At 53.7% G+C, this 137,737-nt stretch overlaps 1 protein-coding gene across 1 annotated transcript; it reads right to left on the bottom strand.

Moving 5' to 3' along the window:
• Positions 1-60,475: 60,475 nt before the first annotated feature.
• LOC146020406 (astacin-like metalloendopeptidase) lies at positions 60,476-108,101 on the bottom strand. The gene is made up of 11 exons (XM_083153507.1): positions 108,035-108,101; positions 104,303-104,356; positions 102,383-102,535; positions 72,988-73,105; positions 70,673-70,851; positions 70,084-70,168; positions 67,587-67,714; positions 66,276-66,533; positions 65,510-65,619; positions 61,424-61,652; positions 60,476-60,609 (listed from the first exon to the last, which is right to left on the bottom strand). The coding sequence occupies exons 1-11, from the start codon at positions 108,099-108,101 to the stop codon at positions 60,605-60,607; spliced, it is 1,386 nt and encodes a 461-aa protein (XP_083009633.1). The 3' UTR covers positions 60,476-60,604.
• Between the last annotated feature and the right edge of the window lie 29,636 nt (positions 108,102-137,737).

Genomic DNA, 137,737 nt, shown 5'->3' with positions numbered 1-137,737 from the left:
TAGCGGAAGTGGGCGGGTCCAGGCCCCCTTAAGCCCCCTGCCATGCCCAGGGTTGCCCTGGCAACTGTTGCTTGCCCCCAAAGCGGAAGTGGGCGGGTCCAGGCCCCCTTAAGCCCCCTGCCATGCCCAGGGTTGCCCTGGCAACTGATGCTGGCCCCCAAAGCGGAATTGGGCGGGTCCAGGCCCCCCTAAGCCCCCTGCCATGCCCAGGGTTTCTCTGGCAACTGTTGCTGGCCCCCAAAGCGGAAGTGGGCGGGTCCAGGCCCCCTTAAGCCCCCTGCCATGCCCAGGGTTGCCTTAGCAACTGTTGCTGGCCCCCAAAGCGGAAGTGGGCGGGTCCAGGCGCCCTTAAGCCCCCTGCCATGCCCATGGTTGTCCTGGCAACTGTTGCTGGCCCCCAAAGCGGAAGTGGGCGTTTCCAGGCGCCCTTAAGCCCCCTGCCATGCCCAGGGTTGTCCTGGCAACTGTTGCTGGCCCCCAAAGCGGAAGTGGGCGGCTCCTGGCGCCCTTAAGCCCCATTCCATGCCCAGGGTAGCCCTGGCAACTGTTGCTGGCCCCCAAAGCGGAAGTGGGCGGGTCCAGGCCCCCTTAAGCCCCCTTCCATGCCCATGGTTGCCCTGGCAACTGTTGCTGGCCCCCAAAGCGGAAGTGGGCAGGTCCAGGCCCCCTTAAGCCCCCTGCCATGCCCAGGGTAGCCCTGGCAACTGTTGCTGGCCCCCAAAGCGGAAGTGGGCGGGTCCTGGCGCCCTTAAGCCCCCTGCCATGGCCAGGGTTGCCATGGCAACTGTTGCTGGCCCCCAAAGCGGAAGTGGGCGGGTCCAGGCCCCCTTAAGCCCCCTGCCATGCCCATGGTTGCCCTGGCAACTGTTGCTGGCCCCCAAAGCGGAAGTGGGCGGGTCCAGGCCCACTTATGCCCCCTGCCATGCCCAGGGTTGCCCTGGCAACTGTTGCTGGCCCCCAAAGCGGAAGTGGGCGGGTCCTGGCGCCCTTAAGCCCCCTGCCATGGCCAGGGTTGCCATGGCAACTGTTGCTGGCCCCCAAAGCGGAAGTGGGCGGGTCCAGGCCCCCTTAAGCCCCCTGCCATGCCCAGGGTTGCCCTGGCAACTGTTGCTGGCCCCCAAAGCGGAATTGGGCGGGTCCAGGCCCCCTTAAGCCCCCTGCCATGCCCAGGGTTGCCCTGGCAACTGTTGCTGGCCCCCAAAGCGGAAGTGGGCGTTTCCAGGCCCCCTTAAGCCCTCTTCCATGCCCATGGTTGCCCTGGCAACTAATGCTGGCCCCCAAAGCGGAAGTGGGCGGGTCCAGGCCCCCTTATGCCCCCTGCCGTGCCCAGGGTAGCCCTGGCAACTGTTGCTGCCCCCTTCAAAGCGGAAGTGGGCGGGTCCAGGCGCCCTCAAGCACCCTGCCATGCCCAGGGTTGCCCTGGCAACTGTTGCTGGCCCCCAAAGCGGAAGTGGGCGGGTCCTGGCGCCCTTAAGCCCCTGCCATGGCCAGGGTTGTCCTGGCAACTGTTGCTGGCCCCCAAAGCGGAAGTGGGCGTTTCCAGGCGCCCTTAAGCCCCCTGCAATGCCCATGGTTGTCCTGGCAACTGTTGCTGCCCCCTTCAAAGCGGAAGTGGGCGGGTCCAGGCCCCCTTAAGCCCCCTGCCATGCCCAGGGTAGCCCTGGCAATTGTTGCTGGTCCCCAAAGCGGAAGTGGGCGGGTCCAGGCCCCCTTAAGCCCCCTGCCATGCCCAGGGTTGCCCTGGCAACTGATGCTGGCCCCCAAGCGGAATTGGGCGGGTCCAGGCCCCCCTAAGCCCCCTGCCATGCCCAGGGTTTCTCTGGCAACTGTTGCTGGCCCCCAAAGCGGAAGTGGGCGGGTCCAGGCCCCCTTAAGCCCCCTGCCATGCCCAGGGTTGCCCTGGCAACTGTTGCTGGCCCCCAAAGCGGAAGTGGGCGGGTCCAGGCCCCCTTAAGCCCCCTGCCATGCCCAGGGTTGCCCTGGCAACTGATGCTGGCCCCCAAGCGGAATTGGGCAGGTCCAGGCCCCCCTAAGCCCCCTGCCATGCCCAGGGTTTCTCTGGCAACTGTTGCTGGCCCCCAAAGCGGAAGTGGGCGGGTCCAGGCCCCCTTAAGCCCCCTGCCATGCCCAGGGTTGCCCTGGCAACTGTTGCTGGCCCCCAAAGCGGAAGTGGGCGGGTCCAGGCCCCCTTAAGCCCCCTGCCATGCCCAGGGTTGTCCTGGCAACTGTTGCTGGCCCCCAAAGCGGAAGTGGGCGGGTCCAGGCCCCCTTAAGCCCCCTGCCATGCCCATGGTTGCCCTGGCAACTGTTGCTGGCCCCCAAAGCGGAAGTGGGCGGGTCTAGGCCCCCTTAAGCCCCCTGCCATGCCCAGGATTGCCCTGGCAACTGTTGCTGGCCCCCAAAGCGGAAGTGGGCGGGTCCAGGCCCACTTATGCCCCCTGCCATGCCCATGGTTGCCCTGGCAACTGTTGCTGGCCCCCAAAGCGGAAGTGGGCGGGTCCAGGCCCCCTTAAGCCGCCTTCCATGCCCATGCTTGCCCTGGCAACTGTTGCTGGCCCCCAAAGCGGAAGTGGGCGGGTCCAGGCCCACTTATACCCCCTGCCATGCCCAGGGTTGCCCTGGCAACTGTTGCTGGCCCCCAAAGCGGAAGTGGGCGGGTCCTGGCGCCCTTAAGCCCCCTGCCATGGCCAGGGTTGCCCTGGCAACTGTTGCTGGCCCCCAAAGCGGAAGTGGGCGGGTCCAGGCCCCCTTAAGCCCCCTGCCATGCCCAGGGTTGCCCTGGCAACTGTTGCTTGCCCCCAAAGCGGAAGTGGGCGGGTCCAGGCCCCCTTAAGCCCCCTGCCATGCCCAGGGTTGCCCTGGCAACTGATGCTGGCCCCCAAAGCGGAATTGGGCGGGTCCAGGCCCCCCTAAGCCCCCTGCCATGCCCAGGGTTTCTCTGGCAACTGTTGCTGGCCCCCAAAGCGGAAGTGGGCGGGTCCAGGCCCCCTTAAGCCCCCTGCCATGCCCAGGGTTGCCCTGGCAACTGTTGCTGGCCCCCAAAGCGGAAGTGGGCGGGTACAGGCCCCCTTAAGCCCCCTGCCATGCCCAGGGTTGCCCTGGCAACTGTTGCTGGCCCCCCAAAGCGGAAGTGGACGGGTCCAGGCCCCCTTAAGCCCCCTGCCATGCCCATGGTTGCCCTGGCAACTGTTGCTGGCCCCCAAAGCGGAAGTGGGCGGGTCTAGGCCCCCTTAAGCCCCCTGCCATGCCCAGGGTTGCCCTGGCAACTGTTGCTGGCCCCCAAAGCGGAAGTGGGCGGGTCCAGGCCCACTTATGCCCCCTGCCATGCCCATGGTTGCCCTGGCAACTGTTGCTGGCCCCCAAAGCGGAAGTGGGCGGGTCCAGGCCCCCTTAAGCCGCCTTCCATGCCCATGCTTGCCCTGGCAACTGTTGCTGGCCCCCAAAGCGGAAGTGGGCGGGTCCAGGCCCACTTATACCCCCTGCCATGCCAGGGTTGCCCTGGCAACTGTTGCTGGCCCCCAAAGCGGAAGTGGGCGGGTCCTGGCGCCCTTAAGCCCCCTGCCATGGCCAGGGTTGCCCTGGCAACTGTTGCTGGCCCCCAAAGCGGAAGTGGGCGGGTCCAGGCCCCCTTAAGCCCCCTGCCATGCCCAGGGTTGCCCTGGCAACTGTTGCTTGCCCCAAAGCGGAAGTGGGCTGGTCCAGGCGCCCTTAAGCCCCCTGCAATGCCCATGGTTGTCCTGGCAACTGTTGCTGGCCCCCAAAGCGGAAGTGGGCGGGTCCTGGCGCCCTTAAGCCCCTGCCATGCCCTGGGTTGCCCTGGCAACTGTTGCTGGCCCCCAAAGCGGAAGTGGGCGGGTCCAGGCGCCCTTAAGCCCCCTGCCATGCCCATGGTTGCCCTGGCAACTGTTGCTGGCCCCCAAAGCGGAAGTGGGCAGGTCCAGGCCCCCTTAAGCCCCCTGCCATGCCCAGGGTTGCCCTGGCAACTGTTGCTGGCCCCCAAAGCGGAAGTGGGCGGGTCCAGGCGCCCTTAAGCCCCCTGCCATGCCCATGGTTGTCCTGGCAACTGTTGTTGGCCCCCAAAGCGGAAGTGGGCGTTTCCAGGCGCCCTTAAGCCCCCTGCCATGCCCATGGTTGTCCTGGCAACTGTTGCTGGCCCCCAAAGCGGAAGTGGGCGGGTCCAGGCCCCCTTAAGCCCCCTTCCATGCCCATGGTTGCCCTGGCAACTGTTGCTGGCCCCCAAAGCGGAAGTGGGCAGGTCCAGGCCCCCTTAAGCCCCCTGCCATGCCCAGGGTAGCCCTGGCAACTGTTGCTGGCCCCCAAAGCGGAAGTGGGCGGGTCCAGGCGCCCTCAAGCCCCCTGCCATGCCAAGGGTAGCCCTGGCAATTGTTGCTGGTCCCCAAAGCTGAAGTGGGCGGGTCCAGGCCCCTTAAGCCCCCTGCCATGCCCAGGGTTGCCCTGGCAACTGTTGCTGGCCCCAAAGCGGAAGTGGGCGGGTCTAGGCCCCCTTAAGCCCCCTGCCATGCCCAGGGTTGCCCTGGCAACTGTTGCTGGCCCCCAAAGCGGAAGTGGGCGGGTCCAGGCCCCCTTAAGCCCCCTGCCATGCCCAGGGTTTCCCTGGCAACTGTTGCTGGCCCCCAAAGCGGAAGTGGGCGGGTCCAGGCCCCCCTTAAGCCCCCTGCCATGCCCAGGGTTGCCCTGGCAACTGTTGCTGGCCCCCAAAGCGGAAGTGGGCGGGTCCAGGCCCCCTTAAGCCCCCTGCCATGCCCAGGGTAGCCCTGGCAATTGTTGCTGGTCCCCAAAGCGGAAGTGGGCGGGTCCAGGCCCCCTTAAGCCCCCTGCCATGCCCAGGGTGCCCTGGCAACTGATGCTGGCCCCCAAAGCGGAATTGGGCGGGTCCAGGCCCCCCTAAGCCCCCTGCCATGCCCAGGGTTTCTCTGGCAACTGTTGCTGGCCCCCAAAGCGGAAGTGGGCGGGTCCAGGCCCCCTTAAGCCCCCTGCCATGCCCAGGGTTGCCCTGGCAACTGTTGCTGGCCCCCAAAGCGGAAGTGGGCGGGTCCAGGCCCCCTTAAGCCCCCTGCCATGCCCAGGGTTGCCCTGGCAACTGATGCTGGCCCCCAAAGCGGAATTGGGCGGGTCCAGGCCCCCCTAAGCCCCCTGCCATGCCCAGGGTTTCTCTGGCAACTGTTGCTGGCCCCCAAAGCGGAAGTGGGCGGGTCCAGGCCCCTTAAGCCCCCTGCCATGCCCAGGGTTGCCCTGGCAACTGTTGCTGGCCCCCAAAGCGGAGTGGGCGGGTCCAGGCCCCCTTAAGCCCCTGCCATGCCCAGGGTTGTCCTGGCAACTGTTGCTGGCCCCCAAAGCGGAAGTGGGCGGGTCCAGGCCCCCTTAAGCCCCCTGCCATGCCCATGGTTGCCCTGGCAACTGTTGCTGGCCCCCAAAGCGGAAGTGGGCGGGTCTAGGCCCCCTTAAGCCCCCTGCCATGCCCAGGGTTGCCCTGGCAACTGTTGCTGGCCCCCAAAGCGGAAGTGGGCGGGTCCAGGCCCACTTATGCCCCTGCCATGCCCATGGTTGCCCTGGCAACTGTTGCTGGCCCCCAAAGCGGAAGTGGGCGGGTCCAGGCCCCCTTAAGCCGCCTTCCATGCCCATGCTTGCCCTGGCAACTGTTGCTGGCCCCCAAAGCGGAAGTGGGCGGGTCCAGGCCCACTTATACCCCCTGCCATGCCCAGGGTTGCCCTGGCAACTGTTGCTGGCCCCCAAAGCGGAAGTGGGCGGGTCCTGGCGCCCTTAAGCCCCCTGCCATGGCCAGGGTTGCCCTGGCAACTGTTGCTGGCCCCCAAAGCGGAAGTGGGCGGGTCCAGGCCCCCTTAAGCCCCTGCCATGCCCAGGGTTGCCCTGGCAACTGTTGCTTGCCCCCAAAGCGGAAGTGGGCGGGTCCAGGCCCCCTTAAGCCCCTGCCATGCCCAGGGTTGCCCTGGCAACTGATGCTGGCCCCCAAAGCGGAATTGGGCGGGTCCAGGCCCCCCTAAGCCCCCTGCCATGCCCAGGGTTTCTCTGGCAACTGTTGCTGGCCCCCAAAGCGGAAGTGGGCGGGTCCAGGCCCCCTTAAGCCCCCTGCCATGCCCAGGGTTGCCTTAGCAACTGTTGCTGGCCCCCAAAGCGGAAGTGGGCGGGTCCAGGCGCCCTTAAGCCCCCTGCCATGCCCAGGGTTGCCTTAGCAACTGTTGCTGGCCCCCAAAGCGGAAGTGGGCGGGTCCAGGCGCCCTTAAGCCCCTGCCATGCCCATGGTTGTCCTGGCAACTGTTGCTGGCCCCCAAAGCGGAAGTGGGCGTTTCCAGGCGCCCTTAAGCCCCCTGCCATGCCCAGGGTTGTCCTGGCAACTGTTGCTGGCCCCCAAAGCGGAAGTGGGCGGCTCCTGGCGCCCTTAAGCCCCATTCCATGCCCAGGGTAGCCCTGGCAACTGTTGCTGGCCCCCAAAGCGGAAGTGGGCGGGTCCAGGCCCCCTTAAGCCCCCTTCCATGCCCATGGTTGCCCTGGCAACTGTTGCTGGCCCCCAAAGCGGAAGTGGGCAGGTCCAGGCCCCCTTAAGCCCCCTGCCATGCCCAGGGTAGCCCTGGCAACTGTTGCTGGCCCCAAAGCGGAAGTGGGCGGGTCCAGGCGCCCTCAAGCCCCCTGCCATGCCAAGGGTAGCCCTGGCAATTGTTGCTGGTCCCCAAAGCTGAAGTGGGCGGGTCCAGGCCCCCTTAAGCCCCCTGCCATGCCCAGGGTTGCCCTGGCAACTGTTGCTGGCCCCCAAAGCGGAAGTGGGCGGGTCCAGGCCCCCTTAAGCCCCCTGCCATGCCAAGGGTAGCCCTGGCAATTGTTGCTGGCCCCCAAAGCGGAAGTGGGCGGGTCCAGACCCTCTTAAGCCGCCTTCCATGCCCATGGTTGCCCTGGCAACTGTTGCTGGCCCCCAAAGCGGAAGTGGGCGGGTCCAGGCCCACTTATGCCCCCTGCCATGCCCAGGGTTGCCCTGGCAACTGTTGCTGGCCCCCAAAGCGGAAGTGGGCGGGTCCTGGCGCCCTTAAGCCCCCTGCCATGGCCAGGGTTGCCATGGCAACTGTTGCTGGCCCCCAAAGCGGAAGTGGGCGGGTCCAGGCCCCCTTAAGCCCCCTGCCATGCCCATGGTTGCCCTGGCAACTGTTGCTGGCCCCCAAAGCGGAAGTGGGCGGGTCCAGGCCCACTTATGCCCCCTGCCATGCCCAGGGTTGCCCTGGCAACTGTTGCTGGCCCCCAAAGCGGAAGTGGGCGGGTCCTGGCGCCCTTAAGCCCCCTGCCATGGCCAGGGTTGCCATGGCAACTGTTGCTGGCCCCCAAAGCGGAAGTGGGCGGGTCAGGCCCCCTTAAGCCCCCTGCCATGCCCAGGGTTGCCCTGGCAACTGTTGCTGGCCCCCAAAGCGGAATTGGGCGGGTCCAGGCCCCCTTAAGCCCCCTGCCATGCCCAGGGTTGCCCTGGCAACTGTTGCTGGCCCCCAAAGCGGAAGTGGGCGTTTCCAGGCCCCCTTAAGCCCTCTTCCATGCCCATGGTTGCCCTGGCAACTAATGCTGGCCCCCAAAGCGGAAGTGGGCGGGTCCAGGCCCCCTTATGCCCCCTGCCGTGCCCAGGGTAGCCTGGCAACTGTTGCTGCCCCCTTCAAAGCGGAAGTGGGCGGGTCCAGGCGCCCTCAAGCACCCTGCCATGCCCAGGGTTGCCCTGGCAACTGTTGCTGGCCCCCAAAGCGGAAGTGGGCGGGTCCTGGCGCCCTTAAGCCCCCTGCCATGGCCAGGGTTGTCCTGGCAACTGTTGCTGGCCCCCAAAGCGGAAGTGGGCGTTTCCAGGCGCCCTTAAGCCCCCTGCAATGCCCATGGTTGTCCTGGCAACTGTTGCTGCCCCCTTCAAAGCGGAAGTGGGCGGGTCCAGGCCCCCTTAAGCCCCCTGCCATGCCCAGGGTAGCCCTGGCAACTGTTGCTGGCCCCCAAAGCGGAAGTGGGCGGGTCCAGGCCCCCTTAAGCCCCCTGCCATGCCCAGGGTAGCCCTGGCAATTGTTGCTGGTCCCCAAAGCGGAAGTGGGCGGGTCCAGGCCCCCTTAAGCCCCCTGCCATGCCCAGGGTTGCCCTGGCAACTGATGCTGGCCCCCAAAGCGGAATTGGGCGGGTCCAGGCCCCCCTAAGCCCCCTGCCATGCCCAGGGTTTCTCTGGCAACTGTTGCTGGCCCCCAAAGCGGAAGTGGGCGGGTCCAGGCCCCCTTAAGCCCCCTGCCATGCCAGGGTTGCCCTGGCAACTGTTGCTGGCCCCCAAAGCGGAAGTGGGCGGGTCCAGGCCCCCTTAAGCCCCCTGCCATGCCCAGGGTTGCCCTGGCAACTGATGCTGGCCCCCAAAGCGGAATTGGGCGGGTCCAGGCCCCCCTAAGCCCCCTGCCATGCCCAGGGTTTCTCTGGCAACTGTTGCTGGCCCCCAAAGCGGAATTGGGCGGGTCCAGGCCCCCTTAAGCCCCCTGCCATGCCCATGGTTGCCCTGGCAACTGTTGCTGGCCCCCAAAGCGGAAGTGGGCGGGTCTAGGCCCCCTTAAGCCCCCTGCCATGCCCAGGGTTGCCCTGGCAACTGTTGCTGGCCCCCAAAGCGGAAGTGGGCGGGTCCAGGCCCACTTATGCCCCCTGCCATGCCCATGGTTGCCCTGGCAACTGTTGCTGGCCCCCAAAGCGGAAGTGGGGCGGGTCCAGGCCCCCTTAAGCCGCCTTCCATGCCCATGCTTGCCCTGGCAACTGTTGCTGGCCCCCAAAGCGGAAGTGGGCGGGTCCAGGCCCACTTATACCCCCTGCCATGCCCAGGGTTGCCCTGGCAACTGTTGCTGGCCCCCAAAGCGGAAGTGGGCGGGTCCTGGCGCCCTTAAGCCCCCTGCCATGGCCAGGGTTGCCCTGGCAACTGTTGCTGGCCCCCAAAGCGGAAGTGGGCGGGTCCAGGCCCCCTTAAGCCCCCTGCCATGCCCAGGGTTGCCCTGGCAACTGTTGCTTGCCCCCAAAGCGGAAGTGGGCGGGTCCAGGCCCCCTTAAGCCCCCTGCCATGCCCAGGGTTGCCCTGGCAACTGATGCTGGCCCCCAAAGCGGAATTGGGCGGGTCCAGGCCCCCTAAGCCCCCTGCCATGCCCAGGGTTTCTCTGGCAACTGTTGCTGGCCCCCAAAGCGGAAGTGGGCGGGTCCAGGCCCCCTTAAGCCCCCTGCCATGCCCAGGGTTGCCCTGGCAACTGTTGCTGGCCCCCAAAGCGGAAGTGGGCGGGTCCAGGCCCCCTTAAGCCCCCTGCCATGCCCAGGGTTGCCCTGGCAACTGTTGCTGGCCCCCAAAGCGGAAGTGGACGGGTCCAGGCCCCCTTAAGCCCCCTGCCATGCCCATGGTTGCCCTGGCAACTGTTGCTGGCCCCCAAAGCGGAAGTGGGCGGGTCTAGGCCCCCTTAAGCCCCCTGCCATGCCCAGGGTTGCCCTGGCAACTGTTGCTGGCCCCCAAAGCGGAAGTGGGCGGGTCCAGGCCCACTTAAGCCGCCTTCCATGCCCATGCTTGCCCTGGCAACTGTTGCTGGCCCCCAAAGCGGAAGTGGGCGGGTCCAGGCCCACTTATACCCCCTGCCATGCCCAGGGTTGCCCTGGCAACTGTTGCTGGCCCCCAAAGCGGAAGTGGGCGGGTCCTGGCGCCCTTAAGCCCCCTGCCATGGCCAGGGTTGCCCTGGCAACTGTTGCTGGCCCCCAAAGCGGAAGTGGGCGGGTCCAGGCCCCCTTAAGCCCCCTGCCATGCCCAGGGTTGCCCTGGCAACTGTTGCTTGCCCCCAAAGCGGAAGTGGGCTGGTCCAGGCGCCCTTAAGCCCCCTGCAATGCCCATGGTTGTCCTGGCAACTGTTGCTGGCCCCCAAAGCGGAAGTGGGCGGGTCCTGGCGCCCTTAAGCCCCCTGCCATGCCCTGGGTTGCCCTGGCAACTGTTGCTGGCCCCCAAAGCGGAAGTGGGCGGGTCCAGGCGCCCTTAAGCCCCCTGCCATGCCCATGGTTGCCCTGGCAACTGTTGCTGGCCCCCAAAGCGGAAGTGGGCGGGTCCAGGCCCGCTTAAGCCCCCTGCCATGCCCATGGTTGCCCTGGCAACTGTTGCTGGCCCCCAAAGCGGAAGTGGGCAGGTCCAGGCCCCCTTAAGCCCCCTGCCATGCCCAGGGTTGCCCTGGCAACTGTTGCTGGCCCCCAAAGCGGAAGTGGGCGTTTCCAGGCCCCCTTAAGCCCCCTGCCATGCCCATGGTTGCCCTGGCAACTGTTGCTGGCCCCCAAAGCGGAAGTGGGCGGGTCTAGGCCCCCTTAAGCCCCCTGCCATGCCCAGGGTTGCCCTGGCAACTGTTGCTGGCCCCCAAAGCGGAAGTGGGCGGGTCCAGGCCCCCTTAAGCCCCCTTCCATGCCCATGGTTGCCCTGGACACTGTTGCTGGCCCCCAAAGCGGAAGTGGGCGGGTCCTGGCGCCCTTAAGCCCCCTGCCATGCCCAGGGTTGCCCTGGCAACTGTTGCTGGCCCCCAAAGCGGAAGTGGGCGGGTCCTGGCGCCCTTAAGCCCCCTGCCATGGCCAGGGTTGCCCTGGCAACTGTTGCTGGCCCCCAAAGCGGAAGTGGGCGGGTCCAGGCCCCCTTAAGCCCCCTGCCATGCCCAGGGTTGCCCTGGCAACTGTTGCTTGCCCCCAAAGCGGAAGTGGGCTGGTCCAGGCGCCCTTAAGCCCCCTGCAATGCCCATGGTTGTCCTGGCAACTGTTGCTGGCCCCCAAAGCGGAAGTGGGCGGGTCCTGGCGCCCTTAAGCCCCCTGCCATGCCCTGGGTTGCCCTGGCAAATGTTGCTGGCCCCCAAAGCGGAAGTGGGCGGGTCCAGGCGCCCTTAAGCCCCCTGCCATGCCCATGGTTGCCCTGGCAACTGTTGCTGGCCCCCAAAGCGGAAGTGGGCAGGTCCAGGCCCCCTTAAGCCCCCTGCCATGCCCAGGGTTGCCCTGGCAACTGTTGCTGGCCCCCAAAGCGGAAGTGGGCGGGTCCAGGCGCCCTTAAGCCCCCTGCCATGCCCATGGTTGTCCTGGCAACTGTTGCTGGCCCCCAAAGCGGAAGTGGGCGTTTCCAGGCGCCCTTAAGCCCCCTGCCATGCCCAGGGTTGTCCTGGCAACTGTTGCTGGCCCCCAAAGCGGAAGTGGGCGGGTCCAGGCCCCCTTAAGCCCCCTTCCATGCCCATGGTTGCCCTGGCAACTGTTGCTGGCCCCCAAAGCGGAAGTGGGCGGGTCTAGGCCCCCTTAAGCCCCCTGCCATGCCCAGGGTTGCCCTGGCAACTGTTGCTGGCCCCCAAAGCGGAAGTGGGCGTTTCCAGGCGCCCTTAAGCCCCTGCCATGCCCAGGGTTTCTCTGGCAACTGTTGCTGGCCCCCAAAGCGGAAGTGGGCGGGTACAGGCCCCCTTAAGCCCCCTGCCATGCCCAGGGTTGCCCTGGCAACTGTTGCTGGCCCCCAAAGCGGAAGTGGGCGGGTCCAGGCCCCTTAAGCCCCCTGCCATGCCCATGGTTGTCCTGGCAACTGTTGCTGGCCCCCAAAGCGGAAGTGGGCGTTTCCAGGCGCCCTTAAGCCCCCTGCCATGCCCAGGGTTGCCCTGGCAACTGTTGCTGGCCCCCAAAGCGGAAGTGGGCAGGTCCAGGCCCCCTTAAGCCCCCTGCCATGCCCAGGGTTGCCCTGGCAACTGTTGCTGGCCCCCAAAGCGGAAGTGGGCGGGTCAGGCGCCCTTAAGCCCCCTGCCATGCCCATGGTTGTCCTGGCAACTGTTGCTGGCCCCCAAAGCGGAAGTGGGCGTTTCCAGGCGCCCTTAAGCCCCCTGCCATGCCCAGGGTTGTCCTGGCAACTGTTGCTGGCCCCCAAAGCGGAAGTGGGCGGGTCCAGGCCCCCTTAAGCCCCCTTCCATGCCCATGGTTGCCCTGGCAACTGTTGCTGGCCCCCAAAGCGGAAGTGGGCGGGTCTAGGCCCCCTTAAGCCCCCTGCCATGCCCAGGGTTGCCCTGGCAACTGTTGCTGGCCCCCAAAGCGGAAGTGGGCGTTTCCAGGCGCCCTTAAGCCCCCTGCCATGCCCAGGGTTTCTCTGGCAACTGTTGCTGGCCCCCAAAGCGGAAGTGGGCGGGTACAGGCCCCCTTAAGCCCCCTGCCATGCCCAGGGTTGCCCTGGCAACTGTTGCTGGCCCCCAAAGCGGAAGTGGGCGGGTCCAGGCCCCTTAAGCCCCCTGCCATGCCCATGGTTGTCCTGGCAACTGTTGCTGGCCCCCAAAGCGGAAGTGGGCGTTTCCAGGCGCCCTTAAGCCCCTGCCATGCCCAGGGTTGCCCTGGCAACTGTTGCTGGCCCCCAAAGCGGAAGTGGGCAGGTCCAGGCCCCTTAAGCCCCCTGCCATGCCCAGGGTTGCCCTGGCAACTGTTGCTGGCCCCCAAAGCGGAAGTGGGCGGGTCCAGGCGCCCTTAAGCCCCCTGCCATGCCCATGGTTGTCCTGGCAACTGTTGCTGGCCCCCAAAGCGGAAGTGGGGCGTTTCCAGGCCCCCTTAAGCCCCCTTCCATGCCCATGGTTGCCCTGGCAACTGTTGCTGGCCCCCAAAGCGGAAGTGGGCGGGTCCTGGCGCCCTTAAGCCCCCTGCCATGCCCAGGGTTGCCCTGGCAACTGTTGCTGGCCCCCAAAGCGGAAGTGGGCGTTTCCAGGCCCCCTTAAGCCCCCTGCCATGCCCATGGTTGCCCTGGCAACTGTTGCTGGCCCCCAAAGCGGAAGTGGGCGGGTCCAGGCCCCCTTAAGCCCCCTTCCATGCCCATGGTTGCCCTGGCAACTGTTGCTGGCCCCCAAAGCGGAAGTGGGCGGGTCCAGGCCCCCTTAAGCCCCCTGCCATGCCCATGGTTGCCCTGGCAACTGTTGCTGGCCCCCAAAGCGGAAGTGGGCGTTTCCAGGCGCCCTTAAGCCCCCTGCCATGCCCAGGGTTGTCCTGGCAACTGTTGCTGGCCCCCAAAGCGGAAGTGGGCGGGTCCTGGCGCCCTTAAGCCCCCTGCCATGCCCAATGTTGCCCTGGCAACTGTTGCTGGCCCCCAAAGCGGAAGTGGGCGGGTCCTGGCGCCCTTAAGCCCCATGCCATGCCCAGGGTTGTCCTGGCAACTGTTGCTGTCCCTCAAAGCGGAAGTGGGCGGGTCCAGGACCCCTTAAGCCCCCTGCCATGCCCAGTGTAGCCCTGGCAACTGTTGCTGGCCCCCAAAGCGGAAGTGGGCGGGTCCTGGCCCCCATAAGCCCCTTGCCATGCCCAGGGTTGTCCTGGCAACTGTTGCTGGCCCCCAAAGCGGAAGTGGGCGTTTCCAGGCGCCCTTAAGCCCCCTGCCATGCCCAGGGTTGTCCTGGCAACTGTTGCTTGCCCCCAAAGCGGAAGTGGGCGGGTCCTGGCGCCCTTAAGCCCCCTGCCATGCCCAATGTTGCCCTGGCAACTGTTGCTGGCCCCCAAAGCGGAAGTGGGCGGGTCCTGGCGCCCTTAAGCCCCATGCCATGCCCAGGGTTGCCCTGGCAACTGTTGCTGGCCCTCAAAGCGGAAGTGGGCGGGTCCAGGCCCCCTTAAGCACCCTGCCATGCCCAGTGTAGCCCTGGCAACTGTTGCTGGCCCCCAAAGCGGAAGTGGGCGGGTCCTGGCGCCCTTAAGCCCCTGCCATGCCCAGGGTTGCCCTGGCAACTGTTGCTGGCCCCCAAAGCGGAAGTGGGCGGGTCCAGGCGCCCTTAAGCCCCCTGCCATGCCCAGGGTTGTCCTGGCAACTGTTGCTGGCCCCCAAAGCGGAAGTGGGCGGGTCCAGGCCCCCTTAAGCCCCCTGCCATGCCCAGGGTTGCCCTGGCAACTGTTGCCGGCCCCCAAAGCGGAAGTGGGCGTGTCCAGGCCCCCTTAAGCCCCCTGCCATGCCCATGGTTGTCCTGGCAACTGTTGCTGGCCCCCAAAGCGGAAGTGGGCGTTTCCAGGCGCCCTTAAGCCCCCTGCCATGCCCAGGGTTGTCCTGGCAACTGTTGCTGGCCCTCAAAGCGGAAGTGGGCGGGTCCAGGCCCCCTTAAGCACCCTGCCATGCCCAGTGTAGCCCTGGCAATTGTTGCTGGTCCCCAAAGCGGAAGTGGGCGGGTCCAGGCCCCCTTAAGCCCCCTGCCATGCCCAGGGTTGCCCTGGCAACTGATGCTGGCCCCCAAAGCGGAATTGGGCGGGTCCAGGCCCCCCTAAGCCCCCTGCCATGCCCAGGGTTTCTCTGGCAACTGTTGCTGGCCCCCAAAGCGGAAGTGGGCGGGTCCAGGCCCCCTTAAGCCCCCTGCCATGCCCAGGGTTGCCCTGGCAACTGTTGCTGGCCCCCAAAGCGGAAGTGGGCGGGTCCAGGCCCCCTTAAGCCCCCTGCCATGCCCAGGGTTGCCCTGGCAACTGATGCTGGCCCCCAAAGCGGAATTGGGCGGGTCCAGGCCCCCCTAAGCCCCCTGCCATGCCCAGGGTTTCTCTGGCAACTGTTGCTGGCCCCCAAAGCGGAAGTGGGCGGGTCCAGGCCCCCTTAAGCCCCCTGCCATGCCCAGGGTTGCCCTGGCAACTGTTGCTGGCCCCCAAAGCGGAAGTGGGCGGGTCCAGGCCCCCTTAAGCCCCCTGCCATGCCCAGGGTTGTCCTGGCAACTGTTGCTGGCCCCCAAAGCGGAAGTGGGCGGGTCCAGGCCCCCTTAAGCCCCCTGCCATGCCCATGGTTGCCCTGGCAACTGTTGCTGGCCCCCAAAGCGGAAGTGGGCGGGTCTAGGCCCCCTTAAGCCCCCTGCCATGCCCAGGGTTGCCCTGGCAACTGTTGCTGGCCCCCAAAGCGGAAGTGGGCGGGTCCAGGCCCACTTATGCCCCCTGCCATGCCCATGGTTGCCCTGGCAACTGTTGCTGGCCCCCAAAGCGGAAGTGGGCGGGTCCAGGCCCCCTTAAGCCGCCTTCCATGCCCATGCTTGCCCTGGCAACTGTTGCTGGCCCCCAAAGCGGAAGTGGGCGGGTCCAGGCCCACTTATACCCCCTGCCATGCCCAGGGTTGCCCTGGCAACTGTTGCTGGCCCCCAAAGCGGAAGTGGGCGGGTCCTGGCGCCCTTAAGCCCCCTGCCATGGCCAGGGTTGCCCTGGCAACTGTTGCTGGCCCCCAAAGCGGAAGTGGGCGGGTCCAGGCCCCCTTAAGCCCCCTGCCATGCCCAGGGTTGCCCTGGCAACTGTTGCTTGCCCCCAAAGCGGAAGTGGGCGGGTCCAGGCCCCCTTAAGCCCCCTGCCATGCCCAGGGTTGCCCTGGCAACTGATGCTGGCCCCCAAAGCGGAATTGGGCGGGTCCAGGCCCCCCTAAGCCCCCTGCCATGCCCAGGGTTTCTCTGGCAACTGTTGCTGGCCCCCAAAGCGGAAGTGGGCGGGTCCAGGCCCCCTTAAGCCCCCTGCCATGCCCAGGGTTGCCTTAGCAACTGTTGCTGGCCCCCAAAGCGGAAGTGGGCGGGTCCAGGCGCCCTTAAGCCCCCTGCCATGCCCATGGTTGTCCTGGCAACTGTTGCTGGCCCCCAAAGCGGAAGTGGGCGTTTCCAGGCGCCCTTAAGCCCCCTGCCATGCCCAGGGTTGTCCTGGCAACTGTTGCTGGCCCCCAAAGCGGAAGTGGGCGGCTCCTGGCGCCCTTAAGCCCCATTCCATGCCCAGGGTAGCCCTGGCAACTGTTGCTGGCCCCCAAAGCGGAAGTGGGCGGGTCCAGGCCCCCTTAAGCCCCCTTCCATGCCCATGGTTGCCCTGGCAACTGTTGCTGGCCCCCAAAGCGGAAGTGGGCAGGTCCAGGCCCCCTTAAGCCCCCTGCCATGCCCAGGGTAGCCCTGGCAACTGTTGCTGGCCCCCAAAGCGGAAGTGGGCGGGTCCAGGCGCCCTCAAGCCCCCTGCCATGCCAAGGGTAGCCCTGGCAATTGTTGCTGGTCCCCAAAGCTGAAGTGGGCGGGTCCAGGCCCCCTTAAGCCCCCTGCCATGCCCAGGGTTGCCCTGGCAACTGTTGCTGGCCCCCAAAGCGGAAGTGGGCGGGTCCAGGCCCCCTTAAGCCCCCTGCCATGCCAAGGGTAGCCCTGGCAATTGTTGCTGGCCCCCAAAGCGGAAGTGGGCGGGTCCAGACCCTCTTAAGCCGCCTTCCATGCCCATGGTTGCCCTGGCAACTGTTGCTGGCCCCCAAAGCGGAAGTGGGCGGGTCCAGGCCCACTTATGCCCCCTGCCATGCCCAGGGTTGCCCTGGCAACTGTTGCTGGCCCCCAAAGCGGAAGTGGGCGGGTCCTGGCGCCCTTAAGCCCCCTGCCATGGCCAGGGTTGCCATGGCAACTGTTGCTGGCCCCCAAAGCGGAAGTGGGCGGGTCCAGGCCCCCTTAAGCCCCCTGCCATGCCCATGGTTGCCCTGGCAACTGTTGCTGGCCCCCAAAGCGGAAGTGGGCGGGTCCAGGCCCACTTATGCCCCCTGCCATGCCCAGGGTTGCCCTGGCAACTGTTGCTGGCCCCCAAAGCGGAAGTGGGCGGGTCCTGGCGCCCTTAAGCCCCCTGCCATGGCCAGGGTTGCCATGGCAACTGTTGCTGGCCCCCAAAGCGGAAGTGGGCGGGTCCAGGCCCCCTTAAGCCCCCTGCCATGCCCAGGGTTGCCCTGGCAACTGTTGCTGGCCCCCAAAGCGGAATTGGGCGGGTCCAGGCCCCCTTAAGCCCCCTGCCATGCCCAGGGTTGCCCTGGCAACTGTTGCTGGCCCCCAAAGCGGAAGTGGGCGTTTCCAGGCCCCCTTAAGCCCTCTTCCATGCCCATGGTTGCCCTGGCAACTAATGCTGGCCCCCAAAGCGGAAGTGGGCGGGTCCAGGCCCCCTTATGCCCCCTGCCGTGCCCAGGGTAGCCCTGGCAACTGTTGCTGCCCCCTTCAAAGCGGAAGTGGGCGGGTCCAGGCGCCCTCAAGCACCCTGCCATGCCCAGGGTTGCCCTGGCAACTGTTGCTGGCCCCCAAAGCGGAAGTGGGCGGGTCCTGGCGCCCTTAAGCCCCCTGCCATGGCCAGGGTTGTCCTGGCAACTGTTGCTGGCCCCCAAAGCGGAAGTGGGCGTTTCCAGGCGCCCTTAAGCCCCCTGCAATGCCCATGGTTGTCCTGGCAACTGTTGCTGCCCCCTTCAAAGCGGAAGTGGGCGGGTCCAGGCCCCCTTAAGCCCCCTGCCATGCCCAGGGTAGCCCTGGCAACTGTTGCTGGCCCCCAAAGCGGAAGTGGGCGGGTCCAGGCCCCCTTAAGCCCCCTGCCATGCCCAGGGTTGCCCTGGCAACTGATGCTGGCCCCCAAAGCGGAATTGGGCGGGTCCAGGCCCCCCTAAGCCCCCTGCCATGCCCAGGGTTTCTCTGGCAACTGTTGCTGGCCCCCAAAGCGGAAGTGGGCGGGTCCAGGCCCCCTTAAGCCCCCTGCCATGCCCAGGGTTGCCCTGGCAACTGTTGCTGGCCCCCAAAGCGGAAGTGGGCGGGTCCAGGCCCCCTTAAGCCCCCTGCCATGCCCAGGGTTGCCCTGGCAACTGATGCTGGCCCCCAAAGCGGAAGTGGGCGGGTCCAGGCCCCCTTAAGCCCCCTGCCATGCCCAGGGTAGCCCTGGCAATTGTTGCTGGTCCCCAAAGCGGAAGTGGGCGGGTCCAGGCCCCCTTAAGCCCCCTGCCATGCCCAGGGTTGCCCTGGCAACTGATGCTGGCCCCCAAAGCGGAATTGGGCGGGTCCAGGCCCCCCTAAGCCCCCTGCCATGCCCAGGGTTTCTCTGGCAACTGTTGCTGGCCCCCAAAGCGGAAGTGGGCGGGTCCAGGCCCCCTTAAGCCCCCTGCCATGCCCAGGGTTGCCCTGGCAACTGTTGCTGGCCCCCAAAGCGGAAGTGGGCGGGTCCAGGCCCCCTTAAGCCCCCTGCCATGCCCAGGGTTGCCCTGGCAACTGATGCTGGCCCCCAAAGCGGAATTGGGCGGGTCCAGGCCCCCCTAAGCCCCCTGCCATGCCCAGGGTTTCTCTGGCAACTGTTGCTGGCCCCCAAAGCGGAAGTGGGCGGGTCCAGGCCCCCTTAAGCCCCCTGCCATGCCCAGGGTTGCCCTGGCAACTGTTGCTGGCCCCCAAAGCGGAAGTGGGCGGGTCCAGGCCCCCTTAAGCCCCCTGCCATGCCCAGGGTTGTCCTGGCAACTGTTGCTGGCCCCCAAAGCGGAAGTGGGCGGGTCCAGGCCCCCTTAAGCCCCCTGCCATGCCCATGGTTGCCCTGGCAACTGTTGCTGGCCCCCAAAGCGGAAGTGGGCGGGTCTAGGCCCCCTTAAGCCCCCTGCCATGCCCAGGGTTGCCCTGGCAACTGTTGCTGGCCCCCAAAGCGGAAGTGGGCGGGTCCAGGCCCACTTATGCCCCCTGCCATGCCCATGGTTGCCCTGGCAACTGTTGCTGGCCCCCAAAGCGGAAGTGGGCGGGTCCAGGCCCCCTTAAGCCGCCTTCCATGCCCATGCTTGCCCTGGCAACTGTTGCTGGCCCCCAAAGCGGAAGTGGGCGGGTCCAGGCCCACTTATACCCCCTGCCATGCCCAGGGTTGCCCTGGCAACTGTTGCTGGCCCCCAAAGCGGAAGTGGGCGGGTCCTGGCGCCCTTAAGCCCCCTGCCATGGCCAGGGTTGCCCTGGCAACTGTTGCTGGCCCCCAAAGCGGAAGTGGGCGGGTCCAGGCCCCCTTAAGCCCCCTGCCATGCCCAGGGTTGCCCTGGCAACTGTTGCTTGCCCCCAAAGCGGAAGTGGGCGGGTCCAGGCCCCCTTAAGCCCCCTGCCATGCCCAGGGTTGCCCTGGCAACTGATGCTGGCCCCCAAAGCGGAATTGGGCGGGTCCAGGCCCCCCTAAGCCCCCTGCCATGCCCAGGGTTTCTCTGGCAACTGTTGCTGGCCCCCAAAGCGGAAGTGGGCGGGTCCAGGCCCCCTTAAGCCCCCTGCCATGCCCAGGGTTGCCCTGGCAACTGTTGCTGGCCCCCAAAGCGGAAGTGGGCGGGTCCAGGCCCCCTTAAGCCCCCTGCCATGCCCAGGGTTGCCCTGGCAACTGTTGCTGGCCCCCAAAGCGGAAGTGGACGGGTCCAGGCCCCCTTAAGCCCCCTGCCATGCCCATGGTTGCCCTGGCAACTGTTGCTGGCCCCCAAAGCGGAAGTGGGCGGGTCTAGGCCCCCTTAAGCCCCCTGCCATGCCCAGGGTTGCCCTGGCAACTGTTGCTGGCCCCCAAAGCGGAAGTGGGCGGGTCCAGGCCCACTTATGCCCCCTGCCATGCCCATGGTTGCCCTGGCAACTGTTGCTGGCCCCCAAAGCGGAAGTGGGCGGGTCCAGGCCCCCTTAAGCCGCCTTCCATGCCCAGGGTTGCCCTGGCAACTGTTGCTGGCCCCCAAAGCGGAAGTGGGCGGGTCCAGGCCCACTTATACCCCCTGCCATGCCCAGGGTTGCCCTGGCAACTGTTGCTGGCCCCCAAAGCGGAAGTGGGCGGGTCCTGGCGCCCTTAAGCCCCCTGCCATGGCCAGGGTTGCCCTGGCAACTGTTGCTGGCCCCCAAAGCGGAAGTGGGCGGGTCCAGGCCCCCTTAAGCCCCCTGCCATGCCCAGGGTTGCCCTGGCAACTGTTGCTTGCCCCCAAAGCGGAAGTGGGCTGGTCCAGGCGCCCTTAAGCCCCCTGCAATGCCCATGGTTGTCCTGGCAACTGTTGCTGGCCCCCAAAGCGGAAGTGGGCGGGTCCTGGCGCCCTTAAGCCCCCTGCCATGCCCTGGGTTGCCCTGGCAACTGTTGCTGGCCCCCAAAGCGGAAGTGGGCGGGTCCAGGCGCCCTTAAGCCCCCTGCCATGCCCATGGTTGCCCTGGCAACTGTTGCTGGCCCCCAAAGCGGAAGTGGGCGGGTCCAGGCCCGCTTAAGCCCCCTGCCATGCCCATGGTTGCCCTGGCAACTGTTGCTGGCCCCCAAAGCGGAAGTGGGCAGGTCCAGGCCCCCTTAAGCCCCCTGCCATGCCCAGGGTTGCCCTGGCAACTGTTGCTGGCCCCCAAAGCGGAAGTGGGCGTTTCCAGGCCCCCTTAAGCCCCCTGCCATGCCCATGGTTGCCCTGGCAACTGTTGCTGGCCCCCAAAGCGGAAGTGGGCGGGTCTAGGCCCCCTTAAGCCCCCTGCCATGCCCAGGGTTGCCCTGGCAACTGTTGCTGGCCCCCAAAGCGGAAGTGGGCGGGTCCAGGCCCCCTTAAGCCCCCTTCCATGCCCATGGTTGCCCTGGCAACTGTTGCTGGCCCCCAAAGCGGAAGTGGGCGGGTCCTGGCGCCCTTAAGCCCCCTGCCATGCCCAGGGTTGCCCTGGCAACTGTTGCTGGCCCCCAAAGCGGAAGTGGGCGGGTCTAGGCCCCCTTAAGCCCCCTGCCATGCCCAGGGTTGCCCTGGCAACTGTTGCTGGCCCCCAAAGCGGAAGTGGGCGTTTCCAGGCGCCCTTAAGCCCCCTGCCATGCCCAGGGTTTCTCTGGCAACTGTTGCTGGCCCCCAAAGCGGAAGTGGGCGGGTACAGGCCCCCTTAAGCCCCCTGCCATGCCCAGGGTTGCCCTGGCAACTGTTGCTGGCCCCCAAAGCGGAAGTGGGCGGGTCCAGGCCCCTTAAGCCCCCTGCCATGCCCATGGTTGTCCTGGCAACTGTTGCTGGCCCCCAAAGCGGAAGTGGGCGTTTCCAGGCGCCCTTAAGCCCCCTGCCATGCCCAGGGTTGTCCTGGCAACTGTTGATGGCCCCCAAAGCGGAAGTGGGCGGGTCCAGGCCCCCTTAAGCCCCCTTCCATGCCCATGGTTGCCCTGGCAACTGTTGCTGGCCCCCAAAGCGGAAGTGGGCAGGTCCAGGCCCCCTTAAGCCCCCTGCCATGCCCAGGGTTGCCCTGGCAACTGTTGCTGGCCCCCAAAGCGGAAGTGGGCGGGTCCAGGCGCCCTTAAGCCCCCTGCCATGCCCATGGTTGTCCTGGCAACTGTTGCTGGCCCCCAAAGCGGAAGTGGGCGTTTCCAGGCCCCCTTAAGCCCCCTTCCATGCCCATGGTTGCCCTGGCAACTGTTGCTGGCCCCCAAAGCGGAAGTGGGCGGGTCCTGGCGCCCTTAAGCCCCCTGCCATGCCCAGGGTTGCCCTGGCAACTGTTGCTGGCCCCCAAAGCGGAAGTGGGCGTTTCCAGGCCCCCTTAAGCCCCCTGCCATGCCCATGGTTGCCCTGGCAACTGTTGCTGGCCCCCAAAGCGGAAGTGGGCGGGTCCAGGCCCCCTTAAGCCCCCTTCCATGCCCATGGTTGCCCTGGCAACTGTTGCTGGCCCCCAAAGCGGAAGTGGGCGGGTCCAGGCCCCCTTAAGCCCCCTGCCATGCCCATGGTTGCCCTGGCAACTGTTGCTGGCCCCCAAAGCGGAAGTGGGCGTTTCCAGGCGCCCTTAAGCCCCCTGCCATGCCCAGGGTTGTCCTGGCAACTGTTGCTGGCCCCCAAAGCGGAAGTGGGCGGGTCCTGGCGCCCTTAAGCCCCCTGCCATGCCCAATGTTGCCCTGGCAACTGTTGCTGGCCCCCAAAGCGGAAGTGGGCGGGTCCTGGCGCCCTTAAGCCCCATGCCATGCCCAGGGTTGTCCTGGCAACTGTTGCTGTCCCTCAAAGCGGAAGTGGGCGGGTCCAGGACCCCTTAAGCCCCCTGCCATGCCCAGTGTAGCCCTGGCAACTGTTGCTGGCCCCCAAAGCGGAAGTGGGCGGGTCCTGGCCCCCATAAGCCCCTTGCCATGCCCAGGGTTGTCCTGGCAACTGTTGCTGGCCCCCAAAGCGGAAGTGGGCGTTTCCAGGCGCCCTTAAGCCCCCTGCCATGCCCAGGGTTGTCCTGGCAACTGTTGCTTGCCCCCAAAGCGGAAGTGGGCGGGTCCTGGCGCCCTTAAGCCCCCTGCCATGCCCAATGTTGCCCTGGCAACTGTTGCTGGCCCCCAAAGCGGAAGTGGGCGGGTCCTGGCGCCCTTAAGCCCCATGCCATGCCCAGGGTTGCCCTGGCAACTGTTGCTGGCCCTCAAAGCGGAAGTGGGCGGGTCCAGGCCCCCTTAAGCACCCTGCCATGCCCAGTGTAGCCCTGGCAACTGTTGCTGGCCCCCAAAGCGGAAGTGGGCGGGTCCTGGCGCCCTTAAGCCCCATGCCATGCCCAGGGTTGCCCTGGCAACTGTTGCTGGCCCTCAAAGCGGAAGTGGGCGGGTCCAGGCCCCCTTAAGCACCCTGCCATGCCCAGTGTAGCCCTGGCAACTGTTGCTGGCCCCCAAAGCGGAAGTGGGCGGGTCCTGGCGCCCTTAAGCCCCCTGCCATGCCCAGGGTTGCCCTGGCAACTGTTGCTGGCCCCCAAAGCGGAAGTGGGCGGGTCCAGGCGCCCTTAAGCCCCCTGCCATGCCCAGGGTTGTCCTGGCAACTGTTGCTGGCCCCCAAAGCGGAAGTGGGCGGGTCCAGGCCCCCTTAAGCCCCCTGCCATGCCCAGGGTTGCCCTGGCAACTGTTGCCGGCCCCCAAAGCGGAAGTGGGCGTGTCCAGGCCCCCTTAAGCCCCCTGCCATGCCCATGGTTGTCCTGGCAACTGTTGCTGGCCCCCAAAGCGGAAGTGGGCGTTTCCAGGCGCCCTTAAGCCCCCTGCCATGCCCAGGGTTGTCCTGGCAACTGTTGCTGGCCCCCAAAGCGGAAGTGGGCGGCTCCTGGCGCCCTTAAGCCCCATTCCATGCCCAGGGTAGCCCTGGCAACTGTTGCTGGCCCCCAAAGCGGAAGTGGGCGGGTCCAGGCCCCCTTAAGCCCCCTTCCATGCCCATGGTTGCCCTGGCAACTGTTGCTGGCCCCCAAAGCGGAAGTGGGCAGGTCCAGGCCCCCTTAAGCCCCCTGCCATGCCCAGGGTAGCCCTGGCAACTGTTGCTGGCCCCCAAAGCGGAAGTAGGCGGGTCCAGGCCCCCTTAAGCCCCCTGCCATGCCCAGGGTAGCCCTGGCAATTGTTGCTGGTCCCCAAAGCGGAAGTGGGCGGGTCCAGGCCCCCTGCCATGCCCAGGGTTGCCCTGGCAACTGTTGCTGGCCCCCAAAGCGGAAGTGGGCGGGTCTAGGCCCCCTTAAGCCCCCTGCCATGCCCAGGGTTGCCCTGGCAACTGTTGCTGGCCCCCAAAGCGGAAGTGGGCATGTCCAGGCCCCCTTAAGCCCCCTTCCATGCCCATGGTTGCCCTGGCAACTGTTGCTGGCCCCCAAAGCGGAAGTGGGCGGGTCCTGGCGCCCTTAAGCCCCCTGCCATGCCCAGGGTTGCCCTGGCAACTGTTGCTGGCCCCCAAAGCGGAAGTGGGCGTTTCCAGGCCCCCTTAAGCCCCCTGCCATGCCCATGGTTGCCCTGGCAACTGTTGCTGGCCCCCAAAGCGGAAGTGGGCGGGTCCAGGCCCCCTTAAGCCCCCTTCCATGCCCATGGTTGCACTGGCAACTGTTGCTGGCCCCCAAAGCGGAAGTGGGCGGGTCCAGGCCCCCTTAAGCCCCCTGCCATGCCCATGGTTGCCCTGGCAACTGTTGCTGGCCCCCAAAGCGGAAGTGGGCGTTTCCAGGCGCCCTTAAGCCCCCTGCCATGCCCAGGGTTGTCCTGGCAACTGTTGCTGGCCCCCAAAGCGGAAGTGGGCGGGTCCTGGCGCCCTTAAGCCCCCTGCCATGCCCAATGTTGCCCTGGCAACTGTTGCTGGCCCCCAAAGCGGAAGTGGGCGGGTCCTGGCGCCCTTAAGCCCCATGCCATGCCCAGGGTTGTCCTGGCAACTGTTGCTGTCCCTCAAAGCGGAAGTGGGCGGGTCCAGGACCCCTTAAGCCCCCTGCCATGCCCAGTGTAGCCCTGGCAACTGTTGCTGGCCCCCAAAGCGGAAGTGGGCGGGTCCTGGCCCCCATAAGCCCCTTGCCATGCCCAGGGTTGTCCTGGCAACTGTTGCTGGCCCCCAAAGCGGAAGTGGGCGGGTCCTGGCGCCCTTAAGCCCCCTGCCATGCCCAATGTTGCCCTGGCAACTGTTGCTGGCCCCCAAAGCGGAAGTGGGCGGGTCCTGGCGCCCTTAAGCCCCATGCCATGCCCAGGGTTGCCCTGGCAACTGTTGCTGGCCCTCAAAGCGGAAGTGGGCGGGTCCAGGCCCCCTTAAGCACCCTGCCATGCCCAGTGTAGCCCTGGCAACTGTTGCTGGCCCCAAAGCGGAAGTGGGCGGGTCCTGGCGCCCTTAAGCCCCCTGCCATGCCCAGGGTTGCCCTGGCAACTGTTGCTGGCCCCCAAAGCGGAAGTGGGCGGGTCCAGGCGCCCTTAAGCCCCCTGCCATGCCCATGGTTGTCCTGGCAACTGTTGCTGGCCCCCAAAGCGGAAGTGGGCGTTTCCAGGCGCCCTTAAGCCCCTGCCATGCCCAGGGTTGTCCTGGCAACTGTTGCTGGCCCCCAAAGCGGAAGTGGGCGGGTCCAGGCCCCCTTAAGCCCCCTGCCATGCCCAGGGTTGCCCTGGCAACTGTTGCCGGCCCCCAAAGCGGAAGTGGGCGTGTCCAGGCCCCCTTAAGCCCCCTGCCATGCCCATGGTTGTCCTGGCAACTGTTGCTGGCCCCCAAAGCGGAAGTGGGCGTGTCCAGGCGCCCTTAAGCCCCCTGCCATGCCCAGGGTTGTCCTGGCAACTGTTGCTGGCCCCCAAAGCGGAAGTGGGCGGCTCCTGGCGCCCTTAAGCCCCATTCCATGCCCAGGGTAGCCCTGGCAACTGTTGCTGGCCCCCAAAGCGGAAGTGGGCGGGTCCAGGCCCCCTTAAGCCCCCTTCCATGCCCATGGTTGCCCTGGCAACTGTTGCTGGCCCCCAAAGCGGAAGTGGGCAGGTCCAGGCCCCCTTAAGCCCCCTGCCATGCCCAGGGTAGCCCTGGCAACTGTTGCTGGCCCCCAAAGCGGAAGTGGGGCGGGTCCAGGCCCCCTTAAGCCCCCTGCCATGCCCAGGTTTGCCCTGGCAACTGTTGCTGGCCCCCAAAGCGGAAGTGGGCGGGTCCAGGCCCACTTATGCCCCCTGCCATGCCCAGGGTTGCCCTGGCAACTGTTGCTGGCCCCCAAAGCGGAAGTGGGCGGGTCTAGGCCCCCTTAAGCCCCCTGCCATGCCCAGGGTTGCCCTGGCAACTGTTGCTGGCCCCCAAAGCGGAAGTGGGCATGTCCAGGCCCCCTTAAGCCCCCTGCCATGCCCAGGGTTGCCCTGGCAACTGTTGCTGGCCCCAAAGCGGAATTGGGCGGGTCCAGGCCCCCTTAAGCCCCCTGCCATGCCCAGGTTTGCCCTGGCAACTGTTGCTGGCCCCCAAAGCGGAAGTGGGCGGGTCCAGGCCCACTTATGCCCCCTGCCATGCCCAGGGTTGCCCTGGCAACTGTTGCTGGCCCCCAAAGCGGAAGTGGGCGGGTCCTGGCGCCCTTAAGCCCCCTGCCATGGCCAGGGTTGCCCTGGCAACTGTTGCTGGCCCCCAAAGCGGAAGTGGGCGGGTCCAGGCCCCCTTAAGCCCTCTGCCATGCCCAGGGTTGCCCTGGCAACTGTTGCTGGCCCCCAAAGCGGAAGTGGGCGTTTCCAGGCCCCCTTAAGCCCTCTTCCATGCCCATGGTTGCCCTGGCAACTAATGCTGGCCCCCAAAGCGGAAGTGGGCGGGTCCAGGCCCCCTTAAGCCCCCTTCCATGCCCATGGTTGCCCTGGCAACTGTTGCTGGCCCCCAAAGCGGAAGTGGGCAGGTCCAGGCCCCCTTAAGCCCCCTGCCATGCCCAGGGTAGCCCTGGCAACTGTTGCTGGCCCCCAAAGCGGAAGTAGGCGGGTCCAGGCCCCCTTAAGCCCCCTGCCATGCCCAGGGTAGCCCTGGCAATTGTTGCTGGTCCCCAAAGCGGAAGTGGGCGGGTCCAGGCCCCCTGCCATGCCCAGGGTTGCCCTGGCAACTGTTGCTGGCCCCCAAAGCGGAAGTGGGCGGGTCTAGGCCCCCTTAAGCCCCCTGCCATGCCCAGGGTTGCCCTGGCAACTGTTGCTGGCCCCCAAAGCGGAAGTGGGCATGTCCAGGCCCCCTTAAGCCCCCTTCCATGCCCATGGTTGCCCTGGCAACTGTTGCTGGCCCCCAAAGCGGAAGTGGGCGGGTCCTGGCGCCCTTAAGCCCCCTGCCATGCCCAGGGTTGCCCTGGCAACTGTTGCTGGCCCCCAAAGCGGAAGTGGGCGTTTCCAGGCCCCCTTAAGCCCCCTGCCATGCCCATGGTTGCCCTGGCAACTGTTGCTGGCCCCCAAAGCGGAAGTGGGCGGGTCCAGGCCCCCTTAAGCCCCCTTCCATGCCCATGGTTGCCCTGGCAACTGTTGCTGGCCCCCAAAGCGGAAGTGGGCGGGTCCAGGCCCCCTTAAGCCCCCTGCCATGCCCATGGTTGCCCTGGCAACTGTTGCTGGCCCCCAAAGCGGAAGTGGGCGTTTCCAGGCGCCCTTAAGCCCCCTGCCATGCCCAGGGTTGTCCTGGCAACTGTTGCTGGCCCCCAAAGCGGAAGTGGGCGGGTCCTGGCGCCCTTAAGCCCCCTGCCATGCCCAATGTTGCCCTGGCAACTGTTGCTGGCCCCCAAAGCGGAAGTGGGCGGGTCCTGGCGCCCTTAAGCCCCATGCCATGCCCAGGGTTGTCCTGGCAACTGTTGCTGTCCCTCAAAGCGGAAGTGGGCGGGTCCAGGACCCCTTAAGCCCCCTGCCATGCCCAGTGTAGCCCTGGCAACTGTTGCTGGCCCCCAAAGCGGAAGTGGGCGGGTCCTGGCCCCCATAAGCCCCTTGCCATGCCCAGGGTTGTCCTGGCAACTGTTGCTGGCCCCCAAAGCGGAAGTGGGCGGGTCCTGGCGCCCTTAAGCCCCCTGCCATGCCCAATGTTGCCCTGGCAACTGTTGCTGGCCCCCAAAGCGGAAGTGGGCGGGTCCTGGCGCCCTTAAGCCCCATGCCATGCCCAGGGTTGCCCTGGCAACTGTTGCTGGCCCTCAAAGCGGAAGTGGGCGGGTCCAGGCCCCCTTAAGCACCCTGCCATGCCCAGTGTAGCCCTGGCAACTGTTGCTGGCCCCCAAAGCGGAAGTGGGCGGGTCCTGGCGCCCTTAAGCCCCCTGCCATGCCCAGGGTTGCCCTGGCAACTGTTGCTGGCCCCCAAAGCGGAAGTGGGCGGGTCCAGGCGCCCTTAAGCCCCCTGCCATGCCCATGGTTGTCCTGGCAACTGTTGCTGGCCCCCAAAGCAGAAGTGGGCGTTTCCAGGCGCCCTTAAGCCCCCTGCCATGCCCAGGGTTGTCCTGGCAACTGTTGCTGGCCCCCAAAGCGGAAGTGGGCGGGTCCAGGCCCCCTTAAGCCCCCTGCCATGCCCAGGGTTGCCCTGGCAACTGTTGCCGGCCCCCAAAGCGGAAGTGGGCGTGTCCAGGCCCCCTTAAGCCCCCTGCCATGCCCATGGTTGTCCTGGCAACTGTTGCTGGCCCCCAAAGCGGAAGTGGGCGTGTCCAGGCGCCCTTAAGCCCCCTGCCATGCCCAGGGTTGTCCTGGCAACTGTTGCTGGCCCCCAAAGCGGAAGTGGGCGGCTCCTGGCGCCCTTAAGCCCCATTCCATGCCCAGGGTAGCCCTGGCAACTGTTGCTGGCCCCCAAAGCGGAAGTGGGCGGGTCCAGGCCCCCTTAAGCCCCCTTCCATGCCCATGGTTGCCCTGGCAACTGTTGCTGGCCCCCAAAGCGGAAGTGGGCAGGTCCAGGCCCCCTTAAGCCCCCTGCCATGCCCAGGGTAGCCCTGGCAACTGTTGCTGGCCCCCAAAGCGGAAGTGGGCGGGTCCAGGCCCCCTTAAGCCCCCTGCCATGCCCAGGTTTGCCCTGGCAACTGTTGCTGGCCCCCAAAGCGGAAGTGGGCGGGTCCAGGCCCACTTATGCCCCCTGCCATGCCCAGGGTTGCCCTGGCAACTGTTGCTGGCCCCCAAAGCGGAAGTGGGCGGGTCTAGGCCCCCTTAAGCCCCCTGCCATGCCCAGGGTTGCCCTGGCAACTGTTGCTGGCCCCCAAAGCGGAAGTGGGCATGTCCAGGCCCCCTTAAGCCCCCTGCCATGCCCAGGGTTGCCCTGGCAACTGTTGCTGGCCCCCAAAGCGGAATTGGGCGGGTCCAGGCCCCCTTAAGCCCCCTGCCATGCCCAGGTTTGCCCTGGCAACTGTTGCTGGCCCCCAAAGCGGAAGTGGGCGGGTCCAGGCCCACTTATGCCCCCTGCCATGCCCAGGGTTGCCCTGGCAACTGTTGCTGGCCCCCAAAGCGGAAGTGGGCGGGTCCTGGCGCCCTTAAGCCCCCTGCCATGGCCAGGGTTGCCCTGGCAACTGTTGCTGGCCCCCAAAGCGGAAGTGGGCGGGTCCAGGCCCCCTTAAGCCCTCTGCCATGCCCAGGGTTGCCCTGGCAACTGTTGCTGGCCCCCAAAGCGGAAGTGGGCGTTTCCAGGCCCCCTTAAGCCCTCTTCCATGCCCATGGTTGCCCTGGCAACTAATGCTGGCCCCCAAAGCGGAAGTGGGCGTGTCCAGGCCCCCTTATGCCCCCTGCCGTGCCCAGGGTAGCCCTGGCAACTGTTGCTGCCCCCTTCAAAGCGGAAGTGCGCGGGTCCAGGCGCCCTCAAGCACCCTGCCATGGCCAGGGTTGCCCTGGCAACTGTTGCTGGCCCCCAAAGCGGAAGTGGGCGTTTCCAGGCCCCCTTAAGCCCCCTTCCATGCCCATGGTTGCCCTGGCAACTAATGCTGGCCCCCAAAGCGGAAGTGGGCGGGTCCAGGCCCCCTTATGCCCCCTGCCATGCCCAGGGTAGCCCTGGCAACTGTTGCTGCCCCCTTCAAAGCGGAAGTGGGCGGGTCCAGGCGCCCTCAAGCACCCTGCCATGCCCAGGGTTGCCCTGGCAACTGTTGCTGGCCCCCAAAGCGGAAGTGGGCGGGTCCTGGCGCCCTTAAGCCCCCTGCAATGCCCATGGTTGTCCTGGCAACTGTTGCTGGCCCCCAAAGCGGAAGTGGGCGGGTCCAGGCCCCCTTAAGCCCCCTTCCATGCCCATGGTTGCCCTGGCAACTGTTGCTGGCCCCCAAAGCGGAAGTGGGCGGGTCCAGGCCCCCTTAAGCCCCCTGCCATGCCCATGGTTGCCCTGGCAACTGTTGCTGGCCCCCAAAGCGGAAGTGGGCGTTTCCAGGCGCCCTTAAGCCCCCTGCCATGCCCAGGGTTGTCCTGGCAACTGTTGCTGGCCCCCAAAGCGGAAGTGGGCGGGTCCTGGCGCCCTTAAGCCCCCTGCCATGCCCAATGTTGCCCTGGCAACTGTTGCTGGCCCCCAAAGCGGAAGTGGGCGGGTCCTGGCGCCCTTAAGCCCCATGCCATGCCCAGGGTTGTCCTGGCAACTGTTGCTGTCCCTCAAAGCGGAAGTGGGCGGGTCCAGGACCCCTTAAGCCCCCTGCCATGCCCAGTGTAGCCCTGGCAACTGTTGCTGGCCCCCAAAGCGGAAGTGGGCGGGTCCTGGCCCCCATAAGCCCCTTGCCATGCCCAGGGTTGTCCTGGCAACTGTTGCTGGCCCCCAAAGCGGAAGTGGGCGTTTCCAGGCGCCCTTAAGCCCCCTGCCATGCCCAGGGTTGTCCTGGCAACTGTTGCTTGCCCCCAAAGCGGAAGTGGGCGGGTCCTGGCGCCCTTAAGCCCCCTGCCATGCCCAATGTTGCCCTGGCAACTGTTGCTGGCCCCCAAAGCGGAAGTGGGCGGGTCCTGGCGCCCTTAAGCCCCATGCCATGCCCAGGGTTGCCCTGGCAACTGTTGCTGGCCCTCAAAGCGGAAGTGGGCGGGTCCAGGCCCCCTTAAGCACCCTGCCATGCCCAGTGTAGCCCTGGCAACTGTTGCTGGCCCCCAAAGCGGAAGTGGGCGGGTCCTGGCGCCCTTAAGCCCCCTGCCATGCCCAGGGTTGCCCTGGCAACTATTGCTGGCCCCCAAAGCGGAAGTGGGCGTTTCCAGGCGCCCTTAAGCCCCCTGCCATGCCCAGGGTTTCTCTGGCAACTGTTGCTGGCCCCCAAAGCGGAAGTGGGCGGGTCCTGGCGCCCTTAAGCCCCCTGCCATGGCCAGGGTTGCCCTGGCAACTGTTGCTGGCCCCAAAGCGGAAGTGGGGCGGGTCCAGGCCCACTTATGCCCCCTGCCATGCCCAGGGTTGCCCTGGCAACTGTTGCTGGCCCCCAAAGCGGAAGTGGGCGGGTCCTGGCGCCCTTAAGCCCCCTGCCATGGCCAGGGTTGCCCTGGCAACTGTTGCTGGCCCCCAAAGCGGAAGTGGGCGGGTCCAGGCCCCCTTAAGCCCCCTGCCATGCCCAGGGTTGCCCTGGCAACTGTTGCTGGCCCCCAAAGCGGAAGTGGGCGGGTACAGGCCCCCTTAAGCCCCCTGCCATGCCCAGGGTTGCCCTGGCAACTGTTGCTGGCCCCCAAAGCGGAAGTGGGCGGGTCCAGGCCCCCTTAAGCCCCCTGCCATGCCCAGGGTTGCCCTGGCAACTGTTGCTGGTCCCCAAAGAGGAAGTGGGCGGGTTTAGGCCCCCTTAAGCCCCGTGCCATGCCCAGGGTTGTCCTGGCAACTGTTGCTGGCCCCCAAAGCGGAAGTGGGCGGGTCCAGGCCCCCTTAAGCACCCTGCCATGCCCAGGGTTGCCCTGGCAACTGTTGCTGGCCCCCAAAGCGGAAGTGGGCGGGTCCAGGTCCCCTTAAGCACCCTGCCATGCCCAGGGTTGCCATGGCAACTGTTGCTGGCCCCCAAAGCGGAAGTGGGCGGGTCCAGGTCCCCTTAAGCCCCCTGCCATGCCCAGGGTTGCCCTGGCAACTGTTGCTGGCCCCCAAAGCGTAAGTGGGCGGGTCCAGGCCCCCTTAAGCCCCCTGCCATGCCCAGGGTTGCCCTGGCAACTGTTGCTGGCCCCCAAAGCGGAAGTGGGCGGGTCCAGGCGCCCTTAAGCTCCCTGCCATGCCAATGGTTGTCCTGGCAACTGTTGCTGGCCCCCAAAGCGGAAGTGGGCGTTTCCAGGCGCCCTTAAGCCCCCTGCCATGCCCAGGGTTGTCCTGGCAACTGTTGCTGGCCCCCAAAGCGGAAGTGGGCGGGTCCTGGCGCCCTTAAGCCCCCTGCCATGCCCAATGTTGCCCTGGCAACTGTTGCTGGCCCCCAAAGCGGAAGTGGGCGGGTCCTGGCGCCCTTAAGCCCCATGCCATGCCCAGGGTTGCCCTGGCAACTCTTGCTGGCCCCCAAAGCGGAAGTGGGCGGGTCCAGGCCCCCTTAAGCCCCCTGCCATGCCCAGTGTATCCCTGGCAACTGTTGCTGGCCCCCAAAGCGGAAGTGGGCGGGTCCAGGTCCCCTTAAGCCGCCTTCCATTCCCATGGTTGCCCTGGCAACTGTTGCTGGCCCCCAAAGCGAAGTGGGCGGGTCCAGGCCCCCTTATGCCCCCTGCCATGCCCAGGGTTGCCCTGGCAACTGTTGCTGGCCCCCAAAGCGGAAGTGGGCGGGTCCAGGCCCCCTTAAGCCCCCTGCCATGCCCAGGGTTGCCCTGGCAACTGTTGCTGGCCCCCAAAGCGGAAGTGGGCGGGTCCAGGCCCCCTTAAGCCCCCTGCCATGCCCAGGGTTGCCCTGGCAACTGTTGCTGCCCCCAAAGCGGAATTGGGCGTTTCGAGGCCCCCTTAAGCCCCCTTCCATGCCCATGGTTGCCCTGGCAACTAATGCTGGCCCCCAAAGCGGAAGTGGGCGGGTCCAGGCCCCCTTATGCCCTCTGCCATGCCCAGGGTAGCCCTGGCAACTGTTGATGCCCCCTTCAAAGCGGAAGTGGGCGGGTCCAGGCGCCCTCAAGCACCCTGCCATGCCCAGGGTTGCCCTGGCAACTGTTGCTGGCCCCCAAAGCGGAAGTGGGCGGGTCCTGGCGCCCTTAAGCCCCCTGCCATGGCCAGGGTTGCCCTGGCAACTGTTGCTGGCCCCCAAAGCGGAAGTGGGCGGGTCCAGGCCCCCTTAAGCCCCCTGCCATGCCCAGGGTTGCCCTGGCAACTGTTGCTGGCCCCCAAAGCGGAAGTGGGCGGGTCCAGGCGCCCTTAAGCCCCCTGCAATGCCCATGGTTGTCCTGGCAACTGTTGCTGGCCCCCAAAGCGGAAGTGGGCGGGTCCAGGCCCCCTTAAGCCCCCTGCCATGCCCAGTGTAGCCCTGGCAACTGTTGCTGGCCCCCAAAGCGGAATTGGGCGGGTCCTGGCGCCCTTAAGCCCCCTGCCATGCCCAGGGTTGCCCTGGCAACTGTTGCTGGCCCCCAAAGCGGAAGTGGGCGGGTCCAGGCCCCCTTAAGCACCCTTCCATGCCCATGGTTGCCCTGGCAACTGTTGCTGGCCCCCAAAGCGGAAGTGGGCGGGTCCAGGCCCCCTGCCATGCCCAGGGTTGCCCTGGCAACTGTTGCTGGCCCCCAAAGCGGAAGTGGGCGGGTCCAGGCGCCCTTAAGCCCCCTGCCATGCCCAATGTAGCCCTGGCAACTGTTGCTGGCCCCCAAAGCGGAAGTGGGCAGGTCCAGGCCCCCTTAAGCCCCCTGCCATGCCCAAGGTTGCCCTGGCAACTGTTGCTGGCCCCCAAAGCGGAAGTGGGCGGGTCCAGGCGCCCTTAAGCCCCCTGCCATGCCCAGGGTAGCCCTGGCAACTGTTGCTGGCCCCCAAAGCGGAAGTGTGCGGGTCCTGGCGCCCTTAAGCCCCCTTCCATGCCCAGGGTAGCCCTGGCAACTGTTGCTGGCCCCCAAAGCGGAAGTGGGCGGGTCCAGGCCCCCTTAAGCCCCCTTCCATGCCCATGGTTGCCCTGGCAACTGTTGCTGGCCCCCAAAGCGGAAGTGGGAGGGTCCAGGCCCCCTGCCATGCCCAGGGTTGCCCTGGCAACTGTTGCTGGCCCCCAAAGCGGAAGTGGGCGGGTCCAGGCGCCCTTAAGCCCCCTGCCATGCCCAATGTAGCCCTGGCAACTGTTGCTGGCCCCCAAAGCGGAAGTGGGCGGGTCCAGGCCCCCTTAAGCCCCCTGCCTTGCCCAGTGTAGCCCTGGCAACTGTTGCTGGCCCCCAAAGCGGAAGTTGGCGGGTCCAGGCCCCCTTAAGCCCCCTTCCATGCCCATGGTTGCCCTGGCAACTGTTGCTGGCCCCCAAAGCGGAAGTGGGCGGGTCCAGTCCCCCTTAAGCCCCCTGCCATGCCCAGGGTAGCCCTGGCAACTGTTGCTGGCCCCCAAAGCGGAAGTGGGCGGGTCCAGGCCCCCTTAAGCCCCCTGCCATGCCCAGGGTAGCCCTGGCAACTGTTGCTGGCCCCCAAAGCGGAATTGGGCGGGTCCAGGCCCCCTTAAGCCCCCTGCCATGCCCAGGGTTGCCCTGGCAACTGTTGCTGGCCCCCAAAGCGGAAGTGGGCGGGTCCAGGCCCCCTTAAGCCCCCTGCCATGCCCAGGGTTGCCCTGGCAATTGTTGCTGGCCCCCAAAGCGGAAGTGGGCGGGTCCAGTCCCCCTTAAGCCCCCTGCCATAACCAGGGTTGCCCTGGCAACTGTTGCTGGCCCCCAAAGCGGAAGTGGGTGGGTCCAGGCCCCCTTAAGCCCCCTGCCATGCCCATGGTTGCCCTGGCAACTGTTCCTGGCCCCCAAAGCGGAAGTGGGCGGGTCCAGGCCCCCTTAAGCCCCCTGCCATGCCCAGGGTAGCCCTGGCAACTGTTGCTGGCCCCCAAAGCGGAAGTGGGCGGGTCCAGGCCCCCTTAAGCCCCTGCCATGCCCAGGGTTGCACTGGCAACTGTTGCTGGCCCAAAAAGCGGAAGTGGGCGGGTCCAGGCGCCCTTAAGCCCCCTGCCATAACCAGGGTTGCCCTGGCAACTGTTGCTGGCCCCCAAAGCGGAAGTGGGTGGGTCCAGGCCCCCTTAAGCCCCCTGCCATGCCCATGGTTGCCCTGGCAACTGTTCCTGGCCCCCAAAGCGGAAGTGGGCGGGTCCAGGCCCCCTTAAGCCCCCTGCCATGCCCAGGGTAGCCCTGGCAACTGTTGCTGGCCCCCAAAGCGGAAGTGGGCGGGTCCAGGCCCCCTTAAGCCCCCTGCCATGCCCAGGGTTGCACTGGCAACTGTTGCTGGCCCAAAAAGCGGAAGTGGGCGGGTCCAGGCGCCCTTAAGCCCCCTGCCATGCCCAGGGTAGCCCTGGCAACTGTTGCTGGCCCCCAAAGCGGAAGTGGGCGGGTCCAGGCCCCCTTAAGCCCCTGCCATGGCCAGGGTTGCCCTGGCAACTGTTGCTGGCCCCCAAAGCGGAAGTGGGCGGGTCCAGGCCCCCTTATGCCCCCTGCCATGGCCAGGGTTGCCCTGGCAACTGTTGCTGGCCCCCAAAGCGGAAGTGGGCGGGTCCAGGCCCCCTTAAGCCCCCTGCCATGCCCAGTGTAGCCCTGGCAACTGTTGCTGGCCCCCAAAGCGGAAGTGGGCGGGTCCAGGCCCCCTTAAGCCCCCTGCCATGCCCAGGGTAGCCCTGGCAACTGTTGCTGGCCCCCAAAGCGGAAGTGGGCGGGTCCAGGCCCCCTTAAGCCCCCTGCCATGCCCAGGGTTGCACTGGCAACTGTTGCTGGCCCCAAAAGCGGAAGTGGGCGGGTCCAGGCGCCCTTAAGCCCCCTGCCATGCCCAGGGTAGCCCTGGCAACTGTTGCTGGCCCCCAAAGCGGAAGTGGGCGGGTCCAGGCCCCCTTAAGCCCCCTGTCATGCCCAGGGTAGCCCTGGCAACTGTTGCTGGCCCACAAAGCGGAAGTGGGCGGGTCCTGGCGCCCTTAAGCCCCCTGCCATGCCCAGGGTTGCCCTGGCAATTGTTGCTGGCCCCCAAAGCGGAAGTGTGCGGGTCCTGGCGCCATTAAGCCCCCTGCCATGCCCAGGGTTGCCCTGGCAACTGTTGCTGGCCCCCAAAGCGGAATTGGGCAGGTCCAGGCCCCCTTAAGCCCCCTGCCATGGCCAGGGTTGCCCTGGCAACTGTTGCTGGCCCCCAAAGCGGAAGTGGGCGGGTCCAGGCCCCCTTATGCCCCCCTGCCATGGCCAGGGTTGCCCTGGCAACTGTTGCTGGCCCCCAAAGCGGAAGTGGGCGGGTCCAGGCCCCCTTAAGCCCCCTGCCATGCCCAGTGTAGCCCTGGCAACTGTTGCTGGCCCCCAAAGCGGAAGTGGGCGGGTCCAGGCCCCATTAAGCCCCCTGCCATGCCCAGTGTAGCCCTGGCAACTGTTGCTGGCCCCCAAAGCGGAAGTGGGCGGGTCCAGGCCCCCTTAAGCCCCCTTCAATGCCCATGGTTGCCCTGGCAACTGTTGCTGGCCCCCAAAGCGGAAGTGGGCGGGTCCTGGCGCCCTAAAGCCCCCTGCCATGCCCATGGTTGCCCTGGCAATTGTTGCTGGCCCCCAAAGCGGAAGTGGGCGGGTCCTGGCGCCCTTAAGCCCCCTGCCATGCCCAGGGTTGCCCTGGCAACTGTTGCTGGCCCCCAAAGTGGAATTGGGCGGGTCCAGGCCCCCTTAAGCCCCCTGCTATGCCCAGGGTTGCCCTGGCAACTGTTGCTGGCCCCCAAAGCGGAAGTTGGCGTTTACAGGCGCCCTTAAGCCCCCTGCCATGCCCAGGGTTGAGAATATAGAGAAAGAGAACGTGTGTCTTGTTTGTGGTGCACCAGAGAGAATTAAATAGAGTCAATAAAAATTAACCTTTAATTTGTTTATTTAAAAAGACGCGAAATATAAAACCAAAACACATAAATTGACAAACAAAGTGAAAACATAGTGCGTGTTAAAAACAGCACATGTGGGGACTTGTGTGTCTTCGATCAGTCTTTTAAATTAATATGTTCCTGTTGTGTTGCGTTTATGTTAGAAACAATGTATGCTACAAGTGTGGGACAATTCCTCTTGTAACACTTGTTGCTGTTTCTGTAAACACTGTTATATCTTCACTGATTGGTAATTGTTTCAATGATTTATATGATTTATAACTCCTGCTACCTATTTGTACAAAGAATTCAATAGTTGACACTGTGTCAACACTCTGGTACAGTGGTGAAACGGAGGGTCTGTACGTAACCTCACAATAGTATAATCCCTAGATAGTAAAATACCATATACTAGGGACTAACTGTGTCCGTATAAAGTTTGTTTGTACTGTGTCAACACTTCCGTGTCGATGGTACTTGTTTGACAGGTGCTGGACTGATGCAGATACTCAGGCAATGTGGGATATACACTACGTATATATTATGCTGCCAAATTAGTATAAATGGTCAAGCAATATACTGTACCCCACTGTGTAATTTTGTATTATGCGTATTGAGTTGTCCGCGAGTTTATCACATGCATGAGTTTATTAATTAGCATGAAATGTCAAACAGTAAAATAGAAATAGCAATGTTACTCTTTAATATCACAGCGTTTATAATTATATCACAGTTTAGTTTGGCTCTGCTGCACTATAATGTATGTGCAGACATTCATTAAAAGCCGCAGATCTCTAAGCCACAGGGTCTGTACGGGGACTCGCAATAGTACAATTCCTAGATAGTAAAATACTATGTACTAGGGGACTAACTGTGTCCGTTTTAAGTTTGTTTGTACTGTGTCAACACTTCTGTGTCGATGGTGCTTGTTGACAGGTCGCTGGACTGGTGTAGATACTCAGGCAATATGGGATATATACAATACGTATATATTATGCTGCCAAATTGATATGAATGGTCAAGCAATATACTGTACCCCAATATGCAAATTTGTGCTGGCCCCCAAAGCGGAATTGGGCGGGTCCAGGCCCCCTTAAGCCCCCTGCCATGCCCAGGGTAGCCCTGGCAACTGTTGCTGGCCCCCAAAGTGGAAGTGGGCGGGTCCAGGCCCCCTTAAGCCCCCTTCCATGCCCATGGTTGCCCTGGCAACTGTTGCTGGCCCCCAAAGCGGAAGTGGGCGGGTCCTGGCACCCTTAAGCCCCTGCCATGCCCAGGGTTGCCCTGGCAACTGTTGCTGGCCCCAAAGCGGAAGTGGGCGGGTCCAGGCCCCCTTAAGCCCCCTGCCATGCCCAGGGTTGCCCTGGCAACTGTTGCTGGCCCCCAAAGCGGAAGTGGGCGGGTCCAGGCCCCCTTAAGCCCCCTGCCATGCCATTGTAGCCCTGGCAACTGTTGCTGGCCCCCAAAGCGGAAGTGGGCGGGTCCAGGCCCCCTTAAGCCCCCTGCCATGCCCAGTGTAGCCCTGGCAACTGTTGCTGGCCCCCAAAGCGGAAGTGGGCGGGTCCTGGCGCCCTTAAGCCCCCTGCCATGCCCAGGGTTGCCCTGGCAACTGTTGCTGGCCCCCAAAGCGGAAGTGGGCGGGTCCAGGCCCCCTTAAGCCCCCTTCCATGCCCATGGTTGCCCTGGCAACTGTTGCTGGCCCCCAAAGCGGAAGTGGGCGGGTCCAGGCCCCCTGCCATGCCCAGGGTTGCCCTGGCAACTGTTGCTGGCCCCCAAAGCGGAAGTGGGCGGGTCCAGGCGCCCTTAAGCCCCCTGCCATGCCCAATGTAGCCCTGGCAACTGTTGCTGGCCCCCAAAGCGGAAGTGGGCGGGTCCAGGCCCCCTTAAGCCCCCTGCCATGCCCAGGGTTGCCCTGGCAACTGTTGCTGGCCCCCAAAGCGGAAGTGGGCGGGTCCAGGCACCCTTAAGCCCCCCTGCCATGCCCAGGGTAGCCCTGGCAACTGTTGCTGGCCCCCAAAGCGGAAGTGGGCGGGTCCTGGCGCCCTTAAGCCCCATTCCATGCCCAGGGTAGCCCTGGCAACTGTTGCTGGCCCCCAAAGCGGAAGTGGGCGGGTCCAGGCCCCCTTAAGCCCCCTTCCATGCCCATGGTTGCCCTGGCAACTGTTGCTGGCCCCCAAAGCGGAAGTGGGAGGGTCCAGGCCCCCTGCCATGCCCAGGGTTGCCCTGGCAACTGTTGCTGGCCCCCAAAGCGGAAGTGGGCGGGTCCAGGCGCCCTTAAGCCCCCTGCCATGCCCAATGTAGCCCTGGCAACTGTTGCTGGCCCCCAAAGCGGAAGTGGGCGGGTCCAGGCCCCCTTAAGCCCCCTGCCTTGCCCAGTGTAGCCCTGGCAACTGTTGCTGGCCCCCAAAGCGGAAGTTGGCGGGTCCAGGCCCCCTTAAGCCCCCTTCCATGCCCATGGTTGCCCTGGCAACTGTTGCTGGCCCCCAAAGCGGAAGTGGGCGGGTCCAGTCCCCCTTAAGCCCCCTGCCATGCCCAGGGTAGCCCTGGCAACTGTTGCTGGCCCCCAAAGCGGAAGTGGGCGGGTCCAGGCCCCCTTAAGCCCCCTGCCATGCCCAGGGTAGCCCTGGCAACTGTTGCTGGCCCCAAAGCGGAATTGGGCGGGTCCAGGCCCCCTTAAGCCCCCTGCCATGCCCAGGGTTGCCCTGGCAACTGTTGCTGGCCCCCAAAGCGGAAGTGGGCGGGTCCAGGCCCCCTTAAGCCCCCTGCCATGCCCAGGGTTGCCCTGGCAACTGTTGCTGGCCCCCAAAGCGGAAGTGGGCGGGTCCAGTCCCCTTTAAGCCCCCTGCCATGCCCAGGGTTGCCCTGGCAACTGTTGCTGGCCCCCAAAGCGGAAGTGGGCGGGTCCAGGCCCCCTTAAGCCCCCTGCCATGCCCATGGTTGCCCTGGCAACTGTTGCTGGCCCCCAAAGCGGAAGTGGGTGGGTCCAGGCCCCCTTAAGCCCCCTGCCATGCCCAGGGTAGCCCTGGCAACTGTTGCTGGCCCCCAAAGCGGAAGTGGGCGGGTCCAGGCCCCCTTAAGCCCCCTGCCATGCCCAGGGTTGCACTGGCAACTGTTGCTGGCCCCAAAAGCGGAAGTGGGCGGGTCCAGGCCCCCTTAAGCCCCCTTCCATGCCCATGGTTGCCCTGGCAACTGTTGCTGGCCCCCAAAGCAAAAGTGGGCGGGTCCAGGCCCCCTGCCATGCCCAGGGTTGCCCTGGCAACTGTTGCTGGCCCCCAAAGCGGAAGTGGGCGGGTCCAGGCGCCCTTAAGCCCCCTGCCATGCCCAATGTAGCCCTGGCAACTGTTGCTGGCCCCCAAAGCGGAAGTGGGCGGGTCCAGGCCCCCTTAAGCCCCCTGCCATGCCCAGGGTTGCCCTGGCAACTGTTGCTGGCCCCCAAAGCGGAAGTGGGCGGGTCCAGGCCCCCTTAAGCCCCCTGCCATGCCCAGGGTAGCCCTGGCAACTGTTGCTGGCCCCCAAAGCGGAAGTGGGCGGGTCCTGGCGCCCTTAAGCCCCATTCCATGCCCAGGGTAGCCCTGGCAACTGTTGCTGGCCCCCAAAGCGGAAGTGGGCGGGTCCAGGCCCCCTTAAGCCCCCTTCCATGCCCATGGTTGCCCTGGCAACTGTTGCTGGCCCCCAAAGCGGAAGTGGGAGGGTCCAGGCCCCCTGCCATGCCCAGGGTTGCCCTGTCAACTGTTGCTGGCCCCCAAAGCGGAAGTGGGCGGGTCCAGGCGCCCTTAAGCCCCCTGCCATGCCCAATGTAGCCCTGGCAACTGTTGCTGGCCCCCAAAGCGGAAGTGGGCGGGTCCAGGCCCCCTTAAGCCCCCTGCCTTGCCCAGTGTAGCCCTGGCAACTGTTGCTGGCCCCCAAAGCGGAAGTTGGCGGGTCCAGGCCCCCTTAAGCCCCCTTCCATGCCCATGGTTGCCCTGGCAACTGTTGCTGGCCCCCAAAGCGGAAGTGGGCGGGTCCAGGCCCCCTTAAGCCCCCTGCCATGCCCAGGGTAGCCCTGGCAACTGTTGCTGGCCCCCAAAGCGGAATTGGGCGGGTCCAGGCCCCCTTAAGCCCCCTGCCATGCCCAGGGTTGCCCTGGCAACTGTTGCTGGCCCCCAAAGCGGAAGTGGGCGGGTCCAGGCCCCCTTAAGCCCCCTGCCATGCCCAGGGTTGCCCTGGCAACTGTTGCTGGCCCCCAAAGCGGAAGTGGGCGGGTCCAGTCCCCTTTAAGCCCCCTGCCATGCCCAGGGTTGCCCTGGCAACTGTTGCTGGCCCCCAAAGCGGAAGTGGGCGGGTCCAGGCCCCCTTAAGCCCCCTGCCATGCCCATGGTTGCCCTGGCAACTGTTGCTGGCCCCCAAAGCGGAAGTGGGCGGGTCCAGGCCCCCTTAAGCCCCCTGCCATGCCCAGGGTTGCCCTGGCAACTGTTGCTGGCCCCCAAAGCGGAAGTGGGCGGGTCCAGGCCCCCTTAAGCCCCCTGCCATGCCCAGGGTTGCACTGGCAACTGTTGCTGGCCCCAAAAGCGGAAGTGGGCGGGTCCAGGCGCCCTTAAGCCCCCTGTCATGCCTAGGGTAGCCCTGGCAACTGTTGCTGGCCCCCAAAGCGGAAGTGGGCGGGTCCAGGCCCCCTTAAGCCCCCTGTCATGCCCAGGGTAGCCCTGGCAACTGTTGCTGGCCCACAAAGCGGAAGTGGGCGGGTCCTGGCGCCCTTAAGCCCCCTGCCATGCCCAGGGTTGCCCTGGCAATTGTTGCTGGCCCCCAAAGCGGAAGTGTGCGGGTCCTGGCGCCATTAAGCCCCCTGCCATGCCCAGGGTTGCCCTGGCAACTGTTGCTGGCCCCCAAAGCGGAATTGGGCGGGTCCAGGCCCCCTTAAGCCCCCTGCCATGGCCAGGGTTGCCCTGGCAACTGTTGCTGGCCCCCAAAGCGGAAGTGGGAGGGTCCAGGCCCCCTTATGCCCCCTGCCATGGCCAGGGTTGCCCTGGCAACTGTTGCTGGCCCCCAAAGCGGAAGTGGGCGGGTCCAGGCCCCCTTAAGCCCCCTGCCATGCCCAGTGTAGCCCTGGCAACTGTTGCTGGCCCCCAAAGCGGAAGTGGGCGAATCCAGGCCCCCTTAAGCCCCCTGCCATGCCCAGGGTAGCCCTGGCAACTGTTGCTGGCCCCCAAAGCGGAAGTGGGCGGGTCCAGGCCCCCTTAAGCCCCCTGCCATGCCCAGGGTTGCACTGGCAACTGTTGCTGGCCCCAAAAGCGGAAGTGGGCGGGTCCAGGCGCCCTTAAGCCCCCTGCCATGCCCAGGGTAGCCCTGGCAACTGTTTCTGGCCCCCAAAGCGGAAGTGGGCGGGTCCAGGCCCCCTTAAGCCCCCTGTCATGCCCAGGGTAGCCCTGGCAACTGTTGCTGGCCCACAAAGCGGAAGTGGGCGGGTCCTGGCGCCATTAAGCCCCCTGCCATGCCCAGGATTGCCCTGGCAACTGTTGCTGGCCCCCAAAGCGGAATTGGGCAGGTCCAGGCCCCCTTAAGCCCCCTGCCATGGCCAGGGTTGCCCTGGCAACTGTTGCTGGCCCCCAAAGCGGAAGTGGGCGGGTCCAGGCCCCCTTAAGCCCCCTGCCATGCCCAGGGTTGCCCTGGCAACTGTTGCTGGCCCCCAAAGCGGAAGTGGGCGGGTCCAGGCGCCCTTAAGCCCCCTGCCATGCCCAGGGTAGCCCTGGCAACTGTTGCTGGCCCCCAAAGCGGAAGTGGGCGGGTCCAGGCCCCCTTAAGCCCCCTGTCATGCCCAGGGTAGCCCTGGCAACTGTTGCTGGCCCCCAAAGCGGAATTGGGCGGGTCCTGGCGCCCTTAAGCCCCCTGCCATGCCCAGGGTTGCCCTGGCAACTGTTGCTGGCCCCAAAGCGGAAGTGGGCGGGTCCAGGCCCCCTTAAGCCCCCTGCCATGCCCAGGGTTGCCCTGGCAACTGTTGCTGGCCCCCAAAGCGGAAGTGGGCGGGTCCAGGCCCCCTTAAGCCCTCTGCCATGCCCAGTGTAGCCCTGGCAACTGTTGCTGGCCCCCAAAGCGGAAGTGGGCGGGTCCTGGCGCCCTTAAGCCCCCTGCCATGCCCAGGGTTGCCCTGGCAATTGTTGCTGGCCCCCAAAGCGGAAGTGTGCGGGTCCTGGCGCCATTAAGCCCCCTGCCATGCCCAGGGTTGCCCTGGCAACTGTTGCTGGCCCCCAAAGCGGAATTGGGCAGGTCCAGGCCCCCTTAAGCCCCCTGCCATGGCCAGGGTTGCCCTGGCAACTGTTGCTGGCCCCCAAAGCGGAAGTGGGCGGGTCCAGGCCCCCTTAAGCCCCCTGCCATGCCCAGGGTTGCCCTGGCAACTGTTGCTGGCCCCCAAAGCGGAAGTGGGCGGGTCCAGGCGCCCTTAAGCCCCCTGCTATGCCCAGGGTAGCCCTGGCAACTGTTGCTGGCCCCCAAAGCGGAAGTGGGCGGGTCCAGGCCCCCTTAAGCCCCCTGTCATGCCCAGGGTAGCCCTGGCAACTGTTGCTGGCCCCCAAAGCGGAAGTGGGCGGGTCCTGGCGCCCTTAAGCCCCCTGCCATGCCCAGGGTTGCCCTGGAAACTGTTGCTGGCCCCAAAGCGGAAGTGGGCGGGTCCAGGCCCCCTTAAGCCCCCTGCCATGCCCAGGGTTGCCCTGGCAACTGTTGCTGGCCCCCAAAGCGGAAGTGGGCGGGTCCAGGCCCCCTTAAGCCCCCTGCCATGCCCAGTGTAGCCCTGGCAACTGTTGCTGGCCCCCAAAGCGGAAGTGGGCGGGTCCAGGCCCCCTTAAGCCCCCTGCCATGCCCAGTGTAGCCCTGGCAACTGTTGCTGGCCCCCAAAGCGGAAGTGGGCGGGTCCTGGCGCCCTTAAGCCCCCTGCCATGCCCAGGGTTGCCCTGGCAACTGTTGCTGGCCCCCAAAGCGGAAGTGGGCGGGTCCAGGCCCCCTTAAGCCCCCTTCCATGCCCATGGTTGCCCTGGCAACTGTTGCTGGCCCCCAAAGCGGAAGTGGGCGGGTCCAGGCCCCCTGCCATGCCCAGGGTTGCCCTGGCAACTGTTGCTGGCCCCCAAAGCGGAAGTGGGCGGGTCCAGGCGCCCTTAAGCCCCCTGCCATGCCCAATGTAGCCCTGGCAACTGTTGCTGGCCCCCAAAGCGGAAGTGGGCGGGTCCAGGCCCCCTTAAGCCCCCTGCCATGCCCAGGGTTGCCCTGGCAACATTTGCTGGCCCCCAAAGCGGAAGTGGGCGGGTCCAGGCACCCTTAAGCCCCCTGCCATGCCCAGGGTAGCCCTGGCAACTGTTGCTGGCCCCCAAAGCGGAAGTGGGCGGGTCCTGGCGCCCTTAAGCCCCATTCCATGCCCAGGGTAGCCCTGGCAACTGTTGCTGGCCCCCAAAGCGGAAGTGGGCGGGTCCAGGCCACCTTAAGCCCCCTTCCATACCCATGGTTGCCCTGGCAACTGTTGCTGGCCCCCAAAGCGGAAGTGGGAGGGTCCAGGCCCCCTGCCATGCCCAGGGTTGCCCTGGCAACTGTTGCTGGCCCCCAAAGCGGAAGTGGGCGGGTCCAGGCGCCCTTAAGCCCCCTGCCATGCCCAATGTAGCCCTGGCAACTGTTGCTGGCCCCCAAAGCGGAAGTGGGCGGGTCCAGGCCCCCTTAAGCCCCCTGCCTTGCCCAGTGTAGCCCTGGCAACTGTTGCTGGCCCCCAAAGCGGAAGTTGGCGGGTCCAGGCCCCCTTAAGCCCCCTTCCATGCCCATGGTTGCCCTGGCAACTGTTGCTGGCCCCCAAAGCGGAAGTGTGCGGGTCCTGGCGCCATTAAGCCCCCTGCCATGCCCAGGGTTGCCCTGGCAACTGTTGCTGGCCCCCAAAGCGGAATTGGGCAGGTCCAGGCCCCCTTAAGCCCCCTGCCATGGCCAGGGTTGCCCTGGCAACTGTTGCTGGCCCCCAAAGCGGAAGTGGGCGGGTCCAGGCCCCCTTAAGCCCCCTGCCATGCCCAGGGTTGCCCTGGCAACTGTTGCTGGCCCCCAAAGCGGAAGTGGGCGGGTCCAGGCGCCCTTAAGCCCCCTGCCATGCCCAGGGTAGCCCTGGCAACTGTTGCTGGCCCCCAAAGCGGAAGTGGGCGGGTCCAGGCCCCCTTAAGCCCCCTGTCATGCCCAGGGTAGCCCTGGCAACTGTTGCTGGCCCCCAAAGCGGAATTGGGCGGGTCCTGGCGCCCTTAAGCCCCCTGCCATGCCCAGGGTTGCCCTGGCAACTGTTGCTGGCCCCAAAGCGGAAGTGGGCGGGTCCAGGCCCCCTTAAGCCCCCTGCCATGCCCAGGGTTGCCCTGGCAACTGTTGCTGGCCCCCAAAGCGGAAGTGGGCGGGTCCAGGCCCCCTTAAGCCCTCTGCCATGCCCAGTGTAGCCCTGGCAACTGTTGCTGGCCCCCAAAGCGGAAGTGGGCGGGTCCTGGCGCCCTTAAGCCCCCTGCCATGCCCAGGGTTGCCCTGGCAATTGTTGCTGGCCCCCAAAGCGGAAGTGTGCGGGTCCTGGCGCCATTAAGCCCCCTGCCATGCCCAGGGTTGCCCTGGCAACTGTTGCTGGCCCCCAAAGCGGAATTGGGCAGGTCCAGGCCCCCTTAAGCCCCCTGCCATGGCCAGGGTTGCCCTGGCAACTGTTGCTGGCCCCCAAAGCGGAAGTGGGCGGGTCCAGGCCCCCTTAAGCCCCCTGCCATGCCCAGGGTTGCCCTGGCAACTGTTGCTGGCCCCCAAAGCGGAAGTGGGCGGGTCCAGGCGCCCTTAAGCCCCCTGCCATGCCCAGGGTAGCCCTGGCAACTGTTGCTGGCCCCCAAAGCGGAAGTGGGCGGGTCCAGGCCCCCTTAAGCCCCCTGTCATGCCCAGGGTAGCCCTGGCAACTGTTGCTGGCCCCCAAAGCGGAAGTGGGCGGGTCCTGGCGCCCTTAAGCCCCCTGCCATGCCCAGGGTTGCCCTGGAAACTGTTGCTGGCCCCAAAGCGGAAGTGGGCGGGTCCAGGCCCCCTTAAGCCCCCTGCCATGCCCAGGGTTGCCCTGGCAACTGTTGCTGGCCCCCAAAGCGGAAGTGGGCGGGTCCAGGCCCCCTTAAGCCCCCTGTCATGCCCAGGGTAGCCCTGGCAACTGTTGCTGGCCCCCAAAGCGGAATTGGGCGGGTCCTGGCGCCCTTAAGCCCCCTGCCATGCCCAGGGTTGCCCTGGCAACTGTTGCTGGCCCCAAAGCGGAAGTGGGCGGGTCCAGGCCCCCTTAAGCCCCCTGCCATGCCCAGGGTTGCCCTGGCAACTGTTGCTGGCCCCCAAAGCGGAAGTGGGCGGGTCCAGGCCCCCTTAAGCCCTCTGCCATGCCCAGTGTAGCCCTGGCAACTGTTGCTGGCCCCCAAAGCGGAAGTGGGCGGGTCCTGGCGCCCTTAAGCCCCCTGCCATGCCCAGGGTTGCCCTGGCAATTGTTGCTGGCCCCCAAAGCGGAAGTGTGCGGGTCCTGGCGCCATTAAGCCCCCTGCCATGCCCAGGGTTGCCCTGGCAACTGTTGCTGGCCCCCAAAGCGGAATTGGGCAGGTCCAGGCCCCCTTAAGCCCCCTGCCATGGCCAGGGTTGCCCTGGCAACTGTTGCTGGCCCCCAAAGCGGAAGTGGGCGGGTCCAGGCCCCCTTAAGCCCCCTGCCATGCCCAGGGTTGCCCTGGCAACTGTTGCTGGCCCCCAAAGCGGAAGTGGGCGGGTCCAGGCGCCCTTAAGCCCCCTGCTATGCCCAGGGTAGCCCTGGCAACTGTTGCTGGCCCCCAAAGCGGAAGTGGGCGGGTCCAGGCCCCCTTAAGCCCCCTGTCATGCCCAGGGTAGCCCTGGCAACTGTTGCTGGCCCCCAAAGCGGAAGTGGGCGGGTCCTGGCGCCCTTAAGCCCCCTGCCATGCCCAGGGTTGCCCTGGAAACTGTTGCTGGCCCCAAAGCGGAAGTGGGCGGGTCCAGGCCCCCTTAAGCCCCCTGCCATGCCCAGGGTTGCCCTGGCAACTGTTGCTGGCCCCCAAAGCGGAAGTGGGCGGGTCCAGGCCCCCTTAAGCCCCCTGCCATGCCCAGTGTAGCCCTGGCAACTGTTGCTGGCCCCCAAAGCGGAAGTGGGCGGGTCCAGGCCCCCTTAAGCCCCCTGCCATGCCCAGTGTAGCCCTGGCAACTGTTGCTGGCCCCCAAAGCGGAAGTGGGCGGGTCCTGGCGCCCTTAAGCCCCCTGCCATGCCCAGGGTTGCCCTGGCAACTGTTGCTGGCCCCCAAAGCGGAAGTGGGCGGGTCCAGGCCCCCTTAAGCCCCCTTCCATGCCCATGGTTGCCCTGGCAACTGTTGCTGGCCCCCAAAGCGGAAGTGGGCGGGTCCAGGCCCCCTGCCATGCCCAGGGTTGCCCTGGCAACTGTTGCTGGCCCCCAAAGCGGAAGTGGGCGGGTCCAGGCGCCCTTAAGCCCCCTGCCATGCCCAATGTAGCCCTGGCAACTGTTGCTGGCCCCCAAAGCGGAAGTGGGCGGGTCCAGGCCCCCTTAAGCCCCCTGCCATGCCCAGGGTTGCCCTGGCAACATTTGCTGGCCCCCAAAGCGGAAGTGGGCGGGTCCAGGCACCCTTAAGCCCCCTGCCATGCCCAGGGTAGCCCTGGCAACTGTTGCTGGCCCCCAAAGCGGAAGTGGGCGGGTCCTGGCGCCATTAAGCCCCATTCCATGCCCAGGGTAGCCCTGGCAACTGTTGCTGGCCCCCAAAGCGGAAGTGGGCGGGTCCAGGCCACCTTAAGCCCCCTTCCATACCCATGGTTGCCCTGGCAACTGTTGCTGGCCCCCAAAGCGGAAGTGGGAGGGTCCAGGCCCCCTGCCATGCCCAGGGTTGCCCTGGCAACTGTTGCTGGCCCCCAAAGCGGAAGTGGGCGGGTCCAGGCGCCCTTAAGCCCCCTGCCATGCCCAATGTAGCCCTGGCAACTGTTGCTGGCCCCCAAAGCGGAAGTGGGCGGGTCCAGGCCCCCTTAAGCCCCCTGCCTTGCCCAGTGTAGCCCTGGCAACTGTTGCTGGCCCCCAAAGCGGAAGTTGGCGGGTCCAGGCCCCCTTAAGCCCCCTTCCATGCCCATGGTTGCCCTGGCAACTGTTGCTGGCCCCCAAAGCGGAAGTGTGCGGGTCCTGGCGCCATTAAGCCCCCTGCCATGCCCAGGGTTGCCCTGGCAACTGTTGCTGGCCCCCAAAGCGGAATTGGGCAGGTCCAGGCCCCCTTAAGCCCCCTGCCATGGCCAGGGTTGCCCTGGCAACTGTTGCTGGCCCCCAAAGCGGAAGTGGGCGGGTCCAGGCCCCCTTAAGCCCCCTGCCATGCCCAGGGTTGCCCTGGCAACTGTTGCTGGCCCCCAAAGCGGAAGTGGGCGGGTCCAGGCGCCCTTAAGCCCCCTGCCATGCCCAGGGTAGCCCTGGCAACTGTTGCTGGCCCCCAAAGCGGAAGTGGGCGGGTCCAGGCCCCCTTAAGCCCCCTGTCATGCCCAGGGTAGCCCTGGCAACTGTTGCTGGCCCCCAAAGCGGAATTGGGCGGGTCCTGGCGCCCTTAAGCCCCCTGCCATGCCCAGGGTTGCCCTGGCAACTGTTGCTGGCCCCAAAGCGGAAGTGGGCGGGTCCAGGCCCCCTTAAGCCCCCTGCCATGCCCAGGGTTGCCCTGGCAACTGTTGCTGGCCCCCAAAGCGGAAGTGGGCGGGTCCAGGCCCCCTTAAGCCCTCTGCCATGCCCAGTGTAGCCCTGGCAACTGTTGCTGGCCCCCAAAGCGGAAGTGGGCGGGTCCTGGCGCCCTTAAGCCCCCTGCCATGCCCAGGGTTGCCCTGGCAATTGTTGCTGGCCCCCAAAGCGGAAGTGTGCGGGTCCTGGCGCCATTAAGCCCCCTGCCATGCCCAGGGTTGCCCTGGCAACTGTTGCTGGCCCCCAAAGCGGAATTGGGCAGGTCCAGGCCCCCTTAAGCCCCCTGCCATGGCCAGGGTTGCCCTGGCAACTGTTGCTGGCCCCCAAAGCGGAAGTGGGCGGGTCCAGGCCCCCTTAAGCCCCCTGCCATGCCCAGGGTTGCCCTGGCAACTGTTGCTGGCCCCCAAAGCGGAAGTGGGCGGGTCCAGGCGCCCTTAAGCCCCCTGCCATGCCCAGGGTAGCCCTGGCAACTGTTGCTGGCCCCCAAAGCGGAAGTGGGCGGGTCCAGGCCCCCTTAAGCCCCCTGTCATGCCCAGGGTAGCCCTGGCAACTGTTGCTGGCCCCCAAAGCGGAAGTGGGCGGGTCCTGGCGCCCTTAAGCCCCCTGCCATGCCCAGGGTTGCCCTGGAAACTGTTGCTGGCCCCAAAGCGGAAGTGGGCGGGTCCAGGCCCCCTTAAGCCCCCTGCCATGCCCAGGGTTGCCCTGGCAACTGTTGCTGGCCCCCAAAGCGGAAGTGGGCGGGTCCAGGCCCCCTTAAGCCCCCTGCCATGCCCAGGGTTGCCCTGGCAACTGTTGCTGGCCCCCAAAGCGGAAGTGGGCGGGTCCAGGCCCCCTTAAGCCCCCTGCCATGCCCAGTGTAGCCCTGGCAACTGTTGCTGGCCCCCAAAGCGGAAGTGGGCGGGTCCAGGCCCCCTTAAGCCCCCTGCCATGCCCAGTGTAGCCCTGGCAACTGTTGCTGGCCCCCAAAGCGGAAGTGGGCGGGTCCTGGCGCCCTTAAGCCCCCTGCCATGCCCAGGGTTGCCCTGGCAACTGTTGCTGGCCCCCAAAGCGGAAGTGGGCGGGTCCAGGCCCCCTTAAGCCCCCTTCCATGCCCATGGTTGCCCTGGCAACTGTTGCTGGCCCCCAAAGCGGAAGTGGGCGGGTCCAGGCCCCCTGCCATGCCCAGGGTTGCCCTGGCAACTGTTGCTGGCCCCCAAAGCGGAAGTGGGCGGGTCCAGGCGCCCTTAAGCCCCCTGCCATGCCCAATGTAGCCCTGGCAACTGTTGCTGGCCCCCAAAGCGGAAGTGGGCGGGTCCAGGCCCCCTTAAGCCCCCTGCCATGCCCAGGGTTGCCCTGGCAACATTTGCTGGCCCCCAAAGCGGAAGTGGGCGGGTCCAGGCACCCTTAAGCCCCCTGCCATGCCCAGGGTAGCCCTGGCAACTGTTGCTGGCCCCCAAAGCGGAAGTGGGCGGGTCCTGGCGCCCTTAAGCCCCATTCCATGCCCAGGGTAGCCCTGGCAACTGTTGCTGGCCCCCAAAGCGGAAGTGGGCGGGTCCAGGCCCCCTTAAGCCCCCTTCCATGCCCATGGTTGCCCTGGCAACTGTTGCTGGCCCCCAAAGCGGAAGTGGGAGGGTCCAGGCCCCCTGCCATGCCCAGGGTTGCCCTGGCAACTGTTGCTGGCCCCCAAAGCGGAAGTGGGCGGGTCCAGGCGCCCTTAAGCCCCCTGCCATGCCCAATGTAGCCCTGGCAACTGTTGCTGGCCCCCAAAGCGGAAGTGGGCGGGTCCAGGCCCCCTTAAGCCCCCTGCCTTGCCCAGTGTAGCCCTGGCAACTGTTGCTGGCCCCCAAAGCGGAAGTTGGCGGGTCCAGGCCCCCTTAAGCCCCCTTCCATGCCCATGGTTGCCCTGGCAACTGTTGCTGGCCCCCAAAGCGGAAGTGGGCGGGTCCAGTCCCCCTTAAGCCCCCTGCCATGCCCAGGGTAGCCCTGGCAACTGTTGCTGGCCCCCAAAGCGGAAGTGGGCGGGTCCAGGCCCCCTTAAGCCCCCTGCCATGCCCAGGGTAGCCCTGGCAACTGTTGCTGGCCCCCAAAGCGGAATTGGGCGGGTCCAGGCCCCCTTAAGCCCCCTGCCATGCCCAGGGTTGCCCTGGCAACTGTTGCTGGCCCCCAAAGCGGAAGTGGGCGGGTCCAGTCCCCCTTAAGCCCCCTGCCATGCCCAGGGTTGCCCTGGCAACTGTTGCTGGCCCCCAAAGCGGAAGTGGGCGGGTCCAGGCCCCCTTAAGCCCCCTGCCATGCCCATGGTTGCCCTGGCAACTGTTGCTGGCCCCCAAAGCGGAAGTGGGCGGGTCCAGGCCCCCTTAAGCCCCCTGCCATGCCCAGGGTTGCACTGGCAACTGTTGCTGGCCCCAAAAGCGGAAGTGGGCGGGTCCAGGCGCCCTTAAGCCCCCTGCCATGCCCAGGGTAGCCCTGGCAACTGTTGCTGGCCCCCAAAGCGGAAGTGGGCGGGTCCAGGCCCCCTTAAGCCCCCTGTCATGCCCAGGGTAGCCCTGGCAACTGCTGCTGGCCCACAAAGCGGAAGTGGGCGGGTCCTGGCGCCCTTAAGCCCCCTGCCATGCCCAGGGTTGCCCTGGCAATTGTTGCTGGCCCCCAAAGCGGAATTGGGCGGGTCCAGGCCCCCTTAAGCCCCCTGCCATGGCCAGGGTTGCCCTGGCAACTGTTGCTGGCCCCCAAAGCGGAAGTGGGCGGGTCCAGGCCCCCTTATGCCCCCTGCCATGGCCAGGGTTGCCCTGGCAACTGTTGCTGGCCCCCAAAGCGGAAGTGGGCGGGTCCAGGCCCCCTTAAGCCCCCTGCCATGCCCAGTGTAGCCCTGGCAACTGTTGCTGGCCCCCAAAGCGGAAGTGGGCGGGTCCAGGCCCCCTTAAGCCCCCTGCCATGCCCAGGGTAGCCCTGGCAACTGTTTGCTGGCCCCCAAAGCGGAAGTGGGCGGGTCCAGGCCCCCTTAAGCCCCCTGCCATGCCCAGGGTTGCACTGGCAACTGTTGCTGGCCCCAAAAGCGGAAGTGGGCGGGTCCAGGCGCCCTTAAGCCCCCTGCCATGCCCAGGGTAGCCCTGGCAACTGTTGCTGGCCCCCAAAGCGGAAGTTGGCGGGTCCAGGCCCCCTTAAGCCCCCTGTCATGCCCAGGGTAGCCCTGGCAACTGCTGCTGGCCCACAAAGCGGAAGTGTGCGGGTCCTGGCGCCATTAAGCCCCCTGCCATGCCCAGGGTTGCCCTGGCAACTGTTGCTGGCCCCCAAAGCGGAATTGGGCGGGTCCAGGCCCCCTTAAGCCCCCTGCCATGGCCAGGGTTGCCCTGGCAACTGTTGCTGGCCCCAAAAGCGGAAGTGGGCGGGTCCAGGCCCCCTTATGCCCCCTGCCATGGCCAGGGTTGCCCTGGCAACTGTTACTGGCCCCCAAAGCGGAAGTGGGCGGGTCCAGGCCCCCTTAAGCCCCCTGCCATGCCCAGTGTAGCCCTGGCAACTGTTGCTGGCCCCCAAAGCGGAAGTGGGCGGGTCCAGGCCCCCTTAAGCCCCCTGCCATGCCCAGGGTAGCCCTGGCAACTGTTTGCTGGCCCCCAAAGCGGAAGTGGGCGGGTCCAGGCCCCCTTAAGCCCCCTGCCATGCCCAGGGTTGCACTGGCAACTGTTGCTGGCCCCAAAAGCGGAAGTGGGCGGGTCCAGGCGCCCTTAAGCCCCCTGCCATGCCCAGGGTAGCCCTGGCAACTGTTGCTGGCCCCCAAAGCGGAAGTGGGCGGGTCCAGGCCCCCTTAAGCCCCCTGTCATGCCCAGGGTAGCCCTGGCAACTGTTGCTGGCCCACAAAGCGGAAGTGGGCGGGTCCTGGCGCCCTTAAGCCCCCTGCCATGCCCAGGGTTGCCCTGGCAATTGTTGCTGGCCCCCAAAGCGGAAGTGTGCGGGTCCTGGCGCCATTAAGCCCCCTGCCATGCCCAGGGTTGCCCTGGCAACTGTTGCTGGCCCCCAAAGCGGAATTGGGCAGGTCCAGGCCCCCTTAAGCCCCCTGCCATGGCCAGGGTTGCCCTGGCAACTGTTGCTGGCCCCCAAAGCGGAAGTGGGCGGGTCCAGGCCCCCTTATGCCCCCTGCCATGGCCAGGGTTGCCCTGGCAACTGTTGCTGGCCCCCAAAGCGGAAGTGGGCGGGTCCAGGCCCCCTTAAGCCCCCTGCCATGCCCAGTGTAGCCCTGGCAACTGTTGCTGGCCCCCAAAGCGGAAGTGGGCGGGTCCAGGCCCCATTAAGCCCCCTGCCATGCCCAGTGTAGCCCTGGCAACTGTTGCTGGCCCCCAAAGCGGAAGTGGGCGGGTCCAGGCCCCCTTAAGCCCCCTTCAATGCCCATGGTTGCCCTGGCAACTGTTGCTGGCCCCCAAAGCGGAAGTGGGCGGGTCCTGGCGCCCTAAAGCCCCCTGCCATGCCCATGGTTGCCCTGGCAATTGTTGCTGGCCCCCAAAGCGGAAGTGGGCGGGTCCTGGCGCCCTTAAGCCCCCTGCCATGCCCAGGGTTGCCCTGGCAACTGTTGCTGGCCCCCAAAGCGGAATTGGGCGGGTCCAGGCCCCCTTAAGCCCCCTGCTATGCCCAGGGTTGCCCTGGCAACTGTTGCTGGCCCCCAAAGCGGAAGTGGGCGTTTACAGGCGCCCTTAAGCCCCCTGCCATGCCCAGGGTTGTCCTGGCAACTGTTGCTGGCCCCCAAAGCGGAAGTGGGCGGGTCCAGGCCCCCTTAAGCCCCCTGCCATGCCCAGGGTTGTCCTGGCAACTGTTGCTGGCCCCCAAAGCGGAATTGGGCAGGTCCAGGCCCCCTTAAGCCCCCTGCCATGCACAGGGTAGCCCTGGCAACTGTTGCTGGCCCCCAAAGTGGAAGTGGGCGGGTCCAGGCCCCCTTAAGCCCCCTTCCATGCCCATGGTTGCCCTGGCAACTGTTGCTGGCCCCCAAAGCGGAAGTGGGCGGGTCCAGGCCCCCTTAAGCCCCCTGCCATGCCCAGGGTAGCCCTGGCAACTGTTGCTGGCCCCCAAAGCGGAAGTGGGCGGGTCCAGGCCCCCTTAAGCCCCCTGCCATGCCCAGGGTTGCCCTGGCAACTGTTGCTGGCCCCCAAAGCGGAAGTGGGCGGGTCCAGGCGCCCTTAAGCCCCCTGCCATGCCCAGGGTAGCCCTGGCAACTGTTGCTGGCCCCCAAAGCGGAAGTGGGCGGGTCCAGGCCCCCTTAAGCCCCCTGTCATGCCCAGGGTAGCCCTGGCAACTGTTGCTGGCCCCCAAAGCGGAAGTGGGCGGGTCCTGGCGCCCTTAAGCTCCCTGCCATGCCCAGGGTAGCCCTGGCAACTGTTGCTGGCCCCCAAAGCGGAAGTGGGCGGGTCCTGGCGCCCTTAAGCCCCCTGCCATGCCCAGGGTTGCCCTGGCAATTGTTGCTGGCCCCCAAAGCGGAAGTGTGCGGGTCCTGGCGCCCTTAAGCCCCCTGCCATGCCCAGGGTTGCCCTGGCAACTGTTGCTGGCCCCCAAAGCGGAAGTGGGTGGGTCCAGGCGCCCATAAGCCCCCTGCAATGCCCATGGTTGTCCTGGCAACTGTTGCTGGCCACCAAAGCGGAAGTGGGCGTTTCCAGGCGCCCTTAAGCCCCTGCCATGCCCAGGGTTGCCCTGGCAACTGTTGCTGGCCCCCAAAGCGGAAGTGGGCGGGTCCTGGCGCCCTTAAGCCCCCTGCCATGCCCAATGTTGCCCTGGCAACTGTTGCTGGCCCCCAAAGCGGAAGTGGGCGGGTCCTGGCGCCCTTAAGCCCCATGCCATGCCCAGGGTTGCCCTGGCAACTGTTGCTGGCCCCCAAAGCGGAAGTGGGCGGGTCCAGGCCCCCTTAAGCCCCCTGCCATGCCCAGTGTAGCCCTGGCAACTGTTGCTGGCCCCCAAAGCGGAAGTGGGCGGGTCCAGGCCCCCTTAAGCCGCCTTCCATGCCCATGGTTGCCCTGGCAACTGTTGCTGCCCCCCAAAGCGGAAGTATATTTCCTTTTACGTTAGATTTATTGACGACTTGTTTATGGTGTGGACTCTTGGACCTGAGCTTCTCACACAATTTATTGATCACCTCAACTCACTAGAATCTACAATTAGATTCACTATGTCATTTAGTGCAGTCACTATGAATTTCTTTGATGTCTGTATCAATAACAATGATGGCATACTGTCAACCAACTTATATAGAAAGCCAACAGATAAGAATACCATTCTTTTTGCGGATAGCTTTCATCCAATGCCCCTTAAAAAGGGTTTACCCCTCTCCCAACTTATGCGAGTGGTCCGTATAACATCATCACCTAGTGAAGTTAAAACCACACTCCAGGAGATGGGGACCCGATTTAAGGAGAGAGGTTATTCAACTATTGAAATAGATGAAGCTATAGCTTATTGTGAAGAACTCACACAAGAACAATTGTTGACACGGTCTGAGATCAAGAGTGATGAGAATAGGATAACATTTGTTTCTACTTATTCCATTGCCTCCAAAAAGATCAAAGAGGTCATTTTGAAGCACTGGCACATTATTCAGTCAGATGAGGTACTGGGACGTTTATGTTACAATAAACCCAGATTTGGTTATAAAAAAAGCAATAACCTCAAAAGCATTATTGCTAAATCTGACTTAATGACTACCAGAGCTTCCAATTGGCTTACACCGAAAAATGGGTCCTTTAAATGTGCAAAATGCGTAAATTGCCAATATCTAATAGTGGGGACACATTTCAATGACCCACAAACATCTAAATCATATGAGATAAAGTATAAACTTAATTGTGATAGCAAATTTATAATATATGCAATACTTTGTCCATGCAATAAAGTTTATATTGGTAAAACTATTCGCACTGCAAAAGAGAGGATAGGATTGCATCGTTCCTCCATTAAAAAGGCCATGTTTAAAATTGATCCAGATACACCCCCGGTAGCCAGACATTTTGTCGACCAGGGGCACACTCTTAAAGACTTTAGATTTCAGCCGATTGATCAGATTCCCCCCCTGCGTAGGGGAGGGGATCGTGGTAAATTTTTACTACAAAAAGAGTGTTATTGGATTAACCAGTTATCCTCCATGTCTCCGTTGGGTCTTAATGAGGAGTTTTCCCTCAACTGCTTTTTGTAAAAATTATTGTAAATATTTTTCATGATTTCTTTATTATTGCATTCACTGTGTTCACTGTATGATGATGTCCATTGTAAACCAGGTATATGGGGACACAGCAATTTAGACTAACATCCTGTGATCGCTATAGTCGCTTTATATTCAGCGGCCAGCCTTATTACATTTATCTACAGGGGTGCGCTAATATGTCTAACAGTGCAGCGGCATTTGATGCTTAGTGTATTTTATGCCGTCTGACGCTGAAGACTAGCGACCTGAGACGCGTCTCCATGGTTACGCACACGTAGGTGGGTGTATAACCTATCACGTGTGTGCTCCGGGTGATGACGTTTCCGGCAAGAGTTGTATTATGGTTTCCAGGGTGATCACTGCTGTGCCGGCGGAAGTCGTGTCACGTAGTGAGTCACGTGTGATCCCAGACAGCTCTACACCCTATCAGAGTTCACTGGGAAGTGACGTACGTGTGCTGGCTGAAGCCGCAATGCCGCATCAGATATCATAAGCGATCACAGGTGAGTAATTGTCTTTTATTGCTAGTGCTATATATACCTGGCCTCTTGAGCTGGTCAATTGTGCTCCTGACGACGGAACTTCATTCCGAAACAGCTGTCGAGCAGCTCTGACCACGCTGGCTGTATGCAGTATTAGCATGCTTCCTTGCCATTGCCCGTGTTAAGTATATGCAAGTTATTGAATTTTTGACATGGACTGTATCTGCCACGCTATTTTGAACTTTATAAAGAAACCACTTTTTGCATCTTTTTCAAATGGTTGTGCCTGCCTCTAATTACTGTATATATATATATATATATATATATATATATATATATATATATATATATATATATATATATATATATATATATATATATATATATATATATATATATATATATATATATATATAGTTCGGGGGGTGTCGGCACTCGTACAAAAAGACACCAGGCATGGTGCCACGGCGGGAGAAACAATATTTATATCACTGGTTGTACACCGTTTGTTTGATTCTCTGTGCACCTCGTTAGGTACCACTTGGCTCTGAAACGTTGGCTTATACTACTTGCCTGGTGTCTTTTTGTACGATTGCCTCCGCGCCCCCCCACCCCCACCCAAACTCTACATAGCGACAACGCTGCTGTCATCTGGAGGGCACTGTTTTGTTGGTTATTAACATTTTGCTCCCATTACAGGACTGCCGCACCACAGCCATACATACATATATATAAAATTGTAAGCTTGCAGCAGGGCCCTCCTACCTCCAATTCTATCTGTTGTTACCCAGTTTGTTTTATAACTGTCTACTATTGTAAAGCGTAACGGAATCTGCTGCGCTATATAAGACACTGTTAATAAAATATATATATATATATATATATATATATATGTGTAGAAAGGGGGTTTTCCAGAGGGCGCTAGCCAATATTAGACAGAAAAATACCGGTTTTTACCGTTTATTATAAAAATGAACAAAATCCCTTAGTAGGGTATCACAAATGCATAAAGATCATATACATAACAAACAATGATAAAATACTGCTTGATACAGAAAATGATAAATGACGTTTATAATTTCACATGAAGTAATATTCAAGTCTGTGGAGAATAGCCCAACGCGTTTCGTCAGAACCTGACTTCATCAGGGGCAAATGACATAGCCAGCAGACACAATAAGAGTTCTATACCGATAAAGTTTGAAGGTATAATTTCATATAATGGTCCTTGAAATTTCAATACTCGGAAAAAATAGATGTAAATTATAACGTATCACAGCAAGCAATTAAAGGAATGTTCTCAGCAGGCAGTTCAACTGATAGGTCTCACAACTGGTAAATCAGGTAATTTTGGATCTGATCAGAGTATAGAGAGCTACGGGAAGTAGCTAATAGTAGCGTTCTGACGAAACGCGTTGGGCTATTCTCCACAGACTTGAATATTACTTCATGTGAAATTATAAACGTCATTTATCATTTTCTGTATCAAGCAGTATTTTATCATTGTTTGTTATGTATATGATCTTTATGCATTTGTGATACCCTACTAAGGGATTTTGTTCATTTTTATAATAAACGGTTAAAAACCGGTATTTTTCTGTCTAATATTGGCTAGCGCCCTCTGGAAAACCCCCTTTCTTCCCATTTCTATTCTGGGTCTTGTCTAACAGAGGACCCCCCAGAGGTGCTGCTGCCACTCTCTCGAGCGCAGAAAGGGTTCCCCCATTTGCTATATATGTGTGTGTGTGTGTGTGTTCGCTGTATGTCCAGCACTCCTCGCACTTTCCTATATCCTTGCCCGGGTGCCCACCTTGATTAGCAATGTTTCACCCATAGCAAAAGAACAGGCATCACTCCGGGTCTTGTATAGCAAAACACGTAAGTTTACTATGTGCTTAACGGTCTACGCCGTTTCGGGCATTGGCCCTTCGTCAGGACCAAACACAACCAAAAGTTTTTTTGCTATACAAGACCCGGAGTGACGCCTGTTCTTTTGCTGAGGTATATATATATATATCTGCAGGGGTGTACCTGGCACTCCTTGCTTTTCATGATTAAGTGTCTGGGTGCCTCCTCCTCTAGGAACAAGTCCATAGATGCATACAGTCTACACTGCACTGGAACGCACTTGCCGGTATTTGGTGCTTTGCTTTGCGTACCACTCACTCGCGGTGAACGCATGTATACCCAGTGGGCGGAAACTCCTGTGGCGTCAACAAGCCCCGCCCTACAATGGAGCCAGGAAGATCATGTTATCTAGCGTCCCACATATAGAGTACGTGGAACGCACGGCCATTAAAACACGGACATGGTCATACACTCTGAAAGGCTTGCGTACCACCAGAATAGCAAGTGGAACGCACCTCCCTTATTGGTATTGAATAACCATGGCAACCAGACCAGCAGTGCTTAATCTGGTATATCTTGTCACTTTGGACCTAATTTTTTAGCATTCAATGATTATAAATTACACCAAACCAATAGACTCACACTAGGGGAATATACCTGCAAGTGTTGTCCACATAAGTCTTCACATTAAACCTCAGTACCAAACTCATAAGTATATGGTGTTGGGACTCATAGCATTAATATATGCTAATATCTCCTAATTATAAAGTGCAAGTTCTGTCATAGAACTAACTATTTAATATCCAGCAGCAGGGGGGGGGGGGTTCAGCTGCCAACACCACCACTAACCTCCAGCTGCAGGGCATAGGGGGGGTGGGGGGGGGGGCTCTGCTGCCAACACTACCACTGACATCCAGCAGCAGGGCATAGGGGGGGGGTGGGTGAGGGGGCTCTGCTGCCAACACTACCACTAACCTCAAGCTGCAGGGCATAGGGGGGGTGGGTGGTGGGGGGCTATGCTGCCAACACCACCACTGACATCCAGCAGCAGGGGGGGGGAACCGGGCTCTGCTGCCCCCACGCTGACATCCAGCAGCAGCAGGGGGTAGGGGGGTGTCCGGGCTCTGCTGCCCACGCGCTGACATCCAGCAGCAGCAGGGGGTAGGGGGGTGTCCGGGCACTGCTGCCCGCGCGCTGACATCCAGCAGCAGCAGGGGGTAGGGGGGTGTCCGGGCTCTGCTGCCTGCGCTGATATCCAGCAGCAGCTGCCCGCGCCCGCGTTGATGCTGACATGACATCCAACAGCAGGGGAGAGTCTCACGTCACTGCCTCTGCTCAGTCTGCTGTCCTCTTCTCTCCCATCGCGCCTGCCCCTTCCTGTGAGGTGTGTTTCGGGTTGGAGGATAGGCTAGAGCAGTAGGAGTACCAGGAGGAGGAACCCGGAGTTGTACATATAGATATATCGGATCTGAAACATCGTGGGTGCTGAAAAGCACCCACGATGTGCCCATGATGGCTCAGATTCTGATATATCTTATGTTCTGCAGGTCCGACCACCTGATCCAATCTGATGAGCACGTGAACGCGCATCAGATTGGATCAGATGTCACAAACATGCGATTTTGGGCCGATTTCACCCGATTTATCGGCCCAAAGTGCCGAAATCGGGTGAAATCGGCCCAAAATCGCATAGTGTATGGGGGCCTTTACACTACGGACTTGGAGAGAAAAGGAAGGGAAGACACACCCAGAAAGGGGAGTACCATCTAATTATTATTTCTATTTGTGTGTCCCCACAAAAGGGAGCGCCTCGGTCTGAGTATTAAACCTATCTTTTCTGTTGCATCATTAAGGAGATCTAGGGTAGTTCTCCATATGCACAGACTGGCTGAACCCCAAGTGTAGTGCTTAATAATCCGTAAAAACCCCATAATCTTTGCAAAACACAACAATAGTCCGGCCTCTTAGTCTTACTCCCTAGTCAGCCCCAAATGCATGTGTGATAAATTTAAACACACGGTATTGGGACAAATCGAGGAAGGAAAAGAAGAGAAGGTCGAATAATCGGGTGCACAGACAGAGTGAATATTAGTTGTTAATCAATTAATGATTGAAAATAAGTGTTACTTGCTGCTCTCAATTAAGGCTCTCTGTATTCCTTAAAAATTGCTACAACTATGCACAAAACATAACAAATTGAGAGCGCAAGAAACACTCAAGCTTTAAGAATTAATATTTAATTATAGTATAATGCACACAAAGGAACATCAATAAAAAGTTGGTATACACATATACATAAATGTGATAATCCCTAAAACATCCAATTAATTACAATGAATATAAGAAAGGACGGTAACACTTAACCAATTCCTGCCAACTGGTATATTTCAATAGACCCTAAAATGATATGCTCCAATAATCAGCTGTTTTATTAATCCCTCAAAGTCTCAAATTCACATAGATATGGTACTTCCAACCTTTGTGTAAAAGTACAAACAGTCCAATCGGCCGATTTTTAATTTGAGAGATCAATTTGAGCTGTAGCTTTAGGGCTACACACGGAGAGATAATCGCAGGCAATTGATTGAAGGTTCAATATGGAAAGGCACCTGTGTACTTATAGTCTCACTTATTGTGCCAATCACCTCCAATAGCTAAGTGAAGGAGCAAGCCGACAGAGCTAAATAGCAAGACACCTTGGTGTGTGTAAAGTCTTTTGTTTCCAGAACCTGACTGCAGTATCAAGACCAACTCACTGCGTCAGGGAGCCGACCGCACAATCCCAGCTGGGGGCGGACGCTGCAAGGAATACAGACACACAATCGTAGTTGGTATAGCTACCTCCGCTCCTGTCACTGACCTTCCAACCATGTCGACCTTAGGCAAGTCCACCTATTTTATGTGTCCACCTGAACCATGTCTACCGTCACTGGTCGACTCAACGCACATTGACCTAAAATTGGTCGATGCATCGCATACCATAACGCATGCGATGGTATGCGATGCGACGCGATTTCGGTGGTTAGTGTACGATGGCATACAATTTTAAAATTGTATGCCATTGTACATGGCATACAATGCCATACGATGCGATGTGATTAAACATTGTATAAGCACCCTAATGGGTGCTTACAATGTTAAATGCACCCCCACACCACCCCCCCACTATAAACGTGAACCCAAAGCGTGGCGAGCGTAGCGAGCCCGCGAGGGGCGGCGGTACGCGTCCTACGACCTTTTCATAACCCCACTATCCACGTCGGCGTGGAGTTGAGAATAGATTAGTGTGGCGAGCGCAGCGAGCCACCGAGCCCGAAGCGTGGCGAGCGGACGCGGATACCTGTGAAGCCCGCGAAAGGACGCATTTACCTGTGAAGGTATCCGCCGCCCCTCGCGGGCTCGCTGCGCTCGCCACGCTTCGGGTTCACGTTTATAGTGGGGGGTGGCGTGGGGGTGCATTTAACATTGTAAGCACCCATTAGGGTGCTTATACGATTTTTAATCGTATAGGGGGTCAAAATCGCGTCGCATCGCATCGCATGCCATCGTGTACATGGCATGCGATGCGATGCGTTAATCGTACGATGTACATGGGTGGCGCCGCTATAATACACAAGTACCCAATATTCCAAACCCATGGCATAGTACATGGTGTGAGTTTCTTGCAATGGTAGATAAGGACATGTTGAAGGTCTTCAGAAGTGAGTTCTTTGGACAATGTGAAGAGATAGCTGCTCTGTGCGTACTGCAATTCCACCAATTAAACTGCAAGAGAAAAACGGGATCATTCCGAGATGTACAAGTGCGGAGTGAAATTTTAATACAAAAAATTTATAAATAAAAAACATTTTTATCGAGCATATTAAAAACAGAAAATTAGTATGTAATGTAGAATAATACTCATAAATTAAATATATAATTTATAAGGAACAAAAAACACATATGGTGGTTACAATTTATAAACCTATATGACAACTTTCCCTATACAACAGAATATGTTGGCATAATAAAATACTGTATAATAACATACAGTGTGAAAACTTAACTTCACAAAGAGCAAAGTACTAGTTAAAACACCCAAGATCTGCCACAGTGATGCTCAGATAAGTGTGCTGAAGATAAAGCGCTCCCACAGGAAATGTAAAGATACAAGTGTTCCCATCAGCTCACTACTACCAATGAAAGGTTTCCTTATTGTCAGCTGCTTGCCTCTTCCCTGCTTCCACTTTTGTGCATTGGGACTACCAGTACTATTTTCCAGTTCTCTGGAATAACTTAGTATCTTTGAAGGTATCCCATGTGGTCCCATTTATTTAGCCACTACATGAGGCTTAACGCAGAACAATATCTATGAGTCCTGGGTGCATGAAACATTAGCAATAAAAACCAGTCTGTATATATATATATATATTATGTAATGCCCCAAGGAGGGGGCCCGAATGGGGGAAGCTGTACATGGGCCTCCTTCTTTGAATGCCACCTCAAAAAGGTGGTGAGTCTAATAGAATAACTCTCCTGAGTAAAACAATATTACTGCCAAAATGATTTGGAGGAAAAAAAGAGTTCAAATAATTTTTACCTGTTTTGTATGTCAGCATAAACCCTAGGTGTCCTACATTTGTGTCACTGGTGAAGACAATCTGCATAGAGGATCCATAGGACGTTATCAATGCTGGGACATTCTGACCACAGAGACGATAGTACTGGTAGTAACTATATGGAATTATCCAGTTGTAGATCTCCAGCTTGTCAAGAACACAGCCCTGGCCACTGCTTCCAATGTCAAAACTTGTGAAAGTGACTGTGAACTGTGACAAAAGAGACTTAGGTTAAAGGTCCTCTTGCAGCCATAATCAGAATGGTCAAGAAACAAAGGAACGCATCCACCCCAAAAGAGAAACATTTTGCAATGGCCATTTATGGTGTGTGGAATTTTATAAAAGCTACGTTTGAATCTTGAGGCAGCCTAAGCTACGTTTTAATCTACGTTGTCAGCGTAGCCCAACGGCTGCCTTACTTGTGTAGTTTCATGGCGGCAGCCTAAGCTACGTTGTCAATGTAGCCCAACGGCTGCCTAGCGTAGTAAGCGTACTGTCTCCGTGGCAACCCTGCGTAGTTAGCGTAGTCACCGTACCATCCCCGGGAGCTGAAGCTCTGTCCCTGGCATCCCTGGCAAGCCTTTCACACAGCGCTGGTAACCACCAGATCCCCTGTGCTGGCGGACGCCGGCGGAGAGGGGATCATGCGGGCACCGGCGGAGAGGCGCTCCACCTGTATGAGACGCATGTGCGTCTCAGACGCTTTTGCGTCTCAGTTAGTATTACAACAGGGTACGGCAACCCTGCATCTCCTGCACAAAGGGGGGTTGCGGTGCGCAAATGCTTCTCATGCGCAATAAAGGACATATTTGCCAGTGCTCCATGTTACATAATAGCAAATGCCTCCTTTTCAAACCCGCCCTATCCACGACAGCCCGAAGAGTGGCGAGCGCAGCAAGCCCCGCGAGGGGACGCGTTATGCGTCCTCCTGACCTTTTCATACCCCCACTATCCACGTCGGCATGGAGTTGATTTTATAAAGTGTGGCGAGCGCAGCAAGCCCCAAGAATGGGGAACGCAGCGAGCCCCGCGAGGGGACGCGGATTACTTTACATGTAATCCGCGTCTGCTCGCCACGCTTCGGGCTTGGTGGCTCGCTGCGCTCGCGACACTTTATAAAATCAACTCTACGCTTCGGGCTGGCATGGATAGTGGGGGTGTTTCAGGAACACATTCACAGCTGTTAATCACCACGCAGCTGTTAATCAAAGTATCTAACATCCAAGATCTCCCTGCTAACCCTGTTCTCTGCACCATGGACGTAAACAACCAAATCAACGCCATGAGAAACTTTCTGCACAAGGTGAACTTCAGTGCTCTGGACATCTCTCTCTACCTTGAGTTACTCGAATTGACTCTCACCAGAAATTTTTTTTTACATAATGGTTTTTATTATTTACAGCTAACCGGATGCTCCATGGGGTCGAATGTCTCTCCATCACTTGCCAATATTTTTATGTTTGAACAAGAGAATGAGTTTTTTTTCACCAATAACAGCATTAGTTCAAACATCATTCTGCACACACGTTTTATTGATGATTTGTTGTTAATTTGGGCAGATACAGCTGAAAAATTGGAAAAAATATTAGAAGACATAAATCAGTGGGATTGTCCCATTAAATTAACATACAATATTGACAAACAAACCATCAATTATCTTGATGTATCAATTACCATCAAAGAAGGCAAGATAATTACAAACATATATAATAAAGATACGGACAGAAACACCCTTCTGGAGCATAGCAGCTTTCACCCTCCTTCCTTAAAAAGAGGCTTGCCCAAGTGGCAAATGATAAGGGCGGCCCGGATTACAAGCGACATGTCCCAATTAGAATCCAGTTTGGACGCTATGATCAACAAGTTCAGGATTCGCGGTTATGACATGAATTTGCTACAACAACAAAAAACTGAGGTTTTACAAATCTCCAGAAGTCAACTCTTAAAGAAGAAGGCATCAGAAGAAACGGTCCAGAGGGTACCATTCGTAACCACTTATACCCCAGCGAGCAAGGTGCTACCGAGCGCCCTAAATGCAGTATGGCCAATTGTGGCCAGTGACAAATCACTACCATGCTGAGTTACCGAAGAGGGAGAAACCTTAAAGACTATTTGGTCAAAAACAACATCACAAAACCTCCCCGCAAGACCTTATTTGATGTACAAAGAAAGAAACCTGGATGTTATAATTGCCCGTCCTGCACGACCTGCACACATATGACAGCAGGACATTCCTTCCAACACCTTCAAACAGGCCAATGGTTTAAAATTAAGCACATCCTTCATTGTAAATGACAATATGTGATCTATACCATAACCTGTCCCTGTCAGAAAATGTATGTGGGTCAAACCATTCGCACGTTTAGAGAGCGACTAGCTCTCCATAGATCAGCCATCACAGGTATACTTAAGGGCAAAGACATCAACCAACCGGTAGCCAAGCATTTTAAATCATCAGGACACACACTGGCAGACTTACGCTGTATGATAATAGATCATATCCCCCCCTTGGCAAGGGGAGGAGATAAACAAAAATGATTAAATCAGCGTGAGTCGGAGTGGATCTATAAACTGAACTCCTTGGCCCCCTCTGGACTAAACGAGAAAATAGCTTGGAACGCTTTTATTTAAATTTTATAGTGAGCATATATAAAGCATGCCTATACCAGACCATGTTAGCATGACTTAAAATCCTTCTCCTTAAATAAGAAAGACCCCTGTCACACCATACCAGGCATAATTATGTTATAAAGATGATTGGTATAGTTAAGAATATGTAAGACTGTAGTATGCATTAAGGTCCTTAAACAGGAATCAATGCCCATTAGAAAAGAAGCAGTGAATATAGTATGTGAAATTTATCCTCTTTCAAGTGCTGGTCCTGTAACAGCGCACATTATAGTATGAGTAGCCACTAGAGAAATTTCTTTGCACACATTCACTTTTATCCAGTGAATCTTTAACACTGGTCTTAATTGGTTTTCTTCACACACAGGATCCCCGTTGCCGTAGTGGAGCGCAAGCTTCCAGCATTGCTTAGCAACGGCCAGAGCGGAAGCGAGGCGGAGCAGCAGCTGCAGGAAGCGGCGCACACAGACTCCGGGAGTCCCACGGCCACATACACAGACCAGGGCTACTTAAGGTAAGAAAATACACTGGCAGGGTTCTTTGCACAGCACTTTATTTTGTATATTGCACGCCCTGAAAAAGAGGCTCAAGGCCTCGAAACGTCGGCTTACGGCAGATTAAAATAAACACTTTTGCGTACCACCGCCCCTCGCGGGCTTGCTGCGCTCGCCACGCTTCAGGTTGCCGTTGATAGTGGGGTGGCGTTAACAATGGGGGGGCATTTAACATTGTATTTACCCATCAGGGTGGGGATACAATTAAAAATCGGGTCTGGGTGGGCATTTAACATTGAAATCGTGTTGCGTCGCATCGCATGCCATTATAATGGCATGCGATGCGACGCAATATTACAATTGTACACTCTACCTGGGAAAAGCCTCAAATCGGGTCCATCGCATGCCATGGCATACCATCGCATACCTTAATTAGTGGTATGCGATGCGACGCGACGGGCGCCGTGATACTACACAAGTACCCTTGGACCAAAAAGGCCCATACACACTAGAAGGTTATATTTCCAATCTGGCTGGTTGGAATGAAAATCTGGAAAGTTTTAGGAATAAATTACAATCAACTGTTTGCTCCCAAATGCTGGAAAATTGACAAAATCAAGCATTGTGTCCCCCATATAGAGAATCAGGTAGGCAAGCATGGTTTATGGATTATGTATGTGGGCCAGAGTATAGGTTCCATTCACTATGCGATTTGAGCCTGATTTCACCGGATTCCGGCGTATCGGGCAGAGAAATCGTGTGACAGCTGCCCAAATCACATGTGTATAACAGCCGGTCCGATGTGTGGTCAGATGTCAAAGGCTGCTCATAGTTTAGTTCTTGCTAAATAAAATCAGAGTCAAGCCAGGAAGATTAAACAAGGTCATGAGTAAAAGCTGCTTGATAACAAGTCAGATACCCCTTCTCATCTGGTTCTACCCTTACCTGTTTGCTAGTGGTAATGTTCCAGCGACAGCTAACAATTTTGGGGTAAATATCAGGATAATTAGGAGATGTGATAACTCCAGATGAGCTTGTTAAATTTCCTCCGCAACCTAAAGAAAACAAAAACACCGACAATTAGTTGTAAATACTATTCATATTATCTGGTGTTACCTTATAGAAGCAAGAAGCCTATGGGCTTCTTACCACATCCCCCCGCTGACCCGCACCGCCCACACCAGCACCCCGCATCTGCTGTCAAGGAAGCCTGCTGGTGTACTCCCCGGATGCAGTGACCTTCTCCTTCCTAGCAACAGAACTTCTCCTTCCGGGTGCAGGGAGGAGCCCTGGAGACCCTGAGGAATCAGCAGCAGGATGCTCCTGAGCGTGGGAGGTGAGAGGGACCTGTGGAACCATGCAGTTCTCCCATGGTCATAGTCAATCTATGATATTGAATTGTCGATGACCGAGCGTGGCCTCTCCAGTGGTGTGGTGGCCAGAAGGTCCACAGTACTCCTGACCTCTGCTCCTGCCATAGGTTCTACCTGACACTGCTCATGTGATGTCTTACTGAGCAGCTATAGAGGCTGCTGGGGATTGTGGTCCGTCTGTATATCAACATGCAGAGTATCAGCCATAATACCATGCATAGTGGGTTATCACTGATTTGTACTTTATTTCTCTATCCACTTTAGTTTTTATACCCACCCCCCCCCCCCACTGCATGATGCGTGAGGCACTGGTTGGTTTGAGTTAAGTGATTTCTTACCGTTGCTGAGGGGTAAGCCAGGGTTAACAGTAGTGGTTGTAGTTGTCTGGGCAGTAGTAGTGGTTGGTTTGGTGGTAGTGGTCGGTTTCGTGGTAGTAGTAGTGGTTGGTTTCATGGTAGTAGTAGTGGTTGGTTTCATGGTAGTGGTTAATTTTGTGGTAGTGGTTGGTGTCGTGGTAGTAGTCCTTGTATTGGTTGTTGTTGTGGTGGTGGTTTGAGTTGTGGTTCTGGTGGTTGTAGGAGCTGTTGGTTTGTTACCTATAATGACATTGGTTGGTAACAGGTGCAAGGCAGGTGTGGAAGTAAATAGTCTACATTTGTAGAGACGCCTTTATGTGGACAAGCGGCGTCAGAGACGGCATGGTGCTCACAGCTCTGCTACAGCCGGGCCAGTCATCTGGAAAATTAAACTCAACCAATCAAGGCAGCATCCAGGGGCAGATTTATTTAAGCTTGGTGTAGTGATAGACTGTCTGTTTTTTATCACCGGCCAATCAGCGCCTACCTGTGAAGAGACGTGCTTGGTTTAAAAAATGACAGGTAGGATATGATTGGCCGGTGATAAAAACCAGACACTTCACCGAGCTTAATAAATCTACACCACAGTATTTTACAATGGTGTTGAAGTAAAACCGACATCTACAGTACATCTGAACTACAGCCCGGTCATTATCTGCCCATATGAACTACATCCCCCATCATTATCCAGCCATCTGAACTACAACCTCCATCATTATGGGCCCACATTAACTACAACCCCCATCATTATCTGCCCACCTGAACTACAACTGCCATCATTATCTGCCCATCTGAACAAGCTGCATCAGTATCTGCCCATTTTAACTATGACCACTGTCATTATCTCCCCCCCCCCCCCGATATACAGCCCCTTCATTATCTGCCCATCTGGACTACAACCCTCATAAATGTCTACCCATCTGAACCACCCCATCATTATCTGGCCATCTGTACTACAACCCTGTCATTATCGGCCTTATAGCAGAGGAATGTTGATGACTGCAAGGATAGGGATAATGCATGCTGACGGCTACTGTCACATGTAGAAGCACAGTGGCGGAGCAACTCTGAACAACGGCGGAAGTCTGCATTATACCAATGTGAGCACAGATGGGGCCGTATCAGCCAGTTGGAAGTTTGAATCAAATATCAGCTGTCAAAAGGTGGTCAAACAAGAGGAATTCACCCTGCGGCCTGAACATTACCACCATACGATAAGCCAATGACTACGTCCATGCCAATCTTGGTCCCTACTACATAATTTCCATGGCAATGACCGAGCTGAGAACTTACTGCATTGGTACAGAGTGTTAATTTTTTGGATGTCCAAAGCAGTTGTGGTGAACCCTTGTCCAAAGGCAACTGTACTGTCGGGAACAGCGATCAGAGTTGGTTTGGCGCCACCAATTGAGAAGGCGGTCCTGTAAGAGAACACTACATGACTCATGTGCAGGCTATCATTCAGATTCCATCTGTCCAACAAATTTTTTCATTTTTTTTATTTTTTTTTATTAAACATATCACACATTCACAAAATACAGTCAACTATAATTGCTAAGAGAATAAGAGAAAAAATAAACTGAGTATCAGTACCGTTACATTATTCACAAAACATTTAGCTTATAAAATATTATAAATCATATTTATAATGATATATGCAAATGATCACATGGTATCAATTTTTTTTTCACTTCCATTCCCTACTTGATATCACCAAGAGGAAACAATGTATTAATATATAGGAGACAAAGCTAACATCACATATGTAGCACACCGTAATAAAAAAAAAAGGAAAACAAAAAAAAGGGGGGGGGGTGTCCAAGTCCTCCTAGGGGTTAGCCTCAAACCTTTACAAGACATGCCAACTATACCCGAACAGCCTCATCCTCGAGTAACACTCTAGGCCAGGGGTTCCCAAACTTTTTTGAATCACGGCACCCTAGAGCATCAAAATATTTTCAAGACACCCCTAGGCCAAATGCTTCTTATCAAGAAATTCAGAAAAAAAAATATTAAATTAAGCGCATTGTGTTTATATGTCACAGTTATCTGGTGAGGGACAGGATTTGCTTCTGTTTGTCTACATATATTTTGATTGGCAGCCACAAGCACTGGTTTTGCCTGGTACATTGACCATAAATAATATGAATTGATCCTGGTCCACCAACCCAAGGCACCCCTGCAAGTGTCCTGAGGCACCCCAGGGTGCCTAGGCACACAGTTTGGGAACCACTGCTCTAGGCTCATACCAACCCATATGTTGAAATCAGGTCTTAACTTATAAATGTATGGAAGATGGCAGAGTATCCACATAACTTTCCCACAATTCAAAGAAGTTTTAAAAGCTAGCTTCCTTATAAAGGGAGGCATTAAGCCAATCCATTTTGAAAGTAAAAATACGTTTTTCTTTAAAAAGAGACATAGTCAGAGGAGTGGGATGAATCCAGTGCTGGAGGATGGCTTTTCTTGTAGCCACAGAAATAATAAGCATTAGTGTAATTAAATCCTGGGGGTGTTATTCCAAGTATGGCCCGTTCCGGTGTTATTGGAAGGTAATTGAGAAGGTGGGTCATAGCATCATTTTTATTTGGACCCAGAATCTTTTAATTGGTGGCCAGTCCCACAAACAGTGATATTATGAGGCTTCTACACAGGCACATTTCGGACAAGAGGAATGAGGCTGCAAACCTATCAGGTTGCGTCTAAATGGGGGCATATAACCTCTATAAAATAAGCTAAAGTGCATTTTATTATACATAGCAGCTGATTAAGTTTTATATGTATAGATCAATTGAGTAATAATTTTATTCTCGTCTAGATGTGGAAACTGGGTAACCCACTGAGTGATACCAGTGCGTCTGTGTTTGTCATAATACCATGTATGCAGGGTAACATAAAAGTAGGAAATGGCATTAGATAGCACCTCCTCTCTAAAGAGTATTACATCTAAGGAGCTAGCTATATCAGACTGTGGCAGAAAAGGAAGTCAAAACTGTAGAAGTGTAATGTTGTGCCTGTAAAAGTCTCTGTCCAACTATTTAACCCTCACATCCAGTCTCTCACCCAGTCCCATTGCTTCCACCTTAAAAAAAATTGCCAGAAAGTGCCCTTTTATTACCCAAGATACTAACAAAACTCCTATCCAACCTCTCATCATCTCCCGACTTGACTACTGCCACCTCCTTGCTATCTATCCCCAACAACACAGTTCTTCCAGCATCACAATTGTGTTAAACACATTGCAGTGACCCCCAGTTCACATTATGCCACACAAGAACCCCAGTTGACACAAGCCACAGTGCCCCAAATGCTGGTGATCTAGCTATATGTGGGCCCTCTAATGTCTGGGGCCCAAGGGCACCTTATTGTTGATTTGCCTCGACTCCTATGACCAGTGCCCTGCCTAACCAACTACAGATGTAGGCACACTCATTGTTGCAGGACCACCACCACTTGCTCCTGTTTGTCACGCCAAATTCGTACCTGCCATTCTACTATATCGCCGCTCAATACCTTTCTATGAACCGTGGGAGTGAATTAGATGGCAACAATGAACATGGCTAAATCTTTATATTTATTTTGCCTACCTTGTATGTCCAAGTGTGGTTGGTTTCTCCAACAACCTGACACTATGGGGCACTATGGCGGCATACAAATCAAAAATAACAATAATAAAACAGATCACTACTAAAACAACAGACTACAAGTATTCAGAAATAATAGACCATCTCTGATACATATTATTTAGTAGTATGGTAGAACTCCCTACACATGAAGAACAGACACTCACTTGGTATAATGCATGATGGAATAATAGTCATACGCGGTGAGATTTAGGTTCAAGGTGTCAGTAATTACGAAATTATTCGTAGAATCTGCAATAAGATCATTAGATTCATGTTAAGCTAAGTAAATAACAGCCAACTTGTCAGTTATCTGCCCACTAGCCCCCCCTCCCCGCTCCAGTTCAAAATTTAAATAGGGGAGCCACACCCACTGCCAACAACTGCCATGACAAACTGACTCACTGGCAGAAGGTGTGGCTCCCCTATTTGAATTTTGGACTGTGCTGCAGCCCCTCCTCTAGAACCTCACCTGAATATAACACCAGCAGATAATGCAAAGTTGTGCATAGGGGCACCCCCATGAATCCCCATTTCCTCAGGATTGTCCTATTTATGTAGGGTGTATTAACTTTCGAGTTCATCGGCCATGCGGGATGCCGGCTGAACTCAGAAGGTATTTTTAAAGGGCAGTCACTTAATAATGCCCCTTTAAAAAACCTTCTGTGGTCGGCCGGCATCATGCACAGCCACCAAACTCGGAGGCTATTACATTTGGACAAAGGTTGGAACTTCAAGATGGCCTCCAGGAAGTACCTGGTTGAATGTTATTCCACTGAACTTGCACATACTGGTCCCTGTCTCTTCTCACGTGCTCATGGCTGAGGCCTAAGCAATGCAGAACCTCGTGTTTGATGGTTGATGAAAAAATACATGCCGGATCTTCCAAGGAAATAGTCTGACCACCTCCAATGCGACCAATGGAAGCCCAGCACCTGAAAGAGAGGCCAGAGTTGCAATAGAACATCAATCGAGAAAGTATCCGGATTCTATGGAGCTATCAGGTGGGCAGATGATCTTGGAAACAGCAGGTAACGAAGTAATAAGTCTGTAGAAACTCCTACATCCATTTGGATGGAATCCAACAAGAGGGTCTACCTTGTGAGCTTCAAGCCACCATTCAGTAAATAGCCCAATCTGTGAGAGACATTGATCAGTAAATTTGGTGGTGATGCTAAAAAATTGTATTGTACAGTAGGGCTTTTGTCCAAAAACACACACTGTGTGGTCACCATGTTGGCCCAGATAATGAACAGGTTACTGACAAATGCGTTTAAGATGCCACTGGAAATGTTAGATGTTATGTGTGAGGCCCCATCTGTGAGACCCCATCTGTGAGACCCCATCTGTGAGACGCATGTTCGCCAGCTCAGTTCTGGTAAATAAACAAAATGGCTTCCGAGTAAAAATATTCTCATCTACCAAGTAAGGAAGGTGGCCGATCTACTCCTAAACATTGTCTCGTCAATTGAAACTGAGGTGTCTGATGGGTATGACTCATTAGGTCCACAGTGTCTAGGTCGACCACTATAGGTCGGCGTGCAATAGGTCGACACATGCAAAAGGTTGACAGTCGACATGCATTCAGTCGACATGGTCAAACAGTCGACATTGTCAATATGTTGATGAATAAGGTCAACATGGGTTAAGATGGCATGAGGTCGACTTGGGCACCGTGTAAGTATAGTGCTGCACTCGCCATGCTTTGGGGGCGCTATATTCTCCCTCTATGGTCACTGGGATGGCAAAGTATGAACCAGGTCTTTTTTTGTTTTAAATCATGGAAAACTCATGTTGACCCCTTTCCATGTTGACCTTTTCCGTGTCAACTTTTTGCATGTCGACTTAATGACTGTCAACCTAGACACTTTCGACCTAATGACCATATACCGTGTCTGGTGACTCCAATGAGCATATTGCCATTTTGCGTGTCAGAAGGGAGGTCAGGCAACCATTTTGTTGGCTTAGGCAATACACAAGATGGTGCAAGCTGTATTCTCTAGGAAGAAATGGCATCACTGAGACAATTAGTGAGTAGTAGGAGCACAGAGAGTGGGATAAGCCTGCCGGGATCATAGCCAGATTAAGGCGGAGGGAAGCAGGGCATACTGTACCCCGGGCCCCCTTTGCCAGGGGGCCCCCCGAATGAAGTGCACTGACATCACCAGGCAGTCTGAATGCGAACAGTATGGAGTGCAGGCAGAGACACAAGGGCATCAGGTTTAATGAGCTGTAACCAGGGGTGCCGACAGGTCATCCGGGCCTGGTAAAAGGGGGGGGGGGGCTATGTGAGGGGGAGGGGCCACATCACATCCCCATGAACAAAAAAAAAAAAAACAGAGGGAGAGATGAAAGGCTGCATCTGTCTACCCAGCTCAGCACTGAGCAGCATGTGCTGAGCTGGGGAAAGAGGCTGTGCTGCGGTGGCAGACTGTCATCTCCCTCCCCACTGCCTGGCTCCCTGCAATGGGAGAGGGTGGAGCAGGACCCGGGACCCTTCAGCAGACCAGGGCCCGAGTAAAAAGTACCAGCCCCCCCCCCCCCCCTCTCATTGCCACTGGTTGTAACTGGAAGGGGTAATGTTGGGACATATGCATAATCTAATATAACCCACCACTTCTACCACCTTCCAGTGGCACCCCTCCTCTGTTTTTAGTGCCCCAGGCACCCCCAGGGTTTAATCTGGTCCTGGCTGGGAGCCTTAATCCGGTCCTGGGGGAGTGGCTGCTTATTGTTGGTAACAACAATAAGCAGCCACTCCCCCTAATGCTAACACAATATTTCCCACAAAGCATTGCAGGGAACCCAGGAGCTTGAATCCCCCTTTCAAGTACCAGTGGACAAGATCTCTCATGGCAGGCCCTGTTGAGTACAATGATAGTCATGTCCCAGACTGCCCACTTCACCGGAGTGGTGGGCAGGATGCGGTAGAGCTCCCCAAAAATCTGCTGTCTCCTGGACATTCTGGCATCATTCCTAGTCAGCTTGTCCCAGTGTGCAACTGCCCACCAGTTGTATGACTGGAGCCTCTTCCCAGAGGGGCGTAATACAATCCACATATTGGTACATACCCAGTTGTAGGCAGGAAGTTAATGTAGTCTGTCTGGGACACATAGCTGATGAAGCGTATACAGGTCTCATCCTGTATGTCACTAAGGCTTGCTGTAATAAAGATTGTGCTATAGAAACCTGAAAAAAAATAAAAAATAATAAATTGAACAGAACACTGGCTAAGACTGTCCTGCCCTGCGAAGCTTACACTCTAATTCACATTTAGCTAATGATGATTATGATATATAACAATGCAGCCATAACTGCAGCTCCTCAGCCTGGTAGACACTACTTAGGGATGGTTGAAAGGGTTATACGGTCGTTGGGTAGACATATATAAGGTCGACATGCATCGGGTTGACAACTGAAGGTCGACATGGCTGAAGTCGACACATAAAATAGGTCGACTTGACTAAGGTCGACATGGTTGGAAGGACGACAATCGCTAGGTCGACAGACAAAATGTCGACATGGGTTTTTCACTTCTTTTCTTTTGTGTGCTGACTGGTGGGATTTAAAGCCGTGCCATCCGCTAGTGTGTGGAGGGAGAATGTGCAGTGAGGCACCGTCAATGTAGCATGGCGAGTGCAGCGCACCATTACAGGGGACGTGGTGCACTGAAACGTTATCCATGTCGACATTCGGGACAAAAAATTGACTCTAGCAATTGTCAACCTAGCCATTGCCGAGATATATATATATATATATATATATATATATATATATATATATATATATATATATATATATATATATATATATATATAGGGGGGTGACGACCGGCACTTGGTACATCCAGAAGTATCGGGGAGGTGCCTTCCACAACAATAATACAACGTTGGTTTTCAAATAAATGAAGACTGGAGGCGGCACTCTCAGTGAAACAGGCAAAACTTGTATTCAAATCATGTGGTAAACATCACAGTGAAAAACGATGTCAGCATATACGTGTCGACAGTTTCGAGGCTTGCGCCCCTTCCTCAGGACCGCTGACTGCGCAACATAGCTTCAACAGCAAACAGTGAAGTGCAGAAAACAACTGACATGTAAAACATCTTGGTTTAAATAGATAAGCACACTTACGTGATCTTTGGTGCTCACTGTGCAGCGGGGCTGGCTTCCGGCAGCGTCATCACGTGACAGCCGACGTCAGTCTGTTGTCACGGTAACCCGCCGGCGTCTGCTCAAGCTGAAGTACGGCTATTGAAAGGGGTCATTTTCAGAGTGCGTTTCCTGTAGTGGATACGAGGGCGCACATTTCAGTGAAATAACAAAGGTGCATGATGCTAAAGTGACGAAGTGCTTATATATAAAGGACTTTAAAATAAGGAACGGGCTATATGGCAGTATTACTCATGTCATATGTCAGATCACGTTAATGTGCTTAATCTGACATTACAAATCACAATCTGCAATACACGTAACAATGTTGCTTAATCGGTTAGCTGTGGTTGTTTCAATCACAGGAGTACATCAATCAATGTGGTAGACTCTTTCGTATCAACATCAGAATTTCTACTCACTATAATTATAATTATGATTATTAGTGTCAGGTGGCGTGCATACATTGCACTTTTTATCTCCTGAAGTGATGTCTATATGGAGAACCATAAATTCACACAGATGTCGATTTGCCCACCACTGGAACTTCTATGTAAAAAGACACCTCATTTATGGTTCTCCATATAGACATCACTTCAGGAGATAAAAAGTGCAATGTATGCACGCCACCTGACACTAATAATCATAATTATAATTATAGTGAGTAGAAATTCTGATGTTGATACGAAAGAGTCTACCACATTGATTGATGTACTCCTGTGATTGAAACAACCACAGCTAACCGATTAAGCAACATTGTTACGTGTATTGCAGGTTGTGATTTGTAATGTCAGATTAAGCACATTAACGTGATCTGACATATGACATGAGTAATACTGCCATATAGCCCATTCCTTATTTTAAAGTCCTTTATATATAAGCACTTCGTCCCTTTAGCATCATGCACCTTTGTTATTTCACTGAAATGTGCGCCCTCGTATCCACTACAGGAAACACACTCTGAAAATGACCCCTTTCAATAGCCGTACTTCAGCTTGAGCAGACGCCGGCGGGTTACCGTGACAACAGACTGACGTCGGCTGTCACGTGATGACGCTGCCGGAAGCCAGCCCCGCTGCACAGTGAGCACCAAAGATCACGTAAGTGTGCTTATCTATTTAAACCAAGATGTTTTGCATGTCAGTTGTTTTCTGCACTCCACTGTTTGCTGTTGAAGCTATGTTGCGCAGTCAGCGGTCCTGAGGAAGGGGCGCAAGCCTCGAAACTGTCGACACGTATATGCTGACATCGTTTTTCACTGTGATGTTTACCACATGATTTGAATACAAGTTTTGCCTGTTTCACTGAGAGTGCCGCCTCCAGTCTTCATTTATTTGAAAACCAACGTTATATATATATATATATATATATATATATATATATATATATATATATATATATATATATACAGTCCAAGAGAACTGGCACTCCCGGGCTTAGGTGGAACCTGGCGTAGCTTGCCCCGGTGCCTGCAGTTAGGAACCTTGCAGTCCCAATATACAAGTACAGGAAAGAGGGCACTCGGGGACTCCAACTTGGTGAAAACAGTGGACTGGTTTATTAAACAGTCATATGCGTCGTCAACGTTTCGGGGTCGCCCCCGTCGTCAGGACAGTAACAGTGAATAACCATACAGAGTGTCAGACAACAATTTATAAGCTAGAGACATACTTACCCCCTCCTGCAGAAAGCTCTCACAGCGCGACCGCCAGGCATGGTTTCCGGGTGCAATCGCTTGCTGGTGACGTCACCGCTGCACACGGGGTAGTCAAACCTGAGCATCGCAGAGGCTCCGTCCTGGGGTCACGTGGGGCGAGCTGCTAGGGGAGGCAGACGAGTGATTAGTGCCATGGTAACCAAGATAAACAAGCATAATGTCAATACTAGTGGCGAGTCACAGTGCGTAGAACCAGCATCCATGGTAACAACAAACATTGTAAGAGGACGCTGAACAAAATGTGAGGCAAAACGATATAAACAGTGAGAAAAAATGGTGCGTGACATCGAGTGAACAATCAATTATAATACATACATGAAAAATACATGAAAAAATGGTTGAATAGAAGAGGGAATAGTGTAGTAACTGGTACCCTATGCTTCAAGGTAAAGTTAGAGGACAAGCTCTAACTAAGTTTGCTAACTATAGCAATCATCAGAAGTTTTTATACCGATACGCGTTAAGTGTGGTTTTTACCTGAACTGGATTTCCTCTGGGCGAACCGGCCCTCCATACGGGGCTCACAGTAGTGACTGGTCCGGACCCTGTGCTGCTGTGGTTACCCTGCATCTCCATCATTGGTTGCTGCTTTGCCAAAGAAATCCTATTCATGTCTGTTTTTTCGTCCAAATTGTAAGTGCAACTTTTATATTAAAATACTTTGTTTATCAAACGTATTTGCTCTATTTTGTGCTCCAATTGTATTTCATATATACCGTGGAGAGTGTGAGGACGTCATCTGAAACCATCACCACCCCCGATCCATTTACTACAAAGACGGACTGATTGATGGTGACTGTATCATTTTACCATTCACATTTGGTGTGAAAAGTGTATGGGAACAGCATAGGCGCTGGACACACAAAACATCTTTTCTTCCACTTCTATTGTATTTTGAGTGTATTTGGATGTAACTCATTGTAATGTGTGTTAAGCTGCATTTGTTTTATTAAGCGCACAGAACCCAGAAACACCACTCCACTCTCTTTTCTTAAAACAGCCAATACTTTATTTCCACCAACCAAATCAGAGAAAAAATTTCCTCTTTAAGGAAAAAATAATAATCTGAAGGACAGTCGCAGTGGCAGTGCGACGTCCAGAAAAGGAGTCCTAGTGTGAAAAGTGGATTTATAACATTAGGTGGAGAGGAGAGAAAAATTGCTTCCCCTGGAGATCCGGTGAGCTCAAAGTAAAACTCTGTTCAAGTGGAAATAACTGTTTTTAAATGTGTATTGCAATTTTAGCATTTTTTATTATTTTTTCCTTAAAGAGGAAATTGTTTCTCTGATTTGGTTGGTGGAAATAAAGTATTGGCTGTTTTAAGAAAAGTGCAAGGATCATATATATTTTTTTTCCTCAAGAACTGTTTAATATTCCTCTGCATACCCTACAGAAAATCTGGAACATATACTCACCAGCGCTGCAGTTAGCCCTTAATCACACCATAACACAGCGTCAACGGATTAATGTAATGCCAGCACTAGGCATGGAATGGGTTAAACATCCCAGGCTGTGTGTGTGACCATTAGGGAGCATGTGACTCGGGGATCCAATAAGGTGCTTGGGAATGGCAGAGCTAGCTGAATATGGGGTCAGGAAAGGGAGGAGTCTTCCTCTCTTTCCTGCTGAGATTTTGGTGAGTTGACGTTTCTCCCTTGAGCTCCCACTTGTCCTAATTTAAGCACCTTTCCCTCTGCTAGCATGTCCTCACGGTCCCCACGCCCACGGCGTTCTGCCAGGCTGCCTGCCCGTTTTGCTGAGGATGCCCAGCTGCCCGCTGCCGCGCTTACCGCGCGGTCGCCTGCGGCAACGGCGTCTGCAGGTCGGCGTGTGAGGAGGGCTGTGTCTGCTAGCCCAAGCCCCCGGGCTGTGGGTGCGGCTGCAGCCTCCTCCGGGTCGGCTGGTGGGCGGCGTGGAGCCGCGTCGTGGCGTGCGTCCCAGGTGGGCGGGGGCCTAATGCTGCCTCAGCTCCCCCGGCCCGGCCCCTGCTAGGAGTCAGCGGAGGGGTCCCGGGAGGGGTGAATCTGCGGGGTCCCAGAGGAGCGTGTCTCCTCTGCCTGATAGGGGCCTCATTCAGAGCTCCGAGCCTGCTGCTGGGGCTCGAAGGGCATTGCTTGCGCACACGCCAGCTAGGGCTCGGGGAGGTGTGGGGGCACGGCTGTATCTGGGAATAGCGAGGGATTCCCCACCGGGGTCCCCGAGGCCATATATGCCCACCTTGCTGGGCAATAGGTCCCGGCTTGCCGGGGGTGACGCTGCGGAGGGGGGTCCTGGGCGTTCTAGACATGCTCGGGGCAGAAGCTCCGCCCGCGGGGGTCGACACGGTCGGAGGACTGGTCGGGGCCCTGCGGTGGGATCTGCCGACATGGCCTTTGACCCTGATGCCCTCTCTGCTGCTTGGTCCTCGGTTGCTGGGGCTCTGGCTCCTTTGGTGCAGGCAATGCCACGGGACGCGAGGGGTGATGGTGCTAGTAGGGGGTCACCTGCTTCGGCCAGTAGGGGTGTCCCCCGGGGTTGCTCCCAGTTCATGCGGGCCATCCAGGATATGGGGGACGCAGTAGCGGTGATGGGGGGGAGGTCTGCCTGTAACCCCAATACCGTTGATTCCACCCCACGGCGGGCCAGTAGGCGGGGTCCCTCACGCCGGGCCTCAGGCCGCTCAGCCCCCGTCCCGGATGAGTATGATACGGCCATGGAGGAGGATTTCCCCGATGTCGACGATGTTGTCGATGAGGAGGTCGACACGGCTGGCGATGCCGACACGGATGATGATACCTGGGCTGCTCAGCCAGAGTCGGCAGGTGGCTAAGCAGCCCAGCCAGGGAAGGGTCTGCTTCTTGGGGGTCTTCAGGCAGTTCCCAGGGTACCCGATCCACCTCTTCTTCTGCCGGTGGGTCTGACCACGGCAGCACGGCGAAGGCCCGCAAGCGGGCCGCCAAGTATGCTAAGAAGGCCGCAGGGCGCTTGGCGCAGGGGACAAAACGGAGGAAGAAGGCGGCCTTATCACGTAGGCAACGCAAGAGGCGTAACCATCCCGGGTGGTGCACTGTGACTACACGGCAGTGTTGAGGGGCCTTAGAGAGAGCTGTAGGATTAAAATTCAGAAAGGAGATTTTGTGGATGTGTTTAGCCTTACGGAGGAGTCCAAAAAGGCATTTAAAGAGGCCAAGGGTAAAGGGGGGATAGGGGCAGAGGCATACCGCTCCTACGATAATTGGCTGGCAGGTTTCTGCGTCTTCGCAGCCTGCTACCTGGAGGACAGGCCAGAGGAGCATATGAATGTCATAAGGTACATCCATATGGTCCATGACATGCACCTCAAGTATGGGGGCACTGCTTGGCGTACTTACGATGAGCAGTTTCGACGCAAGCAGGATTGCTTGCACATATTGGACCTGGGGTGTAAGGATGGGGAGGTGTGGATGGAAGTGGTCAGGGTCCATCTGAGTGCAGTCGAGGGAGTAGCTACAGCGGCAGCCGCGGCCGCGGCCCCCTCCACTGCTCCCAGGGTTTCACCGGGCACCCCACAGGCACAACGTCCTGCGCCTGGGGCCAGGCCTGCGGGAACAGGTTATGCCTATAACAACTCCTCTTGCCAGCTGGGACAGAAATGCAGGTTTAAACATGTCTGCATCAATTGTTCCGGGAACCACCCAGCCTCCAATTGCTTTCGGGGGGGCCGCCCCGGTAGAGGGGCGGGCGCAGGTTCCTCCAAGGCGGGTCCCTCCGGGAACCCTCGATAGGGCTCATACCCCGGTTAGGGTCGAGGCGATGGCCGGCTGGCTTAGCCGATACCCAGATAGGGCGACTGCAGAGTTTTTGTTTCAGGGTTTTAGTCAGGGGTTCCAGTTGCCAGTTCAGGGCGTAGTTAGAGGGGGCTCCTTCAGAAACCTGCAGTCTGCTCGTTCACTCCCTGAAGTGTTAAGGGATAAAGTGGACAAAAAGTTACAGTTGGGGCGTATGGCTGGCCCTTTCGATCAGCCCCTAGTTGATGGCTTGGTTATCTCCACGGTAGGAGTCGTGCCCAAGAAGGTCTCTGGCGAAACCCTGCGGGTTTCTCTGTCAATGACGCCATCCCGGAAGCGTGCTGTTCAGTGGCTTATCAGTCATTTGACGACGCTCTGGCTATGGTTAGGTCGTTCGGCGCAGGGGCCCTTATGGCTAAAATCGATGTTGAGTCCGCGTTCCGGCTGCTCCCATTGCACCCCAAAGCTTTCAGGTTAATGGGCTTTCGCATATTAGAGGAGTATTTCATCGACAAATGCTTGCCGATGGGGTGTTCAGTATCCTGTGCCTTTTTTGAAAGGTTCAGTACCTTTTTGCATTGGTGTGTGGAGCAGTCGTCAGGGGAGAGCGGGATCGCTCATTACCTCGACGACTTTCTGTGTGTGGGGCCGGCTGGGTCCACCCGTTGTGCGGCCATCCTAGAAAATATCCGTTCTCTTTTCCATCAATTCGGGGTTCCGATTGCGGAAGAGAAAACGGAGGGCCCTGTCACGTGCCTTTCCTTTCTGGGGATCCAGATTGACTCAGTGCAGGGGCTTTGCTCGCTGCCACTGGATAAGGTCACAAAACTCGGGGAGGCCATAGAAGTGTGTCGCCAAGCCAGAAAAGTCCCATTATGTCAAGCTCAGTCTTTGCTGGGGCAGCTGAATTTCGCCTGCAAAGTTATCCCTATGGGCAGGTTGTTTTGTAGGAAGTTGGAACGTGCCACTGCTGGGGTGGCCAGAGCGCATCACCTAGTCTGCCTGTCGAGCTAGATCAGGCGAGACCTTGAGGTCTGGGCTGCATTCCTCCAGCATTTCAACGGTGTGCGGATCTGGTTAGCTCCGGTAGTGGACAATCTTCAGTTGCAGTTGTTCACTGATGCCGCAGGTTCCACTGGTTTCTGTTGTTTTTTAGCTGATAGTTGGTGTGTTGCTCCTTGGCCCCCTGGTTGGTTTGAGTCGGGCCTGACGCGTGACTTGCTGCTGTTGGAGTTGTTCCCCATTATGGTTTCCATGGAAATCTGGGGGCCTCGCCTGGCAAACAGGAGTCTGCTTTTCTGGTGTGATAATTTAGGGGCGTTTCATGCCATTAACAACCAAGTCGCTTGTTGTGCTGCGCGTGTTGAGCCATCTGTTTCTTCAATGTTTGCGCTTCAACATATTGTTCAGGGCGCGACACGTGCCCGGGGTCGAAAACGAGGTGGCTGATGCCCTTTTTTCGCTTCCAGTGGCAACGCTTTCAGGAACTAGCCCCCGATGCTGACTCACGGGAGGGGGGCACGGGGGGTCCGTAAATCACAGAAATGGAGGTGCGTGGGGCACCCTGAATCGCGGGAGGGGGGTGCCGCGAATCGTGGGAGGGGGGTGCCGCGAATCGTGGGAGGGGGGCGTGAATCACGGGAGGGGGGTGCGGGGGGTCCACGAATCGCGGGAGTGGGGGCGCAGGGGGTGCTGTGAATCGGGGTAGGGGGGGTCAGCGAATAACGGGAGGGGGGCACGGGGGTGCCGCTTATCACGGGAGTCGCCTGCGAATTGCGGGAAGGGGGGTCGCGGTGGGGGGGTGCCGCGAATCATGGGAGGGGGTTGTGGGGGTGACGCGAATCGCGCGGGTGGGTGTGGCCCGTGAATCGCAGGAGTGGCGGGGGGGTCTGCGAATTGCGGGGTGCGGGGAAAATTGCGGGAGGGGGGCTGGGGGGGTGGCGTGAATTGCGGGAGGGGGTGCCCGTGAATCACGGGAGGGGGGCGCGCGAATTGCGGGAGGGGGTGCCCGTGAATCGCGGGAGGGGTGGTCGCGGGGGGGGGGTTGCCGTGAATCGTGGGGGGGTGCGGGGGCCACGCGTATCGCGGGGGTGGGGACGGGCCCGCGAATCGCGCGGGGGGGTGCCGGGGGGAGAATCGCAGGAGGGTGGGTTGCGGGTGTCCGGGGGGGGGGGGTGCAGGCAGACCTGCCGCTCACCTGGTGGCTGTGGTGTAGCAGTGTCTTTGCCTGGCAGCATGGAAAGGCACAGGGTGTCTGGCACTGTGGGCTGGTTCTCTGTCACTATGTGTGTGTGGGCGGAGTCAGAGTCTCGACCCAGCGTTATAGACACACTCACACATTGAGTGACAGATGTAGCCAAATATATAAGATTATATATATATATATATATATATATATATATATATATATATATATATATATATATAAGCAAGAAGGGTGGAATAGGTGCGCTGACACCTGCAATGAATCAGGACACAGAAAAAATCATTAGGTCCACAGTCTCTTTTTTAGGATACACTTGTCGATTCTGCTGACCAAAGTGAAAGCAAGTTTTGCAGGGACGCTGATCTGATTCAAACTTGCTGGATATAGATATAGGGACCTGCAAAAACAGAGATTGGAGGCAGGAGCATATATATATATATATATATATATATATATATATATATATATATATATATATATATATATATATATATATATATATTTCCTTAACTTAAATCATCCATAAACAAATTTTTTACAAATATATAAAACATTTATTAAAAATACACTTTTTAAAACAAAAATAGTTCCTTGTCAAAGGATTTTCTTATAGACAATGGATGAGAATAACAGCCCGACACGTTTCGTCTCACTAGGAGACTTCATCAGGGGTACTTTACAAACATCTACAAAAAGTAGGACATATTGGTAAACAAATACAAACAGGAAAGACATTAACATAACAATATGTACAATTTCATTTTGACACATGGTCTACAGGAAAAGAGAAAGAAAAAGAAGAACAGATGGAGGTTTTCTTGGATATCCTTTAGTGGTTATATTTATTAGTTATACCATATGAATTATTGAATTAAATATTTTTTAGTGTGTTCTTTAACCCTTTCCCGCCGCAGCATGTTTTTGCCTTCCTGACAGAGGCCTTTTTTTTCAAATCTGACATGTATCACTTAAGTGGGGATAACTTTTTTTTGCTTTTACTTATCCCAGTGATTTTGAGATTGTTTTCCCGTGACACATTGTACTTTAAATTAGTGGTAAATTTTGGTCGATACAATTTTTTTTTTTTTTGTGAAAAATACCAAAATGTCGTAAAAAAATGGAACATTTTGCTATTTGCAAAATGTTACATTTTCTGCTTGTGAGACAAATAATCATACCACTCAAAATAGTTAATAACTAACAAAGACCATATCTATACTTTATTAAAAAATCATTATTTTAACCTCCTTTATTTTTTTTGGACACTAGGGGGCAGCAGAGTCTAAATTTTACACTATACGCAGTTTAACGCTAGTTTTGGCTGTTCACTTTTGAACAGCCAATAGCAGCGATCGCCCAAGACGGGGGGTATCGCTACCCCCCCTGGGCAATGAGGGAGGATGTCTGCTGTCAGGGACAGCAGACATCATCCCTCTGTCACCGCGTCTCTGGACGCGGTGACCGTTTAAAGCCATGACGTATATATACGTCATGTGTCGGGAAGTACATCCCGGCCATGACGTATATATACGTCAAATGTCGGGAAGGGGTTAATCACTCTTCTTTTAGGCAATAACTGTAGAGATATCTGTTAGATTTACAGTGGTGAGTTCATCTGCTTCACAAGAAACTTAATTTATATTATTCATTGTTAAATTATAATTTTATATACATACCAATTAATTTAGGACTCTAAAATTGACCGGGTATCAATACAATCAATACAATCAATAGAAACATCCCATATATGTAGATTCAACTTCAAATCAGAACTGAAATTCCAGCTTTATTCTATTAAAAAGGGGGGGTAAGGGCATATATTATTATTATTATTATTTTTTTATATTTTATAATTAATCCCCACATAAAAATATTCTTTTTGATCTTTTTACATACCTCCAATGAGCATGCAATAGAGTAATCCTTTGGAATTAAATCCAATTTTTCAAGGCAGCAAGTAATCCCTAATGGGTAACATATAGGATATTAAATTATAAACAGGGCTATTTTTTCAGTAGGCTCCAGCAGAAACTGAGACCCTTATTCTAGTTCACTCTGCAGTGCACATGGTTTTGTCCATCTAAGAAATATTTTGTCAGAAAGAGTGAACTAGAATAAGGGTCTCAGTTCCTGCTGGAGCCTACTGAAAAATAGCCCTGATTAGAAATATATCAAAAATAGCAGGCACTATTCCCAACAAAAGATCCTAAATAGTCTAAATGGCCAATATTTACCTGGTTACCACCAGCAGTAGTGTGCTCCTCTGTGTCCAATGTGCAAGTGATTTGTGTGTGTCCTGGTATCTCTATTTATAGGGAGTAACTAGTGACATCACTTCCTGTGTTTCTAATTTTGTATTTTTTATTTTATTTTTATTTTTGTGTTAATTTTTATTTAATTTAGTTTATATAGTTTTTCCGTGTCTATATATTACTATAATTACTTGTATTCATATAGTTTTGTGCCTTATATTCATATATTAAATAGTGGTGTTCTATGTTTATGTCTCTGTGCTTCTATTTTCAGTTCTATATAATCCTATTTCAGTGGTTACTTATTTCTAGCTATACTACACTAGTGCATGTGAATGTTTTATATTTTTAATAGTGGGAATATGGGAATAAGCCTTAATAGGCTTGTTTGCATTCCACCTTCTTGCTGGTGGAACGCACCTCCATTTTAGACATGCTTCATTTAATTGAATCTGCCGCCCTGATAGGATATTTCCGTGTTCCACCGTATATCGGGTGGAATGCATATGTCTTCAGGTGACAACTTCCTGGCCGCTGGGTTATAGCGCCATTCTCCGGGTGGAACGCACCGCCATTGGCCTTGTTAACTTCTGCCGGAGATTTACTTTCCGGCTACAGCGCTGGGTGATTGTGAGTTCCACTCGTCCTCCTGGGTGGAATGCACAGCCATTTTTTATTATTATTAATTATTCTCCGCTCGGGCATAGATTTTGTATTTTATATTCACTCCGTTGCTTATTGTTACATATATGAGCAGTATATCCTCAACTATTTAGATGGACAAGTCCCTCGCCTAGACCAGATCAATAGATTTATATACTATGATTTAATGTTTATTTACTTTTATTATTTTATTACTCATGGGTCCTGATTAACTAGGTATTTTAAAATGATTTTTATTTAATCTCCCTTATTTTGGCAATGGGTGTTTTTAGTTTATTTTTACATGATATTTTTGCTACGACTTCCAGGATGATTAGATTGGGAATAATGCCCACTTTACAATTTCAAATTCATTCGTTCATTACTTATTCCAAATTTTACTGAAATTCATTTTAACACAGTTTAACTATATTAGTATTACGAGTTCATTTATATTACAAGTTCAAAGCAGGATGCAATTTACAATGGCAGATAGAATACATTGGGCAGTATTCAATGAGAATACTGACGACGTGCAGCGAAGCCTGTTTAGGATTTGCTGCACATTCGCCACTGCCCGCCGCGTTCCGGAGCCTCGCCGGCTCCAGTATTCAACGAGTCAGGGACTCGCTGCCCCTGACCGGCCAATTTGAGCTCCTGCGGCGGACGCCGCAGGGAGCCTGAGGACGGCGGCAGGCAGGGAGATGGAAGTCTCCCTGCCTGCCCCAGAACATTTGTGGGGGGGAAGTGGGCTCCCCGGGTGCCAGGCAGCACAGGCTGCCCCCCCGGGGCTGCCAGCAGGGGACCGGGTATATTCACTACACCCGATCATGCATATGTAATGATCGGGTGCAGTGAATATATGAATATCTAATGAGCGGCTCGGCTACGGCCCCCTGCTGGCTGGTCTGTGTAAAAAAAAAAAAAATATATATATATATATATATATATATATATATATATATATATATATATATTTTTTTTTTTATTAAATATATATTCATGTGCTCACAGCACATGAATAAAAATATCATGCCCCTCCTCAGAATAAAATTCCTGATTTTTTTACACCAAATGTAAAAAACAAAACACTTTATTTTAAAAGTTCACATTCCACTTCACCATAAAAAGATAGCGATTGCTACTCGGTGAATCATGGCGAAAAAATCCTTGAAATGTATTCACTATCTGGTCATTGAATAGGGTGATTCACCGTTTTAGTCAAAAATTCGCCTTACAGCACAAAATCGCCATAAAAACCTGGCGAATCAGCCTCATTGAATACCGCCCATTGTATAATGACATATAAAATACATTGTATGATGAAACATAATGATAATAATACATGCCATTATACAATGTATTCTATCTGCCATTGTAAATTGCATCCTGCTTTGAACTTGTAAAATAAATGAACTCGTAATACTAATGGGGTTAAACTGTATAAATGAATTTAATTAAAATATGGAATAAGTAATGAACGAATGAATTTGAAATTGTAAAGTGGGCATTATTCCCAATCTAATCATCCTGGAAGTCTTAGCAAAAATATCATGTAAAAATAAACTAAAAACACCCATTGCCAAAATAAGGGGGATTAAATAAAAATCATTTTAAAATACCTAGTTAATCAGGACCCATGAGTAATAAAATAATAAAAGTAAATAAACATTAAATCATAGTATATAAATCTATTGATCTGGTCTAGGCGAGGGACTTGTCCATCTAAATAGTTGAGAATTTACTGCTCATATATATATAACAAAAAGCAACAGAGTGAATATAAAATACAAAATCTATGCCCGAGCGGAGAATAATTAATAATAAAAAATGGCTGTGCGTTCCACCGAGGAGCACAATCACCCAGCGCTGTAGCCGGAAAGTAAATCTCCGGCAGAAGTTAACAAGGCCAATGGCGGTGCGTTCCACCTGGAGAATGGGTGGAACGCATAGCGCTATAACCCAGCGGCCAGGAAGTTGTCACCTGAAGACCCGATATACGGTAGAACGCGGAAATAACCTATCAGGGCGGCAGATTCAATTAAATGAAGCATGTCTAAAATGGAGGTGCATTCCACCAGCACGAAGGTGAAATGCAAACAAGCCTATTAAGGCTTATTCTCATATTCTCACTATTAAAAATATAAAACATTCACATGCACTAGTGTAGTATAGCTAGAAATAAGTAACCACTGAAATAGGATTATATAGAAGTGAAAAGAGAAGCACAGAGACATAAAAATTAAATACCACTATTTAATATATGAATATAAGGCGCAAAACTATATGAATACAAGTAATTATAGTAATATATAGACACGGAAAAACTATATAAACTAAATTAAATAAAAATTAACACAAAAATAAAATAAAAAATTAGAAACACAGGAAGTGATGTCACTAGTTACTCCCTATAAATAGAGATACCAGGACACACACAAATCACTTGCACATTGGACACAGAGGAGCACACTACTGCTGGTGGTATCCAGGTAAATATTGGCCATTTAGACTATTTAGGATTTTTTGTTGGGAATAGTACCTGCTATTTTTGATATATTTATAATACAATATCCTATATGTTACCCATTAGGGATTATTTGCTGCCTTGAAAAATTGGATTTAATTCCAAAGGATTACTGTATTGCATGCTCATTGGAGGTATGTAAAAAGATCAAAAAGAATATTGTTATGTGGGGATTAATTATAAAATATATAAAAAAAATATATATATAATATATATGCCCTTTTTTATAGAATAAAGCTGGAATTTCAGTTCTGATTTGAAGTTGAATCTACGTACATGGGACGTTTCTATTGATTGTATTGATACCCGGTCAATTTTAGAGTCCTAAATTATATGGTATGTATATAAAATTATAATTTAACAATGAATAATATAAATTATGTTTCTTGTGAAGCAGATGAACTCACCCCTGTAAATCTAACAGATATCTCTACAGTTATTGCCTAAAAGAAGAGTGATTAAAGAACACACTAAAAAACTATATATAAAAGGTAACAAAAATAGATCATAACCTCATACAATTAAAATAAAGACAACTGGACAACAGTAGTTTTAATTTATATTTCTTTATTGATAGTAAGATCACATCAAATGAAAAATTCACTTACTTGGTACTACAAATAATATCTACATAGAGAATTATAACCTTTGAAATAAGGAGAAAATTCTCATACAGACCAATAAAGGTATGAAATATCCTCCTTACAATATGTTATTTTTAACTAAAACCTCTGCCTCCCTCCCTCTCTTCCTTCCCCCTCCAAACTATATAATAAATCTCTATATAGAAAAAAATATTCAATTCAATAATTCATATGGTATAACTAATAAATATAACCACTAAAGGATATCCAAGCAAACCTCCATCTGTTCTTCTTCTTTTTCTTTCTCTTTTCCTATAGACCATGTGTCAAAATGAAATTGTACATATTGTTATGTTAATGTCTTTCCTGTTTGTATTTGCTTACCAATATGTCCTACTTTTTGTAGATGTTTGTAAAGCACCCCTGATGAAGTCTCCTAGTGAGACGAAACGCGTCTGGCTGTTATTCTCATCCATTGTCTAAAAGAAAATCCTCTGATAAGGAACTATTTTTGTTTTAAAAAGTGCATTTTTAATAAATGTTTTATATATTTGTAAAAAAATTGTTTATGGATGATTTAAGTTAAGGAAAGACAAAGGAATACTGGGCGCTATTTAACACCATTGTGGTGGTATTGGATGATAGTAGCCTCTCTAGTAGGAGGCTAAGTGTTATAAGCGACCAACTATAGAATTGTGTAATTAGCGCAAATCTGGGAGTTTTGTGTTTTATATATATATATATATATATATATATATATATATATATATATATATATATATATATATATATATATATACTTCTCAAGTAAGCGGCACCCGGAGACTGGTAAATCAGGTAAGATAGACGCTGTTAGGATCAAACGTTTTCGAAGTTTTATTCACTTCTTCATCAGGATGCAAAAACATAAATGAAAGCACATACCTATATCAGGAACACCACACCACGTGAAGTAATCCCGCCGGCTCAGGTCAAGAATGACGCGCCCACTGATGACGCCATCATACCGTTCCCGTTGCCCGGACAACAATCTAAACAAAGGACATAACAGTGAAAAATATAAAAGGCATACAATACATGTTAAAAACATAAGAAAGTTCACAATAATGGAATGCGTACATAAGGTAATAAATGCAGTGGCAGCCGATAGCTGCTTCCAAATGAACATAAAAATAATACGCAAACAACATAAGAATGCTATACAGAGCGCTGCGTACGCATGAAGCAGGGAGGTTCGCAAGTACCTGTGTATGTGTTACAGAAAACAATGAAGTCCTGCGGACTCATTAAGCCCTCATGGGGCAAGTGTCCCCAGGCTATGAATCCAACGGGACTCTCTTTGTAATAGTCGGAGTGACCTGTCACCCCCCCGTTTATTGACTGGTTCGTGGTCAATAATCGTATACTTAAGTTGATTCATATTGTGGCCGGCATTCACAAAATGCCGTGCCACAGGTTGATCGCTGTGTCCACTAAGCAAAGCGGCACGTAGTGTCGATTTATGTCCGGCAATCCTTTCCCGCAAAGTGCGGTCGGTTTTGCCGACATATCCTTTACCGCAAGGGCACATAATAAGGTACACAATGTACTTGGTGGTACATGTGACCACATGTCGAATGGGAATGCGTTTGCCGGTCAATGGATGTGGAAAGTCACTACCAGTCATGAGTGCCCTACACACTATGCAATTAAGGCACCTATAGCAACCTGGTCTTTTTTGCAGGAAATTGCCTTGTACCGATTGTAGCTGGTCAAGTCCGCTAATGTCAGTTTTCATGACCCAGTCCCTGAGGTTTTTGCCACGACTGTAGCATGGCATCAATCTTTTATCCCCAAGTAGTAATTCGGGGTCAGTCTGCACAATGGGCCATAGGTAGTTAGACACCGAGCGGATGGTATTGCTCTCAGTGTTGTAGTGATTAACCCATGGAAACCGTTTGTCAATGTCCTTGTTTTTATCAGAGGTTTTGAGTGTTTCCTCTCTCTACCCCCTCACCAAAAAATCGGCCATCATGGTATCAATATGTTCAATTGCGATCGCTCTATCAGAGCATATCCTGATCGCCCTGAGAAATTGGGAATAGGGCAATGAAAATTTGAGTTTGGGGGGATGGAAACTGGAAGCATGTAATGTGGTGTTTCTGTCCGTGGGTTTACGGAACAATCTGGTGCATATCAAACCATCACGGATGCTCACCTGAACATCGAGATAGTTAACACTTTCATGACTAACATTATGCGTAAATTGTACAGGATGATTGGAATTGTTATGCTCAGATATAAACTGTTCAATGCTCTCTTTAGGACCAGTCCACAAGACAAACAAATCGTCTATATATCTTACATAGAATAATGCATGTTGGACAAAAAGTATATTAGGCATCATCAGGTCATCCTCAATCATGTACATGTAGGCGTTGGCGTACGATGGGGCCACATTGGACCCCATCGCACAGCCAGACGCCTGCAGATAGTACACACCATCAAACATGAAAAAATTGCACGTAAGCACCAACTCAAGCAAATCGATAAGCAAATCAATATTGGGACCATTGTATGCAGGGTTTCCAGTCACCAATCTGCGTACCGCCTCCAATCCATCTTTATTAGGTATTACAGTATAAAGACTGGAAATGTCAAGGCTGCACAACAGTGTTCCATCAGGTACACGAGGTATAGTGCTGAGTTTATTAATAAATGCAGTAGTGTCCAGTAAGTGTCTCGAGTGTTGTACAATGCATGGTTGAAGCATGGCATCGAGATAAGTAGATACCTTCTGAAACAGGCCATTACGGGCAGATATTATAGGGCGGCCGGGTGGACAGGTCAAGGATTTATGAATTTTGGGTAACGAATACAAGATAGGGGTAACCGGGTTGTCATTGATCAAAGCTGATTTGAGGTGATTGGTGATGAATCCGTCACCGACCGCCCTACCCACTCTGTCATTAAGTTTCTTACTGAACTGGTCAGTAGGGTCCCGGTCCAACTTCTGGTATACATTAGTCATGTTTAATTGTCTCAACAGTTCGGCTCTATAGTCAGACAGATTCTGCACTACTATAGCGCCGCCCTTGTCGGCCGGTCTGATAGTGATATCAGTGTACCCCGAGAGGTCCCTCAATGCCTGCATCTCCACTTTATTCAAATTAGAATGCTTACCACACTGCGGTGAGACCCGATTCCCAATACTTCAGACATCGTGCTGTCAAGCATACGATTAAAAGTTTTGATGGATGAGTTGTTCGTCATAGGATCAAATCGGGAACGTTTCTGCAATTTTTGTAAAGCCGGTGGTAATGGATCTTCCGGAGGAGAGGAGGGTGGGTTGCGTGTAGCTGCTTTGGTGCCCCTGAAATGTTCATGCAATTTCAGTTGTCTGTGCAATTTATATTTCTCAATAGACCACTGCATGCTATTAGGTTGAACGGTGGGAACGAAAGATAAGCCACGCTGGAGAACCTTCTGTTCAGTATCAGTCAGGGTATGGTCAGAAAGGTTGTAAATCAGGCTTTCACTTTCCTGTATAGTGGTGGACGCCCCGGCTGTCCTCGCCCTCACCCTTTGGGCCCTTTCGCCCCCTCTGCGGGTTTTGGACCTCTGCCGCCGCGTCCGCGACGGGGACCATCCCCTAAAGGGGTCACTCGGGAGGTTCCAGATGCTTCAGTCATTCCCTCAGACTCGCTATTGGTACCAGCTTCTTGAGATGAATCGGATTGCCACAGCTGTTTATAAGTTCTCGGTCGTCTTCGGTAACGATTGTATGGTTGGTTAGTGCCGCTAGCCCACTGGTAAACGCGATTGCACTCGTAGTCAGCGTTAACTTTCGCTAATTTTTCTTTTTTGAACAGGATCAGTTCATTTCGATAAGAGGCAATTTGTGTCTCAAGTTTACTGCTCCAATTCTGAGAAGTATCAGCACGAAATGCTGGTAGATGTTGTGCCTCAAAGTTTTTGATCCTTTCTTTAGCAATGCCAAGCTCGCGGGCCGACTGGTAAACAATTACAACTGGCAAAGGATAAGGCTCTGAGGTGCCAGAGAGAGGAAACACTCAAAACCTCTGATAAAAACAAGGACATTGACAAACGGTTTCCATGGGTTAATCACTACAACACTGAGAGCAATACCATCCGCTCGGTGTCTAACTACCTATGGCCCATTGTGCAGACTGACCCCGAATTACTACTTGGGGATAAAAGATTGATGCCATGCTACAGTCGTGGCAAAAACCTCAGGGACTGGGTCATGAAAACTGACATTAGCGGACTTGACCAGCTACAATCGGTACAAGGCAATTTCCTGCAAAAAAGACCAGGTTGCTATAGGTGCCTTAATTGCATAGTGTGTAGGGCACTCATGACTGGTAGTGACTTTCCACATCCATTGACCGGCAAACGCATTCCCATTCGACATGTGGTCACATGTACCACCAAGTACATTGTGTACCTTATTATGTGCCCTTGCGGTAAAGGATATGTCGGCAAAACCGACCGCACTTTGCGGGAAAGGATTGCCGGACATAAATCGACACTACGTGCCGCTTTGCTTAGTGGACACAGCGATCAACCTGTGGCACGGCATTTTGTGAATGCCGGCCACAATATGAATCAACTTAAGTATACGATTATTGACCACGAACCAGTCAATAAACGGGGGGGTGACAGGTCACTCCGACTATTTCAAAGAGAGTCCCGTTGGATTCATAGCCTGGGGACACTTGCCCCACGAGGGCTTAATGAGTCCGCAGGACTTCATTGTTTTCTGTAACACATACACAGGTACTTGCGAACCTCCCTGCTTCATGCGTACACAGCGCTCTGTATAGCATTCTTATGTTGTTTGCGTATTATTTTTATGTTCATTTGGAAGCAGCTATCGGCTGCCACTGCATTTATTACCTTATGTACGCATTCCATTATTGTGAACTTTCTTATGTTTTTAACATGTATTGTATGCCTTTTATATTTTTCACTGTTATGTCCTTTGTTTAGATTGTTGTCCGGGCAACGGGAACGGTATGATGGCGTCATCAGTGGGCGCGTCATTCATGACCTGAGCCGGCGGGATGACTTCACGTGGTGTGGTGTTCCTGATATAGGTATGTGCTTTCATTTATGTTTTTGCATCCTGATGAAGAAGTGAATAAAACTTCGAAAACGTTTGATCCTAACAGCGTCTATCTTACCTGATTTACCAGTCTCCGGGTGCCGCTTACTTGAGAAGTGTGTTTGGATACCGCGGTATTCTGAAGCTTGGCACCGGAGCGAGTACATCGCTTGTGTTTGGAAGTGCTGCCCCACCACCCCTCTATATATATATATATATATATATATATATATATATATATATATATATATATACGACTCTGGATAAGAAGCGGCACTCTGAGACTGAATGGCGTGGTGAAACAGGTGAAAATTTAATCTGTCAACATGTTTCGGGGACGATTCCCCGTCTTCAGGACAATCAAACAGTGAACACACAGTGCGTTAAATACCTCACAATAAACTTACCCCTCCCGCTTGGTTTTCCCGCGTCTGCCAGAGCCGCCTCCCCTCATCCTCGTCCGTTCACCGGAAGGCTGTCAGACGGAAGGCGCCGCACTGACTCCGGCGGTTGCTAGGGCAACCAGAGGACTCTCACCCCTCCGCTGCACCTCAGCTCCCGCCTACGTCATCGCGCCTTCCTCCTTCGTGCTCCGATTACTTCCGGGACGCTCTGGGTTGGTTGTCTTGGCGACGGGTACACCACTGAAATATACAAATTAAAAAACGTGAGAAAATAAGCAAAAATACAGCAAAACTGCCTAAGATGGGTAATGGCTGTAAACCCAGCGTTACCCAATTACAAAGGTGAATACAAATATATATAGCAGCGTGATACACAATGTGCCTACTGCACAAGCCGTCAACTAGTGAAACATAAGCTCCAAAACGAATTACATACATCTCAAAATATTAATAAAAACAATACATACATACTATACTTAAAGAAGAAAGAAAAAAAAGGAAAAAATGTGATTTAATTACTGGAAGCTTAGTGAACAAAGGTGCACTGTCTAATAATGAGGTAATTACTCCTCAATACGTGTTTATACGAGAGGGAATGGTATCAGTCACCCTCAGATCATATCGTGGGCATATATCTGTGAAAATATTAAATGCGAGTGCACTGTTAAAATCCAGGTGGCCTGTGGACAACCAAAGGCAAGGCTTTGCTATTTAGCTAATGGCCCTACTTGATGATAACAAGTAAGGGTCTAGATATCCTAGTGCCAACTGCCCAGTGGTGAGACCTGTGAGGGGTCTACCTGTTAGTCTACAAAACACCTTTATACCTGCAATATAAAAGTTATTGGTATAAAAATTTTTTATATGAAGTTAATGAGGCCTAAGGATTCATTCAACCCCTTTGGTTTAAGTGTCTGAAGCCTGAAGATCCATCGGGTCTCCAATTGTAACAGGGCCTTGCCCCGATTGCCCCCCCTCAAATTAACCGGAACTTGATCGATGATCTTATATTTGAGGGTGGCCATCCCATGTTTCATGTTGGCAAAATGCCTGGCCACAGGTTGTTCACTGGAGCCAGTGTCAAGGGCTTGGCGGATGGCTAAGCGGTGTTGTGCCATGCGGACCTTAAACTGACACTCAGTTTTCCCGATGTAATACAGTCCGCATGGACACATCACGGCATACACAACGTAGCTAGAGGAACAGGTTAAGGGCCACTTAATTTTATATCTTTTGCCCGAGTGGGGGTGAAGTATGGTATCCCCAGTAGACATGTAACTACATGTCCGGCACCCTAGGCATTTATAACACCCATTACGCCTGCCCAAAAACATGGTGTCGGGAGTAGGTTTCTTTCTGAACGGGGTGATATCAGTCTTGACTACTAGATCTCTGATATTACGACCTCTGGTGTAGCAAGGCATGAGGCGGGTGTTTTTGAAACATTGTAGTTCTGGGTCCGAAGCTACAATGGGCCAAAGCTCTTTTGCTCTTTTAGTGGTGTCTACACTGTTGATATTGAATTGATTAACCCATGGTATAATTTGATCTGTTTTTTTCTTTCTACTCTGGGTAACCAACTCAATTCTACTTTTCTGTCGAGCTTTCATAAGGGCTGGCTCTAGTTCTCTCGCCGGATACCCTCGTTCCCTGAATTTAAGAAACATATCTTTGAGTTGTGTATCCAAGACCCCTGGGTCACTGGTAGTACGGCATACTCGAATAAACTGGGAGTATGGTAGGCCTCGTACCGCTGCTCGTGGGTGGTGACTCTCGTACCGCAACAATGTGTTGCGGTCGGTGGGTTTCGTGTATAAAGATGTAGATATTTTCCCTTTGTCAATCTTAATTGCAATGTCCAAAAAACATATCTCAGTTCTACTACTATTTACAGTAAGCTTGATGGGACTGTCAGACATGTTTTGATGAGACACAATGTCATTGAGTGTCGCCTCCTGTCCGGTCCATAGCACGATAATATCGTCTATGTACCGGAAATACATAAACACTTTACTGGTAATGCTGGGAGCTGAAAAAAAAAAGTTAACCTCAGTTTCCCACATAAAGGTGTTGGCAAACGAGGGGGCCACTGGGGACCCCATCGCACACCCCGTGACTTGGCGATAGAACTGCCCGTCATACAAAAAGTAATTATGCGTGAGGGTAAACCTTAGCAATTCAATAAATACATCTATGTCAGGACCTGCGTATCTAGGATTACCAGTGACAAGTCTCCTTACTGCCATTAAACCCGCCTCATGCGGGATGCATGTATAGAGACTTGTCACGTCTAGAGTCGCCAGAATGAGCCCATCAGGGACAACAGGTATTTCCATGAGTCTTTGCAGCAACATCCCAGAGTCACGTAAGTATGTAAACGTGCCTTGCACGCAAGGCTGCAAATAAGTGTCAAGGTACACCGCCAAGGCTTCACACAGCGACCCCCTGGCCGAGATGATAGGCCGGTCAGGGGGGCACTGGGCATCCTTGTGGAACTTAGGGATGCTGTAAAAAATGGGGACTTTGGGAAACTCCACAAACAATTTGTCCCTCAATACCTTTGAAATAGTCCCTTCTGCGATGGCTGACTCCAGAATCCCACTCAATTCTTCTTGATATTGTCGAGTGGGGTCTTTTGTAAGCACTTCGTATGTGTTCACATCACCCAACAGTCTTTGGAATCGTCCCCGAAACATGTTGACAGATTAAATTTTCACCTGTTTCACCACGCCATTCAGTCTCAGAGTGCCGCTTCTTATCCAGAGTCGTGTGTTACAAGCAGTTAATGCTTGAGTTGAAGGCAACTGGGCAAGCTAACCCTTGGGGAGTCGGAGTGCCGGGCCACAACGGAGAAGTATTTGGGTCCCCTAGCTGGAGCTTCCAGGAGGGATCGGCCAAGGCACCTGGCATCGCTTTTCACCCATTCTTCAATAAGGACTTACCGTTCCTGCTGTGATCCTGTGTGGGCTCACTCACCATCACGCCGCCACAGTCATACAGGTTCCGGGTGTACCCTGTGAGCAACACATTGGACAACATGGCTGTTTCACCGCATGAAGACCATGATGTCATGTCCTATCTTGTTCAGTGTGATACTTATGACACACTGAGTTTCTCAGATGTAGAAGCTGCCACTATACTGCACCAGGAACCAGTGTTTGATGCATCAGAAATTCTGTCTCAAGATGATTTGTATAAGGAACTGTATAAGTTGAAAAAACGCGAAATGGACTATTTATACCATAGCCGCACTTTGTCCGACTACTACCGCGCAAAACAAATCCCCAGAGGGTTCCGAGTCCACAATACACCCACGATTGGGAGACACAATCCGGCGTTTTGTAAGCGCTGGATTGCTGTTCTCAACAAATGTGCCATGGATCTCATCCTCTTGGTCGTGGAGGAGTCAACCAGGGAACGCACGGCTACTATGGAAAGAATTGCCGCATTCCAGCTGGAACATCAGATTTCCAATGAGCCTGAGCATAAACCTCCCTGGATGTCTCAATTGGAGACGCAGCTAGAGCAATACCGAATTGAACTGCTCAAATACAAGAGAGAAAAATTCTCCAAAGTGCAGCAGGATTACGCTACCCATAGGGTATATAATTGGTTAAATAACACACAGTTTAACCCCAAAAAATCCTCTGGCCCAAGATTTCGCAGACAACAGACTATTGTCAATGCCTCTAGCACTTCAGCCAGTGAAGCAGAAGAACACCCATCAGGAGCCACTGTCCCGGGTTCCAGCCCTTTAGGGGACAGCAGCCGGGCATCCACCGCAGGCAAAGGCAGAGGCAGAGGCCGACCCGCAGGGGGGGCCAGACCAGGCGGCAAGAAAAGCGGAAGACCCCCACGAATTGCCAAAGCCTGATCTTCAACTTATCCCCTGTTCCGCTAACGTTGGCAGAGGAACAGGTCCTGAGTAAGGGACTGTCGTTCGTGCCGACGAACAGGGTTGATCCTTTCCAATGGAAGCTGGATGCTTTCAAATTGCACCGAACACTAAAAATTAAGGAACATTTTCAAAAAAAACCCACCGCTGCCCACAGCTCGCTGTTCCCTGAGAAAATCCAAAAACTTGGACCAAAGTCACGATTTGAGCCTCAATCTCATAATGCATCTATTAAGACCTTTAACCGCCTACTAGAGCAAGCAGAGCCTGCCTCCAAAGTCGATACTTGGCATTCCAATTTGACTTCGGAACAAGCCACAGCGCTTAAATCACTCAGTCAAAGGCAAGATATAATAATACGCGGGGCAGACAAAGGCGGGTCTATTGTGATCCAGAGCCTTGACAACTATGCCTCGGAGTGCCAAAGACTGTTGGGTGATGTGAACACATACGAAGTGCTTACAAAAGACCCCACTCGACAATATCAAGAAGAATTGAGTGGGATTCTGGAGTCAGCCATCGCAGAAGGGACTATTTCAAAGGTATTGAGGGACAAATTATTTGTGGAGTTTCCCAAAGTCCCCATTTTTTACAGCATCCCTAAGATCCACAAGGATGCCCAGTGCCCCCCTGGCCGGCCTATCATCTCGGCCAGGGGGTCGCTGTGTGAAGCCTTGGCGGTGTACCTTGACACTTATTTGCAGCCTTGCGTGCAAGGCACGTTTACATACTTACGTGACTCTGGGATGTTGCTGCAAAGACTCATGGAAATACCTGTTGTCCCTGATGGGCTCATTCTGGCGACTCTAGACGTGACAAGTCTCTATACATGCATCCCGCATGAGGCGGGTTTAATGGCAGTAAGGAGACTTGTCACTGGTAATCCTAGATACGCAGGTCCTGACATAGATGTATTTATTGAATTGCTAAGGTTTACCCTCACGCATAATTACTTTTTGTATGACGGGCAGTTCTATCGCCAAGTCACGGGGTGTGCGATGGGGTCCCCAGTGGCCCCCTCGTTTGCCAACACCTTTATGTGGGAAACTGAGGTTAACATCTTTTTTTCAGCTCCCAGCATTACCAGTAAAGTGTTTATGTATTTCCGGTACATAGACGATATTATCGTGCTATGGACCGGACAGGAGGCGACACTCAATGACATTGTGTCTCATCAAAACATGTCTGACAGTCCCATCAAGCTTACTGTAAATAGTAGTAGAACTGAGATATGTTTTTTGGACATTGCAATTAAGATTGACAAAGGGAAAATATCTACATCTTTATACACGAAACCCACCGACCGCAACACATTGTTGCGGTACGAGAGTCACCACTCACGAGCAGCGGTACGAGGCCTACCATACTCCCAGTTTATTCGAGTATGCCGTACTACCAGTGACCCAGGGGTCTTGGATACACAACTCAAAGATATGTTTCTTAAATTCAGGGAACGAGGGTATCCGGCGAGAGAACTAGAGCCAGCCCTTATGAAAGCTCGACAGAAAAGTAGAATTGAGTTGGTTACCCAGAGTAGAAAGAAAAAAACAGATCAAATTATACCATGGGTTAATCAATTCAATATCAACAGTGTAGACACCACTAAAAGAGCAAAAGAGCTTTGGCCCATTGTAGCTTCGGACCCAGAACTACAATGTTTCAAAAACACCCGCCTCATGCCTTGCTACACCAGAGGTCGTAATATCAGAGATCTAGTAGTCAAGACTGATATCACCCCGTTCAGAAAGAAACCTACTCCCGACACCATGTTTTTGGGCAGGCGTAATGGGTGTTATAAATGCCTAGGGTGCCGGACATGTAGTTACATGTCTACTGGGGATACCATACTTCACCCCCACTCGGGCAAAAGATATAAAATTAAGTGGCCCTTAACCTGTTCCTCTAGCTACGTTGTGTATGCCGTGATGTGTCCATGCGGACTGTATTACATCGGGAAAACTGAGTGTCAGTTTAAGGTCTGCATGGCACAACACCGCTTAGCCATCCGCCAAGCCCTTGACACTGGCTCCAGTGAACAACCTGTGGCCAGGCATTTTGCCAACATGAAACATGGGATGGCCACCCTCAAATATAAGATCATCGATCAAGTTCCGGTTAATTTGAGGGGGGGCAATCGGGGCAAGGCCCTGTTACAATTGGAGACCCGATGGATCTTCAGGCTTCAGACACTTAAACCAAAGGGGTTGAATGAATCCTTAGGCCTCATTAACTTCATATAAAAATTTTTTATACCAATAACTTTTATATTGCAGGTATAAAGGTGTTTTGTAGACTAACAGGTAGACCCCTCACAGGTCTCACCACTGGGCAGTTGGCACTAGGATATCTAGACCCTTACTTGTTATCATCAAGTAGGGCCATTAGCTAAATAGCAAAGCCTTGCCTTTGGTTGTCCACAGGCCACCTGGATTTTAACAGTGCACTCGCATTTAATATTTTCACAGATATATGCCCACGATATGATCTGAGGGTGACTGATACCATTCCCTCTCGTATAAACACGTATTGAGGAGTAATTACCTCATTATTAGACAGTGCACCTTTGTTCACTAAGCTTCCAGTAATTAAATCACATTTTTTCCTTTTTTTTCTTTCTTCTTTAAGTATAGTATGTATGTATTGTTTTTATTAATATTTTGAGATGTATGTAATTCGTTTTGGAGCTTATGTTTCACTAGTTGACGGCTTGTGCAGTAGGCACATTGTGTATCACGCTGCTATATATATTTGTATTCACCTTTGTAATTGGGTAACGCTGGGTTTACAGCCATTACCCATCTTAGGCAGTTTTGCTGTATTTTTGCTTATTTTCTCACGTTTTTTAATTTGTATATTTCAGTGGTGTACCCGTCGCCAAGACAACCAACCCAGAGCGTCCCGGAAGTAATCGGAGCACGAAGGAGGAAGGCGCGATGACGTAGGCGGGAGCTGAGGTGCAGCGGAGGGGTGAGAGTCCTCTGGTTGCCCTAGCAACCGCCGGAGTCAGTGCGGCGCCTTCCGTCTGACAGCCTTCCGGTGAACGGACGAGGATGAGGGGAGGCGGCTCTGGCAGACGCGGGAAAACCAAGCGGGAGGGGTAAGTTTATTGTGAGGTATTTAACGCACTGTGTGTTCACTGTTTGATTGTCCTGAAGACGGGGAATCGTCCCCGAAACATGTTGACAGATTAAATTTTCACCTGTTTCACCACGCCATTCAGTCTCAGAGTGCCGCTTCTTATCCAGAGTCGTGTGTTACAAGCAGTTAATGCTTGAGTTGAAGGCAACTGGGCAAGCTAACCCTTGGGGAGTCGGAGTGCCGGGCCACAACGGAGAAGTATATATATATATATATATATATATATATATATATACACATATATAGTGTTCATTCTAGCACCCGCTATCTTTGAAAACCCATGAAGTTCCTCTTCCCTGCCTGGGGTGTCGCTGTCTACTGTGGTGTTTCTACATCATTTATAGAAGAGGACAGAGCATCAGAGATACTCTGGTAAAAACTAATTTATCTCCCATTCCTTCAACAACTTTTTGCCAACTAAAATCCAAGGATGTATACAATGCCCTTCATGCACCACAAGCAATTCTATGGAACCCGGGACATACGTAAAAAATCCCCATACTGGATATAAACATTGGATGAACTTCACCACAAGTAACAAAAAAGATTGGAACATAAAAATCATTTAAAAAGTAAAAGTACTGACATGGATTGGCAAACAGCATGTACGGTATTATACAATAATGCTGCACAGAATGTGCACAATATGAAACGAAGTTGAAGTGCAGGCAATATGCGAGTACAAAACCCTTAATGAAATACAATACTTAATGAAATACAAAAGGTGCACAAAATACGTAAGTGCAATGAACAAGATGTGGGAGCAGGGCAGACTCTTTTATGACAACTTAGTAGCATCTCAATTATGTAGATGTGGACATGCTCAACGATATAGGTGTGGGCATCCTAGTGCAAGTTGACCAATCTGGCAATTATGTGAGCGATTGCAAGGCGTGTATGGGCAAGAGAAGCTTCTCATGCTGTTTGCCAATCCGTGTCAGTGCTTTTCCTTTTTAAATGATTTTTAGGTACTTATGAGTTATCTGGGCGCCCGATTTTTTGATTGTATGCCTTAAGTTAAGGCATACAATCAGATGCGATGCGATGCGATATCGCATCGCATCGCATGCGACCATCGGATGCGATGACCCGATTTTTCCATAGGAATCAATGTTAAAATGGACAGAGTCCATTTTAACATGGAATTCAATGGGAAAAAGGGGTCCTCTTCATACCCCTACTATCCAAGTGGGCATGGAGTCGGATATAAACCTGTGGCGAGCGTAGCGAGCCACCGAGCCCGAAGCGTGGCGAGCGAAGCGAGCCCCGCGAGGGGACGGTATTCTATGTCCCCTCGCGGGGCTCGCTACGCTCGCCACGCTTCGGGCTCGGTGGCTCGCTACGCTCGCCGCAGGTTTATATCCAACTCCATGCCCACTTGGATAGTAGGGGTATGAAGAGGTCCCCTTTTTCCCATTGAATTCCATGTTAAAATGGACTCTGTCCATTTTAACATTGATTCCTATGGAAAAATCGGGTCATCGCATCGCATCGCATCCGATGGTCGCATGCGATGCGATGCGATGTGCCCGATCCGACCCGATTTAGAAATGGGGCGCCCGGATAACTCATAAGTACCGATTTTTATGTTCCAATCTTTTTTGTTACTTGTGGTGAAGGGTACACATTTAGTTGCTATGGTAACCTATGATGTCATCATCTAGCGCCACTGCAAGCGCCGCTTGTCAGCTGACGCCTCCTGTTTCACAGCAGCGCATTCACTTGGGGGGATTTGTCTATAAAGCTATGTGTTTTTTGTATGTTGTCTGTATATGACTTGAAAACAGTTGAAATAAAAACTGAAACGTTGTCTTCAGCCAATTTGCTGAGCATTATTTGCACTTTCATCGAGCCCGAGTGCCGCACCTCCAACTTCTATATTTACTCCTTTGTGAGGGCACCAGACGAAGATACCATTGCTTATTGGGAGTGCCGGACCAGTTTGTTCCTCGTCTCTCTATACTAATTGTTCCTGAGGGCACCGGGGCAGATACCCCAAAGGTACTGGGAGTGCCAGGCTGTGATTTCACATATATAAAGTATAGATAGATATATAGAACAGGATAATTAAACAGACAGGAACAGGAATTACTTACTGAAGGCACTGGATATAATAAATGGAATATACACAAATCCATCTGACGACTTGGGCCATAGGCAGATACCTGACTGACATGAGCTGCTACTCTTTCCGATACGATAAGCGATATCCATCTCCTTTATCAAGTATCCTCCAGAGAGGAAGGTTCCTGAGAGAGAAGTGGTTGTACAAAAAAAACAAAACTCATGACCCAACATTTTGTCACATGCTCCTGCACAGAGGGGACCGCCCACTGATTGTTACCACATGATCCTGCACAGAGGGAACCGCCCACTGATTGCGATCACATGCTCCTGCACAGAGGGGACCGCCCACTGATTGCGACCATATGCTCCTGCACAGAGGGGACCGCCCACTGATTGTTACCACATGCTCCTGCACAGAGGGGACCGCCCACTGATTGCGACCACATGCTCCTGCACAGAGGGGACCGCCCACTGATTGCGACCACATGCTCCTGCCCAGAGGGGACCGCCCACTGATTGTTAGCACATGCTCCGGCACAGAGGGGACCGCCCACTGATTGCGACCACATGCTCCTGCACAGAGGGGACCGCCCACTGATTGTGACCACATGCTCCTGCACAGAGGGAACCGCCCACTGATTGCGACCACATGCTCCTGCACAGAGGGGACCGCCCACTGATTGCGACCACATGCTCCTGCACAGAGGGGACCGCCCACTGATTGTTACCACATGATCCTGCACAGAGGGGACCGCCCACTGATTGCGACCACATGCTCCTGCACAGAGGGGACCGCCCATTGATTGCGACCATATGCTCCTGCCCAGAGGGGACCGCCCACTGATTGTTAGCACATGCTCCGGCACAGAGGGGACCGCCCACTGATTGCGACCACATGCTCCTGCACAGAGGGGACCGCCCACTGATTGTGACCACATGCTCCTGCACAGAGGGGACCGCCCACTGATTATGACCACATGCTCCTGCACAGAGGGGACCGCCCACTGATTATGACCACATGCTCCTGCACAGAGGGGGCCGCCCACTGATTATGACCACATGCTCCTGCACAGAGGGGGCCGCCCACTGATTATGACCACATGCTCCTGCACAGAGGGGACCGCCCACTGATTATGACCACATGCTCCTGAACAGAGGGGACCGCCTCCACTGATTGTTACCACAGTCTGCATTAGGTTCTGTGCATCTAATAGGAGGCATCATGTGCTGGCCCTCAGTGCAGTGGTTTCCAAACTGTGTGCCTAGGCACCCTGAGGTCATGGTGCCTCTGGATGTTTGCAACGGTGCCTCAGGTTGGAGTTCCATGACCAAAACAAATGATTTATGCTCAAAGTGATAGGCAAAAATAGTGCTGGTGGCTGCCAATCTTACAATGTATGGACAATTGTAACCACAGCAATGTTCCCCACCACAACACTGAACCTGAGGGGGGCTATTAAGCACAATTTACTGTATTTTTATTCATCCAGAAGAAACGTTTGGCCATGGGGTTCTGTGAACAAATGCTGATTTTCTAGGGCGCCCTGGTCAAGAAAGTTTGGGATTCACTGCCTTAGTGACTTCATTAGGAGTCTCGTGGATTTCAGCTCAGCTAATCACGTGGCTGCCTTCCCTGAGAGTCAGTGGCGTAACTATAGCTCCACAGCCCCCGCATGTCTGCAGTATGGGGGCAGCCATTTTCTAAGAGTCCCTTTTCATTATAGCAGCAGGAGCCAGCGCTGGGAGAGACGGGACTGTGCCGGCATGCAGGCAGGTACCAGCAGACAGCGGCAAGGGGAGGGGGGGGGGGTGGTAAAAAAATATGCGGCGAGGGAGGTGCAAAAAAGCTAGTTACGCCACTGCTGAGAGTATCCCATTTCTGGGTATGTAGGGACTACAATCATAATTATATCAGTCTTTTGATAACCAGGCAAATAACGGAGCCTTACCATTGTTCACTGTGGAGATTATGTCGGACACAAACTTGCTGTCTTTTGTGGAATCTGTAATTGAAAAATGTCATCTTTAATTAGCACCAAATAGTTCCCAAAATTGATAGCTTTGATATTAGCAAAAGTTCTGGTTCTGATCCTGAAGCTCCCTCATCCCCCCACTGCAAATAACATGGGTCTAACCTGTAAGCCAAGCCTTCAGGGGACAGTAACCCCTCTGATCTCACACATCCGTATTATGTAGCCTATACACTAGGGCAATATTGCATATAGGGGGTTATTCTGGTTCACTCACTCGGATGCAAATTCACACTCTTGCGAGTCAACCACAACCGCCCTGCAAATGGTTGTATGCAGCCCCCCCCCCTCGCACGCCGCATACTTTCGCACAGGCCACTAGCCACATAGACACACACCTGATCGTCACGGTTTGAAGCACTGGTGAAAAGCAAATGTAAAGAAACCTTTATAGGCTTGAAAACACTAGATTACATCGTGAGTGGGGGTACGCCCTTTTATAAAAGAAATCTTTATATGTGTTCTTCACCCATACGTAAACGTAAGTGAGATATGCTGTCAAAATCAGTTATTTTTCTCCAGCCCCTCACCCACCCAAAGAAAAGATGAAATATCATTGCACTTTTATACTAGACACAAGTTATCTTTGTCTTTTTTGAGCATGTGTGAAAATAGGGATGCAGTTAATATCCCGGCGGTCGGGATCCCGGCGTTCAGAATCCCGACGCTGGAATCCCGACCGCCGAAATACCGACATATTCTCCCTCCGTGGCTGTCCACGACACCCCTGGAGGGAGAATAAATTAGTGTGCCGAGCGTAGCGAGGCACCGGGCCCGCTGCGTGGCGAGCGCAGCGAGCCCGCAAGGGGGGGCGATCCACGTCCCCCCCTTGTCGCCATTTCGGCTGTCGGGATTCCGGCGTCGGGATTCTGAACGCCGGGATCCCGACCGCCGGGATTCAGTACTGAATCCGTGAAAATACTTGGCCACTCTATATGCAAGAAGGCATTCACCTATATTAAGAAGTGGAGTTCCCTGGGACCGTGCCAAAGAAACCTTTATAAAAGGGATATCACCTTAACCAACGTGAGTCTTGGTACGCCTCATGGGATCAATCCACCTTTCTATTGAAACGTCACTTATCCAATTATTCATATTAAGAGACACACACACACACAGAATTTTAATTATTGCTTATTTGTCTTTTCCATTTGGCACTTGCTGAACACCACGGCCTGGTGATCAACACCTGTTGAGAATGACCATATTTTGTTAAGGAAGACTCTGGGCCTTATTCTAATCGGTGCGGCCAGATCCGAATATGCGGCCAGGACCGTGCGTGCGAAACCCCGCCTTCCATACGGATCGCCAACTCCGTCCGTACGCGGTAAGAAGCTGGCCGAATGGACCGCACGTGTATTTTTCACGGAATACGCCTCCTCCATCTCAGGGAACCTCCCCCATCATTCGATGGTCGCAGACCATCGAATGCAGGACCGAGTGGTCCACCAGCTCCCGCAACCTCAGACCACACGGACATTTTTCCGTGCAAAAGCAGGGATCTGGGCGGGCAGCTGACATCCGGCGATGTCATATGTCCGCCCCCTACAAGTGCATCACGACTGCATTACCATACGTACACCCAGCGTTTGCATGGGAACGCCCATGAAACGCGGGGCGTATGCATATGGTTCACGCCCCTCTCCACCCCCTGTTCGGAGTGTTCACATTTCATGCGGGATTTGGCCGTACGCCCCGCTCGCACATGCGCAGAGACGCCTCTGCACATGCGCAGACACAAAACATCGGCGGCACGAACGCACGCGGATATTACCGCACCAACCAGAATAAGGGCCTCTGATCGTAAAAATTTCAAGTATCCAATTGCGCCATTTTATCTACATCCCAATTTTTTCCAGTCTTGTGTTATGAAGTAAAGGTGTAACTTCGGGGATAGTTATTTAAGGCAGCACTGCACCACGTATTACCTATCATTTGTTCTCCTCTAATATACCATACCTTTCATAGAATGATAGAAAATCTGCATTTGCTGCACAATGGTATGTGTCACCGCTATGCACGTTTCACAGAAACCTCCTGCAGATGGCTGATTAGCGCCACAGACTGCAATCACTAATATGATGGAGGACTATGGTCTGACCCGTTATCTAGAGAAGCTTTTCAGAGTTATCGAAGAGGATCGCGCTCGCGTCATACTTAGTCCAGCGGCCGGGGTGACCTCCAGAACCAATACAGTCCAAAATATATATATACTCACCAGTCTTCATTTATGCAAATAAAATTCCGGGTATTAATATAAATACATAGCATTTTATTCTCATAAATTAAGACTGGTGAGTGCCTCTTATTCATATATATATATATATATATATATATATATATATATACCGTATTTGCCGACGTATAAGACGACTGGGCGTATAAGACGACCCTCCAACATTTCCACTCAAAATATAGAGTTTGTTATATAAGTGCACCCGGCGTATAAGACGACCCTCCCACTTGGAGGCATGTTTTTCAGGGGAAAAAAGTAGTCTTATACGCCAGCAAATACAGTATATATATTTATATATAGTATGTACAGTATGTATACATACATACATACATACATATACACATAACCCAGAGTCTGCCTAAAATCATAATACATTGATGCTGGCTGCCTTACTTGTTTTATGCTTGCAGCCAGCAGTAGCACTGGAGAGGATGAGAGCCTCTCTGCCAGTTACTGCTACTCCACAGTCCACACTCGCTGCGCTGCTAGGGTGTCCCCCTCCTACACACTACACAGCCTGCGCGTCCAGCCAGTGTGACTGAGCCGCAGGCTGCCTTATTGGACAGCTGAGCCGTCACTCGGGTGCCCTGTACTGAACGGCGGGCTCAGTTGTCAATCAGCACTGTGGGGAGTCGGGATGGGGAGGGAGCAGAGAGCCGGATTGCTGGCATGCAGGAGATAGGCACCGGCACCGCTAGCCCCTGCAGTGTGTCTGTTGCTAAAGAGACGACACCCAGCTCAGCAGCATCATGGCAGTGGCGCCCCCAACACAAACCCTGCCAGCGCTGGCTCCTCCAAGCCGTGGCAGGGTCTGCGGGACCATAGGTACGCCACTGGCTCCAACGGTTTACTAAACTTCAGGCTTATGTAAGTTTTTCCAGAGGAGAGGGATTGTAGTCCCCTTTCCTGGTTCCAGAATCTGTGTATATGTGCATGTCAGATTCTCAGTAGTCTTGTGATAAAGTGACAGAATCCTGCGATAAGTCGGGTCGTTACTTGCAAAGCGCATTTCTCCTTACCCCCTGTTCCCATTTTCCACCATTTCTTCTAACTGCAAAAATCATCTAAGAAACATTTTTTAAGTACCTCCGGTACATTCTTTATGGTCACTTACGGCCTGCTTTATGGTCTGGCTAGCTCAGTTATTACCTTTGTTTGGTACAGGAGGATTTCACCATTTTTCATGCACTTCTGCCATCTTGGTTTTTGTAGAAAAGTCATGTGACCTTTTCTGCCAGCCCTGTAAACTGTCCTGTGTAATTGGATCTGGCATTTCTCATGTGCACATTTGTGCGATATACACACCTTTTCGTGAGAACAACTCGTTTTTGCTAATCATTATATTGAAGTCATTGAATTCATTACATGGTGTTATTTTAATAAACTCAGATTAGAAACTGGATACTGTAACGTACCGTCTCCGCTGCCTTCTAGGGCGTAGTTCTGTCCTGAGGATTGACCATCTGTGGATTCATCAGACATGCAAATCAAAATGGAGTCACAGACGCTTCTTAGTAAACAATGGCCAAAATCTATTGTGATTCAGCTAGAAAGTCAGTATCCCAATGGCTGGCCACACACATATACACTCTAGGCTGTTTATCAGAGCACTGCGCCCTGCCCGATTTTCAAAGCGCAAAATGTGCTCTTGTTGACTGTCAACCTGTTTGCTGTTGATCCTTTGACCCATAACCAACTGGCCCACAGGGTCCAGAGGGAAACCTCTGTGGGGGGGAGATCCTCTGCTAAACCAAGCTACAGATGGAGCCGGGCTTGTCTTTGCAGGGGATGGCGGCAGAACCGCCAGCCGCCATCCCCCGCCAGCCGCCATCTGTATCAAAATGGAGTCACAGACGCTTCTTAGTAAACAATGGCCAAAATCTATTGTGATTCAGCTAGAAAGTCAGTATCCCAATGGCTGGCCACACACATATACACTCTAGGCTGTTTATCAGAGCACTGCGCCCTGCCCGATTTTCAAAGCGCAAAATGTGCTCTTGTTGACTGTCAACCTGTTTGCTGTTGATCCTTTGACCCATAACCAACTGGCCCACAGGGTCCAGAAGGAAACCTCTGTGGGGGGGAGATCCTCTGCTAAACCAAGCTACAGATGGAGCCGGGCTTGTCTTTGCAGGGGATGGCGGCAGAATCGCCAGCGGCCATCCCCCGCCAGCCGCCATCTGTATATGCGAAAGGGGATGCGCGCGCACGAGATGCGCGCGCGTCCCCTTCCGACGGCGTTTCCCCCGGGTTCCAGCCGGCTTGTCGGCGGTCACCCAGGGTCCCCACCGCCTCCCCGCACCCCCCCTAACCCTGTCCGTCTCCCTGAAGCGGAGACGGACAGGTTCCCGTCGCCCCGCTGCCCGGAAACTGAGACGCGCGTGCGCGTGAGACGCACGCGCGTCTGTCAGATGGAGCGCCGGGCTGCTGGTGGATCACCAGCAGAGACAGTCTGGCAATTCGCCAGCAAGAGGGAGCCCGGCTCCATCTGTACATGTTATGTTACCGGCTGATTGATGTTACCGGGGATAAGCACTGCTGCACACCCTCAGGCACTGAACTTGGACCTACTGTAATGCTGGCCACACATCAGACCAACTTTCCTCCAACCATCCAACTAGTTGCTTGGATGGAATAAAAAATATGGCACTGGATGGGAGCAAATGTAATATTTACTTCAGAAATTTGCTACCAAAATCTGGAAAAGGACAAAAACTTTTTACAGTACCGTGTCGCTCAGACACGGTACGGTAGTTGAACCTGCTCGATTTAAATAATTTGACTGAATGTTTTTGTCCATTTTCCTGGGTTTGTGGGCACATTTCTGATTGTCCGTTGCTGCATCCAGTACCATACTTTTTATTCCATCCAAGCAACTAGTTGGATAGTTGGAGGAAAGTTGGTCCGATGGGTGGCCGGCATAAGACAGAGATTCCCATATGTGGTCTTCAAGGCACCACAACGCTCTAGTTTACGAGAATATCCCTGGCTCAGCACAGATGGTTAAATCAAATTGTCTGAGGAGCTTATCAAGTCACCTGTGGCTAAGCATGGGCATTAACACCTGAGCCATTATAGTGCCTTTAGGATGACACAGGGCAATCTTAACAGGATTATGGGCCCCAGGCAAAGCAGTCCAGTGAGGCCCCTACCTACACAACCTTGTGAGTGCCACTTTCATCTGCTATTTGTATGGGCTCCTGAAAAAATGTTGCCCTGGGATGACATGAAAAGGTAATTTCCTTCAACTTTTTCATGCTTTTCCATTGACATGGACTACAATTTGGAAAGGTAAGGTGTGCCGAGGTTATGGGTTACACTATTTGGGGGTCCATGTCCACAGATGTAGACATTGACACAAAACCATGAAAAACCCCACATCTACCTTTACATGTGTCGATCATTGCCACCTCAACCTTTAATTTGTGTTGATCTTGTGCACATTGACCATCTTCACATGTTGACCCTGTGCCTGTCATGGTCAACTTTTGACTGTCGACCTAGACAATGTTGACCCTTTGATCCTTTAATTACCACCACATAGTTCCCACAACCATAGATAGCTTTAATATTACCAAAAGTTGTGGTTCTGATCCTCCCCCAGAATGAAGATAACTCATTTTTTCTGATAATTGTATTGACGTCATTGAATTCATTACATCATGTTATTTTAATAAACTCAGATTAGAAACTGTATAATTTACCATCTCCGCTGCATTCTAGCGCATAGTTCTGTCCTGAGGATTGAGCATCTGTGGATTCATCAGAAATGTGCTTATAGACATGCAAAACAACATGGAGTCACAGACGCTTCTTAGTAAACAATGGCCCAGATTGTGATTCAGCTAAAAAGTAATCACCACAATGGCTGGACACACACGTATACCAGTATTTTTGGTTCTACAGCTGCATTAAGGGTCTGACTGGCCCTAGGGGTCCATAGGGAAACCTCTTGGGGTCTCCACTGCCAAACCAAGCTACATGTCATGTTACCGGCTGATTGACGTTCCCGGGGGTAAGCATAGCTGGTCATGCATCTGCACACCCCCTTGCATTGGACTTGGGCCTAAGGCAGAGGTTCCAATACACGTAAGGCAAGGCACCACAACGCTCCAGGTTTTAAGAATATCCATGGCTCAGCACAGATGGTAAAATCATATTGACTAAGTTACTAATTAAGTCATCTGTAGCCAAGCATGCATGTACTTAAAAACTGGACTATTGGGTTGCCGTGAGCAGGGCAGTAAAGAGCCTGTCTGGGCCCTGATTATTTTTCAGAAGGCGTGGCTAAATTATGGGAGGCGTGACTCTGCACCCTTAGAGTAAAATACCAAAAAAAATAGAACTTTAATCACCTCCCTGGCCACACTCCAGCCCACCATAGGGATGGCCATTGTTGCCATGGCCATCGATGGTTGCCAATGATGGCAATAATAGAAATGGCTATCGATAGTGTTATACTATGCAATGGATGACCATCAATGCTTTTACCTATTGATAGTCATCCATTTTCTTTGACTGATTGGCCAGTGGGCCAATCAAAACACGGCAGTGTGACTTCATGGGTGTCGGGGGTGGAGCTATGCTCCGTATCTCGGCCCCTTGGGGGAAAAAAAGTATTTGTTTATGCTTGACATAGATGGAGGGACACCATCTGGTTCTCCCCCATTGATGGCAAAACTATTTTACATTGGCCATCAACCATTGATGACTCAGAATCATCAATGGCCGATGGCCATGCCTAGCCCAGCACACAGCAGCATGTGCTGAGTTGAGAAGAGCTGGGCACCTCCATCAGACCTGGACCCAGGTAAGCTTGGTGGAGGTTCCCCCTCCACCCCTCGCTCTCTGAGCTAGTGGCATTGAGGACTGCGTTTGAGAACCTCTGGCCTAAAGGCCAAGGGTGACATTTAATACGAATCGCATCATATCGCACTTTTTAAAATCGCATTTTTTGCCACAAATTCACATATTTAATGAGATGCAAATTCACGGCAAAAAAGTGCGATATGGTGTGATTTTTAATCATGAAAATGTGCGATTTTTAGTCATGGAAATGTGGGAATTTGAGGACATGTGCGATTTTGTGTTAAAAAAAAAATTACGTGTGGTCTCCTGAGCATAACCAGCCCCGGGCTCATTAAGCCGGACCTGGTTCCAAAAATACAGGTGACAAAAAGCGTAGGGGTCCACCGTATTTTTAAAACCAGCCCTGGACTCTTAGACAGGTCCTGGTTCCAAAAATACAGGGGGCAAAATAACTGGGGGTCCCCCGTATTTTGAAACCAGCACCGGGCTCCAACAGCCCGCGGTGTCATGCCACAGCCGGGGGATACTTTTTACATAAGGTCCCCTGGCCATATCATGCTCACCGTGGCTGGTCAGCCCTGGACGGGGTACCTAGGGGAATGGGGACCTCCCCCCCCAGTTAAGAGGTACCCCGCTCCAGACTTCACCCATCCAGGACTGAAGCCCGAAGCTGGCACCGGCATTCGTGGGCTGTGGTCGCCGGCCTGATATGGTAAAAGCACCCCAAAACACACATTGCTTTTTACAGGTGAACTACAAGTCCTAGCAGGCTTCCCCCCGCATGCTGGGACTTGGTGAACCACAAGTCCCAGCATGTGGGGCATTAATGGGCCTCCTTGGACTTGTAGTCCACTTGTAAAAAGAACATAAAAAACACACACACACACAGAAAAGTAAAAGATTATTAAACACACATTAATTTTACACCATATTTACAGCACCAGTCTCCAGCGCTGACTCCCTCCTGTCCACTGCAGCAGCTCACCCCACACTGACTGCGGGGTGAACCGGCTGCCTCCGATATACTGACAGTGGGGCTACAGAAGCACTCAGACCTGATTGGCTGTAGGCGTCTCCATGGAGACACCTATAGCCAACGGGGCTGAGTACATCTAAAGCAGTGACAGCACGATCCTCCACTGTCAGTACATCGGAGGCAGTCGGCTCACCCGTAGATTGATACCCCTTTTACACCAAAACGCTGGGTCGCAACCGGCTTTTTTAGACCCAGGTTCAAGCCGGGTGCGACCCGGCGTTTAGTGCAATTTACACCGGGCAGATAGCCCGGCCCGCACCCGCCCCCCCCCGTGCTTGGAGATGACAGGATGATGTCATCTCCAAGCGCCAATCACCGCCGCCGCCGGACCGGAACGCTGCTGGGGGCAGCCCAGCACTAAGGTAAGCTGCTGGGCTGCCCCCAGTCCCCGCGCACACTCCCCCCCGCCGTCGCACAGGAGGTGAATGGATGCCGCACACAGGCATCCGTTCACCTCCCTCCCCCGCCGCCGCTGCTGTCTGCAGGGTATAGCAGACAGCAGCGCCGGCTGTCAGTGTCAGGCTGACAACCCGTCCAACCTGCGGACGCTGCGGTCCGCAGGTTGGACATTCCCTATTTATGTAAATGGGAGCTGGGTCATCCAACCCGGCGTTCCCATTTACACCGCCCTCTACCCAGGTCCTAGCCGTGTTCTACCCAGGTCAGGACCTGGGTAGAAGTCCCGTGTAAAGGGACAGGGCGTTAGGGATTTACACCGCCGAAGATCCGGGTCTGACCCGCCGCTGACCCGGATTTTTCGGCGGTGTAAAAGGGGTATTATTAAGCTTGGTGAAGTGATAAAGTGCCAGCTGCACTAAGCTTCAAAAGTGATGAAATGGAGGGCCTTATTCGAGTTCACTCTTTCAGACAAAATCCTTCTTAAATGGACAAAATCATGTGCACTGCAGGGGGGCAGATGTAACTTGTGCAGATCTAATTAGATTTGGGAGGGGTTTTACTTCAAAGTGAGATCTATATTGCAGTGTTAAAATAAAGCAGCCAGTATTTACCCTGCACAGAATCACCAAAAAATCACCAAATCTAATTCTATCTGCACATGTTACATCTGCCCCCCTGCAGTGCACATGGTTTTGTCCATCTAAGAAGGATTTTGTCAGAAAGAGTGAACTCGAATAAGGCCCGGAGAGTGGTAAACAGGCAGCCAATCAGCTCCTACCTGCCATGTTACAGACACTGGGGCAGATGTATTAAGCTTTAACAAGAGATAAATCCAAGGGTGATAAGGAGAGATAAATGTCCAGTCAATCACCTGCTAACTGCCATGTTACAGCCTGTGTTTGATAAAAGTCAGTAAGGAGCTGATTGGCTGGATGTTTATCTCTCCTTATCACCCTTGCATTTATCTCTTGTTAAGGCTTAATACATCTGCCCCTATGTTTGAAATATGACAGTTTGGAGCTGATTGGTTGGTTGTTTATCACTCCCCATTTGATCACTTTTGAAGCTTAGTGCATCTGGCCCAAAGTGTCTGGCTTTTATCACCGGCCAATCAGCTACTACCTGTCACTTTTCAAACCAAGCCTGTAACTGCACAGTTAGGAGCTGATTGGCCGGTGATAAAATCAGACACTTTGGGGGAAATTTACTAATATGGAAAACCTAGTATTTTCCCTATGACTGCATACGACTGTTTCAGTCGTATGCAAAGTCGTGTTCCGGAGGGGAATTTACAAAGCAGTCATATACGACTGCTTTGTAACCCTCCGATGTCGTACTAATTCGTATTAGCTGGCCATATATACGGCCGCTAATACAAATTTTTCATGCAGCCTGCACGGATCAGTCAGATCCATGCAGGCTGCAAGGTGTAAAAATAAATAGAAAAAAATAAATAAATAAATAAATAAAACGGCGTGGGGTCCCCCCCACAGCTGTAACCAGCACCAGGCTGAAGGAGCCGGGGCCGGTAATTAAAAATCAGGGAACCCGACAAATAGGGGTTCCCCGATTTTTAACAACCAGCCCCAGGCTCCAGGTCCGGGGCTGGTTCCCAAAATACGGGGGACAAAATGACTAGGGGTCCCCCGTATTTTAAGAACCAGCCAGCAGGGTAATGTCACAGCCGGGGGACACTTATTATATAAGGTCCCGCGGCCAAAACATTCTCCCTACCAACCAGTCAGCCTGGCCAGGGGCCCTGGGGGAGTGGGGACCCCCCCAATGAAGGGGTCCCCCCCCCTCCAGGACTTACCTGACCAGGCTGAAGCCTGGTGCTGTCCCCGGTGGCCCTGTGCGGTGGCCACCGGGCTGATTCTGTGTAAAAGAATAGATGAAAAGCTATTGTTTAAAACTGTGGAACTATGAGTCCCAGCAAGCCTCCCCCGCAAGCTGGGACTTGGAGAACCACAAGTCCCAGCCTGCGGGGCATTAAAGGGCCCGCTGGCACTTGTAGTTCCACAGTAATAAAAATAGTATAATAAATACACACTGACACAATGAAAACTTTAATACATACATAACCCACACATACTGATACTTACCTATCTTGATCCCGTAGGTAGACCTCTGTCCTGGTGTCCGGTGTCCTGTGTCGTCCTCCAGGTCCATGTCGGCGGTCCGTGTCGTCCTCCAGGTCCATGGCAGTGTCCGGGTCCGAAGTAATCCATGGTGGAGCTGTGGAAGGAAATCCTACTCACCTGGTCCTTTGGTGAAGAAGTCTTTTCTTGGTCCGCCGTAGTCCAGGTAATCTTCATGCTGCCGGCGCTCCCCGCACTCTCCGCATCGCACTGAGGAGAGATGCTGAGATATTTCATACTCGGCGCCTCTTCTCAGGATGATTCTATTGGCCGCCTAGCAGTCAATCAGGAGCCAAGAACATCGGCTCCTGCCTGGTGCTGGATACAGCTGTGGGGGGGACCCCACGCTGTTTTTTTTTTTAAATTTATTTATTTTTATATTTTTTTTACACTAAAGCCTGCACGGATCTGACTGATCGGTGCAGGCTTCTGCCAAATACGACAGGACAATCAAGGTGTATTTTCCTGTCGTATTTTCGTGCCTGTTTTAAACCAATTAGCAGTCGTATTATCAATACGGCTGCTTAGTAAATCCGGAACCACCATTCTTTTGAATGGTGATTCCTGTCGTATTCTGTCGATGGTGTAGACATTCGTATTTGTAAATACAAATACGAATGTCCCATCTTTAGGAATACGAATTGCTGTATTTTTGGGAGAGTAAATCCTGAAAATACAAATGTGTAAAAAATAGGTTTATTTCTGCCTACGAATACACCTATTTTTTACGAATTCATATTAGTAAATTTCCCCCTTTATCACTCCACCAAGCTTAATAAATCTGCCCCTCATTGTGGGGTGAGCTGCTGCAGGGCACAGGACATAGTCAGTGCTGGAGCCTGGTGTTGTAAGCACAATTCTAAAAATTTATGTGTGTTTAATAAACTTTCCAAAATCTGGGGGACCCCTAGTCTTTTTTTCTCCCGTATTTTTGAAACCAAGATCGGTCCAAGAGTCCGGGGCTGGTTTCAGAAATACGGGGGACCCCTATGCTTTTTGTCCCCCATATTTTTGGAACAAGGGCCCTTATTCAGATCTGATCGCAGTACAAATTTGTTCTCAAAATGGGCAAAACCATGTGCACTGCAGGTGGGGCAGATGTAACATGTGCAGAGAGAGTAACATTTGGGTGGGGTGTGTTGAAACTGAAATCTAAATTGCAGTGTAAAAATAATGCAGCCAGTATTTACCCTGCACAGAAACAAAATAACTCACACAAATCTAACTCTCTGCACATGTTACATCTGCCCCCCCTGCAGTGCACATGGTTTTGTCCATTTTTGAGAACAAATTTGTACTGCACAGATCTGGCTCAATGAGCCCGGGGCTAATTATGCTCAGAAGTGGCGACCCCACGCCATTTTTTAAATTTAACTTTTACACATATTTTGACATAGAACCATGCACAGATCTCAATGATATGTGCATGGTTCTGTCAAATTCGCCTGTCAGAACCTTTTTTTTGCGATTTTTAGTAACGTTTTCCCAAATTCGCATCTCTATAAAATTGTGATTTGTATACTTTATAATGGGAAAATATCTGGAAGTGAATTCCGGCGTAACTAAAAAATCGCCACTTCAGAATGTGCGAATTCGAGGCAAAAAAATGCTTTTTTTGCCACATTTTGCATCACATCAGATTGGCGATTTTGGAAAAAGTGCGAAAACATTTTTTTGCAAAAATATCGCCCCCCCCCCAAAAAAAATTGAATGCATCCTATTAAATGTCACCCCAAATGTATTAGACCATGTCTAGCGGTTGCCCATAGCAATGTATGTAGAATGTATTTCAAACATAGAAACTACAGACTGGTTACTTAATACCCCTTTCACACCGCATTTGTTAAACAGTAAATTGCCGTTTTTTTTCCATTTCAACACCTTTAAGGCTGCAGTGGGAAAGCGCCAGAGTTGATTTACCGGTTAAAGATAACCGGTATTTCAAAACGTTTAAAAAGCAGAGTCCTACACGTTTCAGAGCCGTTTTTGTATGCAGTGAGAATGGCTCTGAAACGGTATTTAGTCAAAACAACAGATTACAGACCTGTGATAGGCTGTCCCCTGCATTATGCCTTGAAACATGTTCAGGGGATTAAACGGGTTGACTGATGTGAATGGTACTTAAACGGTATTTAAAACGGTAATCTCCTGCAATGTGAAGGCTCAGACCCGTTTTAAATACTGTTTCAAAATACTGTTCAAAATAGTGTGAAAGTGGTATAACTATGGGCTACTTATCCATTTGTACACTCTTTATAAAGCTTGATACATTCCCTCATAGACTTTCATTTCGAATTACCATACACACAACTAAATCAGATTCTATAGGGGAGCTGTGGGAAAACTTGGAGAGAGAGATAAAGTAAGATAAAGCATCAAGCAATCAGCTCCTAACCAGTCGCATAACAACAGCCCCCGCAGACAGTGGTGGGGAGGTGCTGAGTAAGTGTGGGCGCTGGGGGTCTGTGGGGGCTATCGCTGCCAGGATCTACAGATCTAGTTATCTGCAGATCTACTTATCTGCAGCCCCTGCGCTCCTCCTGCTGCAAATGAAAAATGGCCCTCACAAAATGTCCGCCCCCTTACAGCAGACAGTTTTTGAGGATGCTAGAGGTGGCAGCTTTCATTAGCAGCAGGAGAAGTGCCGGGACCACAGACCACTATATCTGCAGGTCCAGGCTAGGGATGACCGTCAGTCCAGATGCCATCGATGGTTGCCATTGATGGTGATTCTGCACCCAGCTCAGAACTCGGGGGCGGGACTTCTGGGTGTTTAGAGGGAGGAGGTATGCTCTGTGTCCTGGAACCTGAAAAAAAAAAGAAGAAGGAAACATCTGTTCTCCTTTGCCATCAATGTAGGGAAACCATCTGTTTCTCCCACATCGATAGCAAAAGTATTCAACATTGGCCATAAACCATCGATGATTACAAATCATCGATAGGTCAATGGCCAGCCTTAGTCCAGGCCATAGACCAGGCGACAGCAGGGATGAGTGAGGATTGGGGGTCTTAACTTTACTGGGGGGGGGGGGCTGCCAAAATTTTCTAGAGGGGGGTGCACATATTTTGTATTTACGCCACTGCTTCTTACTGCCATGTTTGCTCAATTACATTATGGCAGGTATTCAATGCGGCAGGTGAGGGGGTTAAACAGCGAGGATTGCAGAAAACCAGCGATCCTCGCTGTTTAACCCCCGCACCGGCCGCTCGCTCTATTCAATGTTCTGGGGAAATCCTCGCCGTCACAGGACGGCGAGAATTCCACAAAACAGCGAGACCCGCGGCTAATGCAGAAGTCTCGCTGGTTCTGGAGCCGCATACGCCAATTCCCACTCGCTCAAAAAATGGAGCGAGGGGGAATTGGCGTATGCGGTGGCTGCATTGAATACTGACAGGGTGAGTGGTGACAGCGAGCAGGAAGCGCTGCTCGCTGTCACCGCTCGCCCACAGCATTGAATACCCCCCTAAGTGTTTGGTTGGTACTTTATGTCTCTTTAATTTTTTGCTCTCTCTCTCTCCATGTTACATCTCTCCCCACAGTCATGTTTTGTATGAAAGCTTTCCAGTTATCCCAATCTATATAATAATAATAATAATAATAATAATAATAATAATAATAATAATAATACATAATAATCTATTTGACCTTATATTACACTTTAAAATGTAATACTGCAATAAAAATGACATTATTCCAGGATCAAACATTGATAATATAACATAATCTGCTTGGAAAATAGGAGAAATATCAAACTAAAGAAATTGAAGAAGGAAATGATTTGTGAAGAAAAGATATTAAAACTTTTGGAATCATTTCTCAATATCATACACGGTATATCCAGCCATCAAGCAGCCACGTGTAGGGGGATACACGGTATATCCAGCCAGCAAGCAGCCACGTGTAGGGGGATACACGGTATATCCAGCCATCAAGCAGCCACGTGTAGGGGGATACATGGTATATCCAGCCAGCAAGCAGCCACGTGTAGGGGGATACACAGTATATCCAGCCAGCAAGCAGCCACGTGTAGGGGAATACACGGTATATCCAGCCAGCAAGCAGCCACGTGTAGGGGGATACACGGCATATCCAACCATCAAGCAGCCACATGTCGGGGAATACACGGTATATCCAGCCAGCGAGCAGCCACGTGTAGGGGGATACACGGTATATCCAGCCAGCAAGCAGCCACATGTAGGGGGAATACATGGCATATCCAGCCATCAAGCAGCCACGTGTAGGGGGAATACATGGTATATTCAGCCACCAAGCAGCCACATATAGGGGATACAGGGTATATTCAGCCAGCAAGCAACCACGTGTAGGGTATATCCAGCCAGCAAGAAGCCACGCGTAGGGGATACACTGCATATCAGGCCAGCAAGAAGCCACATGTAGGGGATACAGGGTATATCCAGCCAGCAATCAGCCACGTGTAGGGGTACACTGCATATCCAGCCAGCAATCAGCCATGTGTAGTGTATATCCAGCCAGCAAGCAGCCACGTGTAGGGGGTACACTGCATATCAGGCCAGCAAGCTGCCACGTGTAGGGGATACCGGGTATATCCAGCCAAAAAGCAGACACTTGTAGGGGATACATTGCAAATATAGTCAGCAAGCAGCCACAATTAGGAAGTACCCTGCAAATATAGTATTCAAAGCAGCCAAATGTAGGGGTACACTGTATATCCAGCCAACAAGCAGCCACGTGTAGGTAATACACTGCATATCCAGCCAACAAGCAGCCACGTGTAGGGGATACAGGGCATAACCAGTAAGCAAACAGCCACGTGTAGGGGCTACAGAGCATATACATCCAGCAAGCAGCTACGTGTAGGAAAAATACAAGAATTATTGTCTTACGTGGCGGATCTGTTAAGTTGTGCTTTTTCCTTGAGAGGGATCTCTGTAATTGCAAAAATACTCAGGTCAGTCACTATTGGAGAAATACTGCTCAATAAGTAATATTAGTGAGTACAGCGGCAGATGGGGTGCTGTGCAAATTAGCTAAATATTAAGTAATCCAGGTGGATGAGACTGCTCGTGGTTTGCTGGAGTATAACACTGCCAAATATTGTATATATTAATAAAATGGAGAACGATAAACATCCAGCTCCTAAGTGTTTTTTTCAAACCCAGCCTGTAATGTGACAGTTATGAGCCGATAGGCTGGTTGGTTTATCTCTTTCTCCATTTTAGCACTTTTTCAAGCTTGACACATCTGGCCCTGTGAATGTAAAAGCTAAACAGTCTACCGCTGAATGATGAGAGTAGTAGTCACCTGGGAGGGAAAGGCCAGGCAGGCGCAGCACAGAGCCGCGAGCAGGAGACATCTCATGGCGTAGGAGCTGACAGAGTTCTTGTCTTCCGCAAATGTCATCGGACAGTTGTCACAGGGTCTGGAGGGAGGCCAGAGGGTCTGCCTTGGCCTAAGCTACCCCCCCTTCCATTATATACCACAGCAGCCCCCCTGTACATTCCTGTAGATTCCTATCTCTGACATTTTTCATTCATTATCTACAGAAACCTGTAGGACAAATCTTTTATTTGCTCAGAGTAACCTAATTAGAGTAATCTTGCCAAGAGGGACTGAGTAATTCATTATCCAGAATCTGGCTCCCAAGCATTACATGGGAGACAGAATGGAACAGCCCCATTTTAGGACCGTTCAGATGCAAATAGTCCCCGTATTGTGTCAACACCGTGACACCTGGATTTCTAGGAAAGTTTTTGTGCACAAGCCCTGTTAGATGCCCCCAGGACAAGAAGTAATTCATTGAGCAAGTTTTTAAGGATTAACTGGTTTCTAAAATTCCACCCAGAACTTTCTTTTTTTTCCCTACAGTATTTAATTCATAAGAGGAATAAATCTTTACATATCTCCTGCCTTGTAAGTAATACGTGTTTTTGTCATTATAATGGCCCTATTTATTGGGGTGAGGGGGGGGGGGGGGGGGTTTCCAACCTAAATGATAGTTGTTATATTTTTTTCTGTAATAAATATAAAACTGAAACACATGACCACAGAAGCGGTAAACATACCTCCCAACTGTCCAGCTTTCCGCAAGAATGTCCTGGTTTTTGGAGATGTTCCCTAGTCCAGCGCCAGGGATGGCAGTGTCCCGTGGCTGAGCAGCGGTGAAAAGGTGCTGAGCACAGGTGCGGGCTTGGCTAGAAGCTCACAGAGCCTCTGGTCATGCCCCCACGGTGGCTAAACGCTAGTGTGACCTTGCGGAAGATGAGATTTGTAGGCCATGCCCCCTGGCATCAGGCACAAACATCCCACCCCAGGGCATGGTAAAGTTGGGAGGTATGGCGGTAAAGTGTGCCGAGTGCAGCAGAAGCGGTAAAATGTGCTGAGTGCAGCAGAAGCGGTAAAGTGTGCCGAGTGCAGCAGAAGCGGAATGAGGCACTTTGTACAAATCATGGAAAGTGGAAACATGAGGGTTATTCAGACCTGATCACACAACTTGCGAATTCGCAGGCCGGGAGATTATCGATAGACGTTATGCGCACGGCCGTAGTATGCATGCGCGAGGCCTTCCTGCGATGAAATCCTACAATTTTCTTGATTGCTGTAACCGCCCGTTCTCTGGGAGTGTCAAGGAAAACGCAGGGGAAGGTGTTTGACGTCAGCTCCGCCCCCGATCAGCCTGTTTCTATCGCAGCCACCGGGTAAGTCCTGGGCCACGCACAGGCTGCACACACTGGGGGAATCATTCCACGGTGAGCGGCTTGTGAATGGACTTGCAGTGAATCGCCGATCCAGCTCTTTTTCGCACAGTGTGCTAAGCAATTTGCAGGCTTGCAAGAGTCGGGATTTCATTCTGGCGGGGCGGTGTAAACCTGATCGCAGTGAGGTCCAGTTATGCAAATATAATGGTAACTATTCCCTGATGTGTTGTGGGTGGGTGGGGAGTCACTGAGGTAAATTTTCTAAGATGGGTGTTTTGTAGATGATAGGATGTTGCCCATAGCAACCAATTACATTCTACTTCCTATGTATTCAGCACCCTCTAGAACAGGCATGTCCAAACGGTGGCCCTCCAGCATGCCTTGCCATACTTTTAGCATTCCTTAATAGCAAAACTGTGGCAAGGCATGATGGGACTTTTAGTTTCAAAACAGCTAGAGGGCCACAGATTAGCCATGCCTGTTCTAAAGGTATTGATAGAATCTGATTGGTTGCCCATAGCAACATCCCATCTTCAATAGATCTCCCATCTTAGTACATTTACCTCACTGTGTGCAGCAGCAGCAGCAGCCATGCGTTGTGTATTCTGCTTCTTGCTACAGAGGACCAGATTCTCTAAGCTTCAAATGTGATGAAATAGAGAGTGATAAACAGCCAGCCAATTAGCTCCTGTCTGACATTTTTCAAACACAGTCTGTGACATGGCAGGTAGGAGCTGATTGGCTGGTTGTTTATCACTCTCCATTTTATCACTTTTGAAGCTTAGAGAATCTGGCCCAGAGTGCCATAGTTAGATATACAGTATTATAGTACACAATGTAGGGTACACAATGTATTGGCAATGTCAGGCCATTCCCATGAATCTGCAGCCGTTCCCTACATTTATCCAGTCATGCATTATACACAGATCTGGATCTCTGTCATCCACATCATTATATGTAAGAATGCATTGTGTAGGAAACCATTTCCATCTGAATAGCAAATGCACTGCCGATCCCTAATGTTCCCTAACCTCCGATAAACATTGTTTATTTGCTTATCATTAGCTATGCTGCTGTAACCGCACAGCGCCAACAGCAGTTACCTCACCCCCTTCAGCTATGGTATAGCCAGCTGACTGTGTCATATGGGCAAGGGGCCTCATCCAGACATGATGGCAGGACGGGTAATTATCAATAGACTGTGCATGCGTACGGTGGCACATAGTGTGCATGTGTGGCACCCAGCAGCGGGTCCCAATGTACCCAGACCCCATTAATTTACCCACGGCAGCAAGGGGGTTAATTACCTTCCCACGAGTGCCAGAGCTGAAGGGGCGGGACTTACCTAAGTGGAGCCAGCGGGGATTGGAGGAGGCTGCGGCGCGAAGACTGGGGTAAGAGGCAGGAAGCTGCGGGGGTGAGAGGTCAGCCAGCAGCGTGCGGAGGAGACAGAAGCCCCGGCGTCGAGGAGGCAGCCTGCGCCAGACCTGGCCAGAGGAGTGAGTGACAGCAGAGAGACGGAGAGCCTCCGACCGCCGCACCGCACAGTGGGACTTCAGCAACCCCCGGCGGTGATTGACAGCAGGCGGGGAGAGGAGACGCCGGCAGCCAGGCAGCGCGACGCACGGGAGAGTGGAGACGCTGCGCAGATCTGCAGGAGAGGAGACGGAGGAACGGCAGCTCAGAGGGACAAATCCTCTCCCAGCACTACAGAAACAGAGGCGGGATGCGTCTCACACACCCCAGCTGGAGCACCCCTTGAGAGAGGATTGCCCTGAGGAAGAACTGCGAAGCGTACGCCGGCCGACCAAGCCATGTGGACGTCTTCCAAGCACTGCCTCTTGATTGTCCTGTCTGTCTATCTAAATGTATTTACTAGTCCTTTTCAGGACTCTAATGTATAATGTGCAATAGTAATAATCTCTAAAAGTGCCGGCTCTAAGCACACTTAAACTGTTACCAAGCGGTAATTGTGCTGCTCAGTATGGGCCAGATTCTCTAAGCTTCAAAAGTGATAAAATGGAGAGTGATAAACAGCCAGCGAATCAGCTCCTACCTGTCATGTCACAGACTGTGTTTGAAAAATATCAGGCAGGAGCTGATTGGCTGGCTGTTTATCACTCTCCATTTTATCACTTTTGAATCTTAGAGAATCTGGCCCTATATCTTGACTCGCCTGGCAGCCTTTATCCCCACATAGTGTCGGAACGCTGCACGTGGCATCTCAACATTAGAAACAGTTTATCATTCAAATGTTACTACAAACCATCTCTTATATATTTAGCCAGATCTGTCACTCATCCCCTGTGTAGTTAACGTTCCCGACCGGCGGCATACACAAACCCTCCCCCCCCCCCTAGGGAAAAGACCAGTGTTTTATGTGTATAACGTTTTCATGTGTAGAACGTTACACCCCCTTGACATCACCTCCCCCCGCCCAGCCAGGGCTACAGTACATGCCCACCATCCACCATTACTCCACAGCCACCATCCACCATTACTCCTGCACCCCCCCCCTGCCAGCACCCCCCCAGACCCCTGCAACCCCCCTCCCGCGATTAGCGGGCCCCCCGCGACCCCCCTCCCGTGATTCACAAGAACCCCGTGACCCCCCCTCCCGCTATTCGCGGGACTCCCACGACCCCCCCTCCCGCGATTCGAGGGACCCCTGCGACCCCCCCTCCTGCGATTCGCGGGACCCCCGCGACCCCCCCTCCCGCAATTTGCGGACCACCGCCCCCTCCCACGATTCACGGCACCCCCCCTCCTGCGATTTGTGACCCCCCCTCCCGCGATTCGCGTGACCCCCCTTCCGCGATTCGCGCGACCCCCGCGACCCCCTCCCGCGATTCGATGGCAGGGTGCAAAATCGCCATCAATGCCAACCATCGATGTCGTCTGCACCAATGCCTATCCCTACTCAGCAACAGCCAAAAACCTTTACTACCCCTCATGCCCACACACCTCTATCACTGCCCTGCCTCCTGTTCTCCTGCCCCTTGACTTCCGCCAGTGGGGACCCGCTCACCCTGTGTTGCCCACATTCCCCTATCATGCTTTACCACCCAGCCTCCTCCTCTCATGCACCCTAACTCCCACCCAGTAGGAGGAGACACTGACTCAGGGGCACCGTCCTGTACTCCTGTGCTGCCACGCTGGACCCTCACCCACTGGCAGAAGCTGCACAGTGTCCCCCACCCTCCTCTTTAGTCCCCCGTATGCCCACACACCCCTATCGCTACCAGCTTCCTGCTTTCCTGAACCGTAACTTCCACCACTGGGGAGTCGCTGACGCTGTGTTGCCCACATACCCCTATCATGCCTTATAGCCCAGCCTCCTGTTCTCATGCACCCTAACTCCCACCCAGTAGGAAGAGACACTGACTCAGGGCTACCGTCCTGTACTCCTGTACTGCCACACTGGACCCTCACCCACTGGCAGAAGCTGCACAGTGTCCTCCACCCTCCTCTTTAGTCCCCCTTATGCCCACACACCCCTATCACTACCCGGCCTCCTGTTTTCCTGTGTCGTGACCTCCGCCAGTGGGGAGCCGCTGACTCAAAAACACCCTACTATACTATTGCACACACACCTCAACAACACGCACGCACACCCCCCCACAAATGTCACTGTACCCTCCACACTATCAATGTACATCTTACTCTGTAACCGCTTTTTAATTAAACAAAACAATACACACCCCCTTCCAAATCATATGCTCTCTATTTAACACATTTCACCTATAACTCAAGTTGCAATACAGGGCATCTTTCATACAATTCTAACCATCTTTCTCATATACAAATGTTCACAAATTAAGGGGGCGCAGCCCCTTACGCCGGTGTGAAGAGCGCCCGTAGGGCGCGATGAATCACCTAGTCTATATATATAACCCTATACTGGCAATCAGTTAGTAGAAAACTGCATGTACCTGTCTGTGCAAGCAGACAATAACCGACATAGATTACAGGCACAATCCAACTACGGGACGACACCTAGTGTGTCGACTAATCAATTTTGATCTATCTGACATTAGTCGCCCTGATACAGGACGAACTACCAGTTATAGTGAACATATCAATCCATCCTTACTGTGCAGAGCTGACTAACGATGTGTCTCTAATACATTTAGCCACACATTGGTAACCTTCTATCTTTAAGTGGTAACATACTGAAACAGTATTTACTGTGATTACAGCCACATTTAGAGCTGTGCAGTGCAAGCTGATAATAATCATACTGTATACCGGCACAAGGCTAATATAATATCTGACGAATAATTTATAACGCCATCCAATTGGTACTGCACTTATCTAGAAATTGACATCTAATTGATTTATAAGACTGTTTAATTGACAGACATAGACCTTACTAATGTATCACAGATCCGAGTGTACTTAAACCAATAAAGGAATTACAAGGTGCAATCTATGAATCATACAAATTAAGCTATTTCCAGGCAGGAGCTTGTGAACACTGCACGTGCTTTTTTAAACTAATGCACTGTACTCACTTGTGTTTATGTTATACTGTATGTCGTTTGTTATATTTCGCAGCCTTTTAATGTATAATTAATAAAAGGTATATTTTACATCGTCCTTACTCTTGAACTGGTGCACCACCCAGTGACAAACTTTCTCTCTCCTAAATCTAAGTATCATTTACCCTTGTCCAGTGGTAGCACACCCCTGTTAACTAGTCACTATGGGTCGCATTTATCAAGTAATATTTGCGGCTAAATCCCCGAAAACACACGTTTTCGGGGGTTAACCGCAAATATTAAGTGTCCCCCGAATGTATCACAGGGGACCGCAGGAGGAATCTCCGATCCCTGCTGCGATCCCCCCTGCAGCGCTGCCGGCCGCATCCCCCATAGGGTTCTATGGGGGATGCGAAGTTGCCCGATGTATCAACATTCTGATATGGCGATAGCCCATTGTAGCCTATGGCTACACATCGCACTGCGGTCAGCGGGGTCGCGGGGGGGGGGGGGGCAGCGCGTAACCGCGCATGCGCAGACCCCAAGGCTTGCAGGTAACACATTCGGGTGAAATGATCGCATTTTACAATGCGATCCTGGGCGGGAATATTCTGCCCAGATCGCATTGTAAATGTGATCAATGATAAGTGGGGCCCTATATGTACTAGATTAACCTACAGGGGGCCACCCAATTTACAACAAAAAATTGGACTCTCATCGTCTTGTGCAACAGACCCCCAATGCTAACTTCTCTGGTTATTAGAATAAGTGGAGTTGTGTACTTAGTACGTTTATGGTACCTTACTGTGTGTGCTACCTTTATACAAGTTGTTCTTGAGATATAGAAGTGTACACTAATAAGGCCCTGATTTAGGTTCAATTGCACTAGAGCATCATTGTTATGTACTGAAGTGTGTAATTGTGATTATTCTGCATTGTGTCGTTAACCTTGTGGTTACAATAAATTGTTTTACCTACCGCTGTGACCTAGGGTGAGTCATAAAAATGAACTCTGTTTAAGCATTTCTGCTTCCTTAAATCTATATTCCCTGATTGCCATCCGACTGGAATTGGTACATCTGTCAGACCACACTTAGGTCTACAGTCAGTGGCGGATTCAGGGGGAGGGCACCCGGGCACGTGCCCCCCCTGTCATTTATTTTGTAGCTGAGGACCAGAGCTTTCCAACGAGCCCAGCCCCGTGTCTCTAGCCCCCCGGGAACCGGAGATATCACCTGGCAAACCTGTAACTTTTTTTCCCCATAGGATAATATGGGACCCGTCAATTCCGACCCCCACCCAGTTCAGACGGCTGCCAGTTCCCGCTCTGGCATCGCAGAAGCTTGTGGTTGATTTCATTCAATTCCAAATCGCTGGGCCTTCAATATGATATCAGGCTGGTCCAAATTGGTCAATCGGTTCCAGAGATATTGCGTGTAAACGGATTTTTTTATTTTTGAAATGTAATTTCATGGCTGTTTATGTTCTTTGAGGGCAGATTACTCTGGAACCAAACGTTCCAGTTTCACTGGACCAAAATCATTCAAAGCCCACTCAAAAGTTCTTCAATATAATACTTGTCTCATGTAAATGGGTCAGTTGGTTCCGAAGATATAGCCGGTTAAATGAGATAACTGGTTAAAGGGGGGAGGGGTGGTTTTCTCTCCCCCTCACACCAGAAAATGCAGGGACTAGGCTGGTGTAAAAGGGGCCAACCTGGGAATGCATTTTCTGGTGTGAAAGGGGTATTATTTCAAATAGCCGGGACCTGCAGTGATATCAGGCTGGTCCAAATTGGTCAATCGGTTCCAGAGATATTGCGTGTAAACGGATTTTTTTATTTTTGAAATGTAATTTCATGGCTGTTCATGTTCTTTGAGGGCAGATTACTCTGGAACCAAACGTTCCAGTTTCACTGGACCAAAATCATTCAAAGCCCACTCAAAAGTTCTTCAATATAATACTTGTCTCATGTAAATGGGTCAGTTGGTTCCGAAGATATAGCCGGTTAAATGAGATAACTGGTTAAAGGGGGGAGGGGTGGTTTTCTCTCCCCCTCACACCAGAAAATGCAGGGACTAGGCTGGTGTAAAAGGGGCCAACCTGGGAATGCATTTTCTGGTGTGAAAGGGGTATTATTTCAAATAGCCGGGACCTGCAGTGTTCTGAATACAGCCAGGCTCTGCCACTGTCAGTGGCTATCACTTCTGCCTGGCGGCAGCTGTCCCCCATTTACCACGAGCATGTATTCCCCCTTGGCAATGAGCATGTAATCCCACATGGCAATGAGCATGGAACCTTGGCAATGAGCATGTAGAGAAGCAGCACTTATGTAGCATAATTTTTAATAGGCATTATGGTGTTTGGCATAACACATAATGGACATAATGGCGTGTAACTTAATGTGTAATGGACATTATGGTGTAAATGTTTAATGCGCGCCTTTGGTGAACAATGTCCCTGTTTATGAAGCGTATTGTGAATTTTGGCTTAATCTGTGTGGCAGTATGTGAATTCTGGCTCAATCCATGTGGCATTATGTGAATTTTGGCTCAATCCATGTGGCATTATGGGAATTTTGGCTCAATCCGTGTGGCATTATGTGAATTTTTTCCCAATCCGTGTGGCATTATGTGAATTTTGGCTCAATCCGTGTGGCATTATGTGAATTTTGGCTCAGTCCATGTGGCATTATGTGAATTTTGGCTCAATCCGTATGGCATTTTATGCATTTGGCTCAATCCGTGTGGCATTATGTGAATTTTGGCTCCATCCATGTGGCATTATGTGAATTTTGGCTCAATCCGTATGGCATTTTATGCATTTGGCTCAATCCGTGTGGCATTATGTGAATTTTGACACAATCCATTTGGAATTATGTGAAATTTGGCTCAATCCGTGTGTGTTATTATGTAAATTTTGGCTCAATCCATGTGGCATTATGTGAATTTTGACACAATCCATGTGGCATTATGTGAATTTTGGCTCAATCCGTGTGTGTTATTATGTAAATTTTGACTCAATCCATGTGACATTATTTGAATATTGGCTCAATCCGTGTGTGTTATTATGTAAATTTTGACTCAATCCATGTGGCATTATGTGAAATTTGTCTCAATCCGTGTGTGTTACTACAGATGGGTCATTGTACATCCTTGCTGGCGGGTCGCCAGAACGTACGCGCTGGCGACCCGCCAGCAGCCTCGCCAGCGAGGAGACTGAGACGCGCGTGCGTCTCACGCGCACGCGCGTCTCAGTCTCCGTCGCTAGCGTGGCGGAAACCCTGTCCGTCTCCGCCTCAGGGAGACGGACGGGGTTAGGGGGGGGTTAGGGGGGATGCGGGCAGGCGGCGGGGACCCCGGGTTACCGCCGGCAAGCCGGCGGGGACCCGGGGAAACGTTTGGAAGCGCCGTCGGAAGGGGGCGCGCGCGCCTCTCGTGCGCGCGCGCCCCCTTCTCACGATCGCCATGGCGCTGGCGGGGGATGGCGGCTGGCGACGCCAGCGCCATCCCCAGCAAAGATGGACCGTGACCCATCTGTATGTAAATTTTGACTCAATCCATGTGCCATTATTTGAATTTTGGCTCAATCCATGTGGCATTATGTGAATTTTGGCTCAATCCATGTGTCATTATGTGAATTTTGGCTCAATCCATGTGGCATTATGTGAATTTTGGCTCAATCCATGTGGCATTATTTGAATTTTGGCTCAATCCATGTGGCATTATGTCAATTTTGGCTCATTCCATTTGGCATCATGTGTAAGGGGCAAGTATAATGGGGTCTAGTATTTTGTTGCATAATGTGTAGAAGTTGTATATGGTGTTGATACGCCCCCTGTTGAGTGGCCACACACCCTTTTCTGGAGCGTGACTTTGGCACGCGCACAACTACATCCTTCACTTGTCGCCATGGTGGGCCTGCGTACTTTAAATGCCAGGGCCTATTTTTAATTCCATTCCCACCCTCTCCTGCCGCTCTCTTGCTCTCAGCATGTACACTGGCACCACTAACACCGCCCCTCCCCCACCCAAACCCTTTTTTATCATGGTGCCCCCCCTGTCATTTTATCCTGGATCCGCCCCTGTCTACAGTCATTAGGTCGACCCCACTAGGTCGACTGGCAGGAAGGTCGACCTGACTTAAGGTCGACATGGGCCAAGGTCGACATGACTTAAGGTCGAATTTGCATAAAGGTCGACATGAGGAAGGTCAACTGGTAATAAGGTCGACATGGGTTTTTCACTGTTTTTTGACCCGAATGTCGACACGGACACAGTTGGCAATGAGAATCGGACCCTCGCATCGCTTCGCTCGCAATGCTTCGGGCACGGTGGCTCGCTTCGCTCGCCACAGCTTTAATAACCTCCTCCACGCCCTAGTGGATGGTAGGGCATGAAATACCGCCTGACGGCACATGTCGGCTCAAAAAACAGTGGAAAACCCCATGTCGACCTTATGACCAGTCGACCTTCCTCATGTCGACCTTTATGCAAATTCGACCTTAAGTCATGTCGACCTTGACCCATGTCGACCTTAAGTCAGGTCGATCTTCCTGCCAGTCGACCTAGTGGGGTCGACCTAATGACTGTAGACCTAAGTTTATTCTAATAGATGACCGCTTCCCCATCCGACTACCCTGGAACAAAAGACCCTACCGGCCCGTGGATTTCACACATGCACAAGGCCATGCTTCTTATTGTGATATAGAATGTGGTGTTGACTAAGATCGACGCAAGCATTATGTCGACAATGGATAGGTCGCACTATTGTATTCTCCCGCCACTGCCCTAGCGCATGGTAAGTCAGGAGATACTTCCTGTCGGCACATGTCGGCTCAAAGAAAATGTGAAAAACTCATTTCGACCTTTGGACTGTCGATCTTCCAATTGTTGCCCTAATGCTTGGGTTGACCTTCCAACCCTGATGGCCTTAGCCATGTCGACCTATTGAAGGTGTCGACCTAAGACCTGTCGACCTTTGCTGGTCCACCCAATGTATGTCAACCTTCATACTGTAGTGTCGACCTAGTGACTGTTTCCCATTCAAATTCCTTTCTTATAATTTGAATCTTTGTTTCAGTTTCCCAGTAATATTACAGAGATGTCCCTAGGGGAATGTGGAGTGTGCTGCTGCAAATTCTAATAATAGTAGATTCTGACTGGTTGCCCATAGCAACATCCCATCTGAAATAGAACTGTCTTTCCTGGTGTCCTGGATGTGAGTGGTGACACTCACATTCAATCTATTTGTTTAGTCTGAAGGTTTCTAATGAACTCTTCTCTGAGAGAATGCGTTCTCTATATTGCAGTGCGTAGAATCGGGACACTTGGGGTGACATGTAATGAGAAATGCGAAAATGTGCTTTTTTTTGCGATTTTTAGGCAAAAGACGTCCGAAATCACACGTTGTCCCGAATTCGCATATTTAATGAGATGTGAAAAACGGCAAAAACCGCAGATTTTGCTGCGAAATCGCAACATTCTGAAGGTGCGATTTTTAGTACCGCCGGAACTAGCATCCAGATGTTTTCGCATTGAAAAGTATACAAATCACATATTTAATGAGATGCGAAAGCGGGAAAATGTTACTAAAAATCGCCACACATGTTCTGAGTCTGACAGGCGAATTTGCCAGAACCATGCACAGATCATTGCGATCTGTGCATGGTCCTGTCTTAAAAATTGTGTAAAAGTAAATTTTGTAAAAAAAAAAAAAATGGCGTGGGGTCTCACCTCCTGAGCATAACCAGCCCCGGGCTCATTGAGCCAGACCTGGTTCCAAAAATAAGGGGGACAAAAAGCGTAGGGGTCCCCCGTATTTCTGATACCCAACACCCCGGACTCTTGGACCGGTCCTGGATTTCAAAAATATGGGGGACAAAAAATCTGGGGGTTCCCCGTATTTTGTAACCAGCACCGGGCTCCAACAGCCCGCAGTGTCATGCCACAGCCAGGGGACACATTTTACATAAAGTCCCCCAGCCGTACCATGAGCACCGTGGCAGGTCAGCCTTGGATGGGGTACTTGGGTGAGTGGGGATCCCCCAATAAAGCCCGCCCCCCCCAGGCTTCACCCGTCCAGGACTGAAGCCTGGGGCTGTCACCGGCATTTCTGGGCTTTGGACGCCGGCCTGATAGGGTTAAAACACTCATTAATAACATTGCTTTATACAGGTGAACTACAAGTGCCAGCAGGCCTCCCCCGCATCCTGGACTTGGCGAACCACAAGTCCCAGCACTAATGGGCCTGCTGGGACTTGTAGTCCACCTATAAAAAGAATGTTAAAATAAAAGACACACAAACAGAAAAGTAGAACTTTATTACACATAAACACACCTCACTTTTACACCAATATGCTTACCGACCCAGAGTCCAGCGCTGCCCTCCCTCCTCCAGAGCCAGCTCACCCCACAGCCGGGTGAGCCGGCTTTCTCCGGCGCTGATCACAGCTTCTATAGCGCTATCCCAGCGCTACAGAGGCTGCTAGCGTGGTTGGCTGATGTGTCTCCATGGAGACGCATAGCTCTTTATTTATTTATTTAATAACAGTCTCTTATATATAGCATGTAAAATGAAGGTGCGCTGCTAACTGCGGCTGGTGTGGGGATTGTCCATCACTTAAACTTTAGCCGAACAAGAAAGAAAGTGGTAACCGGCTTTGTTTCTCAAATGATTCAGAAAAGGTTGACGGTTTTCTTTTAAATAAAAAGTTTATTTATTCTATTATTATAGATTTATATTCATTAAATTTTACTCATTATATTAATAAGATGATGGCAGATTTGGTAAAATGGCAATATCTACCATTATCATATTTGGGTAGATGCCATTTATATAAAATAATATCATTTCCGCGTCTGCTCTACCCAATACAGATGCTTCTGTTTATATTTAAAAAACAAGATGCTATAAATAAAGCACTAACAAAATTCCTACGGGAAAACAAACGGCCCCGTATTATTATAACTGAAACAACCTATATCGATGGGAGGGATTAATCTTCCTTGTCCAGAAGATTACGCTTTAGCTGCAAATTATACCTGTAGGTATGCCCTGGATTGGCTAGGGGGAGGTAATAACAATGTTAACCTAAACTTAGAACAATCCTTAGTGCCTGGGCATAATATGATAAATTTGTTACATTTTTCAGATAATTCCACTATATTGGATTTAGATGGAAACCCACTAATCCTGACTCCAAAACGAATACTTAGAAAACGCTTCGGTCTTACCATTACTAATTCATTGTTTCAACCGTTGTTAGCTAATCCACATTTCCGAAATGGAAAACCTGATGAAGTGATATGTAGATGGCATCCGCAGGAGCTTAGCTTATTGTATCAATTGTTGAATGACGATTGCTCGACAATTCTCACTGTATCCCAGTTGAATGGGGAAGTACCCAAATCGTAACTTTCCTCTGTTTACATATTTTCAGGTACGTAGCTTTGTCAACAGTAAGTTAACAAACTTATGCTTAGTAGATCCTACTTTCCCTTTAGACAATCTAGTTCGAAGAAGCCTAACATCACCATACTCCACTTCCCGGATTTATTCTTACTCTAGAAAGAAATTAGGTATGGCCAGATGGAGAGAGACCCTCCCAGAAGTGGATCTTAAAATGGTAATTCAATGGTGTACAGAGCTTAGTAAACAATTAGTATCTTCATCATACACAGAGATGCACCACAAAATATTGTATAGGGCTTATTTTATACTTTAACGGAAGATGAAACCAATGTCCTTGAAAAAGGACTTAAATTTGCCCCGTCAAATAAAGTAGATCAATTTGAGGTGTTTCTGGACCTTCAAAAATTTATACGAAAGCTGACCCTCAAAAGATATTTTGAGGGAGAAAATACGGGAGAACATATTGAAACTCCAAGTCAATATTCGGTATTCAGGAAACAGTCTACATTCTACCCAACCCACAAAAAAGGCTGTTTTGTTGAGTCCTTTGAGCGGCTGGTTCGGGAGGATCTAGACAGGGTAAAGCTTAAACCAAACAAAAATGTGAATTTAACAAAGGGGCAACGGCAAGCCATCAAATCTTTACAAGAAAATTAAGAAATAATTATAAAACCTGCCAACAAGGGGGGTAGTGTAGTTATATTGGCAGTAGAGGACTACAACAATAAAATTCTAAGACAATTGTCTGATACTACTACATATAAAAAATTGAGGGGGAACCCCACAGAAAAAATTCAAGAAAAACTAAGTGTTTCTGGCCTTATACACGTCTAAAGGCGTAATTACTAGTACAGTCAATATGGTCAACTCTATACACATCCGTGATCCATCAATACCGGTAGTGTATGTGCTACCGAAAATTCATAAATCCTCCACCAAGCCACCTGGCCGGCCAATCGTTGCAGGAACCGATTCAGTGTTGTCAAATTTATCACACTACATCGATTCACTGTTGGTGAGAGGAGAGGACGCCTTGGTAGCCGGTGATAACTTTGGACTGTGTGAGTCATCTTCAGCCCTGTTAGGGGACCCTTCCATTCGGATAGAAGGGCACCCTGATTTATCGCAGGCTCCAGGTTTCCCCCCTTTTTAACTATTGGACTTTTTAATTGGACTTTTAAAACTTACTTGCTTACTTGGGAAATAAAATATCGGTACTTATGTAGTATCTGGGCGCCCGATTTTCTGATTGTATGCCTTACCTTAAGGCATAAGGCCCCCCATACACTATGCGATTTGGGCACGATTTCACCCGATTCGGATGAATCGGGCAGTGAAATCGGCCCAAATCGCACTTGCAGACACCCCGTCCGATCCGATGCGCAGTCCCGTGCGCATCGGATCGGGGTCAGGAGGGCGGACGGGCTGCACATAAGATTTGCTAAATCTTATGTGCAGCCTAGCCCCGGAGCCGTGCGGGGATGACAGCGGGCGGGGGATGCCGGCTATAAAGAGCCGAGCAGGGGGAGGCTGCATAGGGAGCCCGGCAGGAGGAGGGTGACAGCGGGAGCAGCGCGCTGGCCGGGAAGGATGACGCTGGCTGCCGGACAACGGCGGGAGCCGGGAGGAACACAGATAACTTGAAAAAAAAAAAGCCCATACAGATGACTAGCAAGCCATTGATTGGCTGAGACCTCTCTCAGCCAATCAGCGATTTCCTGAGAGAGGTCTCAACCAATCAATGGCTTGCTAGTCATTCTGTATGGGCTTTTTTTTTTCAAGTTATCTGTATTCCTCCTGGCTCCCGCCGCGCCCGGCAGCCAGCGTCATCCTCCCTGCCCAGTGCGCTGCTCCCACTGTCACCCTCCTCCTGCCCGGCTCCCTATGCAGCCTCCCCCTGCTCGGCTCTCTATTAGCCGGCATCCCCCGCCCGCTGATGACTATCCCGCACGGCTCCCTCCTCCTGCAGCTCCCCGGGGACCGCATATGATAAATCCATGCAATTTATCATATGCAAACCTTGGCACATCAAGTGCCTAATCGTGTTTTCCCCTCCCGGGGAGCTGCAGGGTGAAATCAGGTCCGACTTGTCCTTAGGACAAGTCGGACTAATGTATGGGGGCCTATACAATCAGATGCGATTCAACGCGATTTTCGACAAAATCGCATCGAATCGCATCTGATATCGCATACGATATTGCATACGATATCGCATGCGATGCGATTTGATGCGATTTTGCATAGGATTCAATGTTAACAAGGTCCTGTTCATTTCCCCACTATCCAAGTGGGCATAGAGTTGATTTTCTAAAGCGTGGCGAGCGCAGCGAGCCACCGAGCCCGAAGCGTGGCGAGCGCAGCGCACCCCGCGAGGGGACGCGGAAAACATTTTAAGTAATATGCGTCCCCTCGCGGGGCTCGCTGCGCTCGACATGCTTTATAAAATCAACTCTATGCCCACTCGGATAGTGGGGAAATGAACAGGACTATGTTAACATTGAATCCTATGGAAAATCGCATCAGATCGCATGCGATATCGCATGCGATATCGCATGCGATATCGCATGCGATTCGATGCGATTTTTCCGACCCGATTTTAAAATCGGGCGCCCAGATACTATATAAGTACCAAAATATATTTTACTGTGAGCTGGACTGGACTACTTGATGTACCTGTCGGAGAGCACCCAAGGGAAAGAAACCTTTTGATGAACATAGGGCACTGTCCCTCAGTAAGTTACCAATCCTACGGTCACCTGTTTGAGGAGACCTGGTTTATTTGCTGATTTCGTCTATTTAATATAGAAGATCCAAAGATACCTTTATGTGCACATAGGGCACTAGTTGAAGGTCAGTTAACAGTGTCTTATTGAGAAGTGTGTTGAGTACATCTAGAGTTTTTCTGAGGGTATTCCAAAAGCTGGGACTCTCCCCCTTTGATGGACACTAGCAGCTTGTCTCTACTGTTCCCAGAACCAGAGATCAGCCTTCCAGCAGCTGGTTACTGCTCCAGCTCCACACACCTGGTATGTAGTTTTATATACTCGTTAGCAGATTGTTCTGCCTCCTAAACTCTGATACCCCAGTCCCCAGTACCATTTGGTAGGAGGGATGCTCTAGTTTTTAATTCCTTTAAAATCTAAGAAATCTATTTCCGGGAACTGGAGATATCTGCAGTCAAGCAAGCTGTCCTCCCACCAGAGAATTATGGATAATAAGCCAACTCCACTATACAATCCTCCTCTGCGTATTAAACATCCTCTACCACCCCGGAAGTTATGTATCAGGGCCCCTTCATTCAGCCCAATTCCCCCTTCTCCCACCATCTGTGCAGTAAAGGGGTAATTAGTGGAAATGACTGATCCAGGCCCTACATGCTGAGCAGTTGATATAATAACCCCTACCCCCCGCGGGACATCAATGCTTCCCCCACCCCTACCGCTGGAGGAGCGGTAGGGGCCCCAATACATTGCTATGCTCAGGGGTCTACTCTGCTGTTGACACCCCTGTATGCATGTATATGTATAATATATATTTATTTATTTTATTTATTTGCAGTTTCTTATATAGCGCAGCAGATTCCGTTGCGCTTTACAATAGTAAACAGTGATAAAACAAACTGGGTAACAACAGACAGACATGGAGGTAGGAGGGCCCTGCTGCAAGCTTACAATCTATAGGGATATAGGAGGGAAACACAAGGACAGGCACCAGTAATAGCATAGCAGTCCCAACAAGTTACAAGTCCAGAAGGGAAGCTATATAATACATAAGTGCCTCAGAGGGTTATGCGTGTAGAACTTAAATATGATAGGCTTGCCTGAAGAGGTGAGTTTTCAGGGAACGCTTGAAAGTTTGGAGGCTAGCGGAGAGTCTAATTGTGCATGGAAGGGCATTCCATAGGATATATATATATATATATATATATATATATATATATTTTATTATTATTATTATTATTATTATTATTATTATTATTATTATTTATATACATTTGGTCTATCGATTTTCGACCGATATTGGTCCGATGCGCGCTCCCGTGGATCTTTAGCTGAATCTTCTGATCTTACGTGCTGCACAAAAGATCAGAAGATTTATCAAAAGATCCAAAGGAACGCACACAGGATCTTAAGAAAAATCTTTGGTAAAGATGTGCGCTTGCCT

This window comes from Crinia signifera, chromosome 7 (genome assembly GCF_055691185.1).
Source record: "Crinia signifera chromosome 7, ASM5569118v1, whole genome shotgun sequence".
NCBI lineage: Eukaryota > Metazoa > Chordata > Amphibia > Anura > Myobatrachidae > Crinia > Crinia signifera.
This window is presented reverse-complemented; position numbering and strand designations above follow the sequence as displayed.

Excerpts from the sequence above, each read along its gene's own strand:
- LOC146020406 (XM_083153507.1), bottom strand. The coding sequence starts at position 108,101 with ATGTCTGATGAATCCACAGATGGTCAATCCTCAGGACAGAACTACGCC. Across the intron at positions 70,852-72,987 it reads AACTTCCTGCCTACAACTGG|GTGCTGGGCTTCCATTGGTC; the intron begins GTATGTACCAAT and ends CCTCTCTTTCAG. Across the intron at positions 70,169-70,672 it reads GTGGAATAACATTCAACCAG|ATTCTACGAATAATTTCGTA; the intron begins GTACTTCCTGGA and ends ATCTTATTGCAG.